Source organism: Astyanax mexicanus, chromosome 20 (assembly GCF_023375975.1).
Source record: "Astyanax mexicanus isolate ESR-SI-001 chromosome 20, AstMex3_surface, whole genome shotgun sequence".
Taxonomy (NCBI): domain Eukaryota; kingdom Metazoa; phylum Chordata; class Actinopteri; order Characiformes; family Acestrorhamphidae; genus Astyanax; species Astyanax mexicanus.
Genome location: NC_064427.1, coordinates 28,548,760 through 28,692,938, shown reverse-complemented (window position 1 = coordinate 28,692,938; position 144,179 = coordinate 28,548,760). Strand labels below are relative to the sequence as shown.

At 38.3% G+C, this 144,179-nt stretch overlaps 3 protein-coding genes and 1 long non-coding RNA gene across 5 annotated transcripts; 3 read left to right on the top strand and 1 right to left on the bottom strand.

The window, feature by feature from the left end:
- Positions 1–49,921: 49,921 nt before the first annotated feature.
- On the bottom strand, positions 49,922–56,298 carry LOC111195075 (uncharacterized). Its single transcript, XR_007427533.1, has 5 exons — positions 55,417–56,298; positions 53,985–54,079; positions 52,987–53,207; positions 51,611–51,742; positions 49,922–51,483 (listed from the first exon to the last, which is right to left on the bottom strand). It is a non-coding gene; the product is annotated as an uncharacterized LOC111195075 (long non-coding RNA).
- Positions 56,299–60,042: 3,744 nt separating this feature from the next.
- Positions 60,043–103,784, top strand: LOC103023192 (ubiquitin carboxyl-terminal hydrolase 32). Its single transcript, XM_022681292.2, has 34 exons — positions 60,043–60,205; positions 65,102–65,229; positions 68,102–68,207; positions 68,394–68,512; positions 69,343–69,502; positions 70,300–70,431; positions 70,566–70,673; positions 71,605–71,720; positions 72,001–72,063; positions 72,346–72,429; positions 72,553–72,614; positions 72,738–72,840; positions 74,474–74,657; positions 74,757–74,917; positions 76,560–76,700; positions 76,792–76,909; positions 78,508–78,662; positions 80,057–80,138; positions 80,239–80,313; positions 80,419–80,557; positions 81,682–81,787; positions 83,514–83,687; positions 85,933–86,107; positions 86,203–86,354; positions 86,450–86,576; positions 88,786–88,994; positions 89,779–89,963; positions 90,370–90,456; positions 91,886–92,006; positions 93,035–93,226; positions 94,691–94,925; positions 95,092–95,495; positions 101,816–101,908; positions 102,026–103,784. The coding sequence occupies exons 1-34, from the start codon at positions 60,148–60,150 to the stop codon at positions 102,197–102,199; spliced, it is 4,728 nt and encodes a 1,575-aa protein (XP_022537013.2). The 5' UTR covers positions 60,043–60,147; the 3' UTR covers positions 102,200–103,784.
- A 3,989-nt stretch (positions 103,785–107,773) lies between these two features.
- Positions 107,774–125,825, top strand: LOC103022888 (fibroblast growth factor receptor homolog 1-like). Its single transcript, XM_049469094.1, has 10 exons — positions 107,774–107,858; positions 107,952–108,174; positions 110,232–110,370; positions 110,515–110,613; positions 111,854–112,014; positions 112,122–112,259; positions 122,740–122,851; positions 123,819–123,918; positions 124,923–125,022; positions 125,163–125,825. The coding sequence occupies exons 1-10, from the start codon at positions 107,836–107,838 to the stop codon at positions 125,265–125,267; spliced, it is 1,200 nt and encodes a 399-aa protein (XP_049325051.1). The 5' UTR covers positions 107,774–107,835; the 3' UTR covers positions 125,268–125,825.
- Positions 125,826–127,202: 1,377 nt separating this feature from the next.
- On the top strand, positions 127,203–141,379 carry apbb1 (amyloid beta (A4) precursor protein-binding, family B, member 1 (Fe65)). 2 transcript variants are annotated; one of them, XM_022681290.2, is made up of 14 exons: positions 127,203–127,347; positions 129,585–130,417; positions 130,892–131,097; positions 131,750–131,803; positions 131,938–132,014; positions 132,166–132,226; positions 132,371–132,517; positions 132,616–132,743; positions 134,775–134,889; positions 135,176–135,260; positions 135,394–135,474; positions 136,102–136,211; positions 136,369–136,545; positions 138,329–141,379. In XM_022681290.2, exons 2-14 carry the CDS (start codon positions 129,604–129,606, stop codon positions 138,488–138,490), a joined length of 2,217 nt encoding a protein of 738 aa, XP_022537011.2. In that variant the 5' UTR covers positions 127,203–127,347; positions 129,585–129,603; the 3' UTR covers positions 138,491–141,379. The 2 variants fall into 2 exon arrangements, with proteins under 2 accessions (XP_022537011.2, XP_049324732.1); XM_049468775.1 differs by lacking the exon at positions 127,203–127,347 and having other exon boundaries at positions 129,534–130,417.
- The last annotated feature ends 2,800 nt before the right edge of the window (positions 141,380–144,179 follow it).

The window sequence follows — 144,179 nt, the reverse complement described above, 5'->3', positions numbered from 1 at the left end:
GAAAGAGCGAGCGAATGACACACCAAAAGACGGAGTGCCCAGTGAAGCAGCGCCCGGCCAGGGCCCGCAAACTTCCCCCATATTTCTCCACCGCCTGTCAGGCCGTCTAATAAAGCACGGCGAAATATGGCAGCAGGCAGGAAAAATGAACTATCTACTGCTGATGTAATGCGGCCCATCAATCTGCCGTAATTACTCAGCGCCGTGGAAGCCCCGGCTGGATTTATCGCGTCCTAACTTGGCATCTTAACGACTTTGTGCTTTTAATATCATTACGGCGTAATTTATTCGCCTGCCTCCATCCGCCCGCCTGCCTCGGTGCACCCAGTGCCGATCGGCAAAACACTGCCCCTCTCTCTTATTTATTTATTAGTCCACCCGGCAGAACGGTGGCTGTAGCTTTGTGGCCGATTTCTCTCTCGCGCAGTAAGAGAGGGTTCGCCTTTGACCGAAGGTTCCTTTCTCTAAAGATGTCGTTTGGGGGACTAATGGAGGCTGAGGTAAAGAATAAATGGCCAAAGCGAGACACACACCCCCTCTCCCTCCTCCCCTTTCAAAAAAGCTTTTAAGCTTATGAGTGTTTGGGGAGAGGTCTTCAACACCATGCAATGATGGAGACATGATGGAGCACCGGACCACCTGCATGGTGAACTACAGTATACTCATTATTCAATATTCATACAGTGAGTTCATTAAGAACATGAGGAGGAATGATTGAAATCAGTCTGACAGTCTAATGAAGGCCTACAGTTCAACTGGGACTATAAACCAAAGACAAAGAACCCAACAAACCTAAATATACCGAGCTCTGCAGGGCAGGACGCCCCGTACAGCGAAGACGCTCTGGCCACCCATTCAGAGGTTAAGCCAGATTGCGCAAATTTTGAGGAACGAGTTCTCGCCCTTCTCGCACTTTTCCGCCATTTCCCTCCCTTTCTCATTCCTGACGCCTTCATTTCCACTCCTCCACTCACTCCTTCACCTTTATCTTCATCTCCCTTCTCCCCCGAGTCTTCCTCCTCCTGCTGCCCTCGCTCACGGCACGTCGGCCCCAAAAAGCCAGACAAAGGTGGGGGACAGAAGAAGAAAGGATGATGAGTGCAGGGAGAAAGGGAGGGGAGGTAGAGCAGGTACATCCCCCACCATGGCATGTGGAGCTAATGTGCAGCGGGTGGCTCCAAATGGTGTTAAAGAAATAAAGTTTGGTGAAAAATTAATAAAACATTTAATATGTTTTTTTCTTGTACACCATACAAAGGTAAGGCATAACCGGTGATCAATTTGTATTCATAGTTCTTCATGAAGGCTATGAGGCTTAGAAAGCTAACGAAGCTAACAAAAGAAAGCCAATGATAGCTAATGAAAGCTAATACTGTGTATGAGCATTCAACTATAGGCATCCAAAAAAGTAGTTGACTCGTTGAATTGTTGTCAATGGTGTAATACAAAAAGCCCTTATGACATCAGTAAAAAGTGTTTTCTTAGTAGCTTCAAATAGTAATGAGGGTAACATAGTAACAGATGCTATGAACCACTAATTAAACGTAATATGGAAAACTATATATATATATATACACTATTTTTTACATCAGCTACCAGCCTCCTCCCACATTACTACCAACCTCATCCAATATCGCTAATGTGATTCTGGCACACTGACTGCTGGACTTGCTCACATTGCCACCATGCTAATAGCACACTGGTGATGGCCTCGTTCATTATCATTACTGTTATCGCTGGTAATAGTCAGATCCCTTAGTCTTTAAACCTTCCCTTTGAAAGGTTCTGTGGCCATAAGTATAATTTAATAGCCAATGTGGTTTGTAAGTGTTCTGTGCTAAAATGTGTTGTGATGATTGTAATGATTTGAGGCCATTTTAAACTTTTGTATGAAACCTGTGCCTACCAGCTCCAGTGCAGTACTAAAGAACTTTGAGAGGCTATCATTTAGTAAGCGTGGTTCTTTAATTTTGCCTCAAACAGTACAAAGCCTAGCTAAAAACAGCACTACAACAACGTAGAAAAATCAATTTTGTCTGTAGCTTTGTTCATTGATTATATTTTATCAAAACATGTCATAACCCTGGTTTTACGTCGTTTAAGGCTATTATTTAATGATTTAGGTGAGCGTATACAAATTGGATGCTAATATAAGCTACCATGACTTGTTATTTACAGTAGCCTACTAGCTCCAGTGCAGTACTAAAGAACTAACTTTGAGAGTAAGCATTGTTCTTTAATTTTGCCTCCAACAGTACATACTAGGGGTGGGTGATATGGCTCTAATATAATGTAATGATATTTAATTGTATCTTCGCAATAATGATACTCTTGGTGATATGACAAAACACAAAATAAAAAATAATTATTTAAAAAATACACTACTACAACAAAAAAAAAATATATATATATATAATTTTATTATTGCATACGATATGATATGGCACATATTAAAATATACAAGAATTGTATCAGATCTGTAACAGAAGTCAATGATCCATAATGTCATGATACTAATAATCCACACCAAATATCTCCATATATCCAGAGTTAAAGTAAAATAAATGTTACTGGACAGATATAATCTATCCATAGTAGTATCCATGTCTATAGTAGATAAATAATGTGGAATGAAAATGAGAGGTTTTTTTTTTTTTTTTTGCTAAAAACAGCAAAAAAGTAGTACCCTGATGTGATAATTTGGGGTAGGTGATATGGCACGATATTTAAGGGTATAATATCGTTCACGATATTCAAAAATGTGGGCGATATTATTGTGTATAATGCGATATGACACACCCCTACGTACATACAGTAGCATAGTTAAACCAGGACCACAACAACGTAGAAGCATCAATTTTGTCTGTAACTTTGTCTATTGAATATAGTGCATCAAAAAAAAAGTCATAATCCTGGTTTTACCTTGGTTACGGCTATTATTTAATGATTTAAGCACATGTGTACTAATCTGATGCTAATATAAGCTTCTATGACTTCTATAACTAGGCTATCTATTCATTAGCCTCTTAGCTCCAGTGCAGCACTATGAGAAGCTAAATTCAGGGGGGCAGTTGTGTCTTGCCTGAGTACGTTTTCTTGGGGTAAAAGGAAAAATCTGTGTGAATTTGAGCATTCTCTGAACTACCCCTTTAATGCGGTCCCTCTAAATGGCCGCCCCCCTCTCCTCCCCAGTCCGCCTCCCCCCCCTTTCTTCCTGACAGTGACATATTAGTTTTGTGGGCTCCTGGAATCTGATAGCGGCGAGTTTGCCACCACACTCAGCCTGTGATTAATGCCCCTCCATTTGGGCGCGGTAATTGGCTACGACTGCACCGGGGAATAATCAGACCCTTTCTATCCCACTCTCTCTTTCTCCCTCTCTCTCTCTCTACCTCTCTCTCTCTCTACCTCTCCTTCTCTCTCTCATTCAGGCACTAGGTGCCACCACGCTAATGAGAACGCGGGTTAATTGAGCCCGCGGCATTGGGACCCGACAGTTACTGATGACTGTTATGACAAAGCTGCTCTCTCTCTCTTTCTTTCCTTCTTTCTCTCTCTCTCTTTTTCTGTAACACACACACATACATTGCCACACGTGCACACACTGAGTACTCACATGAGCAGGCACACACACACACACACACTCCCTCTCTCTCCGGCCTGCGGGACACAGAGTGCTGAGATGAGCAAGACTTCTGGGCGAGCCTCATAAGGAGGAGGAGGGAGAGAAATAAATAACCAAAATATATTAAGCAGGCCTGGCCTCTGCCTCATTTTTCTTCCCTTTTTCCACACACACACATATACACACATACACACACACACACACACACACTCGTCGTCCTTGACTTGTTCACAGTCACACTTTCCTCCTTAACGCTTCTTCTCTCCCTCTTTTCTCTAGTGTGCTTTCTCTCTCTCTCCTCCTTCCCCTCTATGTCTCACACTTTCTAGCCTTTCTACTCTCTTTTTCTCTCCCTCTCCTCCTTGCCCTCTATGTCTCACACTTTCTACCCTTTCTACTCTCTCTTTCTCTCTCTTTTTCTCGGGTTGCTCTACTACGAATAGATCGTGCTGTAATCTCCCAGAAAGAGAAGGAAGGAATAAGAGCGAGATTGGACGAGGAGAGAAAGAGAGAGAGAGAGAGAGAGAGAGAGAGAGAGAGAGAGATGGTGAAGAAAATGGAACACTGAGATGATAACAGTAACACTGATGATGTCAGCTGGAGAAGAGGATGATGATAGAGAAAGAGTAAATCCAGGTCAAGTCATATTTTAAAGCTCCTTGGTGGATGATGTAGTTACTGCTTTAGGACGGAGGGAGGGTTACTAGGCCATGAAAAAGGAGATTACTTTATTTTGAAAGTGACTGGATGTAAATATCCCCATTCATATTTCTTAGGCTGCTTGTAAATTAGATTGTGTGTCATCTAGATGTGTATGTACATCTAGATTCGATTGTCCTTAATGTGTTTTAGCTGTTTTAGCAAGACTTGTAGGGGTAAACAAGTTGAGGTGAGGTTATTTTCACAAATATTTTTTGGCAGTTCTGAAACGTTTAATAGTCAATCCGAATGCAGCAAATCAGAATGTATTGGAAATAGTTCCAGTGAAACAGTCCTGTTAGATAGTTAACCCTTGTGTGGTGTTCATATTTTTGTTACTCGTTTACTTTGTAATTTGTATTTAATTCAGCAAAATTAAGCAATTTTACATTAAAATGCTTTACACATGCTTGCTTCACATAAAATGGCAAGCAATATAAACAGCTTACATGGTTAATATTTGCCCTTTACCTTTCTAATGTTACATTTCTTTTAAAAAGTGCTTCTCTTGGTTTTTTAATAAAATGTAAAAGAAAATGAATTTAACTCAAGATATGAGTAGAAAATTTGTTTAGTTTCAAATTTACAAATGAAGCAATGTTTATTAGCCCTTGGCCAAACATCCGCAAAGTTAGTTGCATCGTTTAAAGAAATGCAGCACATCTAGAATCCTGAAATACTTGGAATGCAGCTTTTGTTTGGAAAATCAACAACATGGCAGACAGTTGTGGCTTTATTTCCATATATAACAGAAGATAACACCCATGTTTTTCTACAGTCATTGGTTTATATATATAAAGTAAGTTGCAAAAGCAGCCAATGAGAATATAAGTTGTTTATATACATATATCAGCCTTAAACTGAAGTATTAAAAAGCCTGTTGAGATCTATGTGTTAAAGAGTAAAAAAAAACAGTCCTGTGAAAAATATATCAGTGGTTTTAGGAAATAAATACATACAAATATCATAAAAGGACCTCAAAAAAATCAAAGGCAAAAGCCTCACAGGCAAGAATAATGTACATTTACAAAATATGTATACAAAGGACTGTTTAAGTAATGCCACAGAAAAGACACATTTGATTCCCAGAAGCATCGTTTTTGTAAAGTGATGTGTGATTACAGTACTTTTAAATCAAACTGATCTGAGCCTTTAAAAGATTATTTATTCTCTATACAGATATTTGCTTTTTATGATCATGGTTCTTTAAAGAAAAACTTAAATTTCCAAAAGAATAACAGACTTAAGCAGTAGTTTTTTTTTTTGAAGATTGTGTGATGTGTGAAATGGGCCCTTTACATTTTTTTTTTTGAAAAGTTAAGTGTCCCTAAACTTTTGACATGCAGTGTAACTACTGTGTTCCAGTTCACACAATGATTCATTAGCGATGATGGCATGCTAATGCTCTCTCTCTCTCTCTCTCACTGACACACACACACCCAGAGCATAAGTGGCAGGGTAAAGATTGATGAGGGCCAGTGTTGAGTTTTTGCATCTGTTTCCTTGGCTGTTCTGGGAGAGTGCAAAGACAGAGGAGCAGAGGAGGAGTGGGGGGGTCGAGGGGCGGAGGGGGGGCACGGCATAAAGAGCACAGGGAGTGGGAGGGGGGTGCATAATGAGAACTGACCTCTTCAACTTGGAACGACCCCAGTGTGACCCTGATAGTTTTTCTTAAGCAGCAGTGACTGGATGGAGAACGTCAGGCCGGGAAGTAAATCTCCAGACCCTTTGAGGAGACATCTGGAGGTAAGCTGACACGAGTTTCTGTCTCCTGTTATCAGACGGCCTTCAGTAATGAATCGCTCCTGCTGAACCGTCCAGCTAATGAGCAGAAATATAATATTTACTAACAGAATGAGGATTAAGTCATACAGGAAACTGAATGTCTGCTGCAGTGTTTATGTATGAACATAATCTGTAACTGATACTTTTGTGCTAAAATGTCAGTTACCAAATACAAAAAATACATAATACAAAATATACCTCTGGAAAAAATTAAGAGAGCACTTCAGATTCTGAATCAGTTTCTCTGATTTTTTAATATATACTATAGACACCATTTCTCCCAAATTCCAAATAAAAATATTGTCATTTAGAGCATTTATTTGCAGAAAATGAGAAATGCCTAAAATAACCAAAAAGATGCTGAGCTTTCAGACCTTAAATAATGCACAGAAAACAAACAAGTTCATATTCATAAAGTTTTAAGAGTTCAGAAATCAATATTTGGTGGAATAACTCTGGATTTTTAATTTAACTTTTCATGCATCTTGGCATGTTCTTCTCCACCAGTCTTACACACTGCTTTTGGATAACTTTACGCCATTCCTGGTGCTAATATTCAAGAAGTTCAGCTTGGGTTGATGGCTTGTGATCATCCATCTTCCTCTTGATTATATTCCAGAGGTTTTTAATTTGGTAAAATCAAAGAAACTCATCATTTTTAAGTGGGCTCTTATGTTTTTCCAGAGCTGTATGTATTCCTGTAAACTAGGAGTCACCTGATATAATCAGAGTTTTAGGGCCCTATGGTACACCCTGCACAAGGCGCGTCACGATGCTCTTTGCTATCTTTCACCCTGTTAACAGGCTATATTTGTGCTTTATGCCTGTGTCATCAAGGGTTTAGGAATAAATCTACACTGATAAATGTGATTGTCTGGAGGTGAGGTGTGTTCTGGTAAATTTCTTGGGTGTTACTATTTTGGTGGTGGATAAAACACAGGTGTGCTACTGACTGAAATGAACCTAGACAACAGTCAATTGTCAGAGTCCATTTCTAGAGGTGCACTATCTATTGAGTGCATGCACACACACACACACACACACACAAGGACGAGCTGCAAAAGCGCAAACCCGACTTTTAACTCAACAATAAAGAGAGAATAAAGAATAAAATTACATTACTGTTCCTTTAAATGAGCTGCTGGTAGGAATGTGTACAATTTTCTGTGGAGTACCACGCGGTCCTCTTTTAGGGCCTGTAAAAGTAATGTTAATTTTTGCAATTAAAAAGTGAACAACTAAAGAACTAAATGGTGGGAATATGTAAAAGTAAAAGAAGATATACATATACAACATCCCTTGTCCAAATGTTTCAATGACCTTGTCTGTGATTATTATTGTCTCAAATAAAGATTAGGCTACAAAAATGCTGGAGTTTTCGTTTAAGGGAAAGTAAGCGTATGATCAAAGCATACCAACATAATCACAGAAGAGGACATGTTACTAAATAACTTTGCATACAGATGCACACACGCAATTTATGTGTATATATGTGTGTGTGTGTATATTTGTGTGTGTGTCTGTGTGTGAGTATTAGTCATGGACATGTCCTGAGGGCTGATTAATTCCATGGCTGTGAGCCCTATCTGCAGTGTTTAGGCCCTCAGTAATTACACTTTACGAGGCTCCTTCTGTAAACGGGGTGTAAATCTGCTCTCTGCGCCTCTAACTGCTCCTCCATCAAACATCGTAATCCCCATAAAGCGCCTTTACTGCCAGCCGCTCACCGGGCCATCTGTACCTAGCACCTCCATAAACGGGCTGGACCACGCCGAGCAGACTCAGGAGCCGGGCCGACCCGGTGGGGGCTTGTTTAAAGCAGTGTTCTGCACACGTTCCCCACTGTGAAGACAATTCAGAGAAATTCAGGCCCCCTGGAGACGGACTGCGGCGAATTACGATTCATGAGATTAGTGAAAAGGAGGAAAAATGGTCAGTGTCACAAGAACACTTAATTGGTGCATCTTGGCTTTTTGGAAACCTATTTGCTGTCTTTGCACTGTGTTAACATTTTGGGAATAATGGATTGTTATCCATCAGCTGCGTAAAGTTATAATATAATAAAGTCTCACATATCTATTGCCTATGTAAAAAAAAAAAAAAAAAAACAAGATTTAATCCAATGTTAAATGCTGCGTTCACATTTCACATTACCAAACTGAAGTGGTTCAAATCTGAATTTTTGTAGCAATTACCCCACAGGCTATCTTAGGTAATCTTGTAGACAATACATTACAATTAACTACCTGGCCTCTATGTTTTAGGCAGTAAGAGCAAGCCATCATCTAAATATCTATTTAAGGATATATAAAATCTATGTTAAGTATAAGATTATTTAATGTTTTATTTCCTCTTTATTTGAAATAATAACAGCATAAATACACTCAAGGTTTATGCAGTAATGTGATATTGGCACTAATGTGATATTGGCACTAGTTTTCTATCTAAAATAAAAACATTTAATTTTATCTGATACCTAAGGCTGCATTTACATTACCAAACTGAAGTGACTCAAATCTGATTTTTTTTTTTTTTTGCCTCAGTGTGACACACATCTGTTTTATTCCAGGTTGTGTGGACACATCAGATCTAATCTTTTTAAATCAGGTTTAAGTCGCTATAGTGAGGTGGTCCTAGATTGAATAGTTGCTTCATAAACACTTTATGAACACTTCATGACGTGTGTAAATGTGTTTTGGCATCCATGCACATCCTGTGTATTAAATGGGGAACATGAGTTCAGTCTCTGAAAGAATCAATTATGCAGATTTACAACTTAATTAACAAATACATTTGGGTGAGGATGTAATTAAAGTGTGATAAAACAGTCATAAATGTTTATTGATGGTACTCAGCATCGGTCCACCGGTTTCTATATATAATATAAGGCCCTTTAATTTATTTTTTTATTTTTTTATTTTTTTGTTAAACCTTTTAAACAGTTGATTATCATTAGTTATTAGTTATTGTGTTGTAATCCATCATGTATAAACTACTATTAATATTCTATTAATATTCTGTGGAGTCCCACAAGGTTCTATTTTAGGGTCTATAAAATCTGTTTAGATTATGAGAGTATTGCAATATTTTCTTTTTGTTCTCATGGCAAGGAGGTGGGAATTATTAGAAGTGTGTGAACAAACTAGCAATTTTACTATGTCAGTAAATGATATTTCATATATTAACTTTTATTACTCTAAGAGTAGATCTTTTTGTTCCAAATAAAAGTAATGGCATTTGCTTTAAACATTGATTTATTTGACATACAAGTTGCTGCTTAGTAAAATAAATGAAGGAAAGAAAGACTATACATTTAAAACAGTGAAGCTGACTCAATAGGAATATTTGATACTGAAAAAGTAGATGTGTGTGTGTGTGTGTGTGTTGGGGGAGGTGTTGTGAACAGGGTCAGACTGGTAATTGAAATGCTCAATATGTGGTAAAACACAGGCATGGCACCTTATTGTGAGCATGCATATCATATTTTACACAATTAAAATGCCATCTGTTTGGGTCTTGTTAGCATTCATTAGCAATAATGCATCCATTCAGCAGCACTCCCCAGAGCACAGTTCTCTCTCTCTCTCTCTCTCTCTGATACACACACACACACACACACAAACACACACACAGAGGAACATAATTACAAACACACTCTGTCTCATTTACTCACACTGCACAAATGATCATGAAATTATAAAGAAAAAGTGAAAATGTGGAAATGGCAGAAAGTCAAGAATAGGTCAAGTACAATCAAATTACAATAGTCTCACTCACACACACACACACACACGCACACACTGAACCCAAACGCTGAGGCTATTTCTCAGTGCTAAGTCTGATTGCTTTGACAGTCACTGATATACAGCATGACAGTTATGGACATAATCCCTCTGCAGTATTATAATAAACACACATAAACACAGAAAATACACACAAACGGATGAGGCTCACATTTCAGCTTTTCTCACTGAATGAAAAAGAAGACTGGATTTTGGAGCTGCCCTACATAGGCAAAATGTGTGTGTGTGTGTGTGTGTGTGTGTGTGTGTGTGTGTGTGTGTGTGTAATAAGATGATTAAAAGGATCATAAGATGGAAAGCATTTTTGCTCTAATACTTTTTTGTTTAGTATGTAAATATTAATACCAATAAAAATATATATTTACTGTTGCTGTGATGGATTTTTTTTGTTCGTGGTTCATGGATTCAGCATGCTTGTGGTGTCACTTTCATTATACAGTGCCAGTCATGAGTTTGGACACATCTTAAATGTAGGGTTTTTTCTTTTTTTTTTTTTAATGTTCTGCATTGTAGATTAATACAAAGACTGTTAAACTGCAAAGTGTCAAAGAAAAAGTGTCAAACAAACCACCAGGCACCACTTTAGCACATCTTGTCAGCTTTATGAGGTAGATAAGAGCCACCTAAATTATTAGTATTTAGTTTTGTTTAACATTTAACAACAGTTTAACATTGTTTTACATTTACTATGTTTATTTATATGTGTTCCTTCATAGTCTGGATGACTTCAGTATTCATTTACAATGTAGGAAAAAGAAAAAAAAAGAACATTGAATCAGAAGGTGTGTTCAATCTTTAACAATCCTAAACAATTTTTGGTACTTTTTTACTTTTTTTATGACAAAGTGCAAATTTTATTTTAGACAAAGGCACATAGCTTATAGTCACACGCTGGAGTTTTGGAAAGTAAAACATTGTAAAGTGTGTTAAGGTTGTAGTTAGATTTGATTAGATTGAACTTAACCGAACAGAACAGCTTCAGGTTTATAGCAGTCATACAAATTCATGTACAGGAATCTGAAATGTCAACAGACACCACATTACTAAAAAGGGGGAAGAAAGTCACCAGGCAGGGGGTTGATATAGACTGAAAGTTCTGAAGAGATGGTATAGAAATGGTGAAATATTCCCACCTGTGTGTCAGTGTCAGCTCTCAGTGCAGCTTTTAGAGAAAACAGCTGGGCCCAGTAGACTGCGCTCACAAACTAGATGCAACGGAAGATTAGAAGTGACATTTTACTTGTCAGGCAACAAATGCAGAGTTTGCTATTCGTAGGATGCTCTGCGCTGTTGGCTTGGGAGGGAGGGAGCTATAGGAATACTAAATGACAAGTCGATATCTGCAAGAGAATTAAGGCTCGTTAACTGATTTGATTTGAAGAAAAAGCTTTATTTTATTGTTATGTTTTTTTGTTTTACTGTCTTCAAAACTAGTTATTTTTGCATTGACCTTTCCACAATCTTCTGCATTGAAACTGTAGCTCAGTTCACGCCTGCCTACTATATTTGAAAGTTTCCGATGCAGCTCTGTCTTATCGTGCATGCACACAGCAATTTTAAGGAATTTTAATTTTCAATGAGTCAGCGACACCCATAGCACTTTTCCTCCAAAGGAGCTCTGGTTCTTGAACTGTGGTGCTTTTCAGTGAAGCAGCCTGTATTTCCACCAGTTTTAGGTGAACCGTCAAAACGTCGCATCATACTTCATCAACAGAGGGCGCTGTACAGCAGCATTGCTCCTGTACAAACAGATACGCCTACATATGCCGTCACGGTGCACTCTGAAGAGCCTAGTATTTTTCGGTTTCCGCTGCGATTAACGTTCCTGGTTCCAGATCCTAATTTTTGGGTGGAAACGCGGTGAACCGGGTCAAAATTAGGTTTGCAAACCACAATTGTACCGGTTCCACATCGGAGATTAAGCGCTACCAGTGGCGCGCAGCTCTTCAGTTGTTAAAAGGGGGGGCGCGCCGTTCTCCTTCATTTGTTCACCGACGTGTGTTTCAGAACTTTCGAATCGGACAGTTCTTCGCACCTGACACTCTGGCTGAAACTCCACCCTCTTTGCCTAACAACAGAGCGATCTATATTCTGATTGGCTCAACAAAAGTACATTATAATATACAGCCGATGGATTGGCAAGCGTGACAAATACCATGTGTGGCGTGTGAGCGTGTGAACTCGCTGAGGTGCGTGTCTGACACGCTCAAAGCGTGAGACTTGAGAACACTGAATATTATTATACTACTAATATTAATAATTTGTTTAGTTTGTAATCCAAACTTACTAACCATGCTGAAATGGAAAAGTGTAACTAAATAAGTAACTAAATAAGTAACTATAAATGTTTCATCTTTTTTTTTTAGCTTTTTAATTGAGGCAAAATACAAGGAAGGCAATGAGAAGTGAAATCATTGCATATTTTAATTTTAAAGACACGGTAAACAGAAAAACATGCTGTGTGATTTTTGGTGATGGCTGTAAACCCTGTAAGTGATCGTAGACATCACTTCTGAACTCTATGTACTATGACTATGTTATCGCCATAATTAACATGAGTATCATAGGTCCTATAATATAACCCTGTGGGACACCACAAGATATATAAGGGAAGTTTGGGGCAACCAAGAGGGATTCTTCAACAGCATTACATGAAGCATTTTTAGGGTCTTTATTTTAAAATGTGGTGGCACTGTGTACATTTCTTCCCAAGCTTTTTCAAGCTTTGTTCAACCTAAAAATGATTATCTAAATAACATGTATCAGGAAGATGCCTTCAAGGAGCATGAAGTTGTACTCTGCCCATCCTCACCCACAGTGACACGACGGGCTGACTCATTCAGGACGGCTCAGGCTGCTGTAGCTGTGGCCTCTCTGATTTACTCAGGGATTCGTTTCAATCTGACTTCAACAAAATTGGATTCCGTCAGAGTCGCACGGTCGGGTTTGCATCTTCGTCAGCGGAATTTCACAAGAGGAGAAGCGCTGGAGGAAAAAAAGAGCCCTGCAAGCAGGAAAAAAGAGAAGACAAATGAAAAGACATGGGAAAAAGAAGATGGTGGTGTGTGTGTGAGTGTGTGTGTGATGAGGGGTGTTGGAGAGGAGAAAAATGAAGGTTTTTGTCTGAGCTCCACTGTGAATCACCACTGACGCACATTAGAAAATCATTTGTAAAGAGAGGGATGTGCGAGGAAGAGGAGAGGGAGCAGAGGGAGTGTGGAAAAGCTGGGCCCACCAAAAATAGTAAGAGACAGATGTCTCCATTTGTCAAATTATAGTAGGACACACACACACACATATACACATTCTTCACACACAGACAAATTATTATACTATCAGTGTCCTAACGGAATATGATCCTTAAAGTAGCTTGTGTAGCTCATTTTAAATATGACAGAGAACGCATGTATTTTTAGTTGTTCTGTGATGTACAGTAAGTGTGTGACTTAGATACTCCTTTTTATGTAGGGCTTGTAGAAGAACAATAAATAGTTTGCTGTGCTTTTATTGTCTGGTGTACAGCACTATACAATGGGTCACTGAACCTGTTTAACATGTTTTAACACTGTAATTGTTTCTAGTTTTTGGTAATTATTAATAATCCACAGACATATTGCATAGTTTTGCTGTCCTATCAGAGTCCCCTCAGTGGAGTGTGTTATTAGCACGCAGTAGGGATTGTAACCATGTTAGCTTTTAGCCTAACACCTGCTTACTTCCCTTGGTTTACTGTAGATTTCTCAAGTCCTCCCAGTACAAAAAGAATAATAATTTTGACATTTGTTTAGCTCCAGTTTGGTAGTTAGCTGAGGTAATTAAGGATATTTTCAAAGATGCAGAAGACTGAAAGAAGCTAGTATTAGCTTTTAGCCTAACTAGCAAAAGTTACTTCATGTTTTGCTGCTTTGTTAGCTAGCAGGGCTATTGCTAGTCAGCTGAATGGGGTGAAAAATGGGGTAAAAATGTCTGTATAAGTCAATGCCTGTAACATTATTTACATTATTTATTTATAATTTCTCTCATTTTCTCCCAATTTAGCTAGAGTAGCAGCTGAATTGTCCCACCCATCCAGCTCCTACTCAGCTGTATATCCTGCATCACTAGTGATGCTACAACACAAGGAGGGTGGAGACTAACTAGCACATGCCTCCTCCGATACATGTGAAGTCAGCCACTGCTTATTCTTTTGAACTGCTGATACATCAGCTCAGCACACAGACGCCTTGTGCTTCCATTACTCTAGAAGTGATGTGGAGAAAGAGCACCATCTACCTACCTGGAGAGAGCAAGGTCAATTGTGCTCTCTCAGGGCTCCGGCAGCTGATGGCGAGCTGCATGACCGGGATTCAAACCAGCAAATAATAAACTCCTTCAAACACTATTTATAAACCTTTTAAAGGATATAATAAAGGAGCCTTACTTTAAAATGGTACTGCTTAATAACTCAACGCTGATGTAATGATTCAAGCTCAAACGTAGTTTGTACAACATATACTAGTAATAGTTGTACATAACCATCTGTTCCTTGTAGCCTGGAAGCTCCAGTGCAGCTAAAGAAGCTAACTGTGGACATCGAGTGCATTTTTGCTGATGGACTGCGCTGGGGCTAAGGAGAAAACTGCGTAAATTGATTTTGCACCCAAACTATGGCTTTAATAGCATTAGCCTTGTGAAGAAACATTAGCTTGCAGCCGCTCGCGGCAGAATACAGCTGACTTCTTTCCACCTGTCGAGAAGAACATTATCTCCCCTCTCCTCCTCTCCTGTTCTCTCTCCTGTCCTCTCCTTTGTGCACGAGGAAACAGTTTCTTTATCACTTCTTCCCATCACACACTGAAACAGGATGACTTTTCTTCTCTCTCCCCCCTCTATCGTCCTCTCTCTCTTTCTATCTGTATCTCTCTCTCTCTCTCTCTCTCTTTCCTCCCCCTCTTTCTCTCCCCGCTGGTTGCTAATGGAAGATATACAGTGACATGGTAATGATCTCCGCGTAGCCAGGGTGCACAGGCCCTATCGATTGGCCCCTGATTTATAGCAGGTTACGCTTGATTATCGGGCCATTAATCAGTCTTGGATTACCCTATCAATAAAGCTGCCAGGCTGGGTTTGTTTGTAAAGTGCTTGTCAGTGTATGTGAAGGGGGGAGCAGAAGGGGGGGCGGTGCACTTTTTTTCTCTTCCCCATCCAGACAATTAGATAGAGCTATCTACTCAGCTTCTTTTCCCTGCCTCTCTCTCCAGTGGAACTGCTTTGAGTTTCTTTGAGATTTTATACTGAAACAGAGTCAGCACACAACAATAATTACTTTTTTTTAGTGTGCAACTTCGATTATTGGGTTGTGCTGAGGCTGCTTACAAAAATGTAAATGTAAAACTATGTGATGACAAGAATAAAACAACGATATTCTTGTGAAATCAAATTATTTTATGAAAAGAACAATGCACACAACACTCTGCAGGATATTTGTGTGTAATGCCTCTTGAATTAAATGTAGTTGTGATTTCTGCAGCTAGTTGCTTGTCTGTTCATATGGATAATTCTTGCCAGACACCACCGGTCACGATCTGATCATTACCAACCACTGCACTGTCCACTGTGGGTGGTAATGCCTTGTTGCCAGATGTTTTGCCAATCAAGCACTTATGGGACAAGCTTGGGTGCAACATTTGGCAACCTAAAATTATACAGGGTCTACAGGTCCAGCTGCAACATCTTTTGGCAAATGTGAAACAGGATATCATATAAAACCTGTACACCTCCATCTCCCAATAAACGTATACTATCTTAAAGTGGCATTCTGTATTATTTGGTTTCTAAACTGAAAGCAGAAGCATGTCTGAGTGAAAAAGGGGTAAAATATTATGTTTAATGGTACCAGTGTGCTGGAACGACCATCCCTGCCAAGCATAATATATTCATTCTAAAAACTGGGCTGTCGGGTCGCTGTCGGGTCTCTCTCTCGCCCCCTCTCTCTCTCTCTCTCTCTCTCTCTCTCTCTCTCTCTATCTCTGACTGAACATAACCTGGAATTGGATTCATCCTCTCAGAAAGGAGACCGCATCACACCCGCCCAGTATAAAATTATTCCTTCGCATGCTGGATGCAATTACCCATTTTCACCAGAGAGGGCCCTAAACATTTATGGACATCAGCTTTAGTTATTTGACCTTGTCTAGCCTTTCTAAAATCTTCCAAAATGTCAGATTCCTTTTACGTATTGAAGAAGTTGGTTGTTTAAATTTTCGAGTGGAACATGCCCTCACAATTATATCTCCATGTCTGCAGTAGGTATGAATAAGCCCTCATGTTGTTTACGCTGTCCTTCATTTGCTGAAAGCACCTATGGGACAAAATCTTATTCCCCAATTTAGTATCTGGCTGAAGAAATGATTGTTCCTGCTGCTGCCCCTCGTTTTACAGCGAGAAACGAAGCACGGCATGGTGCAAGACCGGACCCCCACGAGCAGTACCTGGAACCAGCTTTTTTACGAGAGCTAGCAAATTGCCGGTAGTGATTTTCCTATAAAAGCTGGAATAATGGTCCTTGATTTAATGAGTGGCCTGCTGCAGTGAGAGGACCTGTGGCAGGGAGAAGAATTACTGGAAGCTGAGTGGACGTGTCTGAAGTGCAGCCTGATAACTTAGCTGTAGGTGCAAAGGTAGATGTAAAGGACGTGTTTAATGGCTGTTGCATGCGCTGTATCTCTTGCTTAGTGCTATTGAGCAGGTCTTCTGATTGATTCACAGGCCTGTCAGTTAGATTTGCTGCTAAAATAAACACACTTCTGTTAAATTGCAGTCTTGTAAAGTCAGGTAAAATAACCATATCTATAAATAAGGTGGAAAGTTTAGAATAAGAGTAGCCATAGTGTAAAAAGTTAACGGCAAAATATTTACTAATAAAGGCTTGTAAAATTACAGTAATTCACTGTAAGACCCGCCTTCTCGCTGCCATATTGGTCTGTATGTTTATGAATCTACATCAACTATTGGTCAAATCGCTTCTCAGCAAAATGCACAAAATGTAAATGTAAATAAAAACAAATCAGTTCAAGAAAAAAATGCTGTGATCTTGTCTGAGTGGGGCCAAGTTTCGAATCAATAATCAAATCAATTACTGTCTGACTCACAAGAGCAACTAGCCAGACAGTGCCCAGTGAGACATTAAACTGTATGTAGTAGTTACCTTTATGTATTAGTGTTGTTCTCATTGAATATATTAAAATGTGGTACTTTTTTCATATATTAGGACTTCAAATTAAAACAGATTCTATTTTTTTTTAACCACAGTGGACACCTTTGTGCTACCACTGTTCTTTTTGGAAAACCATACTATGCTCACCCTAGTCTTAGCTTTATAGCTGTTGTATAATGTCTTTAAATAAGATCATTTGTCAGGTTTTTGACCACCAAAGCAATATTTGACTTGTAATAGTCATGGCTAGCATATGCTATGCTATACAAGCTAAGTGTCAGATAAAGTTTTGTATTAATTCTTTAATTACTCAGCTTTTTTTAAATGTTAAGTATAGTTTTATTAAGTGTTAATGTGTCTATATCATGGATTATATTAAATAGTACTTATTAGCAAGTATGAACTAAGTAATTACTAAAATTCTGTATCTGTATCTACTGGATTACTTTACTTTCAGTCCTTGGGTAGGATATTTTAGAATAAACTACATTTAATACTTAAGTACAAAAATGTTGAACACTTTAGTAATTCCACTTACTGTAAGTGTGGTGCTTAAAAAACACTTCAACTTCTACTCAAGACACTTTTTTGACAGAGTATTTAGTAAAGTACTAAAGTGTGAGTCTCTCGTTTTTTCTCATATATTCAACTTAAATGATCCTGTAAGTCAGATTTCCTTCTTGGAAAGTTAGGAGAGACTTGCCAACCCTCACCACAGAATTCAAGATGGCTGCACTGCACATCAGCAGTAGTAAAAGCTGTAGCAGTACACAGTTTACAGTCATGTCTATCTATATTTGTGTGTCATTCTATGCTGTTGAAATGCATAAATAGTAGAGCTTAAATCGGCCTCTTAAATCCAGCCCACAGCCCGATTTAATCCCGACTTTTTCTATTTAGGAAATAGAGCGTTAAAACTAGGTTTTTAAAAACATTTCCGGGCTGTTTAAATGAGTTCAGATGTTCAGAATGATGTTAAATAACATTGCAGCACTGAAGAAGCATAGACCTTTAATTGCGTAATGTGGACAAATGGAGGAGCTCACGTGTGAGTGAGCCTCAGAGCTGCGTGATTATAACATTCAAACTTGTGCAGCTTTAAAAAAAACAACACTGTTTGATTTGTTACTTTGCTATATTGTGATGACTAGGCCATAGCTTTATATAAAATAAAAATAGCATTACAAAAAACAGATGCCTACGTCAAAAACATTTTTTGAGCCTGTCCCGACCCGGCCCAAGAAAAGTGGTGGGAAATTTCGTCCCGACCCAAGTTTACAAATAGCAAATAATACATTGTTATCAATTGCTATTGCTAGTAATGCTAACAACAACAACAACAACATGAGACATAAAAAGTGTGACATATTTTGGTTAGATTCTCTATAATCACTGGTAAATGATTGTCAAACCAGTCTACAACTTCAAAGCCTTACTGTTTTTTGGACATGTTTTGAAACAGAGTACAATTATCGTTATCTTTAACAGCGGTGAGTTAGCTTCCTAGTCTGACATTTAGAGTTAGAAGTTTGTGTGTGTGTGTGTGTGTGCTTAGAAAAAGGGGCAGTTGAAGGGTGTAGTCTGGCACTCCATAAATCTCACCTGTATGATGCCAAAGAAGAACAAGCGCTAATAAAGTCACTACAAAATCTAGCACACCGCTAATGAGTTAGCGCTGTCAGGAGCTAATCCTGAGCATTACAGCTCCAAACACCTTTTGATAAATGGCACAGTGTTCTGTTAGTGATGCAAGGTCAGTTTGGATGGTGGTGTGCACATTGCACAGTTGGCTTCAGTAGAGTACAGCAGCAGTGTGTTGGTGAGGAGAGGAGAGAGCAGCCCCCTGATAAGGCTGGCAGCAGGGCGCACCCGCCCCAGCGCTGTCTGCTTTGTGTAGGGCACAGTCGCAGTGTAATTGAGGAGTGTGCTTAAACAGGCATTATTCTAAGTGCTGCAAGCTCCCACTGCACGGCCGGCCTTTCATTTATCATCAGTGGCACCAGCGCAAGAGAGAGAACAGAAAGAGAGAGAGAGAGAGAACAGAGAGAGAGAGAGAGAAAGAAGGAGAGAGCGAGCAGCCAAGTCTACAAGTGTGTGTCAGCATGCAGCTCTGTGGGGGGATGGCAGGGCTAACGACTCCTGCAACGCTCCATCATTCATCTTCTTTTAAAAGCACTTCCTGCTCCTCATTTCATGCAGGCCTGCATCTCCATGACACCCGTAATGACGGAGGGCTATTCTCACGTTGAGAGAATATTATAGTGATTAAGTAATGAAAAATTAATTGCAAAGTCTGATGGGCCTTGTAATTTTTCTTATGAATTTGTCAAACGGAGCAAAGTTGCGGTAATATTTTTAGGGCCCTTGCTTCTTTGTTAGCAGCACAGTGTGAATAGAGTCGCCTTCCGCGCTGCCTCCATTTCGCAAGCTCTCGCAATTAATTCCACTACAAGATATACAGAAAGAGAGAAAGAGATGAAAAGAGATGAGAAGGATAGCGTGAAAGAAGTGGATAAGTGGAGAATATGTGGTGAGAAAGAGTGAGAAAGAAGGATAGCGTAAGGATAAATGAAAAAAAAAAAGGCCTGTCACAATTTTATAGTAGATTGGACACACAAAAATTATTTTTTTAAAATGAATTAGATGCTATGTCCTGCACATAAAAAAACAGAGATACAATATAAGTACTGTCTTGTACTCAAAGGTACATTTTTCAGAATTGTTCCCTCAAAGGTATAATATTTTTCACTCTAAAATACAAAGTCAAAAGGTACATTCGTTGTTCTGCATCACTCTACTAATAAACAATATATATTTTATTTATACATTGATTAATTAGAAAGCCAGACAATTTTGGATCATTATGTTCTTGACACATATTCAGTTGATGATAATGTTTATAATCTTTATCATCTTTACTGGTACAAAAAACATGGGTACAAAAGAAAAAGGACTTTCACTGAAAGGTACTCTGTTGTACCTCAATATAAGGTACAGCCCCAGCGACAAGCTTTGTACAAGTCCTCATTCAATTAGTCCACATATTAATCAGTCTGTTTTTTTAACCCACTACTGTGCCTAAGATTATGTAATTAATGTGACATAATTTATCAGCAACAATGATCTTATGGGAGCATTTTACTTTGTATTTTGTGAATACCCTATTACGTTAAGAATACCCTACTGTTACTTAAAGGAGCATTAAGGATTATATTTTGTGTAGTAACTCAAAACATGATGGATCATCAGATATTAAGGAAACATGCTGAGTTTAAGCACTGGCAGCCCTTGTCAGCAGCTTCTGTCAGTATTTTCTTATTTGAACTCTTTGGTTCAAATTCAGGACAATTCCAAGAGGACAATGCTCGTCCACATACTGCTGCTGAAAGACACAGATGCTTTGCCAGACCTGTCTCAGATTAAAAATGTGTGGGATGTTGTAGCACATGCTTTCAGAACTCCACCCGACTGTAAAATCTGCATGAACTGTGTGAGAATATTCAAGCTGCATAGGGTGGATTCTAACAGGATTGCAGGACACAATTAGGAACCTCTACAACTCCATGCCGAGATGTCTGGCATGTTGCGTTACACATGCATTACACCTGTATGTTTGCCCATATCATTCTAATTATGGTTGCGCTTTGCTTTAGCAACCACCACGGATATCATAGTAATGCCTTAGCAACCACCTAGCAACATCATAGCAACCACCACCACAGATACCATAGCAACACCTTAGCAACACCTTAGCAACCACCACAGACACCAAAGCAACACCTTAGCAACCACTTAGCAACGCCTTAGCAATCGCCACAGACACCTTAGCAAGCACCTAGCAAAATCAGAGTGGCAGCCATTTTAGCTTACCATTCTGCGTTTACTTCAGGAAATACACTTTTCTAATTATATCTAATATAAGTTCCAGGTACTATTTCATTGAAGATAAGTGAATATTAGAGCTTTAAGAACAGAATATATTGACAAGCTAAAATGATGCAAAATGATGTAAACATAGTGGGCAATATCAAGGTCATCAGAAATTATTGAGGGCATGTCTGCGTATTGTGCGATAAATCGATAACATAATTATCGTGACAGGCACAGAAGAGTGAGACACAAGAAAAGAAAGAAAAGAAAGAAAAAAGGGGCTTAGGGATGGATAGAGTGGGAAGGAGAAAGGAGAAAGAGGGAAAGATAGAGAGAGAGAGAGAGAGAGAGAGAGAGAGGACAGTGAGGTTTAGGTTACTGAGAGAGATTACATTTCAAAAATATCACAGACAGGACAGACAGGATAATCAATCACTCCAGGGAGTACACTCACGCACACACACACACACACACACACTCACACACACACACACACACATGCACACACACAAAGCCACGCACACGCTTATACACACAGTGTGAGTGTGTGTTGAGCAGAATTGGAGTCATAAATCAGTGCTAGCTGTCATTGGGGCTAATGTGTGCAGAGTGCTAGAGAGGGACAGTGGCGAGGCCTTCACGCTGTCCCACGCTTCACTGCCATCTCTGAATGTGTGTGTGTGTGTGTGAGCGAGTGTGTGTGTGTGTGTGTGTGTGTCGGACCCACAGAGGCTACAAACCTCATTACAGTGACATGGTGCAATTGGCTTCACCATGTAACCTCATCATTCTCCACTCACAGATAAGGACAGTGATCGCCTTGCATTTCTGTAGCGTGTGTGTGTATGAGTGTGTGTTTTTGTACTTTGTCAGGACAAAAGTGTCTAAACTTTGTTGGACTTTGTTGAAAAAGCAGCTTTTAATAATAGATAAAGCTCAAATTAAAGGTCAATTTATGCTTCTGCGTCAAGTCTAGACTATACAATAACCATACCATATGCATAGCCATGTCCCTACATCCCACTGTAGGCACAGCCTGATGCACACATCCCTAGAAATGTAGCTACCTAAGTGCTATGACTATGGAGTGCGCAACAATTGTGATTGGATACGGAGCATCACAACCCAACCTTGCTTACACTTGTTTTAAAGACACAAAGCAAACAAGACAAGACAAGACAAGACAAAACAACACACATACACACAAGCGAGACAGTGAGCACATGTCTCTGGGGTGGTGGGCAGCCATTGCTGCAATGCCAGGGAGCTGTAAGGGTTAAGGGTTTGCTCAAGGAACCAACAGTGGCAACCCACCAAACTCTGGTATCTAACTCAAACCTTGTCGTCAATGGTTGCTCTGATGCTCTTACTGCTGAGCCACCAGTGATTTAGAACACAACATCCGGCCTCTGCAGACTTTTGTCTTGTCTGTTTTTCCTGCTGCTACACTGCTACAGTTTTTCCAAGCTGCATTACTCACTGAAAGTTGTTGACAGTGTTGATGAACTCATTAATTTAGGGTCTATCCAAAGTAATCCCACACTGTTGATTTTTGTTTCGTTTTTTAGGGGGATAAAGGTTCAAACAAATCAGTTTTGCCTCCCTCTCCCTCTTTCTCTCTGCTGATTGTTTGAATGTGGTGCAGTTGTTGAATCTACAGATAATATAGCTTTGCTGACCCACCAATACACAATTATAAACACTCACAACGGCGTAGGCCACTGTTGCTGGCTACGTCACAGGCTTTGAGTTGACTCAAAGCAAAAGTATAAATTGACCTTTAGGCAGCAGTAGGTCAAATAATAAACAAGAATAAACTAAAAAGGAAATAAAAGGTCATTAAATTAAATACAACTTTAAATGTAAAATTAAGTTACATCTTTCCTCAGACCCTGTGTTGAAAAAAATCTGTGTTAACCAGTAGTGCTGGTCTTAAATGGAGTCATTCTATAGTCCTTGTTTTTTTTTATTTTCCACACAACTTAATAAAGGTAATTTTTAAAAATTCTACCAAATGACAACTACTTACTTGTTGTTTCCTTTTATATAGAACAACTGAAGAACAACGAATTGGAAGCTAACCTGAAAATTGGGATAAAGAGAATGAAACACAGGTTTGGAGATGGTTATATTAACAAATAAAACAAAAATGAGAAGAGAAAACTTTAAATATATTGGGTTTATACTGTGTGGTATAAAATAAAAGTCATTTCGCATTTTGTATTCTTTTTGTGATTTGGGGTTTTATATCAAATATATGCGATAAACTTACTACCTCAGCCAGTAAATTATTTTATCTTATTTTTTTCTAATATAAGTTTTTTACTAAGCATTGTATAAGAGTATGATCTTATATAGACTTCTCACCTTATTTTAAGTAATTTAAACACAAAATAAGCAAAAAAGTCAACATTCGAATGTGGTTTGATCCTTGTGTCTAAATTTGATACACAACATCAGAGAGACACAAAGTCTTACTTTACTCATTTTGAGACTTTTTTTTTTGATTGCTTATTTTAGGAAGTCTTACTAAGAAAAATGTGATTATCTCATTTGCATATTGTTTTGCTTAATATGAACACATACAGCTCAATTCACATATATTTTATCTTTTTTTTTTGCAAATGGATTTGTTGCAGTGCTGTTATGACACACAGATAGTCCTGAAATGTCTTTAAAAGTATTATGTGTGTGTGTTTAAGTGTGTTTCTATCCAGACATGCTTTCTTGTCATGTCTCTTTCTTCACACAGGCGCGCACTTTGGACAGGATTATTCTACTCATCACTTCCCTCTGAGTTCTCTGCCTCTGATGACTGAGGCCATGGCCTTGTTTTTACAACAGATCACCTCGTGATTTATGCGGTTGTCATGAGCGCAACTCCAAAGCATTGGATTATATAATTACACCGACCTTTAATTTCCTCTCTGTTTAGTTTTTCTTGTGTTCTCGCCATTGAGACGCTTATTCTTCCATTAGCTGAGTGTGGTCCGCTGACACGCGGTTGAAATGAGTGACGGTTAGGAGCAGGGAGAGAATAAACCGGTTATTATGAGCTGGAAGGATTTTTCGGTGAGCTCGCCCCTCTTCGCAGATTTGGGTTTGTACAGCTGAAGGCTGCGGCAAGGAAAATACTGCAGCGATGACAGTTGAAATAATATGCTTGAATCAACTGTAATGTAGAGTTAATGTTAAAAGTAACCTAAGCGGGCCTGATGTGCACATGCATACACATTTTCACACACATACACATGAAGAAGACCACCCACAATATATTCTTCTTAGAAATGTCTTACTTTATTTTTGCAGCTAAATCTGATGTACTGGCCAAATTGTGCTTATAAAAAAAAATCGTAATTTAATGAGAATATATTACAGTATATTGTGTTTCTGTTTTGGAACACACTGAAAAAACATAACCATATTGTAGCGTTACCGAAGCAAGGCCATTTTCCCATAGAGAAAACTTTATTTAGAACAGGAAAGAGCAAAAAGAAAGACCACCAATGGAGAGCTGGTTCTTTGCAAGGAAATAGCTGCCCACCGGTGGAGAGCCTTGTTCACCCTCCAATACAACATTAGAATATGAATAAAGGAATAACGCTTTTACAATCGGAGCCCCCAAAACAAAATCAGATAAATATAACAAATAACTACACAACTCCCCAAAAACAACATATATATATATATATATATAAAATTCTATACAAAGAAGAAGGGTGACCGCAGAGCATGCTTAAACCTGCCCAGACAGTAGTTGCCACAATAAAGTATATTTTACATAGTTTTATCTTCTTATAACCTTCTTAAGATCTCTTTTAACTAATAGGACACTAAAATTAATAGAGAATTATTTTAAAAATTACAGTTGTAATTACAGTAAAGTACACTTTGCTTATTCAATAAAACCAGGACACACAGTGTCACTGATGCTAAGCACCAACATCAATTTAAGCACTACTAGCATTTTATTGTGAAGAATCTTCAGCCTGCTTAACATGAATGAGAGACTGAAAATATGAATTACAAGCCATAAGGTCCATGAGGTGTTTTATACACTCTAAACAAAGTGGTTTTATAATAATACTTAAAAATAGTGATTTGATTCAGAATGAGAGTGGATCTCTTTATATAATCTTTTTTTTACCAGTGATTTATTTAAAGAATCATCTACAAAATGTTTTTTTTATAACCATATTTTATGATAGTGCATCTAATAATGTCAATAAAGGAAAGTGAAGTATTTACTAGCTTGATTTGATCACTAATTTACTAGTTTAATCACTACAGCTTCAGAATTTGATTAAATGTCATGAAATCACAATTGCAACCATGCAGAGGGCTTTTATTTTGAAACAACAGATACAGAAAGTGGTGATGTGATGAGGCTTAATCCAGTCCTCCTATCTCTACGCATGAGAGGGAGAGAGACATTAGGAAAACAGGGAGATGAAAGAGGAGAGAAAGGTGAAGTAGATTATATTTACAAACACATAAAATTTACAGTTAACATTTTGAGGGCACTACATTTAAATTAAGCTAATTTAAATGATCAAATAGAAAGATGATATGTGACTTGAAATTGACACAGAGAAAGACAGAAATGCGGTATATTAGTAAACAAAAAATGCTAATGCTAATGTACCTCAAATAATGTTACTACCCTAGCCCTGTACAGCCTGTATCATTCAGCTCCAAAATAGAGAATTTGTGAAGGTAATAAATTGAATAGATTGATTAAAAGTTGATTAAATATCATAGTACAAAATATACAATAATAATATTATTAATTTTCATTCTGCTAGCCCCCATGGGATTTTAGTAACACTTTAGCACATTAGCGCTAACTTAACTGTTTTTTTGTGGATTGGTAAAAGTATTGCTTACGTTTCCTCTGAAGCTTGTAAAAGACATTTATGTATTTAATCTTTGAGTTTACAGTTTAAAGTGCTTTTTCATATGCTTCTGAAATCATTTATAAATACAGTGTGTAAGTGTATATACCACTTACAAAATCTAATGCATTTATATTAGCTTGTAAAGTAACTAATCATTTTCAAGGTTGGAATCCACTGATGTCATTTCACTCCTCACAAAATTAACTACCGACTGTGTAACTGAGCACGGTTGGGTTTTACGACGGAGCCTTCTGAAGCTTCATGGCATGGGTGCTGTGCGCAGTAACAGCTGTGTTTTACGTCGTTGTCTCTGCAGGTTAGTGTACATGTGCTATTTCTAAAGTGGGTCATGTAATGGATTTATAGCTAGGCCATAATGATACAGTGCTGTAGTTCAAATTGTCTGCCTCCTGCTGCCCACTCTTAACCACACGGGTCAATTCCAAGCTGCCGCAAGTGTGTGAACATAAATGGGACTCTTTCAGGGGCTGAGAGGTTCTCTAAGCTTGGACTCGAAGCACTGTGTGCTGGATCCAGCCAGTATGAACATTTTGCCACCAGTGCTGCTGTTTGTTTTAAAGCAACAATAATTAAGATTTTTTTTATTTTAATTTAAAAACAAATATTATAGTAGTATTCCTGAGTTTGGAAAGGGCAAAATATAAAAATAAATAGTTTTACTATCCTGCCATGACCATCCCTGAGAGACGTAATATGTTCATTCTAAAACCCCAGTGGTAGGGACGACGGCTGGTCAAGCGTCTAAAGTGCTGCCACTATGATTAAGAAATTGCTGATTGGAATCCTGGTTATGCAGCTTGCCATCAGCTGTCGAAGCACAACTGGCCTTGCTCTCTCTGGGTGGGTAGATGGCGCTCTTTCCCCTCATCACTCCTAGGGTGATGTCGATCAGTACAAGGCGTCTGTGAGCTGATGTATCAGAACCCAGTCGCAGCACTTTCCTCCGAGTGCGCTGGCTACTCGCTGATGCTGAATAGCAGCAGCATGTGCAAGTCTTTACCCTCCTGTTGTTGTGACATCATCTGTGATGGGGGATATACAGCTGGCTAGCAGCTAAATGATTGAGATAATTAGACTAGCTAAATTGGGAGAGAATGAAGAAAAAAATGAGTGGTCTGGTAGGTTTGTTGGATTTAATTGCTTTTACAGTTGTGACCTCATTTAAAAAATGCACAAAATAAAAAAAACACCATTTATTTGCATTACCCAGCATCAAAAGCCTTACTCAATGCAATTGCACCTTACAATAGAAAGGTCTATAAATCATATAAATCTATAAAAAAACTTTCAGACTGTTGCTTCAAAGAAGAATATAAATCATGTTCAACTGGAAGTTCAAATTATGTTTTCCACTTTTGTGGCTTGTCACATCTTAGATGTGATTATCAATTTTAATGTATTATTAATACTACTACTGCTACCGCTACTACTGGTAATAATAATATTATTATATTTAAATATGTGGTGTTCTGTATTCTGTTTTTGTTGTTATTTACCATAGTTGTTCCCAACATTTGTACGGACAATGCTATTACAGATATTAATCGTTGTACGTACTCCCTCTGGCTCTACATAGTCACATATTCATTGAAATAATGCCTTGATGCATGAATGAAAGTAGTTCTGCCTTGTAAAAGCAGTTCCTGTTAATCTGTCAATCCATGTTTTAACACAACACACCAGATGTTTGTTTGTTTATGCGACAAATAATTAAAGTTAAACTAATGTGAGTGTACACATTTTACCAGCGGCTAGTAAATTATTCCTATTTAATTCCCAATCACAACAGCACAGAATAAACTAGTAAGGAATTTCACCTTCCCACATTGTATCAACTGAACACAAAATTTATACTATACTAACTTATAACTATACTATATACTATTTATACTATTCAGCACCCCCGCCATGAAAAGCACCCTCTCTTGGGGGCGCATACACACCGTCTTCTTGATAAAAGAGGAGATAATCTGCTTTAACTTACTGAGAAATACACACCAAAAGGGTACATACATAATGACATACTTTTCCTGGTGGGGGTGCTAAATTTGCACAACACCACCATGTTTGTTTACAGGAACATCGCTTCATTGACATCATGTTGTTCCTGGCTTGGACATGTATCACGCTCACACTGCATGCGTACAGTGCTCGAGTCCAAGTGAACCTTGCTCTGGCCCAACTCTTCAAGCGGGCCAGTTGCAAGTACACCTTAACTCTTCTTCTACGAAGTCATGCTGTTGTGATGGATGCAATATGTGGTTTAGCATTGTCTTGCTGAAATATACAAGGCCTCTCCTAAAAGAGATGTTATCTGGATTGGAGCATATGTTGTTCTAAAACCTCTATATACTGTCAAGCAATGATAGTGGCTTTCCAGATGTGTAAGCTACTATCAGAGTTGCATGCTTTTGAACTGTGCATTGATGACAATCATGATGGTCCCTCTCTTCTTTAAAAAAGTCTTAATAATGGGTGACCATCCATTCATTTGTCCCAGTGGTGTCCTCTTTTTGGGATGTACAAAATGTGTCTGGGCAGGATTTCTTTTTATATGTTTTGAGTTTATCAGTTTATCAATTCAGTTTGAAACACAGACAGACAGACAGACAGACAAATAGATAGATAGATAGATAGATAGATAGATAGATAGATAGATAGATAGATAGATAGATAGATAGATAGATAGATAGATAGATAGATGTTTTAGTGAACTTTTATACCAGCCTGGCCCTACTGGTGAACTACACACACACGCACACACATATTTAGAGACAGATTACCCTTTTTGACAGACAGTGAGGAATAGAGAGGTCAGCCCTCAACAGCTACTGTCAGTGATCCATCATTCCCCTTCTTTGCGAGCTAACTCACTTGATATGTGTGTGTGTGTGTGTGTAGGGAGAAAGAAAGAGAGCGTGAGAAAGAAAGAGAGAGAGAGAGAGAGAGAGAGAGAGAGCCACGGGTGTTTAATCAATGTCTCAATGTGCTTTGGAATATGAGTGTGAACTCGTCTTCTTCAAGTTAAGGATAGGTCGTCTTCTACTCTCTCTCTCTCTCTCTCTCTCTCTCTCCCAGGTGACTTTGTGATTAATAGTACTCAGCTGTCAGGCACACTCTGCCCTGAATTTCCTCCCACAGTGACACCTTTCTCACTCAATCTCCATCTCCCTCGCTCGCCCCCTCCCCCAGAGGAGCGGAAAAGAGCTCACTCACACATTATCCGTGAGAGACAGGCCAAAGAACAGAGAGATGTACAGATGTTACAGGAGTCTTCCCTTTGAACCGACCACTTAGACAGGCTTTGGACATTCAGCTGTTATCTGGTCCTTTTTCAGTCCAGTACATTCCATGCTAGACAGTACCTTCCTAAATTTCCTTCGGGATAAATAAAGTATCTATCTATCTATCTCTATCTAATAAAGAAATTTTATTATCATGAAAACTGAATTTCCTGTAGTATGTTAGCTTTAAATGCTCCAAGATTAAGATTTGAAGCCATACCATTCATTTCCTAGCTAGTGCAGCAAAACTAAGCTGCAAAAACAACTACAGTTTAGCCCTTGCATTAAAAAATACACTGATATAACAAAATGTAAACACCATTAAGTATTATTTCAAAGGATGGCTTGGGAACGCCCACGTTTTGCCAACACTGGCCATTGTGCTCATGGCAAGGCAGCATTAATTAATGGATTTGGATTGAGCTTTTTTATTTCTAAGATTGTGCAAGAATTTAACATTCCTCAATCCACAGTGTCACATGTATGCTAAAAATACAGCATAAAAAGCATTATCACCCACAGTGGACAGCACAGTGAGTGGTAATTATCATGACTTAAAGGCATAGTAAAAAAAACACATTTTTTTTTTTACTATTTAATGTTAAAGGAAGAGAGATTGAAAAATAGCAATATTGAAATATAATTTAATATTACTGCATTACTGTCATTTAGTCCTGTAGGCTTCATTTACTTTCAGTAAAAGTGTTCTGAGTGATGTAACTTTGTCACAGCTTAGTACCATAGTGTATATTCATAGAAAAAGCTTCCTAGTAGATGGGATATTTAGAAAAGATTCTGTATCTGTGTTGCATGTGTCACACCAATGAGCTCCCAGCTCCAGACTCCATTGCCCAAAATGTATCACACATGTTCACATGACACTTCCCAGACCAGAATCACCTGAGTATTGATTTCACCTGTTCCCCTCACTTTATATACAGTACCCCTGCATTTTACCCATCCCCAGCAGAGTATTAGATTTGGTTTTATCCGTCTATACAAAGCGTTCCTCTTGCTTATGTATTGTTTATTCTCTGTTTGCCCCTTTGTATTGCCCCTTTGACTGCCATGGTATCGACCTGGACTGTCTCACCGTTCTTGATATATTCTCTGCCCTTCGTGTTAGTTTTCTAGTTTTTACCTTGGATGTTTTTGACTACGATTTTGGATTACCCTTATGTAAAAAAAAACAAAAAAAAAAACTGTTATTGTATCCACAATTGTCTCCTCTCTGCCTGGCCCTGACAGCATCGTTAAGCAGTGGCTTAAAGTACAAAGTACACCTCCTTTCTGTAGGGGGAGCCCATGAGCAAAGGAAAAATACATTCTCACATAAAGATTTCTTTAACATAAAGTAGAAAACAGTCAAGTCAGTATGTGTGTGGACCTTTTATATGTGGACCATTCCTATATATTGATAAAAAATTAAAGACAACAAAGGTTGGATGTGGCCTATTTAACATCCTAACTATCATTTTAATAAAAAAATAAATAAATTTATTATAATTATTGTGTTAAAAAATGAGAACAAAATCTTCTCTTCAAAACCACACTCTATACAACACATATAAATAAAATTTAAAAAACTTCCCAAAAAGCCCAAAGCCAACAGAAAGCTGCTGTTTGTAAGTTAAAGGCCTACATGCTGCCTGTCCTGCAGCAGGCTTACGAGTGGTGACTAACTGTGAAATTATTTTAAATGTCGATTGTAATGTCTGCGTTTAAAGTTTATTGGGTCTATTAAAAGCCATTTGTTTAGCCAGTGTGAGAACAGTCAACAAGTCTGCATACAGAGGCCTGAGAAACGCAAATAAAGCCACGTCCTGTTAATTATGTTGTCAGGCTACACGTCCCCTTATTGTATCTTCATCTGACGTTTTACACTATTGTTTCCCCGAGCCTGCACGCACGAACTTTTATCTGCCAAAGCAGTTGAAGGGCGTGTGAGTGTAAATGTGTGTGTGACACACACCTGATCCCCAGTCTTAGGCGAGCTGTCAGTCTGGGCTGATGGTGTGACAGGCGGGTGGCAGGGGCAGGCCGGAGAGCCCGGTGACAGTGAAAGATCTGTCTCTCTCACTCTCCCTCACTCTCCCTCTCTCTTCAGCACCTTTCCTCCCAACCCTGATCCTCCCGCTGTCTCATTTCACACACATACACACAAATACACACACACACCTAAATGGACATGCGCAAATCCAAATGTGCACACATACACACACACACACACACACACACACATATATATATATATATATATATATATATAATAAACAGAAACACCGTACAAGCATTAGAATAGATATATTTTTTTCATCCTGTTTTCGGTTTGTAAAAAAACAGGATGAAAAACTCTACATTTTTGTGTTGTTTTTCCCACAAATACATCGTCATAATACATTTTTGCCTTTTTTTTTACCATTATAACCTCTCTTCATTATTTTTACACATATAAATATATAAACTGTAAACTATAACAGGTTCTGACAGTCTTTCCTTTTACAAATGAAATGTGATGGACTATGTTGGAATTCAAAAAGGAATATAAGTTATAAAGAACAAACTGTTCAGTTCCAACCGGACTATTTTGAAAACTCTGAAAAGAGCATCTCTTCAGTCTTTCTTTTCAGATATTTATATTCTTATGCTTTATTACATCCAGCAAAAGCATGACAGTTGGTCCTTTACCACACAACTTCTGCTCTGAAAACTTAAGATTTAAACTGTCTGCAGCAATAACTGTATAAAACTGATCTAGCGCATCTGCGGGAAACCCTGTATGATGTGTTACCCTGCCCACCCTGTATGTTTCAATAACGAAGTTTCCATCTTTCTTTTTTTAACTGCTTTTAACTCTTCTAAACTGCTCTATCCTATCTCCAGTGTCTAATTCCATGAGTTTATTTAATCCAGAAATCAGTCTTTTAAATCAGTTATTCTGCCACATCGTATATATAATGAGAAGGCAGGTTTAAACTTGGCTAGATAAACTGGAACATGGAGTAGATGTAGTAGGAGTTGTAGTAGAAATTACACAAATTGCCCTTTTACTTTTAAACAGTACACTTACAAGACAAACTGGGCATCAAGTGGAAAAATCTGCTTTGCTTTCAAGCCGAAAACTCAATGAAGGCAGTCTGAGACTGGCAGTCACAGCCGCTTAGTCTGGGAGAAGGGGGAAGGTGTACCAAATGAGTAGATGAGTCTGTGTGCAAATTGCAAATTTGTAAAAACAATGGACATATTTGGTATATATACTAGGGAATCGAACAATGGTGTCCATGTTTTCTACAGTCAATGGTCTGCAGTAACACCACGCCTTATCACTTCATTAAATGTTGTATGTGTGTTATGACATCACAACCACTTTGAATTCAAATTGGGATGCATTTGTTCTTTAGATGACATCCATAAGGGTATATTTTGAAACTTAATAGTATTAAGATTCTTGTTGTTCTGTAATATAGACTTTAAAATGCGTAAGATGTATTATATATTAAATGCTAGTTTATAAGATTTGTACAGAAACTCTGCATTTTAATGGCTTGTTGTCATTCTTGCCATTAAAAACATCTGACTGGAGGTTTATGTCTTGCTAGAGGACATAGGGTCAATGTAATAATTTCAAAAACCAATGATCTCAACTGTAAGGTCCATTAAACTGAAGACAGAGGGATGAGACGAAATCCAGGCACTAATAAAGGGCCATTCAAACGATCAACAGTTAAGGAAACAACAATATATTTTAAACATATAATTTATAAAACATAATTCAGTGGTATATCATGCAATTAGGTAAGAATGCACAGATTTTATAAGCATTTGAAGGGGAAAACATTTTTGGCATGATTCTGCTGCCATATAGAGGAACCTAAAATTGAAACCCTGGCTCTGAGTATGGAAACCTGGAAGCCCACAGAAATCTATGGATGGCTTTGGACGGGAACCTCTCACTGGGGTTTGGCGTGGACTGCTAGACTGTTCTGTTTCTAGAAATTTGCATTATATAGTAGGTGTGTAACCCCACACACTCAACAGTGTGACAGTCCAAGTCAAAATGGACCATATTCCAGAATACACAGTAAGATTTGTCTCAATGTATATAGGATAAATTAACAGAACATAGGATTAGGACTACGTTATGCTGGGAAAACCAGCCCACAGTGATCCAAGTGTTCAATTATCATCGGTCATCCTCTCCTAGAAGAATGCACGAAGGCAGGCAGACAACATAAAACCAGACAGTTCAAAAGTTCTTCCATTTAATCAGCACAAACCACCTCGTGCTCCCTCCTTCATCAATCTTGAAGGTGCTTTTTGACAGCATTGCCCCAGATCCTGAGGCACCGTGCTTTTACAAAAGCTTGCTACATCTGCCCCCTGGTGTCTGCGTGCTGAGTTGGGGCAGTCTTCAGAATGTGACTCTGGTGACAATCAAAACCAGATGCTACTGATAGGTGGTGAAAGTCACATTGTCTTTTTCTGTGCAGTAGCCACATTATCAGCCATCTTAACTAAGGAGCAGCAGTGTTTAGATACAGTATACAGTACCAGTCAATTTATAAGACACCCTTAAAATTTAGTGTTTTTTCAATATTTAAAAATGTCTCCATTGTAGATTAATACTACATAATAATACAGTCATCCATACTATGAAGAAAACCATATGGAATTTATTTAGTAAACAAATAAAGGTCACCAAACCAGAATATGTTTTATATTTTAGATCCTTCTAAACTTGGTGGCAGCTTTGGACATCTTAGCTGGATTTTCACAGTCAGCTTTATGAGCTAGACTCACCTGAAATGGCTTCAGTTAACAGCTGTGCTAATTACTGGAATGTCTTGCCCTCTTAATGTGTTCGAGAGCATCAGTTGTAAAATTTTAAAGAGGTAAAGTTCGTATACAGCGAATAGCTCTATTTCAGTAAAGTTCAAATCCATATTATGGCAAAAACGAAAGAAATTTCAGGTCCGACAAAAGTATCCTCAAGTGCAGTCCCAAAGACCATCAAAAATGTTACGATGAAACTGGCACTCATCAGGACCGCCCCAGGATAAAGTCATCAGAGTTACCAGCTTCAGAAACTGCAAGTTAACAGCGCCTGAGATAAGAGCCACCTAAATGCTTCTTCACAAAGTATTTTGGTTTGTTTTACACTTTTAACTTACTACATGACCCATTATGTGTTCCTACATAGTCTGGATGACTTCAGTATTCAATGTTAATTTACAATGTATGGAAAAAAAAGAATAAAAACACTAAATGAGAAGGTGCGACTAAACTTTTGTCATTTTTTTCAGCCTGAGCTATAAGGTCTACAAGCTAGACAGCCAACATCTTCTCCCCAATTTACACGGCCAATTACCCAACCCACTCATTAGGACTCCCCCATTAGGACTGCCCCAACACCAGGAGGGTGAAGACTAGCACATGCTTCCTCCAACACATGTGAAGTCAGCCACCACCTCTTTTAGAACTGCTGCTGATGCAGCATTGCAGAGTAGCATCACAGCGCGCTGGGAGGAAAGCGCAGCGACTCGGTTGTGATACATCAGCTCACAGATGCCTTGTGCTGATCAACATCACCAACATCACCCTTTGACTTTGGAGTCCATATCGGGAGAGAGCACCATCTACCCACCTAGAGAGAGAGCAAGACCAATTGTGCTCTCTCAGGGCTCCGGTAGCCAATGGCACGCTACATGAACAGGATTTGACCCGGCGATCTTCTGATCATAGTGGCAGCGCTTTAGACCACTGGACCACTCGAAACTCCTAAAAAAACATACATTTTAATCATCAGAGTGTTGTACTAAGAAAAATGAGTTAGCTGGGTTAGTCTTTGACCAACACAGGCTATATTTCCATTTGAGTTTGATGGTCTAGCTGGTTTAAAAGCATTGATAGGTCAGCTTGACGTATAAGGTCTAGAAGCTCGACAACCAACATGAACAAGCTTAAGCGTGATGGTTCACCAGTTTGACAAAGCTTGACGTCCAACATAACCACTCTAATGAATCAGATTCCTTAGCATGGCCAGCATTACCAAGCTGGACAATCAACATAACCAGTAAGACCAAGCTATAACTGGAATGCAGCCTGCACACTGCTTCTGGTCTTAAGCTGGATTTTTCAGCAGGGCACGGTTTTGAAGGCACATTGGGTTTTTGTGTGACAGTGATGATATTCGGTATTCATGCAATGTGCTCTTGTTTTTCTTTGGGCCCAATCATGTACCAAGACATGAATTTCTCATTTGAAATGTCCTTAAATAAAAAAAAAAACGTGTGACTATTTTTTACTTCTGTCCTCCACATGTTGACAGTAATGCCTGTCCGCTGTGGCCGTTCAGTCTGATAGTGTGGCACCTTCTCCCCGTCCTCTTTTCCTCTCTGCCTCCCCGCGGCTCTTCTCTTCCTCGGGGGCAGATGAAGGACAAGCGTCAGAGCGAAGGAGGTCAAGCATTACTGCAGCTATCTAATAACCACGCAGACCCCTGACAAGCCATCTGTCACCGGCTGGGTGCACGCCCGTCTGTACGTGTACGTTAGCCTCTCCATTAGCGTGGCACCTGAGTGATGCTTCTGCCCAGTGCGCCCGCCGCTCATACATCTCCACTCAGACACCTTCCTGTGGAGAAAGGATCAATGCCTCCAGCACCATGCATCATGTGTCACTAGCCAACAGTCGCTTTAATGAGCCTGAGTGTGTGTGTGTGTGTGTGTGTTTGTTTTCAGACATTTTTAGCCCAAAAATATCCTGAATTTGAGGTAAAACTACAGAAAACTGTCCTAACCTATACAACCTACACGCACAACCTCTGGTCAAATGATCTGTTACTGTGAATAGCTAAGCTATTCAACTAGCTTAGCTATTTTTTGAGGATGTTATGATCATTATCTTGCTGTAAGCGTCGTTCACTTTTAATCTTCTTCTTTTTACCTCTATATTTTGTTTATTATAGAGGTATATAATTAAATCCATTCATCTCTCCATCAGTGAAATGCTCTCTGTACCACTGGCTGCAACACAATCCTAAAGCATGGACAACCCACCCCATGTTTAACAGTTGGAGACATCTTTGAGATTCCAAAAGATACACAAAAAACACACAAAATACACTAAACAAACCAATTACCAAATAATCCACAGTCATTTGTGCATTAGTGAATGATAAACATATAACAAAAAAAATCTCCAAATGCAAATGTATAAATTGTTAACAGATCTTTGTTTAAAACACATTATGTTTCACACATTAAAGCGCACAATAAAAACTCAATCTTATGAGCTGCTGTGTACAAACAGGTCATGATAACCAATTACCAACAATTCAAAAAATTTAGAGACCACTTCAGTTTCTGAATCAGTTTCTCTGATTTTGCTATTTATAGGTTTATGTTTGATTAAAATGAACATTGTTGTTTTATTCTATAAACTATGGAAAACATTTCTCTCAAATTACAAATAAAAATATTGTAATTTAGAGCATTTATTTGCAGAAAATAAGAAATGGCTGAAAAAAAATGGCAGACCTTTCAGACCCCAAATAAGGCAAAGAAAACAAAATCATTTTATAAAGTCATAAGAGTTCAGAAAACAATATTTGGTGGAATATACCTGGTTTCTAATCACAGTTCAGTCTCCTCGACAAGTCTTACACACTGCTTTTTGATAACTTTATACCACTCATGTTGCAAAAATTCCAGCAGTTCAGCTTGGTTTGATGGCTTGTGATCATGCATCTTCCTCTTGATTTTATTCCAGAAGTTTTGAATTTGGTAAAATCAAAGAAACGTATATTTTTTAAGTGGTCTCTTATTTTTTCAGAGCTGTATGTGTGTGAGTCAGTGGAGTCAATATTAAAAAGGCTAAATCTAAGGAAACATGAACAAAAAGTGACGTAGGTTTGAGATTGAGATGGGTGTTGAGTTTCAGGGTTTCAGGGTGCTTGGTTAAAGTGGATGATTATGGCCTGTGTTATCTAGGACATTATACGCAGGGCTCGGTTATCAGGCTGAGTGATGAGGAGAAGAGGATGAGGATAGGAAGAGAGTAACTTGAGCACTGAAGATATGCTTGAGTCATGTGCTTAAGTCATCTTAATTGCTCACAATACAAAAAAGCTCTGGCAAACTTGGATGGAATGGTAGGGATTTGAAATAAAAAGAATAAAGAACTTCTAAGGACAATAAATTGCTAACACAGTTAGTGACTGATACCTATCATAATCACGTCACATGTCCAGAAGGCCTGGTGTCTTGGTGTGGGGTTCAATTTTGTACACTGTCAGATCACCTGTGGTCTTCATTACTGGCACTTTGACAGCCCAATGTTCTAGGTTCTGCAACCAGTTGCCAAACCCTATTTTGAATGGACACATTCGTGCACTATTCCAACAGGACAATGCTTGTCTGCATGCTGCTGCTTTTTCAGGAGCTTGGTTTCAAGACATTTATAATATGTCATGTCCTGCTGCATGACAAATATATTATTAACAGTTGGTATCTAATTGTTATCAGCAGTTAGCTCTATATTAATGTCTATAACCTTATGCTTGTTATGTATTTTAATAAAGCCCTGGTTTTTGCACTTGCTTTAATTGTCCTGATGGCCTCCATGCTCTGAGGTGGTTTCCAAGCTTTGTGTATTTACACTTCCATCCTTCACCTCAACACCCACACACACACACACACACACAAGCACGTAGGTCACATATTTTTCTCTGTTTAGCACTTCTCTGACCCATTCATCTTTTTTCATGATTGAATTCTCGTTCTGCTGCAGGGGGCATTCATCACCGGCCCCCTCCTCACTCATCATTCCATCCATCTCTTTCTTTGTTAATAACTCCCCTTCCACTCATTTTCCATTAATAAAGATGAACTGACTCTACTGTCATCCCCCACCCCCTCCCTTCTCCGCTGTACACTTTGTCTCTTTTTTCTCCTCCCGGACTCTACCCTCCTTTCCCTCACTTTTCTCTTCCCCCCCTCCCTCTGCCTGCTTTCCACTTCATCTCACCCTCTCTTTCTTCATCTGTACTTCTCTCTCGCCCTCTCTCATTTTTCCATCCTCTTGACAGAGACGTCCATCATGAGCGGAGGCCTGGACACTGGCTGCCCTTCGATACCTGCATCATTTGCTCTCTCTCTTTTTTTTTCTCTCTCTCTCCCTCTATCTCTTTCTCACACTCTTAGTCTTTCTCTCTCTTTCTCTTTCTCCTTCCCTCTCTTTCACTCTTACATATTGGACCATCAATCATGCTCAGCAGGCAATCAGTTCAGGCCGATTTGAACCTACCATGCCTTCGACTATCTTTCTCAAACTCTCGCTCTCACCTCACCCATTGCTTTCACACGCTGTACCCTTGAGTCTGCTCTGACTAACTGCTGCCATTCAAACTCGCAAATCAACAGGTTTACAGAACTGTGATTGACCTTCCATCCGTGCTCCAACCCCAACCACATTTCTATATACATTGTAGCTACTATTGCAAGATTGGACAAGGTTTATAGAGCATGCAAAAATCCCATTCACTGTAATGTAATCAGAAATGTAGCATTCATTACTGAAAGTCTGTAACTTTCAGTTAAGAGTTTTCCCTGCTAGAAACTAGGAAGGCTGGAAATAGCTACTAATTTACTATGCTAACCACAGTAGCCCCACTGTAGTAGCCTTTTTATTTTTTTACTACTAAAAAAAAGGAGGGGTGAATATCAATTTACAAAACCTTTGTCTGAAGTAAAGCAGTGCTGAAACACATTGTGCCAAAAAAACACAGCGCATTCACACTTACCATATATTTCCCACTATGAGGCGCACCGGATTAAAGGGTGCACTATCAAAAAACGTCTATTTTCTGATCTACTTTCATAAATAAGGCACATTTTATGGTGTTGCAATGTTTTTCTTTTTAATTTAGCAGGCAAAACCTAAGCTAAGTTATTTGAACAAAAATGTAATTCTTAAAAAAAAGCATTTCAGAAGAGTCGGACAAGTCAACGGCCAAAAAGCTAGCACATAGCACGGTTAGCGGCTAATGCCAATACTGCTGGAGAACTAAACTGAAATTCCTTTATAACGCTCCACTTTAGCAAAGTGGCTTTACTGCTCCTTAATACCTGACTGGTAAAATTCATACAGTACATAAGGCGCACTGGATTATAAATCGCACTGGATTATAAGGCGCACTGATGATTTTTGGGAAAATTTAAGGATTTTAAGCGCAACTTATAGTGCAAAAAATACAGGACACACATTCATAATAACTAGAAAGCGACACAGAAACACAGATAACTCTGTAACTATTAAAAGTATAAGTCTATAATTACAAATAAAGCCAGAGAGCGGTGAGCACTGTTTCCTTCACCTTCAAAAGACTCTTGGAACTAGAGAAAACTGGTACAGGAAGAGTCACGTCTGGCTGACTTACATGACAACAGCTTTAGCCTTTAGCTCAGCTTAACATGATTGGACTGAAGTCTCAGTTTCAGCTGTGAAGAGAAGAATAGAGGTCTGGCAGGTAAAATGCAGTAATAAAGTCATTGCTAAGATGAGAAAATAAAAAACAGCTTGTCTAAAACATACTATAAAACAGCACAAAATTGGGGAGATCTAAAACTTTTGGTAGTGTATATAAGCATATAATAACTTATTGTATTGTGTAATGTCTATTTAAAATCCAACTTTTTAATAAACACTTAGAACAAATGAAAGATCTCCAGAAGTTTTATTTTTATTTTTTATTTAATTTTATGATGCCAGTGGAAAAGAACATGGTGTAGCTCATATAAATCACTAAGCAATAACCTTTTCACCTTCTTTTGGTAAAATAGGGGGAAAAAAACTAAATGTAATGACCATTCACAAATTCTAGTCTTTCATAGCTGCTGTTAAAATAACAGCTGCTGAAAATACAGGCTTTCTGTTGGATTTCTGGCATGCTGGAGCTAATCCTCATCAGCGAACTGGAACAAGACTCGAAAGCCAAAAAAGTAACAGAATATGCAAGAAAGAAAAATCCTATGTCCTTATACTCAACCCACTGCAAACTAACAGCATAGTTAAAGGCCTCTCCCATCCACTTAAGTAGAGTTTCCCTGTATGTGACACATGTGCTTAGAGTCAAAAGTTTCTCTGAATTTGGACAGAGTCTCCATTCCCCATTAGCCCCACATATGATTCCCATTGCACACCGCCACATGCCATCGCTCAATATTAGCGCTCATGTGTATCAAATGTGCAGAGACAATAATGTGATATTACAGGCATATCAATTATAGAAAGACCCTTGGGGTCAGCTGTGGGGGGCCTGTCAGGAAATGGATGGAGGAGGGTGAGTGGAATGACTGCATAAGCTTGACATGTGTGACATGCAGTTACTTAAAAATACGCTGCGGTACTAACGACTGTATTAGCATCCAGCTTGAAGCCGGAATTGCGTCTGTATTTTCTGAGAGTCAGTATGTCATGCAGAGTCTAAAACAACATAATAATCATTGGTGAGTGCAAGCTTTTAATAGATGTTAGCTACATTAGCCTTAAAATATCTAGCTCAAAACTAAAGAGGCAAAGCCGGCAGACATTATGTCAATCTATAAAAAACTAATTTTACAGAGGTAGTAGCAAATCACACACCCTTTATACCTGAGAGTGACCTTCAATTAAATCACAGATTTATATAATTTCTCTGCAGCCTTGCCACCACCAACATACAGTTGCAAGAAAAAGTATGTGAACCCTTTGGGATTACTTGGATTTCTGCATAAATTGGTCATTAAATGTGTTCTGATCTTCATCTAAGTCACAACAATAGACAAACACAGTCTACTTAAACTGCCTGTTCCAGTCACCCTGCACTGTGAATGTTAACATGTTGTGCTGAATAAAACCATGCAAACATATAATTTTTGTTCAGTATTAGTTTAAGCAGACTGTGTTTCTCTACTGTTGTGACTTAAATGAAGATCAGAACACGTTTAATGACCAATATGCAGAAATCCAAGTATCCCAAAGGCTTCACATACTGATTCTTGCAACTGTACTGTAATAGAAGCATATGGGGTTTCATTTTTGGTGATTTTGTTTAAAACTGTAAATCTGTAAAACAAGTGGACAAATCTGACATTAAGATCTATATTATACACTGCCTGACCACTCTAATAATAAGTTGGACCACCTTTAGCTTTAATATCAGTACACATTCGCTGTGACATTGTTTCGATAAGCTTTTGCAATGTCACAAGATTTATTTCAATCCAGTGTTGCATTAATTTTTTACCAAGATCTTGCAGCAGCATTGATGATGGTAGAGTCTGACCGCTGCACAAAGCCTTCTCCATCTATCACATCCCAAAGATTCTCAATGAGGTTAAGGTCTGGACTCTGTGGTGAACTCTCTCAATCCATGTGTGAAAATTATGATCTCATGCTCCCTGAACCACCCTTTCACAATTCCAGCCCCATGAATCCTGGCATTATCATCTTGGAATATGGCCGTGCCATCAGGGAAGAAAAAATCCATTGATGGAATAACCTGGTCTATATTCAGGATATTCAGGTAGTCAGCTGACCTCATTCTTTCAGCACATACTGTTGCTGAACCTAGACCTGACCAACTGCAGCATCAACCTCACATCATTTACTTACTTAAATCCAGGTGGCGACCTTGTTTTAGACATAAAAGTGAGCTTATTCAAGCTCCACTGTCCTGCACTCTGATTTTTGACAAGCCTTTATGTTAAGTCCAGTCACAAGGGGATAGAAGAGCCACTACCTAAATGTGTGAAACTCCTGAGAATCATGGGAGATGTGGGATGTCTGAGCATGCCTTAGATGATTCATTAGATTTGGGCTATTGCAACACTGTAATTTTTTCTGTTTTTTCGCTAAGCTCTGGCTTAATTTGGACTGTTTAACTCAAATACTAAAAAAAAAATAAAAGCTGAGGTCAAGTCCTTCTCAAGTCTTCCTGGTGTCAGATTCTCGCTTTAGAACCTGTTATGGTTACATCAGAAATACTGTTAGATTCAAATATGTTTTATAGACTGAAAACATCTCGATAAGTTTTTAGATATTTTTCACACAAGCTCTTAGGTTTTTTTAAGCCTTAACGTTAAGTGCAGTCACAAGAATATAAAAGTGCCTCTACACAAATGTGTGAAACTCCAGAGAATCACAGGAGAGGTGGGATGTCTGAGCATGTCTTAGCTGATTGGCTACATTGAACTGCTTTAAACTTAAATGTAACTTAAAAACTCCTCAACTCCTAATGTAAGATGTTGGCTGCAGAACCTGTTGGGGTTACGTCAGAAATACCGTTAGATCAATATAAGTTTTGCAGACTGTAAACATCCTGCTAGGTTTAAGACGTTTTTTTTTTTTTAGATGAAAGTGAGCTTATACAAGCTTGAATTGTAAACAAACTAAGTTAATTCAACCCACAAGACAGTGTTGTTTAAGGACTGCCATATTCATCTGCTTTATTGGATTTGGAACCACTGTCCTGCTCTCAACTTTCGTCTCTGATTAAACCCAAACGGAGCTGATTGTTTCAGACTCTCTCCCAAGCCATCAGAGGAACTGTTTGACATCTCTGCGGCCTCGACGAGCCTTTATGTTAAGTGCGGTCACGAGAGGATAAAGGAGTCAGCATGAATCACAGAGAAAAGAGATCACGATACAATGCGGGGAAAGAAAGGGAATTACACTAGAGAGGGAAGCGGACATGCGTGGAAAGAAAGGCGCTCAGATGAAGAAGTAAAATAAGGGGGGAGCGAAAAGAGAAAGAGAGAGAAAGAGAGAGAGAATGGATATTGCATGGGGAGGGAAGGAGAGCAGGGAGAGGAGATGGGCTTTAGCTGGGGATTGGGGCGGCCACGGCGGGGCTATCATTACCATACATCAGCACAATGAATGAGGCTTTCAGCGAGCGGTAATAAGAATTTGATAAATCATGAGCAGAGAATTAACTAGACGTCAAAACAATGAGAGGAGCCCTGATGGATGGCAAGACGGGACGACACAGATTAGTCTAGCCAGCCAGCGCAGGGAGAGAGGGACGAGCGAAGGGGAGAGCGAAGAGGGATGAGGGGAGCGAGGGAGGAACAGAAGGGCCAGACAAGGTCAAAAGAGGAACTTGGGAGGGAACAGGCAGAGAGAGGGGGAGATAAAAGTCACCGAAGGAGATAAAAGGAAGGAAGACAGCAGGCAGGGGCAAGAGAGGGGTGAACCATACAGGAAAAAATATATATGAAGGCCTGTGTTTTTCTAATGTGAGATACATTTCCAGTACATATTGTGCTTCATCCTTATATCCTGCATTTCAGGATATTGCCTATAAATCAACCTCACTTTAAAGCAGCAGTACCTAAGATTCTTATTCTTTCCAATTGAAAGCAGTAGTATTCCTGAGCTGGGATTGGAAAACAAATATTCTAGAGAAATGGAATCAGTGTGATGCAAATACAGTTCTAAAAAAAAGAGAGCACTTAAAAATGTGTTGAGTTTCTTTGATTTTAAGAAATTGAAAACCTCTGGAATATAATCAAGAGGAAGCTGGATGATCACAAGCCATCAAACCAAACTGAACTGCTTGAATTTTGCTCCGAAATAAAGGCATAAAGTTATCCAAAAGCAGTGTGTAAGACTGGTGGAGGAGAACATGATACCAAGATGCACGAAAACTGTGATTAAAAACCAGGGTTATTCCACCAAATATTGTTTTCTGAACTCTTAAAACTTTATGAATATGGCTTATGATTATTTGAGGTCTGAAAGCTCTGCATCTTTTTTGTTATTTCAGACATTTCTCATTTTCTGCAAATAAATGCTCTAAAAGACAATATTTTATTTGGAATTTGGGAGAAATGTTGTCTGTAAATTATAAAATAAAACAACAATTGTCATTTTACTCAAAAATCTGAGAAACTGATTCAGAAACTGAAGTAGTCTCTTAATTTTTTCAAAGCTGTTTTTCATTCTAAAAACAGAGTGGTCTGGTAGGTTTTCTTGGCCTTGACATTTACCTGAGCAATCGCTATGCCTTTAATGATGCTGAAACAAGAGCTGATGCGAACATGGAGATATCAGAATATCAGATTCCTCACTATAACCATCAGATTCATCTGCTCTGAAAGGAGACCATACCACAAGGCACGTTTTTAAAGTACTGTTCCACATGTTCAGTGCATACATTCTCACCAGAGAGGTTTCTAAATTCTAAAACTTACAGACTGATACTTTAAAGTAACAAATAAAAATAAAGGTTTATTTGTAATGTTACTTTAAAGTGTTACTTGTTGAATTGTTAGAATGACATAATGTAAACAGTTAAGAGGGGATACAGTGGGATGGGTTCATCCAACATCCTGAGCTCCCTATTGTTCTTGTCGCTGAATGCAATCAAATTATTTACAGCATTGTTACAAAATCTAAAATAAAAGTCTTCATCTGCACAGTAGAGACAGTACTCTTACAAATTCAAAAAAGATCAACTCTTTCCATGTAGTGTAGCACATATAAACACAAAACTACATTAAACACAAAAACATTTTGTGGCATATGTACAATTTGGAAAGTGCACACAGCAAAATATATTTCCCTTGAATGAAAGAATGAAAGTTAAACATGCAGACTGAGTACAGACATTGTTTTGTTGAAAGAGTAAGAGCTAATCAGTCTTGCATATTCACAGACTGAATGAACGTTGACAGCTCACAGAAACAGCTTTCCCCAGTTGTTTACCCGCTGAAACTCAAACCTGGGCTCAACTGCCAAAAGCGCACAAAATCACTTGCACGTTTTCTCCTGTTGACCCAAAATGTAATTGTGTAATAGGCTTCTGGCAAAACACGACACACACTTTTCGACATAGGCCGCAAGCCTAATTGCTAAAATCTCTCGTGTTGAAAGGAAAGGCAGTGTTCATTGAGTCAGCACAAATCCCACAGAAAGGAGAGCACGGCTGTACAACAACATGTGAAAGCTGAGTGAATAACTCTTCAATGTGAAATCAGATAAAACAAGCAAAAGACTGCATGAATTTTGGATCTGAACAATGAAAAAACATGGCTGAGAATGTGGCCAACAGAATTGAAATAATGATACATATTTGTACCAACGTTACTGTCCACTACACAACTGCAAACCTTAGTTACTGTAGTTCAATAATCTATCGGTTAACAGTGTGTTTCTTAACCTTGGTCCTGGAAAAAAAAGTCCTTTTAGAGTGGCAATTGGTGGGATAAAGCAGGGAAACTGGGTAGCTATAAAACATACTTTCGCCCATATACAGCTCTGAAAAATATAAGAGACCACTTAAAAATGATTAGTCTTTGATTTTTGAACTTTATGAATGTGAACTTGCTTTCTTTGCACTATTTGAGGTCTGAAAGCTCTGCACCATTTTTGTTATTTCAGCCCTTTCACACAAATAAATGCTCTAAATGACAATATTTTTTTTTTTGTGGAGAAATGTTGTCTGTAGTTTATAGAATAATACAACAATGTTTATTTTACTCAAACATATACCTATAAATAGCAAAATCAGATAAACTGATCCAGAAACTGAAGTGGTCTCTTAATTTTTTTCCAGAGCTGTATGTACATAGATGTCATAGGGTGTCAGAACCAACTTTCCATGGTTTGAGCTTCATGTGATGGCGTAGCACTGCAGTTAAACCATGCTAATCCGCCCAGTATAGGCTTGAATTACTTGCTAGCAACTTTAACCTGATAGCTTACAAACACATCTTGGCGTGAGTAAGAGTAAATCTTCCTAAATTTGATTTTTAGCCAAACTGTTCCTTTACATGGGCCTTAACTAGAGCAGCCCATGTGTTGTTTGCTCAGTGTTCTTGCCAGTACGGCTGTTGGAGGTGAGAACATGAGCTACTAATGCTCCTGATCTACTGATGCTCCTGCCGACCATTGTATGTATTTTTCATGAGGCCAGCCTGAGGAGGGTAATGAAATCTGCTGTAATGTTTATAATACCAGGTCTTATCAGCGCCAAGGGAGCATGACTCTACACAGCAACACTTGTTTTGAGACAGGACGCCCAGTGACCGTCTTATTATCTTACCCTGCCGGTGACGCACGACTCCAGGTCACACAAAGCCCAACAAAGGAGGTCTGAGATGAATGTCTTTACAGCTCAGTTAAACATGTTAATAAAAAAATCTTATCAATTCTTAATAAAAAAAAAACATTTTTTTTAGATTTCCAATATTTTGTCTAAAGCCCTATCCGGATGGGATTAGTTTCTCAGGGGGTCCTGAGGTAATTTTCTTTTTTTATAGGGGGGGTCCTCTGTGATTTTTTTCCCATCCGGAACGACCATGTATGTGTTTTTCTTAGACGTTCTCTGAGAAAATTACAGGCTAAATTACCGGCTGTGTTTCGCTGAACTCTGTGGTCCTCCGGTAATTTTAATCCCATCTAGACAGACAGTCCGGATGCAAGAGTTTTATCACAAGAGTAGAAGTGTAAAATATATTGTTTTTAGACGTCCCTCTGAGAAACTAATCATGTCCGGAAAGGGCTTAAGGGTTAGTTTTCAGTGAAGTTTCTCCAGCACTAAAGCTGGGTGCAGCAGCATTAGCATTAGCCACTAACCACAGCATTAGCTGGTTGTAAATGCCGCCTGGTAGCGCCAAACTGAGCAACCCTAAGTGCTAAGGGCACTATCAGCTAGCGGTTTGTCCCACATAGCTTGTTTTAACATGGCAAACACACAGACTACAGTCATAATATACTCCTCACTGAACAACAAAAGAGCTAGCGCTGCGGTCAGTAGCTAATGCTAATGCTGCTGCACCCAGCCTTAGTGTTGGAGAAACTAGAAACTATAGTGATATCTTTGTGCTTCTTGGGCCCCCCAGGTGGTATTGTGGTATGGCCCTAAGTGGCTGCGTCATTTGAGTGGGCCACCTCTGTCACTATATATGTTTAATTTAGTCATTCTGAATGTAGAAAGTCACCAGTACAGGTCTAACATGAGAAAATAAACCTACTTTTTGAAAAGGGTGTCCTATTTAACTTATTATTTTAGAATTAAGGTAAATGGAAGAAAGTAACAGCACCATTCCCTTAACACCATGTGCAAAGCTATTGTGAGTCTATTGTGACTCTCTCTCAGGTCTCATACAATACATTATAGCAACACTTTTCCTGCCCTAAAGACACACTGCAGTCAACACTGCCCCCTGGTGTGCAATATAAAGAGTCCCATGTAAGTGTACTCTTGCAGTCCATCCTCAAATTCCCAGAAAGCAAGATGTCACCTACTATAAATACAAAGCCATGACACGACTCTATGACAAAACAACACCGTCCTGCTGCTGAATGGGCTTTAATATCTTTTACAGATTTGAAAGAGTCAGAATATGCAGCATCACACACACATACACACACAGGGCCTGTGTCTATTAATCCCCCTCCCCGTGGCCCCGGTGTCTGCATGTATATGATTACTCCATGCTGATTTAGCTGTCAGACAGAGCATGTGTTCCCAGTGTGATTTATAGACTGTGGTGTCGAGCCAGTGGAGCGGCGATGAATTGGCCAATATTGCGCCAGGCTCATTTGCTTGGCATTACATTAGAGCGGAAATGATGGCCACACAAAGTCATGTAAATGAGCCTGCAGAGGCTCCCCATCACTCAGCCTGTCAGCTCCTCAGCTCCGTCTTTATTTACTGCTCTAATCACCCTGATCTGCTTCTGCCCTGACAAACCTGCAGGCCGTCTGTCTCACGCCACAGCTCCACTGATCTCCATACTGCCTACCATCATCAGCACAGGAGAGAGCATTTTCTATGTGGCAGTGGAGGATCTAAGATTTTTCTGACTAAGAGGCCATCAAGGGGCCACACTTTTCATAAAGGGGCTTACACAGTCAAATCTATGGAGAACTTCGTGCCACAAAAAAATACAAAATGAAAGCAGCAATAAAAAAAAAAAATAAGTTAAAAAGTGTATGAAAAAAGATATATAAAAAGAAAAAATATATATGAAATAGATATTTTAAAATATATTAGCTTACTTTATTATTGTTTGCCGTGCTTGTATTTTCTGCATATTTTTGTTTCTAAAATCCCTTGTTTCCTTCTGCTTATTTGTTTGCTTCTGTATGTATGTAATGAACTCCATAAAAATCCCTCTCCCAATTGTACATGCATCACACAGAGCATTTTATTATTTTATTTTTTTACCTATTTCTTTTCAAATACTGTCATTTCAAAACATTAGAACATCCCTCTTCTAAAAGCTTTAATCACACTGATTAATAACTATTTATATCATTAGCGCCACTAGTGTTTGAATATGGAATTGCATCCACTTATTTCCGAGCATCGCTCGCGCGCAAAGGACAGATGAGTGACAGGACCGGGGCACGTCAGGGGGCCAATCAGATTTCAGCTTGGGCCAATGCCACTGAGGCCTCGCTCCTAAAAACGCCCAATGGTAAGGTGTCATGAAGGGGCAATATTCATTAAGGGGTCAAGTATTATTTCACCGGTCACACCATGTTCAAACACTTGAATTTTATTTTGAAAATCTTACACAGTAAAATCTATGGAGTTAATTTTGAACACAGATTAAAAAAAAGTTAAGTTGTAACTTTGATTTTGTGTGTATTTTTATGGCACATTCTTCCTAATATTACATGCATTATTATATATAAACAAAATACTCTCACAAATACACACAGCATGTAAGAAAATCCAGCATTTTATTTATTCTTGGCCCATGAGCGCCACTAGTGTTTGGCTATCAAACTGCATCCACGTATAGTCTGATAAAGTACTAGACTTGAGGAAAAGTGCTCTGTCAAAAAGTATATATATATATATATTGAACCCAGCCATATATTTATTGAACCCACCCACAGACCACCTTACTCCTGATGGGTGCACTAAGCAAACAGAAAGATGTTTTCTGTGTTCTCACAACATTTCTTATTCTTACTTACTTGCTGTCTCACGTTAAAGTTCCCAAGAAGACCTGGAGCAGCTGAATAAGGGGTGTACTACCGAATCATGTGTAAGCATTCTGTAAGAAGTGCAGGAGTAAAAATGTGTCTGACTCTGTGACTGTATATCCTATAAGAAAAACAAACAAAAAAACTTTTAAATGACTCTTTTCTAAATGATTTGTCAGTATAATTCTGTAAGTAAGTTTTTAACCATCATTGAAAACAGGTTGTGTTTGGGTGCGATATCATGATAATCCACTAGAGGGAACCAATCACCAGCTCAAATACTGGATTAAAAGATGAACGAATGGAACCAAATAAGGGTCTTCTACTGCATTAAAAATCAGACCACTTCAAAAAAAAAAACCTCTTACAGAGTTCTCTCCTAAACGCAAAAGCTTTATTATTCAGTAATTGTGAAAGAAGGTAAACTTGGCTTAATTAACGTTATTAAATTACAGGAGTGAGACCTTGTGTGTGGAACCTGCAGCAGTTCAGTTGAGTTAATTTGGGAATATGAGACACATGGGATAATCAGCTTAACTTCAGAACATCTCTGTTGATTACATTAATAATAAATCAATAATTACTGATTGATTCTTTCAGTGTTTAGTTGAAGTGTTAAAAAAAAGTGGTTGAATGTGGGCATCAAATCCACATTTAATAAAATATTAACATTACATTTTTTCCATAAACACATTTCAAGAAACTTAGCAATAGTGTGATCAAATAAACAAACAGACACAAGTGATGGCAATAAAAAACATTTATTGACAAAGAAATGTACAGTCATTAAAAAAATTAAGAACAGTTAAAAAAAAAAAAGTGTCCAAACCTCTTTTGAGTAAGCACAAAATAGACAGCGGCAAAGAAAATTCTCTCAGAAAGAGAGATAGAAACCTTGAGAGGAACCCATCCTCCTTGGGTCAATACACAAACTGAAAAATGTAAAAATCTGAAAAAGACAAAGAGCATAAACGTTAAATGAAACAAAAATATATACAATGCAAATATAAATTCCCGTATAAAGACATACAATTAATAAAGAATGTAATACAAAGCTGCAAGAAAAAAAAAGTATAAATATCAGAATTAAGTACAGAAAGATTAATAGTACAATAGTAAAAGGTAAGTACAATATTAATTGATTAAAGCACTAAAAGACAAACGTTAAAATGTTTTTAATGAATATGAGCCCAAAATAAGACTAAAACACCAATACAATAACCATTAATAAACCAAGTAACTAAGCAATAAAAGAAATGTATACAAAAAGTGTATGGATTAAAACACTAACAGTATACTACATAAAGATAAATACAGTTAAGTAATTAATAAACATCAAAAGATAAACAATATCACGATAAAAGGATTAAAGCCTTAAGTACATGAACACAAATACAAAACAGGAAGCAATTAAAAGCATACAATCACAAAACAATTAAAACATTTATATAGTTAAAGAAAATCATTACCTTTTAAAAACTATGGAATCAATAGCTTTATTAATACCTGCTATTTTCCTTAGGTGTGTTTTATAAAAAAACTCTAAACTAGAGAATAGAGCTGGGCGATATGGCCCAAAAAATAAATCTTTGAATATTTTTTTAAAAATCCAATTTTCGATTTAAATCGATTTTTCCCCCTACTAAAAATCAAACTAAAGATGATAAAGAAATGGTTAAAAACTAGTTCTTATTTAATTTGTTTTCACTTAAAATGTTCCCTTTGTGGTTAAAGTACAACCAGAAACAAGCAAAAAAAAGAGAACATCTAGTAACTTTTAGAAAGCTTTCTCCAACATAGTTTAGGTACTGACACAATGCACCCTCAAACTTAAAAAATAAATAAATAAACACACCCTTAAAAACAAATAGGGAGGGAGGGAGGGAGGGAGCTAGCTAAGCTCACTCTGTGCCCACAGAGGAGTGTCTGTGGTGAAAATGAAAACTCAGAGAAAAATCGATTTTCATAAAAACACATTGTCCTTAACTGTAAATTCGAATTAATCGATAAAATCGATTAATCGCCCAGCTCTACTAGAGAACACTCTAAACTAGAGATTGAAAATATAGATTTATTATTATTATTATTATGGTTTTACAGGGTACCTGACTGAGGTGTGCCTGATGTGGTGGCTGTGTCGTGGTGTATACTTAGCCAGGGGTCGTAGAGCAGATGGTGGAGAGATGATCTGAGACTTCTTTGAGGTGATCTCCGTGCTGGGGTTGAAGGGTCACCTCTCACACACAGCAGGATGATTCCTATCTGCAACACTGGAGGATTTGGCCTCATGGGTAAACCACTCTTGAGGAAGGTCCTGAAAAGTAAATTAGAGACAGTGACTGAGCATTAAGGAATGTTTTTGACCTGAATCTCTATTCAGTAATGGTAGCTTCTACAAAGAAGACAGTTCTCTGCCTGTAGTGTTCACTGAAAACCCATACCAGAAGAACAGAAGATGAAGGCGTGGTTCCTAACTACATCTGAACCAGGATGTTCTATGGCTTGAGGTCACAGTGCAGAGCCCCTCTGGCTTGGACCTCAATCATGTCTTCGATTAGCTACTTTAGAAGTACCTGCAGAGTACACAGAGCGCATTATAGTAAAGTTAAATTGGCTGAAATTTATCCCAACATTTGCAATACTTGTGATTGTCATCACGCTGCCACATTCAATAAAAAATATATAAGTACCTACAGAGTGTAAGAAACAGACAGAAGGAAATTACAGTCGCTATAGAACAGGCAAACAGTTATCCAGTGGGTAGCTGCTACATTAAGGGTTCAGGTACCTAACGATTTTCCAATGATTTCACAGTTGCATACAAATTTCCAGAGTCAGGATAAAAGCACGAGAGTCTGGCTAGAGTCGAGCTGCAGTTGAGTCAGGTCATCTCAATCGTTAAGTGTAAGGTGGTTACGATTGAAAGTTTTAGTCAGTCGGGTTTGGGTACTGGCGCTCCGATAAAATCAACTGTGTTTATTTTTTATTATCGCAAGTTTTGAGACTCAACTCACGCAAATAGTGACGTAAACAACGTCAACAACCAATTGGAGAGCTAAGGGAAGAAGCAACAATATATTTCACGTGACTGTTTAGAACTGATTTAAAAAAGAACACTTTTTGCAGTTAAAAGGTCTTATATGGTTCTTTCTTTAATATGTACAGTATTTAATCACAGGTAGCACTTTAAAGTCATTATATTTATTTATTTTTTTGCACTACTTTGTTTTATTGTGCAGTGTTATTTGTAATACAAATAAGTTTAATAAATACAAATTTTGCATATTGCATTAATTCTATCTAAAACAAAGGCAAATGTACAGCAGTGAAACTGTGATTCTTTGCTATTCAAGGTTGTAGCAAAAAAGGGGGTAGAAGAAGTATATAGGCAGAGTTAAACACAAAATGTATTCCATTAAAAATATCAAGAATTCACAGTGTGGTAGAAAAAATAAACTGTTGATGGGGACAAAAGTTGTGAGTCTCTGATAAATCACAGTATTGATATACATGTTATTTGTTTATAAGTTAATATGTAAAGTGTATATATATGTAAACTCCACCAGAAGCATGATGTGAAATAATCTCAGAAAGAATCTAGTTGCAGTCTTGCAGTTAGTGACCCCCAGTCTTTGCTAAATCTTAGCCTGTGACTAGTCTGTGAGTAAAAGTCTGTGACGAGTCTTTAGCTGTTCTCACAGCTAAAGTCTCGGGTGTCAGATTTTAGTCTGTTAAAAGTCTTTTTAAAGTCGTGTAGTGTATGGACAGCTCAAAACGAACACTAGCTTCAGTAGATGCTTAGTTTATTGTCTCTCACCTTGGCTTATTCCTCCTGCAGGCATCCGCTGGCCTGGATGTAATCGAAGAGCTCCAAGCAGAGCATTGGAGCATAGGCTCCATCACCGACACGACCTCGTCCTGAAGCTTAGACCAGTCCAGCAGCTCTATGGAGAAGCTTGAGGTCCCTCCAGCAATGAATGAGTCAACACCAGCCATGTGCATGAGTGCCACTTCCAGGGGGAGGTTCTTCAGTTGTCCCTTTAGAATATAAAAGAGAACACACTATTACACAAAGTTCTCCTCTGGAGAGCACCACAGACAGACCCTCACCTTGTGGACGGAGTGTTAAAGAACTGCAGCTCACATCGAATCTGTTAACTCACAGACTGTATTATCATTGCGTGTGTGTGAAAGCTCACATCAGTGCTGTGTTTTACATGTTTGGGTGGTAAATGTTTAATGTGTAAAATTTGTTTAAATCGTGTTTTTAAACTGACCACTGCTCTCCAGTATCTCTGTGTGGATGTGACCTTTCTACTGTTGTTCAGCTGGTTTAGCAAACATTTTGCTTTTTCAATGAATCAATCAATCAACCTTTATTTTTACTCGGTAGATACATTGAGGGTAACCCTCATTTTCAATGCAGCCGAGCTTACATAAAATTAAAGGGACTGAAACTCAAGTTTAAATTATAAAAACAAGCGAACAATGTAATATTTAATTAAGAAAAAATTAAATAAATCAAAATAAAAGGATATGCAAACAGGAAGAAAATAAATGAAATAAAAACATAAAAGGCCAAAAATAAAAAGCAGTAACAAAACAAATAAAAGGATGAAATGAATAAAATAAAAGGGCTAAATAGTGAAACATAAAATTAGATAAATAAAAAAAACAAAATAACTAAAATAAATAACAAGGTAAAAGAAAAACTCAACTAAAACAGTTACAGGCTGTCTGAAGGTGGTATTAAAAATTTTAAATGAGTTAGTGACACCAGTTTTGTGTGTGTGTGTGTGTGTGTGTGTTACTTACATGCAGTAGGTCCTCAGGTCAATAGCCTGCAAACACTGCCCCAAATCCTCCTTCACCCAGAGAGTACAGCTCCTCGTTCTTCTGCCCCAGCTTCCCTAAAGAGAGTGGAAAAACAGGATTAACTGACAAGTCATTAAACACACTTCAAATAACGTGATCAGAAATCAGGGCCGATCACATAATTCTCAGAGTCAGAATCAAATGGAAATGATCCAGGTGACTGACATATCAAAAAGTGCAATGTTAGGTTGTCCATACCTTCATGCAGAGAGAGGGTGCGCAGAAATATACAGTAGACTAGTGCTAGTCTAATCATTAAGTCTCTAAAGCGATGATGATTCTAGTACTAGCAAAGGCATGATTTTACATGGTGGGAAGGAAAAAAAAAATGCACCTTCAACAACAAACATGATTTACCACCTGAGAAACAATTAGCACCCAGCACAATCCTCCCAGTACACTGCAGACACTCAGTACAATTAGCAACAGCACTGGAAAAACAGGATTAACTGACAAGTCATTAAATTAAACTAACCGACATAAAATAGAATGAATAAAATACATATTTTTTAAAACACACAGGCCCGCATGAAAAAGTTCAGGACATCCAGAATGGCAAGTATTTAAAAACACGGTCCAGTGTTAATTTTTAGTAACATGTTTAAAGTCCATACTATCTAAGACAGTGAGACAAATACAGCAAATTTTCTAAAATTACACTCTTCTACTGCAGCACAGATTTACACTCCCTCCTTAAAACATGCTCAAAACCAGAAAAAAAAAAAAACAAACACACCCTGGGAGGTTAGTTCTTTAAATAGATTTAGATTAGCATAGGTAATGTTTATTTCTGGATGATCAGCTGTACTCAGCAGGGCCAACATTAGTAGCCTAGTCTTTTAAAATTAATTAACTACATTTTTAAACCCATCAAGTCCAGTAACAGCTGTGTTTATTTGGTTTTTAAAGTCACTGGTTAGCTGCGGGTGTAACTTTACAGACCGCGATCTCAGTTCACAATTATGCAGCTACACAGCTTATAAAATCTCCTGCTCTAACCAAATATCCAGCACAACAAACCCAGCTTTAAACCCAAACCATCGCTGTATAAACAGAGACAGGGGAGAAGTTTTCTTTCAGTGTTTGACAGAAACTGTGAGGATTACAAAAAAAGACAAGAGTGTGTTTACTAATCCGTTACTCGTTCGTGATGAAGTTAACGCTAACTTGCACGTACAGTGGATTCACGCGGTTAGTTAATAGTATGCAAAATGCAGTGACTGCTGCGTCTCGCGCCTCGTGTTTGGGGTCAAAATAAACTAAACACCTTAGCTAATAATCAGCAGACGCTAGCTCTGTAACTTAGTTGTCTAACGGAGTTACATTAAGTGCATAAACTACCTGCACAGATCAGAACATAACATCAGCTTACCTGTTCATGTCAAATACATCCACAACGAAAGCATTCTTTTCTTATATCTTTATAAAATCCAGTTGCAGCGTCTGTGGAATTGCACGCGCCCAAGTGCACAGCCGCATCCCATGCCTGAAGCTGGACGCATGCGCTGACCGCGCCGAAATCTGCCGCTAAATAATATACTTTTTGGCGCATGCGTAGACGGCCGCTAAAACTGGCGCATGCGCAGACGGCCGCTAATTTTGGCGCATGCGCAGACGGCCGCTAAAACTGGCGCATGCGCAGACGGCCGCTAATTTTGGCGCATGCGCAGACGGCCGCTAATTTTGGCGCATGCGCAGACGGCCGCTAAAACTGGCGCATGCGCAGACGGCCGCTAATTTTGGCGCATGCGCAGACGGCCGCTAAAACTGGCGCATGCGCAGACGGCCGCTAAAACTGGCGCATGCGCAGACGGCCGCTAAAACTGGCGCATGCGCAGACGGCCGCTAATTTTGGCGCATGCGCAGACGGCCGCTAAAACTGGCGCATGCGCAGACGGCCGCTAATTTTGGCGCATGCGCAGACGGCCGCTAAAACTGGCGCATGCGCAGACGGCCGCTAATTTTGGCGCATGCGCAGACGGCCGCTAATTTTGGCGCATGCGCAGACGGCCGCTAAAACTGGCGCATGCGCAGACGGCCGCTAAAACTGGCGCATGCGCAGACGGCCGCTAATTTTGGCGCATGCGCAGACGGCCGCTAATTTTGGCGCATGCGCAGACGGCCGCTAAAACTGGCGCATGCGCAGACGGCCGCTAATTTTGGCGCATGCGCAGACGGCCGCTAATTTTGGCGCATGCGCAGACGGCCGCTAAAACTGGCGCATGCGCAGACGGCCGCTAAAACTGGCGCATGCGCAGACGGCCGCTAATTTTGGCGCATGCGCAGATTTTTTTTTTTTTTTTTTATTCGTCTTGTGGGAACAAACCGCTAAGATTATTTTAGGTAAATTAACTAAAAGTGTTTTGGTAAAAAGCCAGTTGACTTTTTAACATTAGCCAGATTACCATACTTTAATTCAGTATTAATAAAATTCAGAAGTTAAATATCTACAAACACCCCGCCGGATTAGACCGGAGAACCGAGAGGCGCTCTTTCAGTCCTGTTAGGTATTTTAACTAGCGTTAGCTAACCGACTGTTTCAGCTCTCGGTGAAGCGCGATCTTATTACTGAACTAAAGCGTGGTTTAAAAGCAGCTGCTGATTGAGAAAAACAAACCCTGTGCTGTGAGAGAAGCTCGTGAAGCAGCTCTTAAACAGCGCTGGGTGTTTTGTTTCTGAACGAGCAGCTGCTGCAGGTAATCGAGCTAACTGTAGCTAATTAGCTTAGCCAGCCATCCTCCACTCGCTAGCTCGCTAGCGTTAGCTATCTTACAGCGTTATTCGCCATTTACACGCTTTAAATAGTCTTACCACGCTGTAGCTTAGTATGCTGTAAGAGAAGCTCGTGAAGCAGCTCTTAACAGCGCTGGGTGTTTTGATTCTGAACAAGCAGCTGCTGCAGGTAATCGAGCTAACTGTAGCTAATTAGCCTAGCCAGCCATCCTCCACTCGCTAGCGTTAGCTATCTCACAGCGTTATTCGCCATTAACACGCTTTAAATAGTCTTACCACGCTGTAGCTTAGTATTATAAGACCGCGCTTCACCGAGAGCTGAAACAGTCAGCTAACTAAGTTACTCACCGGGACTAAAAGAGCTCCTCCGCGCTACTCTCCTCTAACCCGGCAGGGTAATCACTACTGGTGCTGGAGGCCCACCGCTCCGCCTGTTTTAGTGCCGCTGTTTTAAGACTGAGAGGCTTTTAATGAAAACAGAGTAAAGCGGAAACACAGTAAAGAGCAGCGCAGCGGACCTTCAGCACCAGAGTGAAGAAATACTGGATTATTTAACCAAACATTAATGATTGTTCCCAATAAATTACACCGGAGGTTTTAGCTCCTACAAACTCCCTGAAGATCCCGAAGAAAAGGGCGACTGTCTTGTTGCTACTGATTGAGTCAGTGGAGCCACGACCATTCAAAACTAGGTTCGGGGTTTTTTGTTGCCCGAAAGGTTTTTAATTTGTGTGTTTTAATATATTCATTATATATTATATTGTATTAAAACGTGTGTTATAAAAGTGAATAATCATAATTTAATAGAACCGGTGAAATATATTATTTTAATTATATTAAAACATAAATCATGCCTCAAAATCTCAAATCTCCCCCTCTTTTCCAGTGACTTTGGTTTCTTCCAAAAGTCTGTTGATGAGAGGACGGGCGGGGCTGGAGTGGAGAAACAGGGCCGGTGTTCTGTCGAATTCTCCTACCTTGTCGAACCGTGCTGCCCCAAGGTTGGCGCATGCGCAGTACCTTTGGGAAGCATGTATCGATGGGTAGAAAAAATCGACAGAACACCGGACTAAAGAAACAGTTTTTAACACACCTTGGGCTGAACAGATGTATTCACTTAGTCGCAGTTAAATAAACTCACTGACCATTTAGGAATCACTTAGACCAGAATTATAATAGAACAAACAATAAAAAATAAAATGTTATATAAAATCTAAAAAACAAAATCACCAGTGTCAGTGGCTGTCTTTACACTACAAGCCTCAAGTGTTTTTTTATTTTATATAAATTAACCTTTTTGTCAAACAGCACACATGCTCTCAATATTTTTTTGGCTGCTCTGCCAATGCTGGCTGATAATGACAGCACTAAGGGCATGAATACTGGCAAACAGATGCATGAAATCCACAAATAAGGAAAAATGAAATTTGCAATGGCCTTTTTTATGCCCAATCAGTTGTTTGAAGACTGAGAACATATGTCTGCACTCCCCTCCAAAGGAAATTGGGGGGGGAAAAGCATTTTTAAAAGATGAATAATGAAGACTGCAAATTGGAAATCAGTTAATTACAACTTTGTCAGTGTGTCCAGGCCCGGAGTGGCTAATCGGGGGATTCGGGAGGATTCCCGATGGGCCGGCTGTGTCTGCTTTAGTGTCTTATTGTGTACCTTGGGGAAGATGTGGGCAGTTATTAAGGAGTATATCTGTGCTGGTGTTTTTCTATAGTTGGTATGTAGAGTACCAATCAAAAGTTTGGACAAAGTTTTCTTTTATTTTTTTCCCTCTACATTATCCAGACTATGAAGGAACACATAAGAAATCAAGTAGTAACTTTAAAGTGTTAAACAAACCAAAATACTCTGTAAAGCATTTAGGTGATCTTATCTAGGGTGCTCGTAACTTATGATTTTTGAGGCTGGTATCTTACTTTTCTGGGGCAATCCTGGTGAGAGCCAATTTCATTGAGCGTTTTTGATAGTCTTTGCGACTGCACTTGAGGATACTTTCAAAGTTCTTGATTTTTTCTGAACTGACTGATCTTCATTGTTTAAAGATATGTTTTTACTTAGTTGGGTAGTTCTTACCATAATATAGATTATAAAACAAAAGCTTAAAATAATGAAAAAACACACAGTATTTAAGGCAAACGTTTGACTGGTATATGCAGTATATATAATGTATATAGTGAATTCTGATTCAAAATAATTTTTTGTAATGATATGTTTATTGAATTTTACAAACATTACAGTGGTATCAGAACAGATTTAACATCTCTCGCCACATTAGTATCAGAGGAGGTCAATAGAGTACATGAACTGAAATAGATAAACAAATAACTAAATAAAAAATAAGAGTAAGACAGGGCAAAATGAAATGAAATACGGATATGATACAAAAGAAAGAATCACAGATCGTCCAGTATTTTCCAGACTGATTACCAAATTTTACAGAATTCTTTGTGTCTATTGTGGATTTCAAAAGTGAGTTTCTCCAATGGGAAAAGGTTTGATACCTCATCCACATATTGAGTGACGAAACATTTGGAGATATCCACAGCAGTACAATGCATTTTGCTAGATAGGATAAAACTCCCAACATATAAGCTTCATTTTCTTTTAAAACCACATCAGGGCTGTGGTTCAGAAGATACAAATATGGTGACACATCAACATTTTTATTCAACATTTTTATAACAACTTGATGTACATCTCTCCAAAATGTTAGATATTTTCTACAATTCCAAAACATATGCATAAGCGTCAATATATGTTTAATAAACCGTTTTGTATAGTGTTGCAATGTTTTTTATGTAATTTGTGGTTAATAAAACACCCAGAAAACTGTTTCAAACTCGATTTATTTTGAGTGTCTATGCTCATAATTTTGGCTTGAGTTCTGACTAATTATCAAATATTAACCTTTGTTTTTTATGTAGTAAAAAATATGTACTTTATTCAATTTCCACTGTATGCCTAACACCGACTGTGCATTAACAAGTGGGCTAAGGGCAGAGTACTGAAGAAAAGAAACTGAATTCATAACGTTAAAGCAACGTTGTATCAATGTTGTGTGTTTGCTGGGATGCTGTTTTTCTTTTTTTGTCAGAAATAACATTCTCCACACCTCCTATCGCTTGTACATTAAGTAATTAATGAATTCTGGGAAGGCTTGAGTGAATGCGGCACAGTGATTTGTTTGGGTCTGCTCTCTTTCTTCGAGCCTCGTTAGCTCCCACGTCACGACTCGGGTTTCTCCGGCGAGTCCGAAGAGCAGCGGGGAGCCGCGGAGAGCCAGTCACTCGTCTGCGGCGGCGGAGCAGCTAGGCTAAGTCTCGCTATGCTTTCCTTTACGGTGTGAAATGAAGAAAATATGGGGGCCAAAGAATCAAGGATTGGTTTCCTCTCTTATGACGAGGCGATTAAGAGAGGTGAGTCAGGCTGCGGCGTCTTTAAACGCATTTATCCGCTGGTTAATAAAGCCTGCAGTTCATGTTGTTTATGCTGCGAAGCTAGCTGTCTGCGTTAGCTCGTTAGCTAGCTAAGCTAAGCTAGCTAGGCTAACAAGCTAACTACCTAGTTCACATTGGATGAAACTAACGGTTAGCTAGCTTAGCATAGCTAGCCAATTTAGCTACATTTGCGACTATCAGGGGTGTTCTGTCGAATTGTGTTACCCTGTCAAATCGCACTACCCTAGTGTATATTTAACTGTAAAACACTACGTTACTATGTTATCAGCAAAAGTACCAGTAGATGTAGCTAGCATATTTGGATAGCATAAATCACTGTATCATGGTTATGGCAATGAGAGGTCATTACAAACTGTTTTTGTATACGTTATGTTTTCTAATAATAATTGTATTTATTATTACTAATGTACATTTAACGTTACACTTTTGTGCAATGACAGTGAGTCCAGGTTGTTTAATGCACACAAAAAAAATCAAAAACAGATTCATTATGAAATAAAAAAACAGGATAAATAATAATTAAAAAATGTAGGTCCGCGCATGCGCAGTGCCTTTAGGAAGCACGTATCGATGGGTAGGATAACTCGACAGAACACCAGCTCAGCAGCAGCGGCAGAGGCTTAGCTAGCGCGCTAGTCAGCTGTCAACCTGGGCATATTTAGCTTTAGTTATTTAGCTGGTTATCTAGGTTAGCTAGCTAGGTTAACTCATATCTGATGAAAGGGTTGCTATTGTTGTCATTATTCTTAAATAGTCAGGCCAGCTAGTTTAGTAGTTAGCTGGCGGTTCATGTCTCTGTGGCTCACACCGTTGCTTTGTGGCTGTCAGTGTCGCTGTCAGTTTAGCTAGCGTTAGCTTCCCTGCCTCTGTTTACCATCTCGACCAGACAGTCAGGGGTACGTTTCCCAAAAGCGTAGTTGCTAACTACGTTAGCAACTTACATAGTCTGGACGATGCAGCTGCGACGCAGGTGTTTCCCAAAAGCGTGGTTGGAACTATGGAGGTAACCACGTTAGTAACTTGCATAGTGCGAACCTTAGTTAAGCTACTCAGGTGTTTCCCAGAACCGTGGTTCCAGCGAATGTTCGCAACTACCGTGGTTCAGCTGCGTCGTTCCAACTACAGCTCTAGACCTGTCGTTAAGAGCTTAGTTGCTGGTGATTAGTGCAGACGGTGGACGGTAGGATACAGAAAGCTGATAAATCACATTAATATTGCTGCACGAGGATTTAAGATATCAAGTGTACCTATTTGTTTAATGTTTGTGTTAATTACATTAATTGAGCCACTTCACTTTTACCCATGTGCGCCCAGGTAAAATAATAAAATTCAGTCCTTTTTTTAATGTATGTCTTTAACATTTAGCTTTATTTGGCAAACATGAATTCAGTGTAGTGAAAAGAGAAGTGCTCTTTAGCTAAAATGTATTTTACAGTCTTGGAAAGATGTATGTTAATTATTCAAGCAGGCATCTCTTGAGTAAAGATAACTTGTGCTGTGAACATTTATGAAATAGTTAATAATTATTTTTTTAAACCCATTGTGCTATATGCACTCTGTGAATAAGATATGCAATAAGCAGGTGTTTTGAATTACCTAATTATCCTCTGGAGGTAACAGGGCCAGACAGAGTGTGAATAAAGAAAATTTATTATTTAGCCAATACAACGTGTTTCTAGGCCTATACAAATGTTATCAATTAGTATTTGTTAAATAATATATTACAGGAAATACGTAGAAATATGTAGGCTACATTAATATATATGTAAAATAATAACATTAATTGCCATTATGAAATAAAACATTAAGAGAATAAAACCACGACTGGGATTCGAACTAGGCTTCCATCCAGTGTCTGTCGAGTTTTGCTACCCTGTCAAACCGTATTATCCTAGTGCATATTTAATTTTTAAATATAAAAATGCTAGAAAAAGCCCCATATTTAAACATGCTTTCGGTAGAATATTTGGAAAGCCTGAATCAAAATATCAGGAGACAGTTTAGGGTTATTAGGGTGATTATAAACCTTATTTTTTTTATTATTGCTAACTTATAATTACTTTCATTATCATCAGCTGTCATTTACGCATTTGTAATACTCTGAAATAATGGCAAGGGGTTTCTGGTTGTTTAATGCAACCAAAATAACAGAATTACCATAAAAAAACAATAAATAAATAAAAAATGTTTCCACATGGGCGCTGGTGTTGAGAAGCACATCTCGATGGGTTGCACAATTCGACAGAACACCGCGCGCTGCACGTCGTAGGCGCTCTGCTGAACCACTGAGTAACACACATTTCTCATGTCTCATTTTAATAAGACTTCTTCAGAATGGTGATTATTTTATTTAAAAAATATATTGCAATAGCAAATATGTGTATGTTTTTTTTAAGTAACACTGTCTGTTACAAATAATAATGAATATATAGCAATTATTGTCTACATTTTACTTGCAGTTCATTGTTATTTTATTAATAGTATTGTTGTCCGTTATGTTCTGGTGATAATTACAATATAAATAGCCTAAATGATACATTAGTAACATATTTTTGGCATAATATTTTAAAGATTGTGTGTTTTGCACGTTTTCTGCTGGGAAAGTCTGGCCGAACACATCTGGAAACACCTTAGTTAAGACCACGGTGGTTCGAACCAACATAGTTCAGACTTCTGTGGTACCAAGAAAGTACGATGGTTTCGGGAAACGGTCGTACTTCAGATGTTAGTTAGTTTAACGATGCATCGTACCACGTTAGTTCAATGCTAGGCTCCGTCGTTGTACGGGAAACGCACCCCAGTTCAGCTGTCATTTAGCTAACCTAGTTAGCTTGCTAGCCATGACTTTACATTAACATTAAGACAGCTATCTGCAACAAGCTGTGTAGATTTTAAGCACAAAACTCTCGTCAGCTTACTCCCTAAATTAACGTATAGCTTTATTCTTGTCTCATAATCAGCAAAATGGGTTAGCTTGCATGCACCGACATTGGCTGCCTTTGATTTACACCTACAGTTCTGGAAAAAAAATAAGATACCACTTCAGTTTCTGAATTTCTGATTTTGCTTTTTTTAGGTATATGTTTGTGTGAAATGAGCATGGTTGTTATATTCTATAAATCACTGACAACATGTCTCCCAAACATTTGTTTGCAGAAAATGAGAAATGGTCAAACTAACGAAAAAAGGTGCAGAGCTTTCAGACCTCAAACAATGCAAAGAAAACAAGTTTGGTTTAATTGCTTGTGATCACCCATCTTCCTCTGGATTATATTTTAGAGGTTTTCAATTTGGTAAAATCAAGAAACTCATCATTTTAAGTGGTCTTTTATTTTTTCTCAGAGCTGTATCTCTTCAGCACTCCTTGACCTCTTCTTTAATATTAGTTAGGTTAGCTAAGCTAGCTAATCTAGGTTATCTGTGGTGTTTATGATGTGTGTGTGTGTGTAATGTTTATAGCCAGGTCTGCAGCTTTAGTTTATGATGTTTTTACGAATATTATTATGATTATGGTAGTGTGTACACACAGCGGACTTAATAAACACACACTTAAACACTGTCCACTTACAGAAAATAGTTTTTTTTCAGTGTAACATAAAGTGAAATATTTTTCCAAAACCTTGTGCCACTAAGAGGCAACGCGCAATTATTTATAAATACAGTCTTTTTATTTGTTTATATTGTATATATTGTACTGATTGTACTGATTATTTTGTATTTTCTCTGGGACTAATAAAGGATTATCTTATCATCTTATCTTATTGTGTGATGCTACACAACTACTCTAAATCATTAACAGGGTAATAACAAGAATAACATAAGTATAAATAATTCAAATGCCTTAGGGAAATTCATATTAATGATATTTATCTTTGCCATATCATCCATCTCTTGTGTTATATACTCTGAGAGCAAAGAAAACTTTTTTTTTATTGGATTAATCTACATAACTTAATGCTGTGTTCATGAAAATATATTGTCTGCTATGCATTGACGAGTGTTGACAATCTGTGTCATTTATGCTGATATTATTATTACAATTTATTTTTTAAAAACTGAGCTTGGGTCAGTTAATCATCTTTATTGTGAGCATCTTTCACACTGTTGTTTTACTGGAAAATAAGCAGTCAAATTTAGACAAAAAAAAATATTTCTGACATTGTAGTTGTTTTCCATTATTGCATGATATAGTTCTTGCGCATGTGATGGTGCTTGGCAGGTGGCACAGATTTCAATTTAAAAATAAAATGTGCATTTGTTTGGTTGTGGATTAAAGCTATGAAACTTTATCTACATTGAGAGATTGTGCTCTTTTAGATTGGATGATCATGTTTGATGTATTGCCTCCTTCAGCAGCCACTATAGGTGGAGCTGTTTGAGTATGGTGGTGCTAGAGTCTAAAGGGTGGAAAGTAGATGTGGATCTGTTTGCTTGTGTCCCCCTTTTATAGGTAATAAGCAAATGTATATAGATTGATAACCATCCATTTACATACCATGGTATACTGTGAAACCGGTTAATGCTGCAACCCAACAACATTATTTAGATACCATATTGCACAATTTCTCTCAGTGTGATTCCACTCTCCTGAACCTTCAGTATCTGCATTGATAATCTTTAACACTGGTTACTGTTTCACACCACTGTTGACACTTGCTGTAATGTCTGCATATTGCAGCATGTACCTAGCTTGAGCCCTGGTTTAAAATAAGCAGCCTAATGTTTTATTGATAAAATTTTGTTTGGAACACTAAATCTTGTGTGTGAATCATTTGTGTATATAGACTGTTTCCAGTGCATGCTGCAGCTTTTCTTTAAAATATTCTCAACTGTCTGTGTTTATCTCTTTTTCAGTGACTGATGTCGAGCTCAAACGGCTGAGGGATGCATTCAGGAGGACCTGTGGACTGTCCTGCTACATGAGTCAGCAATGCTTCTACAAGGAAGTGCTGGGGGACATGGTTCCTCTGAATATCTCAGAGGTATGACTGGCCTGTATCTTCGCAAGCCTTGGCTGTAGAGGTGTTGTGAATTCCTCGAGTTCACAGTGTTAAAATATGGCCTGTCTGTGTGTTGGCTTGTGGAATGTGCCTTTGCGAGTTTCAGCATGTGATAATTGGCTTTGACAGGTTGCAGCAGATTTGCCTGAAAGCACCATCCACAAGCTTCTGCACAGTAGCTATAGACTCATAACGGTCTGGTTTTCTTCTTGTTTGTTAAATTTGTTTTGAAGTCTCAGTTCTCATAATGCAACATATGAGACAGATTGAATTGCTTGCTTGTTTGATATTTCATTTATCGAGGCTTCAGTTTCTATTCTTACTGCAGTTGCTGTGTTTAGAAACAGTGCGTTAGTGAGGAACATTTGCAGCTTTTAACATTTCTTAGGGAGAACTGCAATTAAAATTTAAGTTAAGAAGTACTTAGTGATGTATGATGGGTCAGAATACTCTAACACTACATTTCTGAATTATTTTAAGCAGGACTATAGTTACAGAGGGTTTTGGAAAATGCTCGTATTTCTAAAAACATTCTTAAATGACCTTGGAACTATTGTCAGAATCTCCCCAGTGAAGGTTCTGTATTAATCAAGGGATTATTAAACATGGTACAGTATGTTAAAGTCGTCAGATACAGAGAGGCAGCTGTTTGTTGCCTAAAATGATCAAACATTTATTTTGGTTACCTGTGCATTATTCCCACAAGACACATTTAACACCTGACAGCGAAAATCATATGTGAATTTAGGATAGTCCGTTTTTTGCTTTGTTAATGTAAGTTTAAGCCTTCAGAGTCTGATTAATCCTTTCAGACCTGAATTATCTCCAGCAATGGAAAAAAAAAATTAAAAATGCTGTTTTCTGTCTAAATGCAAAGAAAAGAGGACTCTAATATTATACTACAAAATCTATATAGTAAATGAGTTTAGTTAACTAAAATATTTAATAGTTTTTTTTTTTCATTGCTTTGGAAGCTTGATTATAATGGCTCTAGTTTTACTGTTTCTTCAGTGTTTTTGCAGTGGGTAGGGCCAAACCACCTTTTCATTGGTTTATAAAATTGTTTATGGTCTGTTCTGATGGACAACAGCTCTCAAATGCGATATAAATATAAATTATATTTACTCCTGATTGGCTACAGTACATGTACCACCCAAAAGGAGGTTGGCCTATCTTGTCATACTGTATCTCTGCAGTGTGCTCCTATTTAAAATTTCAGAAAAACATTGACCCAAACTCCTCCCATCCCCCATATTCCTCTGCAGTGTTGTTTTCTTTCCAGAAAACATAGTTGCCAGGTTTCAGGATCAGTAACACAACTCTTAAACTTGCTTCCAGAGTTAAACAGAGCTGTGGGTGCCCAGTCATACTGAGCTGACATACATCTGTTTTAAATATAGCCTACTGTTTTACATTGCGTGACTTCATACCCCCTCCTGCAGCCGCTTTACTGTGTATAGAGGTTCAGTATTGCCAGTCACTCTGTCTGTATTTGTGCAAATATATGTTAGTGTATGTCTCAGTTCCTATGAATTTTGAGGCACATGACCACTTCCTGTTCCTGTACAGGACATATATTTCTCTTACTAGATTGTACTTGAGGTTCTTATACTTTGTTTCAGTGTTAGATGTGCAGTGCTTTAAACAAAACAGTTGTGTTTCATCTTTTGTCCGGCCTGTAATATTAAACATTTTAGTCAACACATTTTTTTGGCAAAGCAATTTTAGTTTGTATGGATGGGAGAAAACAAGAGACCTCGATTCATTTTTTTTTTTTTATTAATTTTTTGCTCATGTCTAATCTCATCCCATGTTTTTACAGATGATAAAGGCACACACTTTATGTAAGATGTTCTGCTGAATACTGATACTGAACTTTTAAAAAATCTTTTTGTGACCTTTATTGTATTTGATGGGTGAATCTTTTTAACATTTCTATTTTATAGTGCGTTTTATTTATAATAATACAGTATAACTGACCTTCCCGATCATGTACCTCCTGAATTACTTTTATAATAATACAGTAAAATCACTTCAGGTTTGATGTGTATATGTCAAGGGGTATTTTCTAAACTGATTTCCTTTTTTTTGCCAATTACTTATGTAAAATAACTCTTTTATAGTTTGAATGCGCTTTGGTTTTTATCAGCCTACCTCTAATGGTTTTGAATGTGCTTTAATTCTAGACTGTGGTTTGATGGCATGTGCAAAAACATCATAAAATAGACAAAAAAATTCTGGAGAAAATGTGTCTCAAATTTAGTCAAAGCTCTAGAACCACTTATGTTACTTCATGTTTAATTTAAAATGTAATACAGTTTTGCACTGTGAACTCTAAACTGTTTTGTGTGGGTTATGAATAATGAAAACTAATCATAATAATGGCACCTTGACACCCAATCAAGTTTAAAGTAGTTGGTATTTAATTATTTAAAATATGCCTTAACCAGTCTCGGTCCCATTGCACTGGTTCCGTTTTTGGATGGCTGGATGGATCGATGGATGAATGAATGGATGGATGGATGGATGATCCACACAAAATTAGTTAAATTGTGTATGAAACATTTAATGCAATATATTTTAGTGTGGTTTGTCTAGGGTCACTTTTTTATTAAGCTATTAATTACAATATCTGAAACTTCAGGTTCTAGGTTCTCCAAACATACCAGAACACAAATCTGAAGCTTTTTAAATCAGTATGGCTGTTTGTTACAAGAGACACTGTTTCTGAACAAAACAAAAAGTAACATGCAGAAAAATTTCAGATGGCTACTGTAGATCTTAACCAGTCAGAACAAGCACATCGCTCTAAATTTGGACATGAATGAGTTTCTGTTCTTTCTGTTCTTTGAAGGTAATCTACAGTTCATTTGGTGGCACATTAAAAGGCCTGCACTTCAACAACCTTATCGTTGGCTTAGTGCTGCTGACCAGAGGACGTGATGAAGAAAAGGCAAGATGTGAGTGACCCCCTTTTATACAGGCAGTTGATGCATGCACAAACTGATTCTAGAGATATTTACGTACTGGTAATAAGAGAGAACAGGAATAGGAAACAGGAATAGGCTATTTTTATTATATTATTTATTTATTTTGTATTCATTCATTTATGTATTTATTTATTTATTTATTTAAATCTCTTGCAGATATTTTCAGCCTTTTTGCCAGTGAATCAGGCAGCTATGCTACACGTGAAGACATTGAATCCATGCTGCAGGCTGTGGATGGAGAGGTGCATCCCTCCCTCAGGAAGTGCTTTACAGAGGTTAGCTGCTTTCCTTTTCATTCAGTATGGTATTATTAAGTGTAAAATAGTGTTGTGTTCTAATTTCTCTAACAGATATAATAATGTAATGTAATGATGTTTACGTTTATATCTAATGAATATTCAAATACACAAAAAAAGGGTTAATATTGTGGTGGCTTTTCTGTTTAGTTGCATCACACTCAGTATGCAGCAATTGAACCATATATATGAGGTCAGCTGACTACCTGAATATACTGAATATAGACCAGGCTATTCCATCAATGAATTTTTTCTTCCCTGATGGCACGGCCATGTTCCAAGATAACAATGCCAGAATTCATGGTGCTGAAATTGTGAAAGAGTGATTCAGGGAGCAAGAGATCCTCATTTTCACACATGGATTGTTCACCACAGAGTCCAGACCTTAACTCCATTGAGAATCTTTGGGATGTGCTGGAGAAGACTTTGTGCAGCGCTCAGACGCTACCATCATCAATGCTGCTGCAAGATCTTGGTGTAAAATTAATGCAACACTGGATTGATTCTAAAATAAAAAAGAATATTAGTTGAAAGGGCTTGATTATTGTCTTCTGAGAGGTTCCAAACCTATGCAAACAGGTTCAATATGATATTTCAAAGGTTTCTTTTTTTTTTTATTTCACAAAACCCTTCACCAGGCAAATAATCGCAAAGCCTGCTTGAGTTCTTATGATACTAAGTATTAAATTTTGCATTTATTTTTGAACCCCCCCTTTTTAAGAGTATTTACCAACCTCTAAATATAAATGTATTCTACAGCAGAAAAACTCTGCCTCATAGTTTTTTTTTGTGTTTTCCTTCTCTGACAGGCTGAGAAGGTCAATTATGAGAAGTTTAAGAGCTGGTTGCTCCAGAACAAGGATGCTTTCACCTTCTCCCGCTGGCTCCTGTCGAGCGGGGTGTGTGTGACTCTAACCGATGACAGCGACACACCCACCTTCTACCAGACCTTAGCTGGGGTCACTCACTGTAAGTGCACTGTTGAAGTTCTGCATGTGGGAGATTATTGTATTCAGAGTAAATTCACAACTCTTAACTATAGCCTGTACTGAACTGATGTAGTAGAACTGAAACCTGGCCCAATATTTAATCTTATTTTTACAGTATATTGTCCCAAAAATCATTGTGATGAATGACAATATTGAATTTTTAGGACTGTTTTATACTGTTAATGTAATGATAATATAGTTAATGTGTTAATGTGTTACATTAATGCATTTATTCCCTTAACTGTTTTATGTATTTAAATGATGTAGATATTAATTATATATATATATATATATATATATATATATATATATATATATATATATATATATATATATTTGTTAATGTCTAAATAAAATGTCTAAATAATTTATATATATATATATATATATATATATATATATATATATATATATATATATATATATATAATTTAATTTATTTATAATTTAAAACCTCTGTGTTAAACAGTCAACATGCCATTATACATGTATGTGGGTTTTCCTACCTGAGAAAAAAACATAATGGCCAATATTGAGGTCAGCAAAAAAAGATTGAAGTAATGTTCATATAATATATGATAAGGCATAACCCACATTTAAGATATCAGCTTATAAAGTATTTTTTCCTTAACTGGTGACATTTAGTTTATTGTGGCTTTAAAGCACTAAGGAAGTAAATGAGTCTAAAGGTGCCTTGTATGCTTTGCCACTGCACTACAGTATATTTATATATGTAGATATAAATCTCTATATTTTTTTTATTTGTTGTGTGAGCAGTAGAAGAATCGGACATCATTGACCTGGAGAAGCGGTACTGGTTATTAAAAGCTCAGTCAAGAACTGGACGCTTTGACTTGGAAACGTTTATCCCATTGGTATCTCCTCCTATTCACCCATCTATAAGCGAGGGTATGATATTATAACATTATGACATATTTGACATATTTGATTTAATAGTAAAATATTAAAAGTATTTTTTTTCCGGTAAGTTAACATACCTATTTAACATCAACTGTGACATTTGTGCTCTTGCAATACTCCAGGTTTATTCCATGCTTTTGATGAGAACAGAGACAATCACATAGACTTCAAAGAGATCTCCTGCGGGTTGTCAGCATGCTGTAGAGGACCTCTGGCTGAGAGACAGAAGTGTAAGTGCTTGAATTGAACCTGGAGTATTTCATTGATGCATTTAATAACTGGAAATAGACTTTAATGTCTATTTTTAATGACAGAGTACAACACTGCTACCTAGTGTTTGGGGTTAAATACGACATAAAGTGAACCACTGACATCAATTTGTACATGCAAATTAATTTTATATTCTTACTTGTGCAAGCTCTAACTATTTGTGTTTTTTTTTTTTTTTAAAGCTAGACTTCATGTCCTGAGAGAAATTGAGTTACTTATTTTTTTTAGCATATTAGAGTACATATTAAAGTGAGCACTTGCACCAAAATGTCATAATATACAGGCCTGGAAAAAATAAGAGACCACTTATTTTCTGAATCAGTTTCTCTGATTTTGCTGTTTATAGGTATATGTTTGAGTAAAATGAACATTGTGGTTTTAGTCTATAAACCAATGACAACAATTCTCCCAAATACCAAATTAAAATATATTGTAATTTAGAGCATTTATTTGCAGAAAATGTGAAATGGTTTAAATAACAAAAAAGATGCAGAGCTTTCAGACTTCAAATAATGCACAGAAAACAAGTTCATATTCATAAAGTTTTGAGAGTTCAGAAATCAATATTTGGTGGAATAACCCTGTTTTTTAATTACAGTTTTCGTGCATCTTGGCATGTTCTCCTCCACCAGTCTTGCACACTGCTTTTGGATAACTTTATGGTGCAAAAATGTATGCATTTCACCTTGGTTTGATGGCTTGTGATCATCCATTTTCCTCTTGATTATATTCCAGAGTGTTTTTTTATTTGGTAAAATCAAAGAAACTCATCATTTGTAACTGGTCTCTTTTTTTTTTCCAGAGCAGTTTATACTGTTCTTTTTTGCTGCTGTAATTTACTATACCTAAGTAATAAACTATTGCTCATTCTGTCTTTTTGCTTTGGAACAGTTTGTTTTAAAGTGTTTGATGTTGACCGTGATGGAGTTTTGTGCCAAGAAGAAATCCAGGAAATGGTCAGTGCACTACTGGAAGTATGGAGGGACAATCGTACGGACTCTATCCCTGTAAGTGATCTTGTAATGGGCATAAATCCATGACCCAGTTTAACATTGCATTGACATGTAGCGTGGCCTTCAGATTTGCAGATTTTTTTCCATGTTGTCAAATCTGGATGTTCAATTCAGTTTCCAATGTTGGATGTTGAAAATTAAGAAAATAAGTGCTGTTATTGATTGGAAACTTGATTCAAGGTCCAGATTTGAGGACCTCTGTTTTAACTTGTTTATTTAAGACTAGGGTCAATATTGGCTGCAACTGCATGTTTTTTTTCTCTTCTTTTTGCAGGAGTTGGAGTCAAGTGTGTCTGATATTGTTGAAGACATTCTTAGAATACATGACACTACCAAGGTATTTGCGTTATTGTTGTATTTTTGTATTATTATTGTATTTTATATGCTATATATGTGAAAAACAAATATGCAGAAATTCAGTAAATGTAATATCTAACTTTTATATAATATTATAACATTATTAGTTACACATTTAAATGCATTCACTTTCAGTTTACTAAATTACGCGATGAGAATTTAAAGAGCAGAGTAATTTTCTAGGGTTTTAATTTACATTAAATCTAACCTCAGGGCATGACTAGGGAAGAAAAAATCACTTTTCTTTGCTCCCAAAACACAGAAAGGACATCTGACGCTTGAAGACTATCAGATATGGAGTGTGCAAAGTGTGCTCGCTGCAGAATTCCTTAACCTCCTTTTTCAGGTATAAATAAACAGCTGCGCATAACCATATTAATGTTCTACTTTGTTGTCTCAGCTGTGTTTTAACACTGTTTTTTCACTTTATGACTATGAAATCGAGTTTTTACTTTATGACTTTCTACAGGTATGTCACATTGTTCTTGGACTGCGACCTGCCACTCCAGAGGAGGAAGGACAGATCATCAGGTTAATTTCACTTCCCTCCTGTTTTGTGTTTCTGTTATAGTATCTCTTCCATTCTGTCACAGATTGTTCAGCTGAAAAGCTTTATGTTGTTGCACTGGTCATTGATTTGCTCTCTGTGTGCAGAGGCTGGTTAGAGAGGGAGAGCCGGCATGGCCTCCAGCCTGGAGACTACTGGTTCCTCATCTCCACACAGTGGTGGCAGCAGTGGAAGGATTATGTGAAATATGTAAGCTTAAAGCAACTACATGGTTTGTAAATTAAATAAGCTTGTAGGCATAAGCTCATGCTGTCAGATTTGGGTTGCTTGTTACAGCTATACTATATGTCCAGTACTATTCATACAATATTTCTGCCTAAAGAAGTGGAACACCCATTATTGAGAGTTGTTCTGGCGTATTGCTATCTTAATAGCGGAAAACCTAGTGCACCACTGACTGATTTGAACCTTGACAACAGTCAGTCGTCAGACATTCATTGCTTTCTTGGAAACCCAGGTTCGCGTTCAACAAGCAAAGACACACAGCAGTTCAAAAAAACAACATTTAACAGTAAACTGAATACCAAGTAAAAAAAAACATTGCTCTTCCCGTAAATCACCTGTGACACAGCGTGAATGTGCAGATCAGTTTTGTCTGTTAAGAAGCACAGAAGTTGAATGCGCTGTTAAAGTAGAAATCCGCCAAGGTCAGAGGGCACCTGGCTCTTAAAGAGAATGGCAAGTGACAGGCTGATCAGTTTATTGCATATTACACCCAAAACACACCCATGCAGGTAGGGGTGGGCGATATGGCCTTAAAACAATACCATATTTCTTGGTATTTTTGCGATAACGATACTAATGGCGACATGACAAAACATTTAATAATAAAAAAAAATCAATAATACACTACTGCAACAAAATGAAAATGACATATGATATGGCACGCCCCGAACAGAGATATATTATTATTATAGATTGTAACAGAAGTCAATGAACCACAATATCATGATTTTAATAATGCACTCTAAATATTTCAATATATCCAGGATATAAGTGAAATAAATGATACTGGACAGATATAATCTGTCTCTAGTAGATATATAATGGGAAATGAGAACAGTGTGATTTTCTTTTTTCTTTTGCTAAAAACAGCAAAAAAAAACAAAACAAGAAGTACCCTGATGTGATAAGTAGTGGTGGGTGATATGGCATGATATTTTAGGGCATAATATTGTTCACGATATTCAAAAATATTGGCTATATTATTGTGTATGATATGATTTGCAGGTTTTGAGCAAAGACACACTGACACACCCTAAATGAAGTTGCATGCGGTGCTGGTGACCATTATATACCAATATATCACTGATATAGGTCCCTTACAGTCCTGTGCAGAGGTTGTAGGCTTCTAAAGACATTATTAAATGGCATTAATCTTAGAAATAAGAGAATTTTAAGTGTAAAAACTATAGATCACATTAAACCAAATGCTATCGTTATGAAGAAAGAAGTTAACATCTTGTCAGCTAGTTTGAGTTAAAGCTAGTTTCTCATTGATAACCCTAGCCAAGCATGTGGTTTTGTTAAAAGAGAGTGAATGTTAGATAATTAACTATGAGATTTAATCAAATTTCTAACACAAACGAAATGTAACCTACCTTCTGAACTAAGCAGTAGTGCCGCTGTGTTTACATGCTGAGAGAATAACCTGAAGAAGTTTAGGTAAAATAATATATTTGCATTTAAAAAAATGAAAACAAAAATGTGCAGATAAATCGCAAGCATTAACACAATGTTGACCACACTAATAATACTAATAATATATGTGCAGTTTGTACAGTGTACACAGCAGCTGATCTTGATGACATGTCATTCTTAGGACAGCAAGGCTATAGTGGTGGAACAGCCATCAGTATTTGCTGCTGGCAGAAGTCCTACCTCATCAGCTGGGGTGGAACAGAATGGCCAGGGGGAGAGCTTGACCAGTTCACACTCTTCCTCTGAAGAGAAGTTCTCTGACAACATCTCCAGTGCGTCTGAGGCATCTGAGTCCACAAGTAGCAGTGAGTTTCCGTGAAGGATGTCTTATTCTGCTTCTGCATATTTATTGAAGTTTTTGCATTGCAATTTCTCATACACTTGGCTTCTTCCATGTGTTACAGGTGTTCTCCCATCCGGCACGACTGCTACCGATATCTGCTTCTCTCGACATGCAGACTCAGAGGCAGACAGTCAGAGCTTCCTGGGGGCAGATGGGAATGTGACGGCCCTCAGGCCTGGTGCTATAGACAACCAGCCGCTGGTTACCTCAGAGCCTCTCAAGGTGAACACTTTTATGTAGCCGTATGCTTCGGTCTATAAGGCATTTAAAATCCTTTTGGGGCCGCGGGCAGTGTGGCGCCACGGCGGCATTGATAGAGTGGCACCACGACGGGATTGATGCCACCTCTCGGCCATGGGGCCGCTCGCTTCACTGACAGTCTGACGTTAAGCAAAGTTTAAGGGTTAACTTCACCTAGCACTCAGTGCTATATCTTTATAACCAAGGCTGTATCTCTGAAAACATTTTGTCCTCTGAGTTTAAGAGCTGTAAATTTGACTATGAGGAGGAAGGCAGGTAGCCTTCTCTGCTGCAGTGCTGTTAGCCAATCAGAGGCGATATGTTTGCATGTATAAATTCATGAGCAAGAGACGAAATCCTGTCTTTCTTCAGACACCTCTAATTCAGTGATATGAAACAGGGCTAAATAGAAACACCTGTGCACTTTTTCACAAAAAACAGCTCACATGACATTCATTCATACTAGAAACCACAACTAGATATTTTAAAGTCAATGAAAAAACGATGGAAATAAGACCTTTAATTTTCCAAAAATTGGCACATTATAATCTGGTGCGCCTTATGTACGAATTTTACCAGTCAGGTATTAGAAAGCAGTAAAGCCACTCCGCCGCTGAAGTACAGCGTTATAAGAGTGAGTCTTCAGTAAAGTTTCTCCAGCGCTAAGGCTGGGTGCAGCAGCATTAGCATTAGCCACTAATCCCATCACTAGCTCTTTCGCCGTTCAGAAGCGAGTATATTGGACTGTAGTCTCTGTGTGTTTGCTATGTTAAAACAAGCTACGTGGGACAAACCGCTAACTGTTAGCACCTTGGGTAACCAGAACATTCAGGGTTCATTTGTCTAGTGATATCAGGTGGCATTTATATCCCGCTTAGACAAAATATTGGAAATCTAAGCTTACTGGAAATAAATTACAACGCTTTACTCACCCAAATAAACAGTTTTCAGGAGAGAAATCTGTACAGAGTAACATCCAGGGCTTGTTTGACTTTAAAATATTTTTTTTGAAGGAAAACATGGCGAAATCCTTGTTCACTTCCATGTAGGCATCCTTACCATTGTCTCTTAATCCACCTTATAATCCTGTGTGCCTTATAGCCTGAAAAAATACGGTAATTAAATTATTAATTTGTGTTGGTTTTCCACATCCTTTAAATCAGGGTTTCCCACAGCGCTCTATAGTTATGGCGGCTGCCTTGACAACAAATACCTGATTTTCTGTGGGAAACCCTGTATTTAATAATACATAATGGTTAAAAGTTAAAGTTAACTGGTATAAAGTTCTGTTGTGCTTTAACACTGTGAAAATCTGAAGTGTTACCACAGGCAGGTGACTGCTTTGTACCACCCACACTTGTGTATGTTGTGTGGTGTTATCTTGTGATTGAGGTTTATTACTGGCCAACATGCTCATGGCAAGGCAATGTCAATTATCACAGTGTGACAATGGCCTCTGGCTAGAGTTGTGCGTGTAAACATACATGCAACTTTGGCATAAACCACATCCACATTTATTGCAGTGTAGGGGTCTTCTAGCTAGTTTTCTAATGTTTGTGTGTTATTATGTAATAGTGTTTTCAGTGTTATGTAATTATCTCTGAAATGCCTTAATGTCTTTCAGGCTCCTACGTTGACAATGGAAGGGGGTCTGCTGAGACGCTCTCCAAACCTACATCTGGGCCAAGACTTTGAGGTTGTTCCTGAGCCAGTCTGGAGGGCTCTCTACCACTGGTATGGAGCAAACCTCAGCCTTCCAAGGCCGGTACGTATAGTGATGGTATAAAAAGCCTGTCGAAGAATGTCCTCACAATCTCTGTAGTCCTAGAACTTGATGATTTACTCTTATTGTACAGGTGATCAGGACCAGAGATCTGGAGAATGCAGAATTAGAACTATTTCCCAGACATCTGCTCTTCTTGAGACAACAGCCTCCAGCCCGCACACCTCAGTCTAATGGCTGGATCAACATGGGTAAGACTTGACTCTGTACATATGCAGATGTAGAGATTTATCCTAATGCTTTGGGTAAAATACCTGACTTTTATATTTTATTTTATTAAACTAAGGCAGGTTTAAAATTTTATGAAAGATTGTAATTAACAAAAGCCAAAAAATATTCAAGCATTTTTTAATGGAATGTAATGTCTTTGTGTGCAATCCTTTAGAATTGATTGCATAGTATAAGCCCTATTCATATAGAATTCGTTTTACTTGGAGGTGAAGAGGGGTTTATTGTCAGTTGAATTTTACTCCTGTCTGAATGTGCCATGACAGTAATTGTTCCCTGATGATACTTTTTCAAAAACGATACAGACACCTTTAAACTAAAAAAAAAAAAAACTCAGACTAAATTAATCTTGTTCAGATTGAAATATTCTTTCATGTCCGGAGGAAGAAGAGTTTCACAGCTTTTCTAAAGTGTGGTGGCGCGTTGATGATAATGTGCAACACTCAAAACCACCAGCTTATAGCCTACATATACTGTATATTATGAACATGTACCTACTAATTTTCAATATAAACCAAAAAATATTATTCTTAATAAATTGGGTTAAATTGGTTAAATATCACCATGTGTTTGTGTAGTTGGCTGCAGTGTGTAAATGGAGTAGCCACTCCCATTTCAGTCATTTATACACAGATTTCTAACCGGTCATACATTTTCCTGATGTCCTGTGGTAGGGCTGATATTGTCCAAAAAATAAAAAGTAATCTTAGTATTCTTCAAATATATAAGTGATTCTTGATTACGATTACGATTGTTAGTTCTTATATAACAACTTCACAACAACAGTTTTTTTTTCTTGAATACTAAGCAACCCCCTTCAATTTTACTGCAGCTTTTATATTAAATACAGTGCAAACATCCTTATGCTTCAGTTTAGGGAAAGTGTAAATTATGAAAATTACTGACTGGTTTCTAAGAGAAGCACATGTTAATATACTGAGATTCCTTTTGGAAGCTTCTTAATGCAAAGATGTACAATATCCTTTATCCCATTTTTAAAATTGCAACAAACCATTAATTTGATTAATCAAATTAATTTGATTAACCTTCCAGCCATATTCCATACTCTACCCCCCACGTAAATCTAATCCCATTTGAATAAGATTATTGATCACCCTTCAACACATAAGGATTATTTGTATGGGTGTATTTTGATCCAGAAAGAAAAGCCAAAGAATCATTCAGGGGTTATGAACCAACAAAAAAGCCCCTCAGTCTATGAAAGGTGAAACTTGCACAGTGCACGCTCTGTTTTCTAATTCACTCAATGAAAATGCGTGGCCTATGGTCTATGAAAGTCACAAGACCTGCAGGCTCTGAGCAAGGTCATGTGATGCTCCTTGTATGTGGTTGGGTTGTGGTACAGAAAGGCTTTGCTTTGAACAGTTTCTGTGTCACATGGAAGTAAATACCAAGGTTTAGAGATTAGTTATTCAATATCTTTATTATATTATAAGATTGTTTTAACATAAGCTTGTTACATTTTGCTTTACGTTTTAAATAATTTTGTGCTCAGCATGATTTCTTTAACAGTTGTAAAATTTCCCACTGCTTACTGTAGGTAACATGCCGTCTCCCAGTGCCCCTCTAAAGCGGGTGCTGGTCTACACTGGGTGCTTCAGCAGAGTGGGCACTATTAAAGACATTCACGATTACCTGTCACAGAGACTCCGTATTAAAGAAGAGGATATGAGACTCTGGCTCTACATCAACGAGGTGAAGAGCCTGCCTGTGATACACAAGCATATGTACACGCACGCACATACATGTATGTGTGAGATACTGTGCAAAGTTCTGTAAAATAATAAATTAGATGAATAAAAAAAGCTCCTCATTTAGACAGTAAGTGTTTATTTGCTTAATAAAACACATTTATATAAAAAATAAAATAAATCCAACCATGAAAGTAAATAAAAATAAATTGAAACATTGTTACTAGTAGTAAAAGTAGTGGTTTTATGTCACTGTGTTAAACATCTCCAAAGCTCTCCTCTTAAGAGTCCAATATTGTTTATAGTTATTATCCAACACCTGCTTTTTGGTACATCTGTGCTTAATGATGTTAAATCAGGAAAGCTGTTGATGGAACCAAGCTTCGTTCTTTGTTCTAGCTCACAATTTCTCAACTTCTTCTGTTCGAAAAGTTCTTATTGTGTCTTATCTGTCCCAATGTGACCTGTGTCCCAATAGACAGTTATTGCTGAGATAAATAGTGTTAAATAATGTTCTTAAAACTTTTGCATAGTACTGTATATGTATATTTACATTTTGTCTGTTAATAATAATTTAAAAATAGGCTGAAACTACCAAAATGAACATTTCAAAAATTTTATTCATTTTGCCGCTTTTTTTTTATCAGTCTGTGTATTTTTTTCTTGCTTTTCAAAGAAAAAAACAAAAATATCATTTTAAAATATTAACTTTTTATTTATTATTTTTTTTTTCTTCTTTTTTTTACCTTTTTTTTAACAAGACAAAATCATAACACAAAACAAAAACTCATGATATGAAATGACTGAATAGTAAAAAGAATAAGAAAGTCTCATTAGATACATGCACAAGAAATATTACATTAACTAACGCGACATAAAATAGCAAGGTCGATTTAGAAACCACAAATATTTAACTTTTTAATAGCTCAGCAGACAAACCAACAAAGCACAATACATTTATCTTGGCAGTGGTCCTTTAATTCTAAATTTACATTAGCAGTGTTATTTTATTAAATATGTAACTCAGTAGTGTTTAATCATAAATGCAGCTCAGAATTGAGTGTGGGCCTTAAAAATCCTCTGTTCCTCAGTTGGATGAAACAATATAACAGAACTTAAAATGATCAATGAGAAATTGTTCGGTAAAAATCATTCAGTTTGTTTTGGCAGAACTACGAATTGGGTTATTTTTGTTCGTTTTCAGCAGAATATTTTAGGTTGCCAAATAATTGATGCGTCCCTAATACGTACCGTATTCATGTTAAGTTTTGAACATAAAATATTCTAGATAAATTTATAAATATGTGTGTGTGTGTGTGTGTGTGTGTTTGTTTGTAATGGTCAGGGTTTTGGTTAAAAATTTACAGATACAAATGACTGTAATCTGTTCCTCAACAGAATTATTTGACTCTTCTTGACGATGAGGATCATTCACTGGAGGCCCTTAAAATCCCAGATGAACAGTATATGGTTATTGAAGGTGCTATTTTCGGATACATTTGTTCATTTTTGTTTATAAAAATTCAATTATAAATATAATTTATCCATTTTCCTAACTTCATCTGTTTTCTTTTCTACAGTGCGCAACAAAGACATGAGCTGGCCAGAGGAGATGTCATTCCTGGCCAACAGCAGCCGAATAAATCGATATAAAGGTGCCTGATGATTAAAGATGTAACAGTGTAAACAGTGTTCTGCATGCCTGTGTGTCTGTGTTTTTGAAGTTTGCTTATTTTTTTTTTTTTTTTCTCTTTAAATAGTTCCCACTGAGAAAGGAGCCACGGGACTCAGTAACCTTGGCAACACGTGCTTCATGAACTCTAGTATCCAGTGTGTGAGCAACACTAAACCACTCACTGACTACTTCCTGTCTGGATCCCACCTCTATGAACTGAACAGGTGAGGGTTTGTCTGCATCCAACACTTCATATCTTCTATTTACATGATTAACATGCTTACATAGCTTTTTGTAATGGTGAATATTTATACACTGATATGCCAAAAGTCATGGGATAGCAGTACACTTACAGAAGTGTTAAGTAATGAAGTACAAATACTTTGTTACCTTACTTAAGTATAAATGTTGTTTATCTGTACTGTACTGGAGTAATATTTTTTTAAGACGACTTTTTACTTTACTCCTTATATCTGATCTTTCTACTCCTTACATTTTAAACATAGCCTTGTTAGTCCTAATTCATTTCAGCTTGTCTTTATTCCTTTATTCTCATTGTAAAAAAAAAAAAAAAACACACACAATCCATCCGGATAGAGTGAATCTGATTGTGGTTGGATGCAGAGAAGTACGAACATGCACCACTCTGACTCAAGAATATAGCAGACGTATGTAGCCCAGTATGAAGATGATCCTTGCAGAGACCCAAAAGAACGCGAGAGAAATGTCCAAACTAAGCTTCTTTGATATATTTACACTGAACTAAAATACATTAATTTTTTTAATGCTAATTACTGCAAGGCAACATGAATTATTCTAGTCAGAGTGAGGCCTGATATAATGAGTGCCAGATGGATGAAACAATTAATTTTTCAAGTTCAAGGTGCAGACATTTTACATTCCTTGACCCACAGTATCAAATGTGTGTACTGGAAATTCGTTATAAAAGCATTCGCATTACCACCCACAGTGGACAGTAAAAGCCCATTGGGGGGGTGATGATTGTGACTTCCAGAGTCTTGAAATTTTGTGGCAGCTGTTCAGAGATTTCCCAAAAATCCCATTCAGTCTAATGTATCTGGGCAGGTGTTCAGGTGTTTTTACATAATTGAGTTCACGATTCCCACTTCAGTTAAGCTAATCGAAAAATAATACCACAAATTATCCACCATGCTGTTTGAAATGAAAAACAAACTCTATATTTAGGTATTCTATAATACTGTTGTTGTGTAATATCATTGTTGTAATTATTGTCTTGTTTGGGTGGTATTCCCAGCTGAATTAGCTTAATCCTGAACATTTTGTCTAAAGTTCTGTTCTGTGTTCTGTTTTAACTTCTCTTCCACAGAACTAATCCTATCGGGATGCGTGGTCACATGGCAAAATGCTACGGTGATCTGATCCAAGAACTGTGGAGTGGTACTCAGAAAAGTATCGCTCCACTGAAACTCAGGGTATGTCTCTAAACATTCTTTTATACACTTATACACAAAGTACACAGTGTGTAGAGTGTTGAGAGGACTTTTTAATTTTATTTTTTAAATTAGATTTCAATAGGCCTTGACGATATGTCATAAATCTATATCATAGTATATATATATTTTTGTTTTTTTCGGCTAATATGATATAATTCTGATATCGATATGAACAGTATAAAAGCCACCACCCTGTGTATGGTGCAAGTAATTGCGCACTGATAAAGCAGGGTGATATGGTAAAAATATTCTATTACAATATTCAAGTATGTTTTTAGTATACCGTATTTTTGGCACTATAAGGAGCACTTAAAATTTTCCCAAATATTGTCAGCATCCCTTTTAATCCTGTGCGCCTTATCTATGAATTTTACCAATCAGGTCATAAGGAGCAGTAAAGCCACTCTGCTGAAGTGCACAGTTATACAGGAGTTTCAGTTTATTCAGAGGTGAGAATCATTGGCCTGTAGCCTGCTGCTAACCCTGGCTAGCACTGCTGGAGCAGCATTAGCATTTACCGCTAACTGCGCTAGCTCTTTTGTTGTTCAGAGGGAAGTATATCGGACTGGATGCTGCACGTAGTGCTGCCGGGCTGCATTAGTCGCTAACTGCTAATGCTAATGCTCCAGATATAGTGCTGGAGAAATTTGGAAATCTAAGCTTACTGTAAATAAACGGAAGGTCTTTACTCACCCAAATAAACAGTTTTCAGGAGGGAAATCTGTGTAGCTTAACATCCAGCACTCGTTTGACTTTAAAAGAAAGTCTTTGTTTATTACAGTTTTGTTTACTTAGCTTAGCTTTACTTAACTCAGTTAGCTACCCCTCACCACCACCACCACCCAGCGGCGAGACCTGCTGAATTAGAAGTTCCTTGAAGTATCTCTTAAAATATGCCTTATAATCCAGTGCGCCTTATGTATGAAAATAGACCAGAAAATAGACGTTTACTGCGAAAAATACAGTACACAGTGTTATTATATTTTAAAATGCAGACAAAATACAGCAGAAGTGGCAGATTCTGTTATTCAAATGCTCTTTCATGTGCATTACAGTGATTCTTATTTTTATTTATTTTTTGGTGCACATTATCCAAGTAAACAGGATTTTTTTTTACCTTCTCTGGCCTGGTGTACTGATGATATCCATGCTACGATATGAAAAATGATCACAATACGATAAAATGTTTTTATGGTGTCCAGCTTTACATTTAATTAACAAAAACTAGTGCTGTTACATTATAATTTGGTTAATTTAATACAGATTAGGGGTGGGCAATATTATATCGTATACAATATATCGTGACACAGAAATATCATGATAAAAATCCATATCGTGATAATAGGGCTGTTCTGTCTTAAAAGTATTCTATTATTTACTGTGAAGCTTTAGGTTTATTTATTGTATAATTGTTTTAGTTTGCAGTTTATATGCATGCACTAAATATTCTGCAATATTATTTGCCGCATTATATTATTTTATGCTATATTATTTATTTTGCCACATTATGATTATACTGTTATACTATTATACTATATTCCTGAAATGAATGAATTATTTTAGTTTTCCTATATCGCCAAGTATATCGCAAAAATACCCTGAAATATCGTGATATTATTTTAGAGCCATATTGCCCACCCCTAATACAGACCTTCATATTCTGCCTCATTATCTATTTTCACATGCTGTTTCTCTTCTGTTTTAGTGGACTATAGCGAAGTATGCTCCACGGTTCGATGGCTTCCAGCAGCAAGACTCTCAAGAACTGCTGGCCTTTCTGTTAGACGGCCTTCATGAGGATCTGAACCGTGTCCATGACAAGCCGTATGTGGAGCTGAAGGACAGCGATGGCAGACCTGACTGGGAAGTTGCTTACGAGGTTAGGCTTTCATAGTTCTTCATTCAGTTCCTCTGTGAATATAAAAAACTTTGGAATAAATATTCCCTGGCTGTTTCCTTGTGTTTCCATCTGTGTCCAAATAGTTCCTCAGTGCATTGTGTAACCACTGAAGTACCTTCATTGCAAATACAATGAACTCCTAATCTAACATCTGTGACTTAATAGCGTCAGATTGTGGTGCAAGCGCTTTTACCCATTAGGCATGTCTGAACAGTGTGAATTTCACAGCTTTATACTATAAACATGCTGTTGTTAATTATTTAGAAGTGAACTTGAGGGGAAGCCTGTGAATCATGGTTAAGTGCCTGTGGCTTAATTGTTTTAAAAAGATCATTTGGACCAGTTTGGAATTAGAATGAAATGCTTAAAAGCATTTTTACGTTGATTATTAGAATGTTAGAATGCTTCATCAGATGTTCAGATTTTCAGCAGTAAAAAAGCTTTTCAAAGGAAAAGTATTGTATAATTTTAAAAGTGCTTAGTGAACATTAAGACTAGCCAACAAAGCACTGTTTTGCTACTTCAGAATTCTTTAAATGGTCACATAATCGCAATTACAAAACCCTGTTGAGGCCTTTAATTTGAAACAGTGGTTGCAGACACAGCAGCCAGCTTTGTCTAGGCTGAAGGGGTTTAGCTGCAGTGCGAACAGACAGGATCCGATGGGTTAAAAGTTTTGATGCTAACAGTCCTAGCTAAGTTTAAGCAGTTTATTTGCAATACTAACTAGTAATTGCAAAAGTGGTGCTTTTGGCAGATCAAATCTAATGAACCATTTGGTTCAGAAAATGATTCAATCTTGTGAGACGTTCAAATCATTCTCCACCACAGTTACATCTGGTGTGCAATCAGGCACTTTATTCTTTTGTACCCAAACTAGATCTGGATCTTTTTTTGAGGTCCTTCCATTTCACAAATGCTAATGATTTAACAAATTATGGACAATAAAAAAGCAATGCAACGTGTTCATGAACAGTTACGATGCTTTACCTCTCTTTTAAAATGTGTCAGTGTTGCCTTGTTTCATGTTGACAACAAATACAGTTCTAGCAGGAAAACTCTAGAAACAAAGTGCAGCAAGAAAGATTTAATCCCAATAAACTCGTATGACAATTAGTAATAGTGAATATAGTGTATATAGAGTCTTTGGCGAAAGCCCCGTCGAAGCCCAGGTCCGCAGCGTCTGGAACCTCGCAGATCCTGCCGTACTTGTACGGCGGGGGCGGAGCCTATCCCCTGGGCAACCGGCGGGACCGAACTGGAGGCGGTGGGGAAGGAGGAGGGTGAAAACGTATGTCAGCGTCTGCAAGCAGGGGAGAACAGGTATGAGGGAGGTCTTTTAAGGACAGGTGGGAGTTGGTGATTGGCTGAGAAAAGTGGCGTGATTTCGAGTTTCCCGCTAGAACCTACGCGAAGCTTTCAGTTCTGAGATCAGAGATGCAGATGCAGATTTTTTTGTTTTGATACAAACTTCAGCGCATCCAAACACTGATTCAAATGAATCAATTCATTTTCACCCTGAGTTTAATCTGAGAGTCGTCATATTTGAGAGACGACTTATAGCTTCACAAATGTGATAGGGGTGCATTAGCAGCTCATATGTGGAGCATCTTCTGCTGGAGTGGAGAGTAAACAGCTGGTCTGAAGTACTTGCTCACGTCACGGAGGTGAAAAAAGGCCAGGCAGCTTGCTTTTGCTGTTTTTGCAGCTGTATCTGAGATGTGTGGATACAAAAGAGAAGCCAGCAGTTTCAATTCGTAGGCAGCACCTAGCATGTTCACACAGCCATGAAAACGATCTGATCTGAGCCACATTGAACAAAAAATCATATTTGAGTCACTTTAGCCTGGTAATGTAAATGTAGCCTGTTTTTTTTTTTTTTTAACTGGATTACTCACTGATAGTTGATGACAGGTAGAAGTCCATGTGTGTTGCTTCTAACAGCGGCCCTTTCGCTCGGGAGTCCTTTTGTCTGTCGGTAGCTTAAAGATAACTCTGACTTTTTGGCTCAGTTGGAGAAAAAAGTTTGCTAAGGGAAAAAAATCTCAAGGAAATACTCCAAAAAAAACATTCAATCAGTTCGGTATTAATCATTCAGGCTTATTATTTATTTTGTCTTTTTTTTGGGGGGGGGCTGAATAATTTCTGTTGCCACATATCCAGTGCAACCTAAATCCTAATAGTGTCTGTATCACAACTTTTTGTACTGTGTTGTCTGTCTCAGGCTTGGGAGAACCATTTGAGAAGAAATCGCTCCATTGTGGTGGATCTTTTCCACGGTCAGCTCAGGTCCCAGGTCAAGTGTAAAACCTGTGGGCATGTAAGTGCACGCTTCGACCCATTCAACTTCCTCTCTCTTCCCCTGCCCATGGACAACTCCATGCACCTCGAGATCATAGGTGGGTGATCACATGAAGGTAGTAAAGATTAAAATAATAATAAAATATGTTTATGGATTTGCCTTGTTATACCGTTATTCTTTATCTCTATTCAGTTATAAGGCTAGATGGCTCTACACCGGTGCGATATGGACTCAGACTCAATGTGGATGAGAAATACTCCGGACTCAAGAGTCTACTTAGTGAGCTGTGCCATCTGAAAGCAGAGCAGCTCTTACTGGTGGAGATCCATCTGTCCTGCATTAAGGTACTTGTGCAGAATTCTCCCTAATTTCTTGAGACTGCACTGTTTACCACTGTCCCAGACTAACTGAGAGCTTTTTTTTTTGTTTGTTGTTTTAGAATTTTCCATTAGATCATCAGAAAGTACGCCGTGCAGTGAGTGGCTTCCTGTGTGCATTTGAAATCCCACTGCCTGCATCCCCCTCATCCAATCTTGAAATCACATCTCCGAAAGAAGCGGGCGTAGGTAAGAATAGAAGATCTTTTTATCCTGTGTTTTCAGCATTTTATAGATGTTGTAAGAAAGGATGCGATTAGATATTGTAATTTTATAGTTATGGTTTCTTCTAATGGTGGTGGTAACCTATAGCTTGAGTGCAGTAATCAACCGTATTTTTCATATTATAAGGCACACTTAAAATCCTTTAATTTTCCCAAAAATCATCAGTGCGCCTTTTGATTTAGTGCGTCTTATGTATGAATTTTACCAGTCAGGTTGTAAGGAGCAGTAAAACCACTCTGCTAACGTGCACTGTTATACATAAGTTTCAGTTTAGTTCTCCAGCAGTATTAGCATTACCCGCTAAACGCTAGCTTTTTGGCTGTGAGTATTATCGTTCAAAGGTGAGTATATCAGACTGTAGTCTGCGCGTTTACCGCGTTTAATCAAGCTTTGTGGGACGAACCGCTAGGTTATATCGCCCTGGTTTACCGGAACACTCAGGGTTCCTCAGTGTAGCTCTGTCAGGTGGCAGTTAGGCGACATGAGCGGTTAGGTGGAAATCTGGAACTCTAAAGCGATTCTGTTTATTTACAGTAAGCTTACTCACCCAAATGAACAGTTTTCAGGAGAGAAATCTGTGTAGATTAATATCCAGCGCTGGTTTGACTTGTCTGACTCCTCTGAAAATGTTTTTTAAGAATTACAATTTTGATTACTTAACTTAGCTTTACAAGACCTGCTGAATTAGAAGGGAAACATGGCGACACAAATGTTCCTAACGTGCCGCTTAAAATGTGCCTTATAATCCGGTGTGCCAGTAGACCAGGAAATAGACCTTTCGGTTATTATAGTTATATTATAATTATTATTATAGTAGGGGTGTGACGAGACACTAATACCACGAGACGAGACGAGACACGATATTGGGTTCACGATGACAAGACGAGATTCAAAAATAAAATTTTAAAGAAAACTTTTTTTTGGACAAAATCATATACCTCAAACTTAACAGACTGGTTTCTCTCACACATTGATTCTATAAGGAATAGAAATAAGAATAAAAAATAAAAATAAAACTTTTCTAGGTCTTATATAGTGCAAACAATAAGTGCAAACCACAACCAGTCATATTAAGACTATGGTTTGTGTTTTTTTTTCTCCTAAATCTCTTGTAATTTAACTATGCATAACCATAACCAGTCATATTAAGACTATGCTTGAAGTGAAACAGAGACAGAACATGTTTTTAAATACAGTACAGAGCTAATGGATTATTACAACTGCCTATGAAACAGTCACGTGTTGGATTTACTTACAGTATTTATATGTGGTTTGTGTCTTGGTCACTCTGTTACCGTTTATTGTTTTCACTGGAGCCAAAATGCAGCCAGACATACTAAAACTTAAAAGTAGCAGAAGCATCTTCTATATCAGGGGTATTTAATTATTTTAAATAATTAAGTGCTATATCCTGTAAGGCTGTTTGAACTGAATGATGTAAAAATATAGAAGAAGAAGAAGAAATGCCTCTCTGGACAGATTTTGTTTACATTTATCCCCTGTCTATCCGCCCGTTCTCGTTTTTCCACCCGTTCTCGGGCTCCCTCCTTATAAAGGCGTTTTTTCACGGACGTGGTACCGCGACCCTGACAACACGGGTTCGATCCCGCGTGAGGAGCGGTGTGTTTATTTATTTATTTATTTATTTCCTTACTGCGTCTGCACAGATCTGATTGACTGAAGAGAGCGTTTGGTGATCTTACCCCACACGTGATTGGTCTGTGAGTTTACTGCGCCGCACAATTAAATCCTTCTCAGTAGTTTATCGGTTTGGGTCCGCATTGGACAACGTTTGGGTCCGGACCGCGGTCCGCCCATTTTCCTCTTCTGCTGAGAGCTGCTCTCACACTCGCTGCTACTGTGTTGCCAGATCCGTCTTAAAAAGTCCACATTAAACTGTTTTTTTTTTCTCTCGCGAGACAGGTTTAAGCTTTATGAGAAATATCGTCACATTTAATCTCGCGAGATCTCGTGGCACGATATCTCGTCACACCCCTATATTATAGTATATTATAGTTTGGTTATATAAGGTATTATATATACCTTATAGTGCGAAAGATACGATAGAATGTAGCAACATCTACGCTTAAGGTTTGATAGTAGGATATGATGTTGATTGCTCTTTTCATTGCCTGCTGTTAGATTTCCCATTTGCTGCTTGTTATATTTATAGGAGCCTTTCCAGTGGTAGCAAATGGAACCAGTCCTCCAGTCTCCAGCGGTACATCCCTGAGGCTCGATATAATTCCCAAAGGCATGCCAAATACCGTGGTACCCTGTAGTACAGATGGTAGCCCTGCCAACGGCCTCCCTAATGGCCACATTATGACACCCCCCACCGGCCCCTTCACTGGATACATCATTGCCATCCACAGGAAAATGGTAAGAACTGCTGACGTGTGTTAAAATACAACATTCAATGCGATACAGTGGCTTAAAGAAGTATTCATACCACCATGAACTTTTTGTAACAAAAACTTGTTTCAAAAATGTATCATATTAAGTCATTTAGTGATAGCTCAACACAAAATAGCACATAATTGTGAAGTGGAACGAATATGATAAATGGTTTTTGAAGTTTTAATTAAATAAAAATCTGAAAATGTGATGTGCAGAAGTATTCCACCCAATAATAAGAATATCAATAATTAGCAGTGCAACTTTTCACTGCAATTAAAGCTGCAAGTCATTTGAAATATATCTCTTCCATCTTCTTCTTTGCAAAATAGCTCCACCTCACCCAGGTTGATTGAAGAGTTTTTGTATCTTGCCACAGATACTCAATGGGATTTAGGTCAGAACTTAACCTGGGCCCTTCTAACACCATTCCACTATAGCTCTTTATGTATGTTTAGGGTCATTGTCTTGCTGGAAGGTAAATCTCCTGTCACTTAAAATCTCAATAAAATACATTCATGTTTGTAGTTGTAAGGTGACCAAATGTAAAAAAAAAAGTAGGTACCAAGCCACTGTATGTTAAATAATGTGAACATTACTTAGTAACAATGTATTTGTTACAGACATGTTAAATCATTATTAATTGCATTCATTACAAATCGACATTTTAAATGCTGTTTTTATTTATTTGATAGTTTTGCATGTCTTTTAAAAAATATACTGATGTTTTTTTTCTCCCTTTTTTTATTTATTTATTTATTTTTTACAGATGCGCGCCGAGTTATACTTCCTCTCATCTCAGAAAAACAGGCCCAGTCTGTTCGGCATGCCACTGATTGTTCCCTGCACAGCAGAAACTCGTTGCAGAGACTTGTACAACACTGTGTGGACACAAGTGTCCCGGCTGGCCAGTCCTCTACCTCCTCAGGAGTCAAGCAACCATGCTCAAGACTGGTCAGTGCCAGTATGCAACACTTATGATGCACACAAAGAAATTAACCTCTGCCTTTAACCTCTAACCTCGTGCAGGAAACACACATACAGACACACACACATACAGTGAGATAGTGTCATCAATAACCCAGTGCTATAACCGCTGAGCCACCAGTCCCCCCTCCACCATACTAATATGATAAACCCATTCATGCACCTCATGTCTCAGAGGAAACTGTGGTGGTTTATAAATAAACTGGTATACCACTTAGCTTCCCTCAGCTGTTCTGTTATAGTGCTAACTTGTTAGCTTCACTTGTTAGTTTTCCCAGATCTGTTCAGCAAAGATATTTGACACACTGTATAGAGTAAATGATACATTTGATACATTTGCTATTTGTGTACTTTTTTTTTTTCATTTTTCCAGTGATGACAGTATGGGCTACCAGTATCCATTCACGCTGCGTGTAGTACAAGGAGACGGGAACTCTTGTGCATGGTGTCCATGGTACAGGTACGAGTAATGATATGGTTCCTGCGGGGTCTTAAAACTTCAAAAAAAAATTCAAAAGCTTAAATCCAAGTTTCTAAAAAGACTTTTTTCCATTCTATGGTCTTACATTTTTTAAATACATTTTTTGGTTGTTATTAAATGTACAGGAAAATAACACAATAATCAGTCTCAACAAACATTTGTTGACAGCACACCAAGGGAAATAAATATAAGTGTCATTTAAAAGGTTCTATAAAATAAATAAAGTTATTGCATGTGGGCAAGACCGTAACATATAGAGAAGTGACCCTTCTTCTTTCTACATCTCCAACACATATTTGACACATTGACTATAAACATGTAAACTGTATTTAATCTAGTCTTAAATGTTAACTTTTGCTTTTTTGCTTAGTAAATTCCAGAGAAGTGTAGTCTAATCGGAAGTTCTCTGTTTCTGGGGGGCTGCCCATGTTGGTAATACTTGTAGTGGAAAAGAAAACACTGGAAATTGTTTTTATTTGTATTTTTTTTATTTTGTATTTTTTTTAATAAGACTTAATTTAATAAGAGCCATCCCCAGTAATCGATATGAAGCTCACTGTAAAGTATGCAAGAGGACCATCCAATTAAGTCACACCTTGGGTGTGAAGGATATCGAGTCTCACGGCAAAGCAGAGAAACACCAGCTTGCCACGAAAGCCTCAGCGCACTTAAACCAATGCGCAGTTTTAACACAAACTGCATCTAAAGTCTTAATATATAGATTCAAGATTTTTATTGAGTACAGGTGTACATGTGAATGAAAAACTTGAGTGCAGATTCCCACCAATGTGCAGAAAACAATATTTACAAGAAGAATAATAAAAATAAAATATAATATAAAATAAGACATACAGATAGCTTTACAGTGTAACACTATACACAATACACATAATAACACTATAGACATATCTTGCACGGAAATATGTTAAGTAAGACTGAATAAGTAATATATGATTCTATGTAGATATGCGGATATCTAGAGTGTGTGTGTGGAAGTGAGGAAATAATCCAGTAGGTCACAAAATAACTATGAGTAAGTGCAGGTAAGGAATGAGTTGAGTTGAGGAATGAGTTGAGTGGGAAGTGGGGAGTACAGGAGGCTGAATGCTGTATAATATGGGAAAGTCTGATATATGCAGTGTAAAGTAAAGTGCAGGGTGCAGAGTTTGTATGGGTATCAGTGGGGTGGGTTGGGCTGAACACTGTTCTATTGGCTGTTCCACAGCCTGGTCGCCTGGGGGAAGAAGCTGTCTCGGAACCGGCTGGTTCTGGTCTTCAAGCTTCTGAGCCTCCTGCCACTCAGCAGCTGTGAGAACAGGGAGTGGCTTGGATGGGACGGGTCCTTCATGATCCTTTTGGATTTAATTTACGGTACATGATTTACTAACTCTACATCTCTTGTTCTCAGATTCTGCAGAGGCTGTGCCATAGAATGTAATGATGACAGGGCTGCATTGGGCAGTGTTTGTATAGCAGTTGACTGGGACCCCACTGCTTTGCACCTACGCTATCAGACATCACAAGAGAGGGTAAGAGTTATAAATCAATCTAATTTATGGGTCATCTATTTAACATCTTATCAGGCCAGCATTTTTGTCAGTTTTCTGCCTGATATTACACATCTATATCTTGACGATTTCTATTCAAGCATTACATAGAAAGGTTTCATGATTGATAAGAAAAGTAAAAATGCTAATTGTAATTGTAATAGAAATTATTTTTAAAAATGTAATTAAATCTGCAACAAAAACATAATGAATAACAATCACAAAATTGGCACTTCTAAACTTCGATTTAAAATCGATATTTTCCTGATTTTTTCTTCAAACCTAGGTTTGTTATGTTTGTCTAGTTTTTATGTCTATTTTCAAACCTGCAGTATTTGGGTTAATTCCTGTTACTGATCTGGAATTATTAAGTGAGTGAACAGGCAGCTTCTCCAAGTGTCCTGTAGGAGATTTCAAAGCCCTCAAATTTTCAGAATGTGAATAAGTTATTTTACTGCAGAAAAAAAAGTTTTATATCGCCTACACCTGTAGCCTGTACATGGGACAAGGCATTTTAAGGGGTTAAAGAAAGCTCTGAGGGTCCAGACCATGGTTCATGTGTGTGATACATTATATTAATTTGGTCTGATTTGTTTTAAATTTGGGGTTGACTAAAGAATTAGGTTGTGCCAGATTCTGCTTCTCTGCCATAATTTGACTCTCATTCACACAGATCATTACACAGGCATTACGCAGCAGATAGAGAATAACAGATTACACTTAGATTTCTTATCATTCTGTCCATAAATAGGGGTTAAGAACCAGTTACAGTAGATACAGAATTTACCAGCTTAAGCTTTTGTGGCCACAGCCCTGTGTGAAGGGGAATCGGATGTACTTAGTCCAAGTCTGTACCATCTAGAATGGTGCTTTCACACTGCAAACAATTCGGATCATAGATCAGTTGACCAGATTTTGGTCCTTTGATCTGAACCTTTTATTGTACCACTGCCTGAAGAGCAGTACTAGTACCAGGGCAAGTTCTTTATTGTACGCTTTATTTATTGCAGCTGGTGGAGGAGCATGTGAGTGTGGAACTGAGTCGTCGTGCGCAAGCAGAGCCCATCAGTCTGGACAGCTGCCTGAGAGCCTTCACCACTGAGGAAGAACTGGGGGAAAATGAACTGTACTACTGCTCCAAGTGCAAGACCCACCGTCTGGCCACCAAGAAACTGGACATCTGGAGACTTCCACCAATACTGGTACCAGATCAGCATTTTATTAAACATTTTACAGCATTTAGCATGATCAACAATTACTGTTCTCATTTCAGATAATTATCACAATGATAATACAAAAGAAACATTTGAAAATGTAGATTTTAATCCTTTCAGACCCTGCATCAACTACAATGGACATCATGGTGTTTTTTTTCTCCAAATGTATTGTTGCACAGAACACTAATTGAGACCTGTTGTCCATCAGAATTTATTATAAACCAGCCGAGGAAACAGTACCTTAGCCCCGCCCACTGCACTGGAAAAAAAAAATCTGCAACTCAAGACATTAGGGCATATCAGCACTACAGAACAAATGAGACATTGTGATTTAGAACACTTAAAAAAAATTGTTAATTGTAATTATTGTATACATTTTATATTAGAATAGTAGTGTCGTATTTTGTGTGCATAAAACAGCATTCTCATATTTGTCCATCACTGGAACATAATTCAGGTCTGAAAGGGTTAAAAGATTAAAAAAAAGCTCTAGAAATTAATGCTGCAGCCTTGACAGTTGTGCTTGCATGATTTTGTATATATTAATTTGGATGATTATCTCTGCCTTATTAGTAGCTTCCTGCCTACCATAGTGGCTGTCTGAATCTAAGCAAATTTATAGTTGGGATACAGAGGGCTCAAATTTCTCAGCACATATAGGCTAGGAAGGTGAGAGTTCTGTACATCAACTTAAAATTTCAGTATCTCTTGTGTAGCCATAACCAATAGTAGGGGTTTGCCATATCATATCGTATACAATAATATTGCCAACATTTTTGAATATCGTGAACAATATTATACCCTGAAATATCATGCCATATCACCACTCCTAATTATCACATCAGGGTACTACTTTTTTTCTGTTTTAGCAAAAGAAAAATTCACACTGTTCTCATTTCCCATTATATATCTAATAGAGACATATTATATCTGTCTGTTATTTTACTTTATTCCTGGATATATGGAGATATTTGGAGTGCATTATTGGTGTCATGACATTCTGGATCATTTACTGTTACAAATATGATAAAATTCTTGTATTTTTATTATCTCAATTAGGGGTTTGCCCTATCATATTGTATGCAATAATAACATTTAATTTTCATTTTGTTGCAGTACTGTATTTTTGAAATATTTTTTTATTGAATGTTTTGTCATACCACCAAGAGAATCATTTTCGCAAAAGTACCATGAAATATCATGATATTATTTTAGGGCCATAACGCCCACCCCTTGACAATAGTCCTGAATTACAGGGCCTTTCCAGAGAGGATAAAAAACCTTGAGGTTTCCTTCTTTAAAAGCATCTCCAGAAATGTGTTTTAATCTTTTTTAAGCAGTCAAAAGTTATTTTACCTCAGTATTAGTCATAATATAATATCTCATGTATTCTTTTTTAAATCCAGTATAGTTCCATTAACCATATCTTTTTTGTGTTCTCTGTTACAGATTGTACACTTGAAGCGGTTCCAGTTTGTCAACGGACGGTGGATTAAATCTCAGAAAATCGTGCGTTTCCCCCGGGATAACTTTGATCCCAGTGCGTTTTTGACTCCTCGGGAAGCAGACCACAGCCAGCAGGGGTGGAGAAGCTGTTTGGGAGAAGATCTGTCGGAACAGGAGCACGGGCCAAACTCTGGAGCAGGAGAGCCTCCTTCAAACTCAACATTAAGTAGCTTAAAAGGTCAGCACTGAAACTGCTGAAGTCTGTATGCCGTCAAATCAGCCTTGGAATGGAAACATGGGAATAAAATAGGACAGTGTTAATTATCAGCAACTGAGTGCAGGGATTTTATGATTCCTCACAATGTTGATGTGTGTGTTTATGTGTGTGTTTGTGTCCTTTACAGACTCTCCAGGCTCTGGGCGATTGTTGTCTTCCTCCCTCAGCAGAGGCGGCAGCCCCACCAGCAGCCCCAAAGTAGATGGCCGAAAGCAGGGGCCGAAGCAGGCGTCTCACCTGGACTCCAGGCTGCAGCTGTCCCTCAGTAAAGAAAGCCTGGACAGTGGCAGGGAAAGCCCTCTGGAGCTGGAGCCCTGCAGCAGCACTAAGCCCGAGGCCCAGACTGAGGCTGAAGCCACAGGCCTGGACTCAGCACTGGGCGAGGACACGAGCAGAGACTTTGATAACGGCACGTCTGTTTCTGAGCTGGAGAGCAACGGCTGCACTGAGGACAGCATGGACCTGGAGGCCTCACAGGACCAAAGAGAAAGGATCTGCCTGGAGCCAGTCTATGACCTGTATGCAATATCAGTGAGTGTCTGCATCCTGGCTTTTAGTACCTTTTTTTATTGCTTTTGCTTATGAAGGTTTTAAATTTATTTCGCATTTTTTATTCATTTGAAACCAGTTGTAAGCTCATATGTGATGGTATGGTCTGATATTGTTTTAAATGGTCAAATATTTAATATTAAACAATACAATTACTGATACTAAGTGTATTTAATAAAGTGTATTTAGTACCTTCCACATTAGGCATTGTCACTTTGTAGATTTTCAGAGATCCAGGTCGATGGCAAGGAAAGCCTCCCTCAGACCAAATTGAAAGGAACAAGCCGTTTTTCATTTTCCAACCTCAATCATAAATAATATAAATACAGCATAGCTGCTGTCTTAATGCAACATGTGACTTCCCCATGTTATTGTTTTGTGGGTGATGTCCTGTATTTAGAAAACGGTTTAATAGCGCCCCCTATTGCCCAACAGTATGGTTGTTTTTTGTGGTTTAAAATAATGACATTCCTTAGTGTGGGTCATCTTGTATAACATTTTAAAAAGAGATATCCTTGGTGTCAAAAAACATTAGCTTTACATTCCTGTGCATATTAGAGCTGGGCAATATGACAGCATTTTTCTTATTGTGATAAAATAAATATGCATTGATTTCATCAGTGCTTAAAAACCCAGCAAGCAAGCAAGCAATTACACATTTCATTACAAACAAGTTCATATTCATAAAGTTTTAAGAGTTCAGAAATCAATATTTGGTGGAATAACCCTGGTTTTTAATCCCAGTTTTTTAATGCATCTTGGCATGTTCTTCTCCACCAGTCTTACACACTGCTTTTGGATAACATTACGCCACTCCTGGTGCAAAAATTCGAACAGTCCAGTTTGGTTTGATGGCTTGTGATCATCCATCTTTATCTTGATTATATTCCAGAGGTTTTCAATTTGGGAAAATCAAAGTCTCTTTTTCCCCAGAGCTATATAAAACTACTGTGTATCGTAAGAATTCTTTTAAATGTTGTGTTACAATATTTATACCATGTCACCCAGCCCTGGTGGTGATTCAGTTTGGCCTTAATCTGTACAAATAAGTGGGATGAGTGGGTTAAATTGTTCATATTGACTGATTGTTACTCAGAATAAAGACGAACTTTATTAAGTCAAACAACAGCTACTTTTATCCGTTCCGACATTCACAGCTTCCCCCGTGTGAGAACTGCACGAGCACCCTCAAAAAAAAAAAACACTCCCCAAACTTCGCTCCGCCACTTCAAAGTAAAAGTCCCCCCCTTTTAATAACAATGGAGGTGTTATCTTTTACATCTAAATATATCACAATTAATATTAGGAGATATAGAGACAACAATACATATTTATAGAACACAGTTAACAAACTCACTCTCTTCTAAAAAAAAAAAACAGACACAAACTGTATCTCAAAATGACAGTATGGAGAAACAGCAAAGAAATAAAAAAATAAGCCCCCTTTTTTTTTTCTTAATAAAGTGTCCATTGTCCTTCACTTAGTGCCTGAAGTAACTTGTAAGCTGATGCTCCCTTTTTGGTAAGACAGTCTGCAAGCTGTTCTTTTGTGCTGTGCCACAACACACGTTCAACTTTGTGTGTTTGTAAGAGTTCTTTGATGCTGCTTATCTCCAGGCGGAGTCTTTTCTCTGTTACTGACTTAGTGGACTTTAATGCATCAGCAAGTGAATGATTATCTGTGACACAGATTATGGGTGGAGCATGTTCAGCATCCCCAGTTGTCAGTTCAGAGAACAACGTAGCTAAGAAAATGGCATTATCAATTCCATCAGACATGGCCAGTGTTTCACCAGCAAGTGTGCTCCGCACAATCCTCTTGAGTCTTTTGGATTGCCAAGATAAGGGTGAGAACTTTCCATCTTCTCCCATTAGAACAATCAAATGTCCTCCTTGAGTGCCACCATCTGAAAGATTTCCAAATGAAGCATCACTGAACACAGTCATTTTAAGATGACTGTCTTTGCCCAAGTTTTGGAAGTTGAGAAGCACCTTCCTGGATTTAAGTTTGCACACTATTCTGTTTGCTTCATGGACTGTCTGCACAGTTGCACTTTTGAAGCTTGATGCCAGGTTGCTAGCATCAAACAGGACATCTGGCCTACTCTGTCTTGCAACCCAAAGAATTTGGCCTATTTTTGACCTGAGTTGTTCCTTCACTTCCTCACAAAGGGAGCAGTCTTGTTTCAGTGCTTGAGAGGGATCTATATGTATGGGCTGCATGTGTTGAATGTAATTGTCTTGATGTATTTGTACCCTTTTGTCATTTGTCTCAAAGTCTATTCCCACATAACAGAAATTATCATGCTCTTCACGTCCAACTTCGAAAACAGATCTGAGATGGGGTATTACAGTGGAGGAGAAATTTTGTGAACCACCCCACATAAAGTCATCTACATGACAGGCCAGTACCCCTGTTACATTGCAGTCCTGATCTTGCCAATAGAAAACAGCTGGATCGACTCTGGACATTTTTCCTCCTGCTCTCAGCACAATTTCCTTCACTTTGTTGTACCAGTACAATGACGCATCTGCTAGACCATACACACACTTCTTGAGCTTCCACAAAATTCCTTTACAGTCAGCCTCAGCAGGAGGCCTGATATAGATGTCACGTGCCAGCTCTGTTCCTTGTAGAAAGGCAGACTTTATATCCATGGATTGAAGTGTCCACTGTCTTTGACAAATAACTGCCAAAAGCAGCCGAAGTGATTCTGAGGCACATGTAGGTGAATCCTTTTGAAGCTCAGACACGTCCAACTCCTCAAATCCTCTAGCCACTAGCCGTGCTTTGGGAACTAGTCCATTGTGTGTCTCTTTGATAGTGCACACCCATCTGGTAGAGATGCACTTTTGTCCCTCATCTCTGACCTCTTCAAATACATCATTATCTATCCAGTTGTTTATCTCTTCTTGTTTGGCAAGGTCAAATGACAGATCTTTTGTCACCCATATATCCTCATTGTTGGTGTTAACATCAGGTACAGTAGGTTCCACCTGAAGATTCTCTAAATTTGATACGTCAACTGAATCTGTACTGCCTGCCATATTAATAGGCTCAATGAACTGTAGATTGTACCAGTTTTTATATTTTCCTGTGGCTTTGCCTGCACGTCCTAGAACTTTTGCTGTAAGTAAAATTCCACTTTCTCTGTCTCTGTATTTCAGAACTTGCCCTGTCTTTAGCCGGACTAAAGTTCTCAGCTCTGTACCCCTCTGTGTCTCTTCGTTGTCATCAGAGTGCTGTGTCTCTTCTTGTACTCCTGTGCCTGTGTGCTCGGTTTGCACCACAGACTGCTGCACTTCTGTTGCAGTTTCTGTGACTTCAATGCTGTTGTCAACAGATGTTGTGCTATTTTGTCTTTGTACAACATTTGTGTCATTATCTGCGTTGTCCTTTATGACACATGAATCTTCACTCGCTGTATTCACTTTTCTCAATCTGAGGTGGTGTACCCTGACACAGGTTCCTCCATGTCTCACAAACACCACAGCACCATCCTGACCAATGACAACTCCTGGTCCTTTCCACTCAGGACAGTCCACTCTTTTGTAATAAACTTTATCCCCCATTTCATATTTTTCTTCTGTGTGACGAACTTGTTTCCGCAGTGCTCTCCGTATTCTCTCTGAGCATTCTGCTTCAGTAAAAGCTTTTCTGCATGCATGTAAAGCAGAAATGTGCTTTGCCACCCATTCACTTTTTGTGGTGCCCTCTAAAGCTGGAGGCTTATCAGTAAGCACAGAGGGCAGGTTAGGATTCTGGCCAAAAACCAACTGGTGTGGACTGTAGCCATGGACATTTTGCATGGTGTTCTTTGCCATAAGAGCCCAGTCCAATGCAGTATTCCAGTCACAGCCGTTACTTGTCTTTACTTTCATCATGACCTCAGTAAGTGTCTGATTGTGACGTTCCAAAACTCCATTGCTCCATGGACTATATGCGGCTGTTGTTTTTACCTCTATGTTGAAATTTTCTGCCATATCTCTCACTTCATCATTGTTGAATTCTCCGCCATTGTCACTGAATAATTTCTGAGGTGGACCATGCACACTGATCCAATCATGAACAAAGTGTTTCACAATTTCAGACGATTTCTTTGTAGTCAGAATGCTACCAGCACTAAATCGTGAGAACTGGTCAATAATGTGAAGATACCACACACCTGGTTCCAGTTCATGCAGATCTACCGCCACAGTTTCATTGTACTGAGATGCCAGGGGTAATCCTACTGCTGGCTTAGGTTTGGTCTTACTGTATCTCTGACATGTTTCACATTCACTGACAATTCTTTGAAGAATGATGCCACATTCTGTATCTTTATTTCCTGAGCTGGCTAGAAGCCTCTGTAGTCTGTCAGCAGAAGCATGACCAAACTGTCTATGAAGCTTCATCAAGATTCTGTGTTTTTCTGCGGAGTTCAGTTTTTCTGAGACAGTCAGGATTTCGCTGTCACAGTGAGATTCCAGACCTTCCTTCTTTTGTTCTTCTAAAGTGACATTTTCGGCAGTTGTCAAGACACCATCAACTTGAACGCTATTTTCACCTTTGTCCATAATGTTCACACAGTAATGACCAGAGCTTGTAAAGTCAAGTTTTACAGGATGATTGAACATCATTGCACTGTCATTTTCCATATCCAGCACTGTCCCTGCTCTTTTCATTGATGCTTTACTCAGAAGTAGTGGAATATTTGCTGGGACAACTTCAGTTTCAATGTGACACTCTGTCTGTCCAATTTTAGCAGGAATTTTCACCTTTTTGGTGGAGTAGACTACTCTTCCATCCCCAAATCTAAAGGGTCTATGACTGCTTGTCTCTGTCTTCATCAGATGTCTTATCTTATTTTGACTTAATTCAGTGACATAGCTATTTAGCCATTCCTGACCACACACAGTACGAGTGCATGCAGTATCAATTATAGCTGAACCAAAACACTCTGTCATGAAGATTTCTGCCTCTGTGAGTGATTCTTTTGAATACAGAGCAATGTTGCACTCATCTACATCATTTGTTTTACAATCTTCAGTTACTTTGATTTGCTCACTTCTGTGTGGACAGTCCTTGGCCCAGTGGTATGTGCTTTGGCAAACTGCACATTTAGATCTCCGACCGTACCTGTCCAGAGGATTTGTGCCTGGCAGTGGTGTCTTTTGATCATTTTGCGACCAGGATTTTCCCTTCTGCCGTCTTTGCTCTGTTACATATGCAGTTTCCTGGTTAATTCCCACTGTCACTGCAGATGGCTTTCCACCAAATATTCTCTTCAGTGCTGATTTCATTGATGCAAACGTCAATTCTGTGCATGCAGTCAAAGCCAACTGTCTATCTTTTATGTCTAAGCACGCTGTGTCTAGCAACTTGAATGCTAACACTGCGTCGGGAAGATCCATCTTGTATTTTCGCATTCGTGAGTAGCGCTGCTCAAAGTCAATAATATAGTCCGTCATAGACGAACTACTGTCTCTGACAATCCGGTCAAAACTTGAGTATGCCTCGTATATTCTGTCCTTTTCTTCCTTGAGAAACAAATCATCGAGTTTCGCGAGCAAAGTATTCATGCCAGTGTCTTTATTCAAGTCATCTACCGGTATTTCCATCGCGGTCTCCCTCGCTCTTCCAGACAGCGCCAAAGCCACTGCAAGCGCCTGCTTACTCTTCTCCAGCTCCGTGACTCTAGTCCAGATAGCGACTTCATTCTTCCAACTTTCATACGGTTTCCCTTCATCAAATGTTGGCGGGATTCTGTAGTTACTAACCATCCTCTGCTACCAATGTTACTCAGAATAAAGACGAACTTTATTAAGTCAAACAACAGCTACTTTTATCCGTTCCGACATTCACAGCTTCCCCCGTGTGAGAACTGCACGAGCACCCTCAAAAAAAAAAAAACACTCCCCAAACTTCGCTCCGCCACTTCAAAGTAAAAGTCCCCCCCTTTTAATAACAATGGAGGTGTTATCTTTTACATCTAAATATATCACAATTAATATTAGGAGATATAGAGACAACAATACATATTTATAGAACACAGTTAACACTGATGATCAGTTTTCTTTCTTATGGTATATATATTTTTTTTCCATCTTTAGCCATTTATAACATGCAATCTTCAGCATCCTTTCTTATTTAACTGGAATTAGAACTGTAATAGCTCTAATTACCTGTTTTTCACCTTAAAATGATTTGAAGACAGCTTTCCTTTTTTTATATTTTTTAACATGAAGGTGTTAGCAAAACGCTCAGTGGACGCAATGTTCCTTTTCAGTGCTGTAGTAATTATTGCTGTCTGTGTTCGCAGTGTCACTCAGGGATACTTGGAGGAGGCCATTATGTCACGTATGCCAAAAACCCCAATGACAAATGGTACTGTTACAATGACAGCAGCTGCAAGGTAAAGTGCAAGGTGTCTCACACTCAGTCATTTAAAAGCAAACTCCCCTCTGTATATTTATTGATGCTCACGCTGATTGTACAAATCATTGTCGATCTGTGAATTTATCGATTACAGGAGGTGAATCCAGAGGAGATTGACACGGACTCGGCGTACATCCTCTTCTATGAGCAGCAGGGAGTGGACTACTCTCTGTTCATGCCAAAGACTGATGGGAAAAAGATGGCTGACACCAGCAGCATGGATGAGGATTTTGAAACGGACTACAAGAAGTACTGCGTTCTTCAGTGATGCTCTTCAGCGCTCTTGTCACTGTCTGAGATATCAACACTCAAAAAGATGAAGTCTCTCAGATTGAGAGGAGCTTTTTTTGTTTGTTTTTGTTCTCCCTTTGTTTTTATTTCCTGTTTTAGCCAAACTGTGGTACTGTCCAGTTATTTCAGGCTTGCAACATCGGACAATTCACGAAAGCGTCTGTTCTCCTGACCCTGTCTTGTTTGTTTGTTTGTTTGTTTGTTTGTTTTGTTTAATTTTTTTGTGTTAATCTGTTGCGATTTTATGTACAGAGTAAATTAGTAAGTGCCGGTCACATACTGTACGAACCATATGTGACAAATGATAGTCATTAACATCAACAGTGTGCGTATGGGTAAGATGCGATTGGTACTAAATCTATTTATTATTGTTTAGAATCTTTTAAATAATTTGTGGCATCGATTGTGCTAACATCTTTTTTTTTTTTTTTTTTTTTTTTTTTTTTTTTTTTTTTTTGAGTTTCTTTTTTAAGCTATCCTGATCTTGGGTATTTTGTTATGTAGATTACATACATCTGATCATTATAAATATTTCTTTGTAAAGAAAAGTGGAGGGTTGCAAGCATTTTATCTTGTGTTTATAAGATGTTAAAAAGTACTGGATGCACTTTTATGCTTTAAGTTGCTGTCATTTTTCCGGTCTCATTCTGCAATGTTGCACATTTTGGCTACTTGTTGTATTATTATTGTTATTATTTTGTATTATTATTTTTTTAATCCACACGTTGAATGTCATTCCACGCTTGTTTACAGAGTGTGTCATTGAAGCATATGACACAACCATTCTGCTTATTTTTTTTGTCTGTGATTCAAGCAGGTTTCTCTGTGCCAACAAGTCCTGTAGTACAGTTTGTGCCATTGTACCGTCATCGATGTCTTCGCTCAGGATACCCGAATTGTAAATTGCGTCAGCATGTCACAGAGGAAGTGTCTGAGCACTTTATTTATTCATATAGAACGCAAAAGAAAAGAAAAATGAATTCCTGTGTGAAGGGATGACCTCTCTTCCGCTTTTCAGCGATCTGTGGCTAAACATGAAGCATTTTACAGCGTGGACCTGTATAATTGTGCTGTAATATTAATGTTAATATGTTAATCTTCTCTGCTCCAAGAGAAGTCAGTCAGAGAGCAGTGAGTGAAGCAAGGACAATGAGTTTTTTTTTATCTTGCTACATTGTGCCACTATATGACATATTTAACATGAAGAAGTTGGATTAGTCAATCTTGTCTAAATAGTATTAAATATTACCCAAATGTGGAACCCCAGCCCTGTTCTAGTGAGTTCTTCTCTGTGTCTCTAATCGTCTTCTGTTGTGTTATGTTGAGTGGTAATCTGGACTTGGCTAGTTATGCTAATTGGTAATCAGTGACTTTACCTGTAACGCTCTGTAACAGTTCACGATTATTCTCTTTTGGATCTCTGCTGAGCGCCACAGTAGTCCTCTTATCAGGTCTCTCTTTTTGTTATGTTAATTTACTACTGAAATGGTCTTTTTTATATTTAGTGTAATCTTTTTTTTGTTCATTTGTTTGCATTAAACTGTTTAATGTAATTCATCGTATAGTTGTATTCGAATCAAATGATTTGCACTGACTTCTTAAAAGACAAAGATTGTGTACATAGCTTTTTCAACATATGTGTACTGGACTATAAAATATTAAAACATGAAGTAAAGAAGTGTTAATAGTTAATTAGTGTGTAATACAAGCATGAATTGAATGGATTGGGTTGAATTGGTGGCTAGGAAAAAGACGTTTTTTACACACACACACACACACACACACACACACACACACACACACACACACACACACACACACAAAATAAAACATTCTAAAAAGAGATGCCATAAAAGAAGAAGCTTCTCTTTCGGCTAGATGGCCTAGGCCTCTTTGTGGAGAGCAACAATTTTATGTTTAGTCCATCTTCAGAGAGTTCTTTGTCATGAAGCGCTGTGTTGAATATCCAGTGGCCGGTATGAGACAATTGTCCACAAAAAAACTAATTTAACAGCCCTGCTCCCTATTCTTATTCACATCCCGAACTTTGTAACTCTTAACGAGTCACAATACCTGGAAATGAATGCGACTCAATAGGTCATATATTGGATGTTCACTGTGGGGTGTACTCAGTTGTGTTTTCAGCTATTTAGACGTTAATGGTTGTGTTGAAATAAAAATATGTCCCTATCCTATTTCTAATTTGTACCCCTACTTTTGATTTCGAGTGTAACTCTTCCTCTTGGAACAGAGTTACAAAGGAAAGGGGTGAAATCCTCCCCCTAAGAATTGGAACAAACCTTCAAGCACCCCATACAGATATAGCATTATAGCAGTGAAGCGCTGAAGTTAACAAGTTAACTTTAGGGCATAATATGTCTTCAGAAAGGGGAGAAGTGGTGCAGCATTGAATTATTATTGTCAATTCCTTAATTCCTCTGTGATGGGGAGCTGAAATTAGCTTTTATTTCCTTCTAATTCTCCGTTCCACCTTAAATGCTGCAGCCTCTGCCATCCGTTGCATCCTGTAAGGTGGAACTGGAAAGTTAGCTAGCCAGCTAGCTACTGAGACGGGGCTACTAACGACTTTTTAGTGTTTTTTTAAGCAGAAAATGGCCATAAACCCTTGAAACAACGCATTAAACTATGGTCACATAATGGTTATTGTTAATTTTTAACCCTCTATAGAAGTGTGTTGCCCACAGGAAACAAACCACATTTTTGATAACTTATTTTTTGCTATGTTAATAAGTGTATTTGAAAGCCTTTTTTAAAGCATACAGCTCTGGAAATAATTAAGAGACCACTTTAATTTCTGAATCAGTTTATCTGATTTTGCTATTTATAGGTATATATTTATAGGTATATTGAATAAAACATTGTTGTTTTATTTTAAAAACTACGGACAACATTTCTCCCAAATTCCAAATAAAACATATTGTCATTTAGAGCCTTTATTTGCAGAAAATGAGAAATGGCTAAAATAACAAAAAAGATGCAGAGCTTTAAGACCTCAAATAATGCAAAGAAAACAAGTTCATATTGATAAAGTTTTAAGAGTTCAGAAATCAATATTGGATGGAATAACTCTGGTTTTCATGCATCTTGGCATGTTCTCCTCCACCAGTCTTACACACTGCTTTTGGATAATTTTATGCTTTTACTCCTGGTGCAAAAATTCAAGCAGTTTAGTTTGGTTTGATGGCTTGTGATCATCCATCTTTATCTTGTTTATATTCCAAAGGTTTTCAGTTTGGTAATATCAAAGAAACTCATCATTTTTTAGTGGTCTTATTTTTTTATTTTTAGTCTGTTTTTTATTTTTATTTTCTCCAAAATATTCTCAACAAATACAAATATGATGCTATAGAGGGTTAAGAAGGAAAAAATACTCAAATTTGTGGGTGTGAGTGATTCTCATAGCCCTCTGTTTAGTGTAGCCCTAAGACCCCCCCCCCCCCCCTCCACACACAAGGGGTGGGGCTAAGTTTCATTTCTATAGTGCTGTCCTATTAAAATATATAATAAATAAAATATTTGCAGAAATGTAAGGAGTGTAATGATTTAGTTGGATACTACACAGTATAAAATTAATCCACGATGCAAACAAACTAGTTCATTTTATTAGACATGATTATGGATGACTTGTCCATGTTTTAGGCCCCAGTACTGAAGTCTAAACTGGTACATTCTCACAGCAATTCAATGGTGTATTGTCTTTTTTGACAGGAAACCACAATAAGAGTGGGCTTTAAGCAGGTTAACTGCAGAGCGAGGGATGCAGCATGTTCAGCGCTCTAAACAGAAGTGAGGAAATGACAGCCCATCTCTCTCTCTCTCTCTCTCTCTCTCTCCCTTCAGTGGAACTTGTTGCTTTGTATCTGAGACAGTTCACCACATAGTGAGATCACAGTGGCCACAATAGAAGATCTGAGCGAACTGGCATTTTCACGTGTAAGTGTCATTTTATTTCTTTTCTTTTTTAATCATTTGTAATCAGTGTTTTATACTCAATAATCTGATCATAATCAATGTACTGCTTTAGTGTTATTAAGCAATTTGATTGAAAAAAGGGGAAGATTTTTGTCTTTCGTTGGGTAAAAAACGATACCTCCAGGTGAACTTCCATTTTCTGTTGGACATCGTCTTTTATAAAGTTACATATTGTAAAACTGAAAGGGAATGTGTATATTAAGTCTGAATTATTATCGACTGACATTAGTTAAGACATTATTATTAGCACTTATTATGAACACTGTATTTATACAGCATTATAAATGTGGTTGTAACTAGTTGTAACTTGGTAATAATGCTTTGTAAGTGTGATTTTAAACTCCCGCAAGCAAGCAGTATGATTATTTCTAATATGTTTTAAACAGATACAGTGTATAAAATACTTTTCTACTATTTGAAAGGTTTCCACATCGGGACCTTATAAATCCTTCATAAGCATTGCTGAATGCATTTATCATTGATGTCCAATGAAAAACAAGTATTTGTTTTGACCTGAAATAAACCCTTTGTACATCGACTTCCATTGAAAGTTAAGATGTTGTTATAGATCCCACTGTTCTCTTTTCTGCTATTCAGATTTTATAAATATGATTTTATACTAAAGCCCTATATGGATGGGATTAGTTTCTCAGGAGGTCCTGGGGTAATTTTCTTTTTTTACAGGGGTCCTCTGTGATTTTATTCTGTCTGGAACGGCCTCGTACGTGTTTTTCTCAGACGTCCTCTGTGAAAATTACAGGCTGAATTATCTACTGTTTTTGCTGAACTCTGTGGTCTTCTGGTAATTTTAGTCTTGTCCGGACACACATCTCTTTGTTTCGTCACCACACGTTTAATAAAATAGTTCACTGCCGCGCACCATAATTACACTTCGGGCGCAGGTTTCCCTGTGTTTCCCACAAAAACACAACAGCGAGTGGAAATGGAGGAGCTTCTGAATGTGATGTCACGTGACCAAGAAAGCCTAAAAACTCACTGGTCCTCCTGTTTTTTTAATTGCAGTCCGGATGCAAGAGTTTTATCACTGAGTAGAAGTGTGAATATTTTTCTCTATAGAAACTAATCCTGTCCAGATAGGGCTTATGAGAGTTTTCCTAAAATTTGATTCAAACAGTCACAGTATGTCATCTTGCTTACACTATCACAATATATCATGAATTGAATATATTGAATTGTAAGCCCTGTGATGCATTTGTTCACTACAACCCTAATAATATATGATGGTTAGATGTGTCATCTAATGATTTTTCAGTGGTCAGATATCCTTTCTGTTCTTCTCTTGTTTTTATTGGTCTAGGTCCATATCCAAGAGCAGACTACTGGTATGGCATCAAACAGCACCACAGAAAGTCCTCGTATTTGCACAACAGCAGGTGAGTAATGGTGTGAAACGGTTAAATGGTGTGAAACGGTTACCACTGTGTGTGGTAGCTACGTTGCTTGCGTGCCTGTGGGTGGGGAAGAAGATAAACAAACACATGCACTGTAGCATCATTATCAGAGTTTAAAATTGCTATTGCTTTATATATTTCAGATATAGATCACTTATCACTCTACATAACCATAATTGCATCTGTCTTCATCCTTCTCATCATCACAATGGCTTTAATGTGGCTGAAAACGTGAGTTTGCTAATTCAGTAAGTCGTCAGTCTGTAATATTTCTTTTTGCAAGATTAGTGATATCTAAGGTATGAAAATCCTATACTCCTCTAGGTACAAGTCTTTAATACGCAATATAAGGAATCTACAGGATGCAGAACAGTGGGTGACTGAAGAGCTGACCCCCACAGCCCCTAAAGCTGATCCTGTTCTGCTGAACTCTTTACCTCTGAAAAATCACACAGTTAAACTGGAACAAGGAGCAGTTTCCACCTCTGCTGCAAAAAGCCAAACCACCAGAAAGATTTCAAGATCCCAAAGAAGATCAACACAAACGGTATATTCTGGGTGAAGGATCAAAATATTGCATTAATTCTTTCTTTCAAACAGATCCCTTTATATGTGCATGAAAAAGGCATATCCTTGCTGTCTATTGAAAAAGAGCAACTTAAAACCTTCTTAATTTTCAATGGAAGTCAATTAAAAAAAAAAGTCAGACCCTTTTAGAATTCTGCATCAAACAAGACTAAACCAGAGTACAAACGTAGGGCCCTAAGCAGACTACGCCTTAGAAAACCTATAAACCAGCCTTTAAGCTATTGGCTGGGTTTCACTTGTACAGCAGACAGTGTTTTAATGAATTCATTTGAATATTGAAAATGATACCAATTAAAATATGCATGTTTTTCTCAAAGGATCTGTTTAACTCCCAGGTAGGGCTGCATGCTGTGAGCAGTTTTTGCAATAAAACTTGGATCCTCTATGACAGACTAAGCAGTCAGAATGTACTGTTCAGTTAAGGACAGAAAAGGCCTTCAAACTTCGAGAATATGTTGTTTTGTTGCAAGAAAATGCAATTTGATGTAAATTGTGTATGAAACAGACAAAGAGTTTATAACTTTGTAAAGCATAGCAAAAGCTTTAAAGTGTAGGAAAGCTATTTGCTAAACAACATACAAACAATAGAAGACAGCTGATGTAAAAGACATTTAAAATAAAATGAGAAAATAAATTTCAAATCATAGCAATAACACTGAAATGTGAAATATAATCATTTTTAACGTGACATGTAAATTGCATGGATATTTTTTGCGTTTTCACACCAGCACTGTTTGGTCCGGTTAAAACGAACTCTGGTCCGTTTGTAACTTTAGTGCGGTTTGATTGGGCAGGTGTGAAAACAGTAATCGCACTCGGGTGCGGATCAAAAGAACCGGACCGAGACCAGCTAGAGAAGGTGGTCTCGGTCCGGTCCCAAATGAACTCTGGAGCGGTTCACTTGTGGTGAAAACATGATCCGGTCCCGATCCGACCAAGCTAAATATAGTCCATTTATTTGAGCTAAACTGCTGATAAGACGCAGTTTAATCTGATATATTAGACAGATAACGCTAATTACCACAGCTATGAACAAACACTGAGTCCATGCACGCGCGGTCTGAGCTACGTTCACTTCTCACAGCCGCGTGACTCGGTTTACTATGTTTATACCTGCGCTGCATGTCTGAACACTGTGTTTAAAAGCGCAGCGTTTCAGCCTTCAGTGTTAAAGCACAGATATTCGCGCTGGAACAGAATCTTCTCGCTATTTTTTGTATGAGTTACTTATATTTACTCCCACGCTAGACAGCTCTGACCAATCAGAGGACACAGCCTGCTCGCGTGGTTTATTGGTGCGCATTTTGGTGCGTTTACATTTATGTCTGTGTAAAACCAGACCAAACAGAGGCAGAAAACGCTCCAAGTAAACAAACTCATCAACTGATTCGGACCAGAAAAACCAACTACAGGTGTGAAAACGGCTAAGCCTTTTTATCATTACCACTGGCGCTAGACTGCCCCACCAGTTGACCAATGGTGTAGAACTGCCACTGAGTCCACCATTAAAGCACCCGAGCGCGCACACGAGTCCCCTTTTTTGGCTCGATAGTTTCATATTTGTGCTGACGAGAAGTTCATTTATACACGCAAAATGTTAAAACACGCTGGTAATTTTTTTTATTTTTTTTATTATTTTTTTGCGCCCTCGAATTTTTTACATTGATGTGACGCCATATTAGTGTCTAATAGAGTGAACAGTGGGTGGATACAGTGTTTAAAATGGAATGGAATAGTTACAGTAGTTGTGTTTGGATAAAGGTGAATAAATAAAAGCAGGGTGTAAATATTGCCTCCGGGTTTGCATGATATGAATGCAGATATACTGTATAGCTTAACAACAGTCTATTTATTGCTTAGTTGAATTTATTTACCTAAGCCTAAAGCGACTTTTGCAATGTTGTTTACAACTTCAGAGAATATTCTGAATTAATTTAGTATTTACTGCCACTGATTACTAACAGTTTATTGATTAAATACATTAATTCTGCACACATTTCTAAACTCTATTCACAGAATTCCCGGTTTAACAAAGCTGACCTTAAATTGGATCAGCTCATTAAAGCTGGAAGAGAGGGAGTGTTCTATAAGGCAAAAGTAATGCATGGCACCATCAGAGGTCACAGCAGGTTCACCTGTAAAGTCTCCAAAAAAGGTATAAAGGATTACAAACTCTTTACTTTTTTAAGAGAGAAAAGAGCATATTTGAAACTGCATTCATTTTGCTGCTGTTGGTTTATAGCATGCTGTGATGTTCACTGATGTATTTTTCTTTTTGTTTCATTGCTGCATGTTTTAGGCTGTAACCACAGGCAGGTGGAACATGAGGTTTCAGTGATGCAGAAGCTTGGCACACATAAGAACCTGCTGCAGCTGCTGGAATGGGATATCACTGATGGTAAGAGATTGTCTTTTGTTCAATTGCATCTCCACTGAAAGCTGTATAACTACACAAAGTTGCTGTGAACATTTCAGGATGTATGACAGGATGTATGACAGAAGACCATACGCTACCAATAAGTGGTAGGGGTGTGAATGTCCGATCTTGCTATGATTCAGATTTATTTTAATCATGTACGCAATAATCATATATAGCTCTGTGGGAGCTATTTACAAAGCAGTGTGACATCCTGCACTCTAAACAAAAAGAGCTCTGTGTATAATCAGTTTAGTGGCCTAAGCTTTTGTCCTTAATGGCTTTTTCACCTTAAATTACTTTACTTTTGTACTTTAAGTCGTTTTAAATCCAGTACTTTTTCACTTTTACTTAAATAAAAGCTTGAGTTGATACTTCAACTTTTACAGAAATATTTTAAACCCTAGTGTCTTCTACCTGAGCAATGAACGTGAATATTTTTGACACCTTTGGTGACAGAAAGTTTTAGAAATACCACCAACCTAAGCAGATTGCATCAGAAATTAGTTATTATTTTTTATGTTTTGTGAAACTTTGAAGGGAGTACATATAAAGGAGGATGTACTTCATATGAATGTAATTATATTTTAACCATAGGACTTGATATAACACAGTGGACCAACAGCAGCAGATAACATGTCTCTCCAACCATCACTGACCATCAGTAAATTTTGCATTTCATTTGTAAATCAAGAGAACAGAGTCTGGAGGAAGAGTGAAGAGACACACAGTCCAAACTGCTTGAAGTCTAGTGTATAGTTTCCACCAATCAGTGACGGTATGGAGAGCCATATCATCTGCTGGTGTTGGTCCACTGTCAGTGCAGTGTTTTCCCAGAAACTCTTACAGCACTTCATGTTTCCTCTGCTGAGAACTTTTATGAAGATGCAGATTTCATTTTCCAGCAGGACTTGGCACACTACCCACACTGCCAAAAGTACTAATTGGACTTAAATATAATATTCACTTTTTCGGAGACACTGATTTTTGTGTTTTCATCGTCTGTAAACCATAATTATCAACAATAAAATAAATAAATGCTTAAAATAGATCCCTCTGTGTGTAATACATCTATATAATATATTAGTTTCACATTTTGAACTGATTCACCGAAATAAAGTAACTTTTTAATGATATAATTTTTTGAGATGCACTAGCATTATATTATCTTATTTCAATGTTCTAATAATCTACTAATCTACATTACTTGTGTGTGTTTCAGCCCCGTATATGCTGGTTATGGAGTATGTAGCCCACGGGACCCTCCGCAGCTTCCTGCAGGTCAATCAAAACAAACTGTCCTCGGACGAAGATCTTCAGCATCTCTTCACCATTGCTGCCTATCACATAGCACACGCCATGAAGCACCTGCGCTCCAAAATGGTACCCAACTCAATCTGTACTTTTCCTCTGTTTTGTAAAAATGGTGGGTTTTATTTTTGGTGTGGTTCATTTCATTGTCTTATTCTAGCTCATTATGTGATCATCAGATACTGCATTGTGATTTGGCACTGAGGAATATCATGGTGCACAGTTTTCCACGTGAAGTAAAAGTAGCCGAGTTTGGACTGGCTAGGGAGGTCACACGCACATGGAGCAGACGCGGCAGCTGCAAGAAAGACTACAAGGTAAGAGCTTAAGTGAAGTCAGAGGTATTTTTATTCATGGGTCAACATCAATCTTGCTTAAGTGTTCAGCCCCCTTGAATGTAATTAACATAAATCGATTTCCAATGATATACAAACAATGAAAAAGTGATTTTACAGATTTTACCGAAAATATGCTGGTATGTCACAAAGCAGACATATTTTGCATCTAAGCATTATTAAATAACATTCCTTTGACTATTTATTACTACATTATTTCTTGTAGACACAATGTAATTCTGTCAAGTACCAAATATGTTACAATCTGGCCATACCCACAACTTTTCATTGACAACTGACAAGTTGTTGCTTGAGAGTGCATCTTCAGAGCTTGGTAATAAACTTACACGCCTTGCTTGAGCAGAGAAACCTTGATTCAACTTGATTCACCCTCAGTGTGTAGTCACTCCCCCCAGACCTTCCCCTGTGTTTTCTTGTTCTCTACTTTGTATTAAGCTTGTGTTACCGGTATCAGGATATGGCTACCTGTACCTAGATAACTGTAAGCAAGAAAGGGAACCAGGCACGTTTTCGTGTTTTATGACTTTTCTTTAATTTTCTTCAAGAGAGGATTTCTTTTACTTAAACTTTTAATTCACAGATAAGGTTATCAATTTTAACTTATACTACACATTTTTCCCTTTTTTGGCCAGGTGTGAACAGTAGTCATGTGCTTGTGCACACACACACAGAAATACATATAAAATAATTTACATTGTTTTCTCACTTGTAATACTTGGGTATAACTAAAAACAGGTGAACAATATTATTGACAGTCTTTTTAGCTTATATACACAAATTTACTCAGGCTTATTTGGTCAAGGATTTAGTAACTGCAGTGTTTAATTTATATTTACTGCTCATACAACTTGAACAAGGCTTATAACAATATATTTTAAATTGTTTAAAACTATATTCTCCCTATTAACTACCAGTTAAAACTACACTGCGTTTAGTTTACATTAAGGCCCCATCCACACGAAAATGGCGTTTTCAGTCACTGAAAACGGAGCATTTCGAAAACGCCTTCCAAGGTGGAGATTTTTGAAAACTCCGTGTGGACACAAGTATGTATTGCTGCAGACTGGAGCACCTCCAAAGAGGAGGGGCTTACCTCCAAATGGGAGGTCCACAGCTCCAACGGGGAAGGGCTTACCTCCAAGTGGGAAGTCCACCAACAGTATACGGCTCGAGAGTGGGAGTGCGTTTGTGCGCGAGACCTCTCTCGCCACGGCTCCGGCGAATGTCATAATAAAAGTCTTCCGTGATTATATTATATATATTAGATTATATATATTATTAAGTCTACATCGTAAGGCAGGGAGACTTCACTCAACACAACTCCATTTCTCTGCCGAATGCCACAAAAAAAGTCCTCCGTCATTAAAAGGCTCATGGATGTCAATAAATATATTAGTCAACAATTAATGATTATTTATATTTCTTAAATATCAATAAAATAAAATACATGTAGTGTGTATGTATTTATAATATTATTGGCTACAACTGTCTTTATTATTTAGATCTTTACTATTTTCTAATTTGAAAAATTCACAGCATGGCAAATGTTTAAACGTTTTAAATAAATAAAATGTGGTTGCAATGTGCACAACATGCTTTTAGACTCTTAGAAAATGCATTTTAAAAGAAATAAACATTTAATAAACGTAATAGATTACTTAATTAAACTTTGGGGTTATTTACAAGCAGAAAACATCGTGAAAAACACCATACGGCGTAACACCAAGCCCCATCAAGCACCATCCTACTTGGAGGTAGGCTCCGCCTGTTTGGAGGTATGTTCCTCCCCTTTGGAGGTGCTCCAGGCTGCAGCTATACCCTTCTATGTGGACGGGGAAAACTGAGCTTTCTGAAAACGCTGATGTCACACAGCGAGTCTGCGCATGTCCGCTTTTTGTTAACATTAGCTTAGAGATCGGGAGGGGAATCTTTTCGGCGCAACAGCAGCGAACTCCGGCTTCATATTACCCACAGCTGATCCAACTAATGAACTAACTGCCCTCTCTGAGGAGAGCTGAGAGTAATACAGCAGGAAATAACTAACCCAAGAGCACGGAATTACCCAGAACCAGCTATAAACACTGTAGCACGTTTTACCAGTGTAGCTGAGATCAGTGATAGTGGCAGGGCCGCTGCTAAGGTTTTGGAGGCCCTAAGCATAACTGGTCAGGGAGGCCCCCCCCCCCCCCCCCCCCCCCCCCCAAAAGGTTTACGCTAAATTTTTCTATTTATTAAAATTACACATGTAACTGTGAATATTTACAACGTTATAAGTAAGGCCAATAACAGTGAAGAACAGCACAAGAGTACTATTTATAATGTATAAATAATAAATGAAACGATGCATGTCTATTTTAAGCAGTGGACACGTCATTTACACAAGCCAGCCTTAAAGGTTATGAAATTATCGTTTATATTCGTGGTGTATTTATATCAGCCTGTCAAAATCTATAGAGCTGTCTGATCCTGCTGTCATACAGACCATTTGGATAGTGCACTGACGGCATTAGTCAATAGGTAGGCTACTCTGTTTATTATTTTTTTATTAAAGTCACTAAAAATCTTCAAACTACACTACTACTATTTGCAAACGTGCCACGTGCCTTGCAATACCCAGATTAGTTTCTAGTTAAGCGTTTAAAGCTACCAAATCAGCAAAGCCAACGTACCTAGCTCAGGCAACACCACTGAACATGAAGTAATCAAAACTATTTAAACCTTTAACATCGAAGTTACTCACCAGAAAGGGATGCATGGGCCTCATCTTTCTGCTTCTTTTTCTTCTTCTCAGCTCCAGACTCAAACCGTCGCTTCATAGTTGAATTACCATTTAGTAGCAACTTCGCGTGGTGAACTTGTCTCCTGCCAAACTCAAGTAGCGTTGCTACTTTAGTTAGGACTAAGGTTGCCAGATAAGTTACGATTTTTCATCCTATTTGTTTATTTTATTTTAAGTTTTTAACTTACACAAATATTGCACTGGACAAGTTTTTGTATAGAATGGCCACATACACTTTAAAAATGGTTAAACATGCGCAAGATTTAGCGCCTCCATGCATTTTTTGATTATTTATTTGACTGGAAAATGTCACATCTGGCAACAACCAACAGAGCAAACCGAGCCGTGCCATTTCAGGCAATAGGGGTGGGGGCATTATATTATGCACAAAAATAATAACGTGCCGCTTTTAAGTAGTAGAGTAGGTGCCCCATGCAATGTTTAAAGACAAAAAAGATGAGCGTATCATAAATAATTCACATTGGGTTTTAAATTTAATAATGTCATAATTTCAACACATTTCATTCTCAGTCAATTTGGCTCCCTGCAACTGCAAAATGGTTGAGGCCTAACGCTGGCTGCGTTGTCTGCGTATGCAGAGCGGCGGCCCTGGATAGTGGTGTGTTCTACTCTCTCGGTATGAGCTCTAATTATACTGGTCCAACACCAGCCTGGTTATACAGACTGACCAGCTACACCAGCAAACTCAAAATCCATCATTTACTGTTTTGAGCTCCTCATCCAGCCTGTTTACTCATCACCAGCCTTTCTGGATTTTACAGCAGGTCAGTAATGTGGGTTATAGTGACTTGTTTATCTTATGAAGATTCTGATTAAGTTTATTATGCAGTAAAATAAATAAGATATTTTTATTGTTTCTGGCTCATTGTTTTAGTACATTAAACCACGTAAAGATTTGTCCTTATAACAGGTGTCAATGTAAAGAAAACTCACATTAAGCCTTTTTTTTACGTTAAGTGTTTTAGACTGTTCTTTAGACTGTTAGATGGATTAGCCATGTGGTTCTGGAGTAACACATTGTTCTGCTAGTTTTTTCTGCTGCATCACTCAGCTCGCCTCAACGAGGGCAGATAGTTAGTTAGCAGAGGTGGAAAGTAATGAATTACATTTATTCAAGTTTCTGTAATTCTGTAATAGATTTTATGAGTAATTTGTCATTTTTAAAGTAGTTTTTAAAATAGATAATTTTACTTTTATTCAAGTACATTTTGACACAAGTAATTTACTTTAGTAATTGGAAAACTCCCAATTACTGAGTAAAAAATTAAATGCTGGGGGAAAAAAACAATTGTCTGAATAAAAAAAAATTGGCACGGATGCTTGTTGTAACGCGGGGAACAGACGGGAGGCGGATTTAAATGCGGGTAAGACCAATACTTTAATAAATAACAAATAAATAAATAAACAGACAGGGGAATAACGAATAAATATGTATACATAAACAAACAGGGAAAACCAACAAAGAGCTAAGCTAAACAGATAAGTATCTAAACTAAACAGACTATAACTAAACAGGGCTAGGGAATATAAACAGGGATAAATACGCAAATATATACAAAATAAACAAAGAAACAAACAGGAAATAAACGTGACTAGAAATAAACAAGAGCGTGAAAATACAAACAACCAAGGAATGAGAAAAGAGCTAAAACGTGAACGTGGCGAGACAGACAACAGGGGAAGGTGCAAAGACCGAAGGCTAAACATGGACTAAACTGTGCTATAAATAGTAACAAGAAACACTGAACACCTGGGGAAGGGGCGGAGCTACAAATTACACACACGTGATGGAAAAGTACTAGAGAAACACACTAGGAAACGGGGAAAACACAGGAAAACATAGCGAGGGCGTAACAGAAGCCCCTCCCTAAACGCGCAGCTCCCGAGGCGCGTAAAAACGAACCCCGGGGGGCGGCGGCGGGGAGAGGCCGGGAAACACAAGAGACGAGACCGGGGACTTGACTTGAGACAAAACAGGAGATGGGACAGAAGACTTGACAAAGAAAGGAGACGGAACAGGGGACGTGACTGGAGACTGGACATTGGGCAAGACAGGAGACTGGACGGGAAACTGGACAGGGGACGATGACTGGACGTGAGACATGACAGGTGACTGGACAGGACTAGACATGGGAAAAGGAACCAAAACATTGACAGGAACGGACACGAAAACGGTGACAGGAACAGGCACAGACAAACCAGACAGGACAGGAACCGGAACATAGACAGACACGGGGACCAGAACAGGAAGCGACATAGGGACCAGAACCACTTGGGGATGCCCAGGACTGGCTAAAGTCTGTGGGGTAGTCCATGGAGCCAGCAAAGTGCCAGCAAAGCAAACTTCTTGGGCTGGAGTCCGGGGGCCTTGGGGCAGACCTGGGCACACGGGGCTTGGGGCGAAACTTAGTCCTGGGTGCCGGGATAGGCGTGGGTGTGGTGACGGGCCTCGCTGGCGACGCGACGGCTTGGGCAGCAGAAGCTGAAGGCGCGGTGACTCGGGCAGCAGGAGCTGGTGGCGGTGCGGCGTCTCGGGCAGCAGGAGCTGGCGGTGCAGCGTCTCGGGCAGCAGGAGCTGACGGTGCGGCGACTCGGGCAGCAGGAACTGGCGGTGCGGCGACTCGGGCAGCTGTAGCTGACGGCGCGGCGACTCGGGCAGCAGGAGCTGGCGGCGTGACGACGAGCATCGCTGGCGTCGGGGCTGGAGCGGTAGGCACCGCTGGCATAGGAGCATGGACGGTGGGCACTGCTGCCATCGGCACATGGGCAGTGGACACCGCTGGCACAGGAACATGGACGGTGGGCACCGCTGGCATCGGCACATGGGCGGTGGGCACCGCTGGCACAGGAACATGGACGGTGTCTGGCACCGCTGACATCATAGCAGGAGCGGTGGGCACCGCTGGCATCGTAGCATGGGCGGTGGGCACCGCTGGCATTGGCACATGGGCGGTGGGCACCGCTGGCACAGGAACATGGACGGTGTCGGGCACCGCTGGCATCGTAGCAGGAGCGGTGGGCACAGCTGGCACAGGAACATTGGCGGTGGGCACCGCTGGCACAGGAACATAGGCGGTGGGCACCGCTGGCACAGGAACATAGGCGGTGGGCACCGCTGGCACAGGAACATTGGCGGTGGGCACCGCTGGCACAGGAACATTGGCGGTGGGCACCGCTGGCACAGGAACATAGGCGGTGGGCACCGCTGGCACAGGAACATTGGCGGTGGGCACCGCTGGCACAGGAACATTGGCGGTGGGCACCGCTGGCACAGGAACATTGGCGTGAACAGACTTGGACCCTTTCTGCTGCCGCCCTCGGAGCCTCGAAAACCCGGACTGGAGCTGCTGATTCCCCGGAAGAGTCCAGCGCATCGGAGCGTGGCTGGGCGGCCGCCGAGGAGGCTGGATCTGCCGCCGTAGGAGAAGCAGGTGCCGCTGCAGCCGGAGAGGAAAGCGCCGTAGCAGCCAAAGAAACATGAGCCGTGGAGAAGCTTGGAGCTGCAGCCGCCGGAGATGCTAACTGAGTTAGCCGTGTAGCCTTGGAGAAGCTTGGAGCTGCAGCCGCCGGAGATGCTAGCTGGTTAGCCGCTGAAGCTAGCTGCGGAGCCGCCGAGGTGGAGCGCGCCCTGGGAGGCGGGTGGAGTACAGCCTCCACAGCCAGCGGCAAGCGGGCTCTCGTCGGGAAGGAGAACTCGTCCTCCGAACTGGACGCGGCTGCGAGGAGGTCCACGTAATCCCAGAAATAGTCCTCACAGCTTGCGTTATTGCCCGTCTTGCCTACCCCGTGGTTCGGAGCGAGGCCGATGGCCCCAACCGTTAGCCCCCCCCAAGAAAATCCTCCGGATCTTGGGACCTCTTAGAGCGCCGTGACCGAGGCCTTCTTCAGCCTCGAGGCCTCGGATTATCCTGCGCCGAGGTCCCAAAGGGAGCGTGACGGATGGCCAGCTTGCATCCAGCCCAAGGGTGACCCGCAAAATCCATTTGGTCGGTCTTCATGTAACGCGGGGAACAGACGGGAGGCGGATTTAAATGCGGGTAAGACCAATACTTTAATAAATAACAAATAAATAAATAAACAGACAGGGGAATAACGAATAAATATGTATACATAAACAAACAGGGAAAACCAACAAAGAGCTAAGCTAAACAGATAAGTATCTAAACTAAACAGACTATAACTAAACAGGGCTAGGGAATATAAACAGGGATAAATACGCAAATATATACAAAATAAACAAAGAAACAAACAGGAAATAAACGTGACTAGAAATAAACAAGAGCGTGAAAATACAAACAACCAAGGAACGAGAAAAGAGCTAAAACGTGAACGTGGCGAGACAGACAACAGGGGAAGGTGCAAAGACCGACGGCTAAACATGGACTAAACTGTGCTATAAATAGTAACAAGAAACACTGAACACCTGGGGAAGGGGCGGAGCTACAAATTACACACACGTGATGGAAAAGTACTAGAGAAACACACTAGGAAACGGGGAAAACACAGGAAAACATAGCGAGGGCGTAACACTTGTGCGTGGAATAACGAGGCAATAACATCCTCATGCAATACAAAATGTGCCCCACCGGACAGAGCTGTCAGCTTTCAAAACTTCCACATCAAACCTGAGAAAGTATGTGGTGGAGAGTATTTTTATCATTAAACAATCTGCTTAAATGTTAAATAAAACATGTAAATAGCAGTTAAAGCATAGCAATGGCAAGTTAAAACATAATAATGAACTATAAATAGTAAAACTATAAAAATACAGTTTATAGTCACCTATATGACCATAACGTTTAACAGTAAAGAAAAAAATGGTTCATAGAAACCTATACCACTTGTTCTTAAAAATGTTTTATGGGGTGGTCTAAACAAATACTGCCGGAAAGGTCCAAATTATTATGTGGAATAATATTTCATTAAAAAACTATTTGATTCATGATTTGTTTTTACTTTTTTACATCAAATAATTAAAAGTAACTATGTAACTTTTACTTAAAGTACATTTTAAATTGAGTACCTTTTTACTTTTACTCAAGTAGATTTTTAGATGGGTACTTTTACTTTTACTTGAGTAGAATTTTAGCAAATAAAGGTACTTTTACTTAATTACAATTTTTAAGTACTTTTTCCACCTCTGTTAGTCGATTAGTTAGTTGGTTAATTGAATCAGGTGTGTTGTAATCAGTATAAACCAGAGCCTGAATTGGTTCTGTTCTCTCTGCAATTTGTGGATTAATAACATGTCCACAGCTTAATTTAATGTATCTAACATTACCTAACACAGCGGAGGTACGTAACTGCGCTGCGTGCATTTTTTTCTGATCCTCCTGTCCAGAGGTACAAACCTTACCGCGAACAAATTCTGGACCAACAAGCACCCAATTTAAAAATGAAGTAGTTGTTGCTAAGAAGTGGCGAGAAAACCCCCGAATGTCTAGAGAATTCTTTTCATTGCAGCGTTTATGAATGGCATGGCAGGCTCTATCAACACAATATTGTGGCGTGGAACAGGAAGGAAGACCCGTGAGACTCATGCTGTACGCTCAACAGCTCCTTTATTGAACAGGCTTGCCACTCACTTACAGCCTTTAACAAGACTAGGAGATCTAAAACCATCCCCACAGAGCTCAAATAGCCCAAAGGCCACCAACCCAGCTGTGTGTCTCCCAGATGGCAGATCCAGAGTGGTGCCCACCCTCTCTGCATAACCCCTCCCAAGGGAGATGCCCCACCCCTGTCATCCTCGTACACAGGAGAACAGAAACATGCCTACAGGCAGCCACACACACAACCCAGAGCCGCCACAATATATAAAAAAAAACATCTTTAGGTTCAGCTTTTCTGTTATTAAACAGTTTAGGATTGCATTACAACATTTCATCTACTGTTTTATACCAGTTTTGTTACAAGTACAATTTTTATGCCTTTTGCTCACCTGTAAACAAGAAAGTGAAGCAGACACACTTTGAGAGAGTGTTGCAGGATATTGGTTCACGATCACATTTGTGCTCAGCGCCCCCTAGAGGTTTCAGAATGAAACGGGTACAATAAAAAGCCAAGGCATGAATATTTGGATCTCCTTTTGCTGTACTTATTCTGCAGCTGATTGTTGCTTTACAATGCTACACTGACCACTTACACACTAATGGAGAATTATTGGTTTCAGCAGTTGGTTTAAACTAAGCTGACAACAGTTGAGAGAAAGGTTGGATATAGACCCACACAACTATAAATTATGAAAACGTTCAAGTGTTTCAGTCTCCCAGACATCTTGGTTGCATTAATAATTCGAAAGGGTCACTGAAAGGCTGAACGTCTTCTGAGAGAAACCACAGCCAGGCCTAAAGTACAAAGTCTGGTTTACATTCTGGCCTCTGTGAAAGTTAGTAGGAGGTTATAAGTGGGGGAACGCTCAGAAGCTATCGATTCTGCATAACAAAACATCTAAAGAAAACATAGGAGTGGGCTTAGATGTATTAACATGTTCCATGATGAGATGAAACCAAGATTTGGCCACAATTTTAAAAAAGTGCTACATTCAGACATAAACCATCCCCGATGTAAAGCATGGTGGTGGTAGTACTATGACATGAAATATGATTATTTTAAAATGATTCTGGAACTAGTATTTTTTAGAATACACTGAAAGCACTAACTTTTGTAGAGTTAAAGAGACTTTTAATAGACATTCATTGTTATGTGCATTGCTGTGAGGATTTGATTGTATTCAGCAACAAAAAATTAGCACCTGGAAATGGAGTAAAGGTGCTACTAAAGGTCTACATTACTACATCTATGACAGCTATAGGTGGTTGTTAATCTGGGAATGGGAAGAAGGTATTGATTCTGCAAAACAAAATATCTGAAGAAGACACAGGAGTCTGCTTGAATGTTACATGATGAGTTACATGATTTTTTTTGCTAAATTCAAAATGATCAGAAAATGTTATACATTTAGAATGATTGTGGAACTATTTTAAGAAAACACTTTGTTAGAGTAACTGACTCTATTGTCCAGTTAAAAGAGGTTCATGTTTATCTACTTCAGAAAGTCTTATTCTATTGGCGTACTAGACAAGCTGTATGTGTGCATTAGCACAGACTGTGACAGCAATGGGTGGTAGGGTATCTATGAAATAGTGACACTTATTACTGTTTAAAAGTTTGGAATCAGTTTTCATACTCTACAGCGAGTCAAAGCCGCTATCGCCAGCTCTTCTTCTAATTGTGGTGGCTTAGGTTATTTTAGTTCGTTTTGTTTAAAAGGTCACTACACTGAGCTAGACAACAAATGTGGCTATATGTTGTGTTTAATACTTCAACAAGTTGTTAATGAATAAACAAGACACTGTAATTATTTGTGCACAAATACAAATAATTTTACATAATGTTAAAAAATGGCTACAAACAACTTTTGAAACATCTGTAGGTAAATATCTTAATATCTTCTGTTGTTTTTGACAGTGGCATAAATGTGGCAATAAATATATACTGATTAGAAAGTATCATAAAATGTTCCATGGGCTGAATGCTTGTGCAAGGAAATGCATGAAGGGCATAGTGTGGTCAAACATACTTCCTGCAGCTTGTTTTGACTGTGTAGCATCCGGTTGTGGCTTCTGTGTCCCCCTGCAGGAACGTGTTCCCTCCCGGTGGTACCCTCCAGAGTACTTCAAGAATGATTTCTATGGATTCAAAGGGGATGTCTGGTCATTTGGGATTGTATTATGGGAGATGCAAACATTTGGTAAGTGTCCTTAAATTAAATTAAGTTAAATTACACTGAATGTGAGAAGAATAAATGCACCCAGAAGGATTTTACCAACAACAATGAAACTGGGTGTGTAGATGTACCAGACTATCATGGAGTGCCATGGACTTAGAATGGCAGCAAATCATCTTCAGTCCTTCACTAGTCCTGCTTAAGTCTTGTTTGAGACCCTACCAACAAATTCATGTGTTTTCAGCATGACAGTGTTCATCCACATACTGGTGCCACCTAAAAATACCATTGGGCTTTCTATGAATACTTATTTTTAATTTTTTATCATTTATTGTTTCAGGTAACCTTTAACTTCTTTCTGAATAGAACTGAAATCAACACTTTCATCTGAGTGCTATTTTTTAACTTAAATGTACATCTCTGGAAAAAATGAAGAGACCACTTCAGTTTCTGAATCAGTTTCTCTGATTTTGCTTTTTATAGGTATATGATTGAGTTTGAACATTGTTGTTTTATTCTATAAACTACGGACCAACTGACTCCTAAATTCCAAAAAAAATAAATGTAATTTAGAGCATCTATTTGCAGAAATTGCTGAAATAGATGCAGAGCTTTCAGACCTCAAATAAAGCAAAGAAAACAAGTTCATATTCATAAAGTTCAGACATCAGTATTTGGTGTAACAACCCTGTTTTTTAATCACAGTTTTCATGCATCTTGGCATGTTCTCCTCCACCAGTCTTACACACTACTTTTGGATAACTTTATACCACTCCTGGTGCAAAAATTCAAGTAGTTTAGCTTGGTTTGAAGGCTTGTGATCATCCATCTTCTTCTTGATTATATTCCAGAGGTTTTCAATTTGGTAAAATCAAATAAACTCACAATTTTTAAATGGTCTCTTATTTTTTCCAGAGCTGTATGTTATTTGTATCGTCTTTGCTATGTCTCTACTAAACTGCTATAAATAACCCTAATTTACATTCCTCAGGCACTTTGCCGTACCCAGACTTGAACACATCGGAGGAAGTAGCACGCTTTGTGTGTGCTGGCCACAGAAACAGTGAGCCTGAACAGTGCAGACCTGAAATGTGAGTGGAAGTGAAGAGGTCTTTTCACACCTCTCAGTTAAAAACATATTATGGTTTCTACTGACATTTAAGATGGGGTTGCTTTTGCACCACAGCAGTGGCATGTGCTAAACTCCTGTTGAGTCTGGATACATGCAGAACGACATACATTATATGTCCTAATGTTTGTGGACACCCTTTCTAATGAACCGATTCAGCTATTTTACTTTTGCACTCATTGCTGACAGATGCATGTACATGTGTAGATGCATAATACCTCATTTCAGGTGTGAATATTTAGCTGTGGAACATAATGTGGAGATCTGTGCTTCATCCAATACTTTCGGAATGAGTTGAGTGTGGTGGTGAACATCCAACTTTCTGACTTCACTAATGCACTTATCAGTGAATGCTATCAAATCCTCACAGCAATATTCCAAAATCTAGTCAAAATCCTACTTCTCTGGATGTTAGATACAATTACTCCAGCAAAGATTTAAGCTATTTGTAAAACTCATGAGTATTCTGGGATTATTTGTTTGTGCATAAGTGAAAACAGACCCTGCTACTAAAATCAGCAAGCTGCGTTTAAGACATACATGCAAATATGCACTTAGGTGTTGGCAATATTGCCCTAAAATAATATCACAATATTTGTGTCGATATGACAAAACATTGAATTAAAATAAAATAATTTCAAGAATACACTGAAGGAACAAAATTAATATTATTGCATATGTCACGATACTAATAATGCACTGCATATATCCAGGACTGAATAAAATAAAAGATATTGTACAGATATAATCTTTCTCTAGTAGATATTTATTGGGAAATGAAAACAGTGTACATTTTCCTTTTGCTACAAACTGTAAAAAAATGTTTTACCCTCATGGCCAATATGGCTCTAAAATAATATCACAATATTTTAGGGTTTTTGTGATGATAATATTGCATATGATTTGATACTTTTGTTCAGTGTGGTTTATGTAATTCTGTAACTTTCTCTGTAATTTGCATCGCAGCCAACAAATGATGATGGACTGCTGGCAAGAGCCTTACTCCTTAAGGCCTTCCTTCATGGACATTGTGGGAGTTCTGGAAAACATTCTTGAAAATGATCGTGTGAGTGTCCATCAGACTTATTCTTTGTGGCTTTTGTCATAATATAGCATAATATTTATTCTTAATGTTATTCCTATGAGTGAATGAACTGCAGTACGTATATTAAAATAAAACATCACATATTTTCTTTGTCTTAACAGGACTATGTGGACATAAATGAGAGTAGCTCGGTGGAGCCTGTAGCTTCAGATACTGTAACAACATCTGAAGTGCATACAGTGTATTGTAATGAAAGTAAATGCTAGCTCAGCACTGTTAATCAGGTTAAAGATGTGGATTTAACGAGTATAGGGGAAAGGCTATGGTGAAGCCACTGGAAGCCACTTTTTTTAAAAAGGGCTTGTGTGTTTGTTTAAATATTGGTATTGTTATTTAAAGACTGGCTGACTCCAGAGGGGGGCAGGGGGGAAACAGTGTCCTAAAGCAGGGCTTTTATGGCTTTTAATGGTATTTATGACTTTTCCATTCTCCTAACACACCTGACTCAACCAATCAGCTCATTAACAAGCCACTTTAGAGTTGCAGTGGGTGTGTTGAAGCAGGCAATTCACTAAAATATGCTGTGCAGGAGGGTGTCAGGACCAGGATTGAAAAACTCTGTCTTAAATGATGCCCTTTCCAGTAGAGACAAAGGTACACCGTGCTGTATAGGGTTCTACTATACTATACAAGTGTAAAAACATGAGTTATAGAGAATTTTTTCATCAGTGAATTAAACATGATCTAAGGATGTAAATACATAAAAAGTACACTGTCAAAGTTAAATATAGTCTGTAATAAAATAAATATATTATTTTACCCTGTGTGATGTCTCATTTTTGTTTTTTACAGTTTAATACTACAATGTGAGTTTGAAACTGCTGTTTGAAGATAAAATATTTACATAATGTTGTGATATAGGAGATTAGGTTGATGTTGGAAGACAGAACAGTTGTTAAGACAATTCTGTGATAGTCACAGATTTGAAATAGATGGCATGCTGGTGTTACAAATGAATACTGATACTTAACCATTACATTTTGTTTAGATTTTCATCATATTATATCATATATAATATATAGTATCATATATCACAATTTATCTTAAGCATAATGAGATATGAGATTTTACCAGCTTAAATGTCCACAAACATTTGGTCATATAAAGCATGTGGAAGAGCAGTGAATAAGATTAGTTAAAGAGAGTAAATAATTTGTGTCAGTATCTTAAACAACTACAACCCTTTCATTTAATCATTCAAATAAAATAATTGCATCACTCCACTTCATGCATTAGCAATCAGTTTAGTTGTAGTACACATGGCTTTGTATAGACTACAGTTCAAAATATAATGCTGCAATAAAAACTGCATTTTCATGAGAAAAGAAACTGATTTTAAACTAAAAGTAGCATATTGCATTACTAAAAAAGAACATTAAAAACAAATTAAAAACGTTTTTTAAATAAAAGAAAATAAAAAGAGCAGCATATTGTGCTTTACTTCTTATGCAAAAAACGACAAATCTGAGGTATAAATACTGCATTACTGAAAAAAGAGACTCTAAAGACGTTTTTAAAAACTTAGAAAATAAAAGGAGATAGTGATGCATATTGTGCTTTAATTCTTATGTAAAACAAACCGATTTAAATCTACAAACCGATTAAAAAACTACAATCATGAGGTACAAATAGTGCATTACTGAAAGAAGAGGCTCTATACGTATTTCAACCTTAGAAAATAAAAGGAGATAGAAGTAAAGCACAATATGCTGCACTAACACAAAACAAACTAATTTAAAAATACAAACGTATTTAAGCGCATAACCACGAGGTAAAAATAGTGCATTACTAAAAAAAACCTTTAAAGACTTATTGAACACATTAGAAAATAAAAGAGATTACTTCTAATGCAAAACAAACTGATTTAAAACTAAAGTTACAAACCGATTTAAAACTACAATCTTAAGATAAAAATAGTGCATCACTAAAAAAAGAGGACCTAAAAGCAAATTAAAGCCGTTAAATGAGATACTTCTAATACAAAATAACTGATTTAAAACTACAAACCGATTCAAAACTACAATCCTGAGGTAGAAATACCGCATTATTAAAAAAAAAACAGGCCCCTGGTAGTTGACGCCGCTTTGACGTGGGCTGTGTGACGCAGGCGGAGGCTAGCGGAGCAGCTAGCGCGGTTAGCCCCGCTGGTGCAGCAGCGCTGTGAGTAAGAGCGGAGAGCTGTGAGCTGTGAGCGGTGGGCGGCGGAGGAGGTGGAGGACATTTTTCCGCTTCGCTTTGCTGGATTACACGAGCCGCTGGATATTAATGAGTCGCTCTGGATAGAAGGTGAGTTATGGTGGTCGCAGTGTTTGGTTTATGAGTGTAAAAGGCGGTAGTAGAGGCTGGGTTAGTGCGGTTGTTCGGTAGTTAGCGGGTCGGGGTGTGTTTATGTTGTGGGAGTGAGAGGAGGGGGGGATCATGGAGGGCGATGCTAGTAGCGAAGGCTATGAAGAGATTTGAGCCGATATTACTGACTGTAGTTACTGAGTGACGGTGTAAAAGTCGTGTTTTAATTATTCTGATATCATGTGATATTTCTGGGCTTGTATTCTGGTGGTCTGAAGGCTGTCGTTAAGCTAACGTTTAGCTAGCATCCAGCGCGAGCAGCTAAGCTAACTTAGCTAGGTTAAGCTAGCTCTAACCAGCTGTAGCTAGGTTAGTTAAGCTAAATGCGCAGCTAACGTTACGGCCCAGCTTAGCCGAGTCGCTACACACAGCTGGGACTGCGGAGCTTTATAGCTGCTGGCTGTGTAAAGGCTGCTGTGCGGGCGTTGTAACTAAAATTGTTATATTTCTAGTGATATTTTGATTATATTAATAGATAATGCCGTTTCTGCTTGTGTAGATATAGGTTAGCATATCTAGATAAAAATAAGGTAGGTCCAGTCACACTGGCTACATGGGCATGTAACGTTACTCATCCACACATTTGGATGGATACGCACCTAACCTAGCTTACGGGTACATAACTAAGTGAAGTTACATGTGTCCATATACATATAGGTAGATTTTTACAGTTTATTTAAAACAAACACAGAATATGAATAAAATACTGACACATAAAACATACAACAATATTATTTTACCTCAGTCAATCAGTGACATTACATAGTAATACTAGAGACCCTGGCCTGTGGGAAAACTTAAATTCCATTGCTACCCGGAGCGGCGTCTGAGTTTCAAAAAAATAAATTGTAATAACTGGCCTGGTTTTGGCTAAAACAGCTCGCAACAGGTGAAACCTATTAGCTAACCAGATAGAGGTGTGAATTACCGAAGGGATGAAGGTTATGACCAGTTAGAGAAACCTGAACAATTTATCTGTCTATCATTAAGTACGATACAATAGGTTAATTATCAGTGTTCAGTGTTAAGTGTTCTATCAGAATAAGATGAACCTTTTTTTCCGCTCATTCATCTGATATTGAATTGTATAAAAAAAAAACAGTCTGTTTTTGTAGATGAGTTAGCCTACCATCTCAAATATTTACTATACTAGCTCAACACTGTCTGCTAAGGGTGCAATTAATTATTATTTTGGTAGTTGACTAGGATACAATGATTTAAAATAAAAACATTTATTTTACCCATACCCTGTCCCTCTGCTTCCTGTAAGTATGGCTCATGTTCCTAGTTTTCTCTATCGCTTAAAAACAATAGAAACAGCAGGATGTGGGATTTAAATGCCCGTTAGATGCTCAGAAGCCATTTTTGGGCACTTTTGGGGACCCAAACCAAGTTGAGTGTAAACTGTGTAAGTGGACCCATTACCCTTGCCCATTGTATTTATGTCCACAGCATTTTGTGTAGTGCATTGCAGTTAGTCAGCACATTTTTATAATCAACATTTTAGATTTAGCTGATTAATCATTGCAGTCCTAGTGTCTACCCTTCTCACAGTGTGTAGTGTGACAGTGTAATTTAATTTATGAGTGCAGTATACCTGTTGTAACCTGTTGTAAGGGGGATTCCCTTGTGTACTGTACCTAAATGAGAACAGTACTCACCACCCCAGTTGGGTAGTAAGTTAGTTATTAATATTACATTTACTAACTTAATAAAAACCTTAACAAAGTATTACGTTAAATTATCAGTTTTTATTTGTAAACTCTATTAAACTGTGTTTGGTGTCATCCCTCCAGAAACCATTTCCACACAAATTAACCATGACCCAGTAGAATACATAAAAACTTAATGGTACACACTAATACTTCTCTGGGTACCAGGTCAAGACAAGAGGCTCTATTTGTAATGTTAACTGTGTACAAGTACACAGTGGAGCAAACCAACAGTCCCCCAGGACCATGGCGGAACAAATAGCAACACAACAGCTATACAGAACAATGCACAAACAAAGAGCAAAGAAACAATACAATAAATGCAGTAAATAGAACAGACCATGCAATTAGCTGCCATAATTTTGCTTGACTATTGGCTTAGGATGTTGTTCTAAATAAATTCTAATGAAAGTTGTTTTCTAATTTTTTTCTGTGGTTATTCACTCTTCTGGCAATCTTTTCCAGAGGCATCCAGCTCTGTGCCATGTCTTTAGAGAGCTCTTCAGACCTGGCCAACGAGAACACCTGTTTGCCCCCGTCACTGACCCTTGACCTGCGCTGCCCCCACAGCACTCTTTTAGACACAGAGTTAGGCAAAGCTAAAAGCTCCTGTACCTCCTCTCCCAAGAGCCGCCGTATCTACGCCAGCACCACCCAGTCCCAGCTTCTCAACGGCATCATGGGCGGACTGGATGATGAAGCTTCCCTCCAGCACCGTGAGGAGGAGTGGGCCAGGAATCAGGAAAACGAGCAGGGTCACCCTGTTCCAGGGAGCAATGCCAAGTGGATGAAGGAAGGCCAGAACCAGCTGCGCAAAGTAGCAGAGAAGCAGCAGGACCTAAACAGAAACCCGGACCAGAACCTTAACCTGGTCGAGAACGAAAATGAAAACGAAAGCCCCGACATGAACCCCAACCGAAACTCCACGCTTGGGGTGCAGGGGAGTGATGTGGAGAATAACAAGACCCTGGAGGTCCTATGCTCTGACGTAGATGTTAGGAACACCGCCAACGAACCCATTCTGATTGATACCTCTGAGGCCCCCATAGGCAAGGAACGAGAGAATGAGAATGAGGAGGAAGAGAAAGAAGAAGAGGAGAACTTCCCTCCTGGCAGTGGAGAGAAGGACACAGACTCCTCTGAGACACAGAGCTGCAGTGAGTCGAGGAAAGACAGTGAAGGCGGAGGGAGGAACACATGCTTACTGTTCAGCAAGAATGGAGCTAGTGATGAGGACTCCAGCTGTATGTCTCTGTCTCAGGGGAGCACTGCCAACAGCACCCCTGATGGAGATCCAGGTAGCTTGTCTCAACCTGCTTCATGCTTGTCTTTACAGTTGATCTATGGAAAGACTTATGCTTATAGTAAAGTGTGCATATTTATTGAAGATTGGTCATTACCTTGTGAACATTTTCACGATTTCTGTGAAGCAATAGAAGTAGTTCAGAATGGTGTTAGCCTAAATAAACCTTGTAATGCGAATGAAAGTTTAGCACACTTTCTTCACAAATGGAAAGCTGTTCCTATACTGTACTATAATAACATTTTATAATACTGTATTTTGTGTAATAAAAGCTTGTTTTGGCCATTTAACTTTTAGTCAAAATACTTTAAAGCATGACCTGTTTTTTGTTTTGAAAGTGGCAGTTTGCTGAAATGTGGATTGGCAAAGTTGTATATGAACATCAGTGCCTACTACAGCAGTTCTAATTACTCTGTGTTTTTGTTTTTTTCCAATGCCACCCCCACTACCATCTGGTGTGGCTACTTAGAGTCTTATTGGGACCGCAGCGCGTTCGAGACCGACACAGACCTGCCAGCCGGTTGGATGCGTGTGCGGGACACCTCTGGGACCTACTACTGGCACATTCCTACAGGCACCACACAGTGGGAGCCACCTTCTCCCCTAGAGGAAGGTGCAGCCCCAGAGAGACCATCCAGCACCTCACCTGCCATTACCCCCTCTGAGGAGCCACAGGTACAAAGAAAATGTTGATCGTACTTTTACCATGTTAAGACATAATAGATGGTTTTCTTACTTCTTGATTTAAGGGAATGCATTTGTTTAAAAAAAAAAAAATTAAACGTCGTAAAGTCTCACTTTCCTAGCTGAATTTAATGTACAGAGTGAGGCAAAACAGGTGCAGGACATCCTTTCATTGTAAGGGAAATTAATAAAACAAAAAGGAATATGACATCTAAATACCCCAGCAAGTAATGGGTGAGGGGGGCCTATCTTTTTGGCTGCGTTTGGAACATGGCCTTCATATTGAAAACTGCATATTTGGTTTCTGACAAAAGTGTGTCCTGCAACTTTTTTACACACATTGCACTTTGTCTAGTATAATGTTGATGCTTTTATGTTTTAGTTTAATTGTTTTAACTGGCTGTGTTTTAATTAGTTACACACACTTTTTTTTTGGCAGAATTGCTTTTAGTTTCACACCATTTGATGTTTTTGACTGTATGATTTCGTTGGCAAAAATTGGCATAGTTTTCATTGTCAGTGGAGAGATTATTATATCATCAGGTAGCATTGTCAACAGTTAGACACACAGGAATCATCACCTCAGTCTATCTCTGGTATTTTGATTCTAAATCAATAACAATGCATGTGGTTTTGTTCTTAGATTACATGGAATGGCGTGTCCCGTCAAAATAGATTCAATGATGATCTGTGGAAGGTCGGTGAATATTCTTTTTTTTTTTTTTTTCTAGCATTTTATTGATTATATGTGTGCTAATAGAACATAGCATTTAATAACATATATTTTATACATTTAAAGGCTTACCTTTATCTTTCTTTTTTTTTTTCTAGGAGGAGGATGTAACTTCTGATCAGAGTCTGAAGGATTTTGAAGGGGCTACTCTGCGCTATGCCTCTATTAATCTCAGGTATGCTTTGTTTGATTTAAATGTTTTATTTCAATGACCAGGTTTAAACCTAGTCTTAAACTACACAGCATTTTGAGATTTGCCATTGAAAAGAACTAGGCTTAATTTAGGCTCTTGTTTTAAGATGCTTTTTTTCCTTGTTTATTTTTAGCTGTTCCCAGTCAGAAGGAGAAGAGAAACCAAATTCATACAGCACCGATGTCGAGGCCAAGGTATATTTAAAAAAAAAAATAATAATACATAAATAAAAAAATTGCATTATTAATGTATGTTAAGTAATGCACATCTAAAATAATAAATCTAAAGTCTTTACAGTACTGCAGGTCACATACTATTTATTTGTCTTGTTTTTGTAGTGCTTTGCTGTGCGATCTCTGGGATGGGTGGAGATATCAGAAGAGGAGATGGCACCTGGAAAGAGCAGCATTGCTGTGAATAACTGTATAAGACAGTTGTCTTACCACAAACACAACTTGCATGACACTGTTGGGATCTGGGGAGAGGTATGTGTGTGACGATTCCATAAGAACTCACCGTTCTGTGCCTTGAAAGTAGTAGTTTGAAATGTTGTAAGTTGAGAATGTTTGTTTGTATTCTACAGGGAAAGGACATGCTCCTGGTGCTTGAGAATGAAATGCTGAATCTGATTGATCCTCTGGGACAGACACTCCTCCACTCTCAGCCTATCGTCAGCATTCGCGTGTGGGGTGTTGGCAGGGACAACGGCAGGTCAGTCTGACAACCAATCCTAGCTGTTTTTAAAAGACCAAACTGATAAAATAAAGAAAGCTTATGTTTTAGCTTAACTTAATGCTGAACTGGTTTTACCTAGATGCAGACGTCAGGATATTTCATTTGTAGGTGTCTACCAGCAGAATAGCATGTAATAAAAACATATATGCTATGGTGCTTTCTCACTTTTTACAAAGTTGTGACCACTTTACAAAATGTTACGACCACTTTTTTGTTTCTACATTTATGGGAATTTTGTAGTTCTTTTTTTTTTGTTAGTTACAGACTGTAGTACATTTGTTTCTCTGCATATTTTATCCTCCTCCTTTTACTTTGTGCTTTTTAATGGTTAGGACCCCAGAAGGCAAGTATTATTCGGGAGGTGAATAGAGTGGATCAGAAACAGCAGTGCTGCTGGAGCTTTAAAACAATGTACACTTACTGTCCTCTCTATTGCAAACTTCTACCTTGCTGCTCCACCTTGTAGATGTAATAATAAAGTAGGTCTGCAATTGATGATTATTTTAGTAGTCGACTAATCTGACGATTATTTTTCCGATTAGTCATTGATTATGTCTTCCATGCCCGTCCTCTCTGCTTTCTGTGGGTACGGCTCCTGTTTCTAGCTTTGACTGATGATTCGAAACGATAGAAACAGCTGAACATCGGATTTAAATGCCCTTCAAATGTCCAAAACATTGTCCTTTGAATGTGGAAGGTGCTGATATTTAGTAAGTAATGTGAAATATGTTGTGATTGGGCACTTTTGAAAACGCAGGCCGAGTTGAGCGTAACCTGTCTAACATTGTCCCCAGTAATTTGTGTAGTGCTGCTTATTGACAATTAGTCAATAACAAACATTTGAAGTCTCTCCATACATATTTTGTTTTAAAAGGCATTTAAATGTCTGGATGTTGTTTAAAATGTATTTTAAAACAGAATATTTTAATTGACATTGTCGATTATATTATGTCAACATATTCGACAGTGTCGATTATAAAAATATTCAGTTTTAAAAGGCATTTAAATGTCTGGATGTTTAAACAACATCCAGACATTTAAATGCCTTTTAAAACAGAATATGTATGGAGAGAAACAGAAGGACTGCAGAAAAAAGAGTGTAGAAACAAGGTTGTGTTCATAATATTTTGACTGAAGCATGTATAATGCATATAAAGTAATACATATATAGAGCATATATACAGATTTTTTTTACTTCTTCAGTTTGGTTTTCCACTAGTTTTGGCTGGTGTACTGTTTAAATAATGTTTATTGAAAGTGTTTCTGTCTTTAATACTGAAATATGTAACTATACACAGTCCAAGCATACACTCCTGGGTCTTTGCATTCTCAGCAACTGTGCTTTATTTTTATTTTTTTGCAAATCTAAGCACTTCGTCTCTGGTGTAGTCATTATACAGTAGCTGCATAAGCAATATTTGTTGCTGCATATAATAATATTTTGTTACAAGCATGCTTTGTTTGATTTACGTTGACTTGCTAGACTAAGTTGTGCTTTTATTGTGCTCCCTCTTTTGTTTGCTGTTCAAACCTTGTTTGATTTCTCTCTATGCTGCTGCATTTTGGGACTCAGGGAGAGGTAGTGTATTGCTATTATTCTGCACGATTTTTCATTCTATGTGATTGTCATTACAGTATGCTGCTTCTACAGCTCATTTTCACCCCTCCAACCTCATATGTATGACATATGTATGTCTTAGTGCTGTATTAGAGGATTTGATTAGTTTCATGTTTTTCTTCTAATTTAATTATTACTATATATAGTCATAGGGTAAACATATTTTGTGTTGGTAAACTTTTATAAATACATTTAGAATTGGTTCCACTACTTAATTTTTAACATAATAGTAAAGTAGTAGTGTTCTCTGTAGTAGTGTTTCATTTTCATTTCCATTTTCTGCTTGTATGTTTTTCCATAGCCTCCTGTCTACGTTCATACCTTGAGCTCTTGAGCTATACGTTCATGTACACAAGCAGTGTTTCATGTTTTTTTTCCCTCACCCACAGGGACTTTGCGTATGTGGCTCGAGACAAGCTGACCCACGTCCTGAAGTGTCACGTGTTCCGATGTGACACTCCTGCCAAGAACATTGCCACCAGCATGCATGACATCTGTTCCAAGGTAACTGTATCTCTGCTGTGGAGAAAAAAAATCATTACACACTGTGTTTACTTGAAATCCTAACTTGTACATTTGTTTTGTTAATAAAAAGCTACAATTACTACAACCAAATGATTTTTTTTTTAGGTTTTCATACAGTTGCAAACAGTTTTATGGCATGGGGAAAGAAAGAAATACCCATCTCTAGAACACTTGAGTGTTGTAGAGCAATGGGCACTTTTTAATTTCTTTTTACACTTTTTTTTTGTTTTAAAGTCTAAACTTGCGTTGGTTCTTTTGTTTGCAGATTATGGCTCAGAGGAAGACCTCAAAGTCAAGTCTGAACAGACTCAACATCGATCCGTCCAAACTAGTGGATCTCCCATTCCAGGGTAGGAAGTCAAAATCATGCAACTATTCCAAATTGTTTGAAATGCAAAGAGCAATAGACCACAATTCAACTTATAATAGATCCTCCATTTAAATTCTTCTTTTCATCTATTTTTTTTCTTTTTACATTTTTAGAGTTCCCAGCACCAAAGAATGAGCTGGTACAGCGCTTCCAGGTGCGCTACCTTGGTAATGTTGCAGTGGCAAAACCAGTAGGTAAGGAACACTACAAAGCCTCAACATAAGGGGTAACCTTTACATGTTTGAGTAGCAGAACTGGAAAAGCAATGGCATAACTGAGGCCAATGTTTGGGAGCATTGTTTAATAGGGAATATAATAGTGGGAATTCTGGGCTGATGCTGATATCTGAGATGATGTGTATGTATATGTATGTATAGCCAATATACACATTTATTACATTTATTTATTTATTTACATATATTAACTTACAGACAGACCAGGCACTCTGATATAACTTTGAAACACCTGTATGCGATCAATAAAATAAGAACTTTGTTTTCAAATTTATTTAGCTAACTGGTCCTTACATAGTTTGATCAGTAGATCTATTAAAACTAATAAATGTAAAAAAAATGTTAAATCATTACATTTTATGGTAGTGTGGTCAGTGTTATGTCAGTAACTATCAGTTTAAAATATCTACACATAGATTATGATGATAAAAATGTATTATATGGATGTAATTGCAGTATCATCTTTTTAAGTAATTTTCTGGTGTAAGGCCAGTTATTAGTTAAAATTATTAATTTTTTTCCTTTTTTGAGAGTTACTCAAATAATTACTACTGAACATCACTCTTACTGTGTATGTGTTTCACTCAGGCATGGACATGGTGAATGCTGCTTTGGAGACTGCCCTTGCTGCCAAAGATCAGTGGACTTCAGTGACTGTGAATGTGGCATCTGCTACTCTTACTATCCTTGTTTCAGATGTGAGTAGTGCTCATGGCACATTATGCTTTTTATTATATCTTTCTCATTGTTAAAACAGCATTATGCAGAACTCATGTTATTTAAGTAATTCTGTGTTATATAGATGATAAGTTATGTAAAATCCCCTCTTTCTCCCTGACGTTTGTGTTTGTGCAGACTGAGGAGGTTCTGTCCGAGTGTCGTGTTCGGTTCCTCTCGTTTATGGGCGTGGGGAAAGATGTCCGCACTTTTGCGTTCATCATGGCTGAAGGCCCTGGAGACTTTATCTGCCACATGTTCTGGTGCGAGCCCAACGCTGCCAGTTTGAGTGAGGCTGTGCAAGCTGCATGTATGGTAAGACATAACGGAGATCTAGATCTTACTGAGAACTGAAATCTGTTAGAAATTTTGAATGCTTTAAAATTTACAGCTGATGTGTAGAATCAAGAATGAGCTTATATTAGAGAAGTGTTAATCAAATCCTAAAGGAAAAAAACTTCTCAATAGCTAATATCAAATAGTAAATAGAATATTATTAGAGATAGACCGATCCGTGTTTTTGGGGGTGATTTTGATCACCGATCGTCTTTTAGCTTGATACAGCTCTGCCTAATTTCACCCACCTCTGAGCAAACACTGGGAATCTTAGCCAACTATAAATAAACGGAAGTGCTTTACTCACCATAATAAACTGACTTCAGAAGAGTTATATGTGTAATTAGTTTCATCTTTATAATTATATTTCTATTTACTTAGAAACCAATACTGCAGGAACAGGAATCCTAACATCTGCTGCCTCACTGCCTCTTTTTCAGAGTCATCTTTCTGCTTAAAATAGCCTAAATTTACTGTTAATTATACAGCCCTGGAAAAAAAATGAGACCACTTCACTTTCTGCTATTTATAGGTATATGTTTGAGTAAAATGAACATTGTTGTTTTATTCTCTAAACTAAAGACACAATTTCTCCCAAATTCCAAATAAAATATTGTCATTTAGAGCATTTATTTGCAGAAAATGTGAAATGGCTGAAATGACAAAATATACAGAGCTTTCAGACCTCAAATAATGCAAAGAAAACAAGTTCATATTCATAATGTTTTAAGAGTTCATAAATCAATATTTGGTGGAATAACCCTGGTTTTTAATCACAGTTTTCAGCATCTTGGCATGTTCTCCTCCACCAGTCTTACACACTGCTTTTGGATAACTTTATGCTTTGCAAAAATTCAAGCAGTTCAGCATGGTTTGATGGCTTGTGATCATCCATATTGTCTCTTGGGTACATTTCAGAGGTTTTTAATTAGGTAAAACCAAAGAAACCCGTCATTTTAAAGTGGTCTCTTATTTTATTTTCTTATTTTTTTATAATAAGAATAGTATAATACTCTAGCTCAGCTGCAGCAGAGAGAGACTTTGATTACCTGTACAGAACTGCACTGTCTGAAACTGGTTTCTTTCTGACACGGTTGCTGCTGTACTTCTGCAGCGTATGGTATGTGTGGCATTAGTCCCTCACATATGAACTGCAGAAACCTGAAATCTCCAGACTGACTAACTGAGCTGAGCTGATTTAGCCTGATCATGTAGCAGGAGCCTGTAACAAGAGTCTTGCTGCAGCCTGTAGGAATGTGGGGTTCTGTGAGTGAGTAAATTCTCACTCCAACTCCAGAGTTCCATCTAGTGGCTGGACAAGGAACTGCAGGAACCTGACTGGCTAAATCATTGGCTAAAATCAGCCGATCGCGTATTTTGGCTGAAAATGGTCTAATACCGATATATAGATGATTGATCGTTCCATCTCTAAATATTATTATCAATTAGAGATTTACTTTGATTAGATATGTTGACATTAAGTTTGTGTTTTATATTCACATCATTCCCATATGGCAACAGATAGGCCTGCCACGATAATTACTTTTTTGTTATTTTGCTCAGTCCACTCTGTGTTTTTGATGCAGTAGTCATTGTGTGACTAGCTGAAATATTGGTAAATGTCATGAAACTGAAATTATACATACAAAAATGATCGAGGTCACATCCATTTGCCCATTTGTATGACAAGTAATTTTCGTGAGAGCCTAGCAACAGATATATTTGTGGTTCTAAGTCTGAGTGAATTTATCTGTTGTTTCAGCTGAGGTATCAGAAGTGTCTGGACGCGAGACCCCCCAGCACCATCTCATGCCTGCCAGGCCCTCCTGCAGACTCGGTGGCTCGCAGGGTGGGCTCCAGTGTCAAGAAGGGTGTGCAGAGCCTGCTGGGCAGCTTCAAAAGATCTGGATCCCAGACGCCCTAAGAGAGAATTCACCCCACCCACCTGTCTCCCCTCCTCCACCTGCCTGCTGCCTCTCTGCCATTTCAAACGGAGGGCACTGCAGGCTTTCATCAAACCTGGAACACACATTTCACGTCTCCTGACCTCTTTTGAGGAGCTCAGGTTTTTCCCTTTATCTCTGCATTTCTGTGTTGGATGAGTGAGTGAGCGAGAGAGAGAGAGAGAGAGGGAGAGAGAGTAAGGGGGATGTGTGGAGGAAAATACTAAATTATAGTGCAGGATGTGACTGCACTGTGAGTTACACAATACAACACTAAAGCAACACTAATTCACTCACACACACAGACACACACATTGGTGTAGATGGGTAGTACTGCGTATTCAGTAACGATGATTATTACTATTAAGCAGTTGTACATCTTAAAATGGTTGAGTGTTTTGAATGTCTAATGTATGCGAAGTCTTTCACCATGAAAACTGGACCAAAATCGATTACTGTAATTGATAGATAGATAGACAGATTAGACAGATGAGAGTAACACTACGTATGCCGTTTAAGAACACTGAAACTAGCAACACGCAACACTAACGTTAATGTAAAGTTGGGTACTATTTATTGTGTACTGTAACACACTGCTATTGCCATCGATTTCCATAGATTTTCCCCCGTTTATGATGTCTGTATAGACTGTATAGATGAGATTTGAAGGGAATTGATCATGATGATTCTCGACGTTCTCTGATGTCGAGTGCATGTTTCCGTTAACACCTGCGCTGTTCGTAGATCACACTTTTTTTTTTTTTTTTTTCTTTCTATACTGTAACAGACGGGTGTCGCATCCTGTGATTTTAATTTAGCTCAGTCACTAAGCAGGGCCTGCTCTTGCTGTGTTTGTTTTACCTCTGCTGCAGACTGTCACTCTGAATATGATCGAGTTTGATCTGTACCTGACACACTACCTGAGTGGAATTATTTAATCAGATTTATTTATATTCTTTCATAAAATATGAAATAGCATTAATGGATCGTAGTCTTCCAAAAGGAATTGTCTCGTTGTAGAGCTCCTGTATGTTTTACAAGTCTAGACAGGCGTTAGTGACTTACATTTATGTTCTTTTGAAATAGAATCAGTAATATTTAATTGATTTAGGTTTGTGTGTTTTAATTAGAGTTTTTAGTGAAATATTTTTTTGTTTGTTTTTTTTTTTTGTTTTTTTTAAGTTTCCCCGTTGGCGGGAATTCTGTTTTAGACACAATTGAGGTCTCACCACTATGTGGTTTCTGGCAAAGGAGGAACTCGACTCTAAATGTGGATGAATGTTGTTAATTAATTAAAGAAAGAAAGAAAAAGGATCTCAAGCTTTTGCTTAGAAATTTGAGTTAGCCTAGATTTAAAAAGGATATTAAAATGACTCATATTATAAAACTACACTTTCACATATTTGAGCATGCTTCTGCTCTCTGCTACTGCGGCGATGCACAGCTAGAGGGCGCTGTCTGCGTACTTTATTTCCCCCTTTTTCATGCGTCTGACTGTGGGATTGTACAGCACGACGGGTCCATGGTTAAATGGCTTCTTTGTGACTCGTCATGTGTGATTTAATTTTTTTTATTTTTTTGTTTTTTAGAACAAAAAAAACGAAGGATTTTTTGACACTTCAGAGAGCCGTGTGTCACTGATTGTCTTGTACATGCACATTGTAATATACTGCACCATGTGTTGCCTCATAGTTAATAGGCTATAATAAAAACGTTAACAGCCATTTACAAATATCATCATGCTCTACGATTATTCACTAAATGTTACTGTATATATTGAAACTAATAATATAGTAATAGTAGCAGAATGTACCCCTATCCAGTAGCAGAATTGCTTTTTTAAATGCATTTAAAAGAACACTTTTTAAAATGCATATATAGATATATTTTTTTTTCTTTTCAGTTTGTGTTTACTGTACTCCTCCCTGAAATAGATTTAAACACGCCCACCCTCACTGTTTCAGTTTACACTCCAGCTGCCATGTGGAAGAGCCTTAGCTTGTAGCTCTAAAGCTGCTAAAGTGAGAAATCTAGAACTGACTGAACTCGACTGAAGCCTAAAATGAATGGAAATGAATGGATTAAAAGTTGTTCGGAACTGGATTTATGTCTTGTTTTTTTTTTTTTTTTTTTTTTTTTTTTTATAATCACCTTGTTATCCCAGAGTAACTCACGCTGCATTTGCTCTACTAAACAGAATCTGTGTATGTGGTTGTGTCTCACAGCATTTCATGTATATAATGTAAGGATCTTCGTTGAAAATGCACTCTAAAGACTGTAGATCTAGATCACTCTGTGTGATGAACAAAAAAATAAATAAAAGAGAAACGGAGGTTGTTAACAACATGGAATAATATCTGTGTATTGTATCTTGTAAAAGGAATGTCAATGTTTTTTAGGTGCTTGTAATCCATCCAGTTTAGGAAAATATCATCTTATCTCGCCTAAAGGAACACACTGAGGAATGAACGAGCGCACACAGATGACATCATAACCAGCCTGCCTATCGACGACTTCTTCATATTCCTCTATGCATAATCAAACCATGTAGTTTTATGATTAGGAGGTACTTGCTAGGGCATTTTCATATCTGTAATAATATGCAGATATTATTCAAATGCTCCTGTTGGTCCTCCCTGGTGTGTTTCCCTAGACTGTAAGAATGCTTCTTCTTCTTTTTTTTTATTTTATTTTTTTTTAACTGCCGGGTGTGGTGCAAGAGATTGCTTTTATTTCTTTTTTTTTTTATGATAATTGTTATTGCTTGTTTTGGATTACTTTCTAAAATGTACATTAGGTGTTATGTATTTGTATATACATGTATATTAATATGATGTGTCACTGGGCAAAATAAAACGTTAATGTCCGTTTCCATGTGTTTATATGTGTTTATTCTCTGGTATTCAGTTTACCTTTAGGATCAGTAATCAACACCATCAACACCGCTCTAAATGTATTAGTATATCCCTTTTGGCTGTGCATTTACTATCGTAAAATATCAGTTGTGTATTAATCTTACTGTAATACTGTAATCTTACAAAAATACGGAAAGATTAGACACTAGAAGCATAATAAACAGTGCACTAGTTGCTGTTTTCCATTCAAAACACTGCTTTGTTCAAGACAAACAGTTTTTAAATACTGTATTCACTCACTGTTTACTTTCTTAGACACTCCTACCTAGCTGCTCTACCTTACCTAGATGTAAAGGCAGGCAGGCAGACAGTCGTCTATTGCTGCACAGTTTTGGGTTATGTTTACATTACCAGGCTGAAGTGACTCAAATCTGATTTTTTGCTCAATGTGGCTCAGATTGGATTTTTTCATGGCTGTGTGAACGTGCACATTTTTTGAATCAGAAGAATTTTATGTTACTTAACAATCACATTTGAACATGATGATGAATCCAGCTAATGAAACACTCACCTGCCGTTTTTTTAGGTACACCTTGCTTGTACCAGGTTGGAGATGTGTCGGCTGCACATTCATGATGCGAATCTCACGTTCCACCACATAAAGGGATGTGGTGGTCATAAAGGGATGGAGGACATGGTCAGCAACAATACTCAGGTAGGCTGTGGCGATGCTCAGTTGGTACTAATGGACCCAAAGTGTGCCAGAAAAATATCCCCCACACCATTACTGCACCACCACCACCAGCCTGAACCGTTGATTCAAGGCAGGATGGATCCATGCTTTCATGTTGTGGAGGCCAAATTCTGACCCTACCATCCGAATGTAGCAGCAGAGACTAATCAGACAAACGTTTTTCCAATATTCTGTTCTCCATTTTTGGTGAGCTGTGCGAATTGTAGCCTCAGTTTCCTGTTCTTAACTGCAGGAGCGGCACCCGGTGTGATCTGCTGCTGCTGTAGTCCAGCCGCCTCAAGGTTGGACGTGTTGTGCCGTTGTTCAGAGATGCTCTTCTGTAGACCTCGGTTGTAACGAGTGCTTATTTGAGTTGCTGTTGTCATTCTATCAGCTCGAACCAATCTGGCCGTTCTCCTCTGGCATCAACAAGGCATTTACTCCCACAGAAGTGTATCAGCTCACTGGATATTTTCTCTTTTTCTGATAATTCTCTGTATAAACGGTAGGGATGTTTGTGCGTGAAAATCCCAGTAAATCAGCATTTTCTGAAATACTCAGATCAGACCACCTGGCACCAACAACAACCATACCACGTTCAAAGTCACTTAAATCACCATTCATCCCAATTCTGATACCTAGTTTGAACTCCAGCAGATCTCTTGGCCATGTCTACGTGCCTAAATGCATTGAGTTGCTGCCATGTGATTGGCTGATTCAACATTTGTGTTCATGAGCAGTTGGACAGGTGTACCTAATAAAGTGGCCTGTGAGTGTATGTGAAAGGAAATTTTGTTTTTGTGATAATTGTGGTGTGTGTATTGAAATTTAGGGGCGAGGAATGATGTTGGTGTCCTGGGTTGCCTCAATTTACATATTAGAGTAAATATCAAGCTTGATGAATATGGATGAGCTCAAATCAATAAAACAGAACCAACAGGACCATCATCCCTCCCCCATGTTCCGAGTGGTTAATATTCAGATAGTGTGTGGCATGCTGACGGGGAGGTAAATATATTCTCATGTAAATATGCTGTGTTTCCAGTTGACACAGTTGGCAGATTACAAATTTCCATTTCCACACACTCTCTTTGTGTGTTTTCCGCTTACTGAGGATTTGACGTTGTGCGGTAGACTCGCTGTTATATATCCCAGTCTCTTACCCGCAGAAACTCACTTTCTGTCAGACAAACTTGCATTTGCATTTGTTTGGGAATGACAGTGAGTCGTTAGTCTCTGTTTGTAACGCTTTATGTATAATACGTTCATTGGCTTATTCAGTAGATGCCACTCATGATCCTGTCTAGCTTAGCATACAGAACGCCTGAGGCCTCACTAAATTAATTATGTTTATAATTATGTGGGTTTGTTTTGGTCCTAGTTTCCATCCAAGGCCTTGTGAGAGTGATGTGCACTTTTCACGGCCGTGTTTAAACCCTACTCACAGTCTATTAACATTCAGTTACACTGAATGTTAATAGACCTACTTAGGGGCTTCATAATACATTCATAAGCACTAAGTAATGTATTTATAAAGCAATATTCCGATAGTGAGGACTAGTTTATGCTATTACTCACAACATGATTTAAGTTTGATTAACGATATTGAACCTCTCAAATTAAAGTGGTGACACATAATTTTCATTCATAACACCTTTATTAAGCAGAATTCAATAGGCATGTTATGTATTGTAAATGTTCCTTCATGCCTCAAGTAACTGTTTTCCCCCTCAACAACCACAAAAAAGCGCAGTGACTCGGTTCCGATACATCAGCTCACAGATGCAGCCTTATGCTGATCGACATCACCCTTTGGATTGATGTGGGGAGAGAGCACCATCTACCCACCCAGAGAGAGCAAGGCCAATTATGCTATTTCAGGGCTCTGGTAGCCGATGGCAAGCTACATGAACAGGATTCGAACCAGTGATCTCCTGATCATAGAAATTTGTTTGGTTTGCATTCTATAAAAGTGGGTTGTGACTTAATGACCATGAGAAAATGTGGGTCCCGTGCTGAGACCAGTTGAGAAACCCCTTGTCTACAGTACTTTGAATATTTCATTTATTAAGGATGAACACA

Bases quoted from the DNA above. Each gene is read 5' to 3' on its own strand.
- LOC103022888 (XM_049469094.1), top strand. From the start codon at position 107,836: ATGGCTTTAATGTGGCTGAAAAC. The intron at 107,859-107,951 runs GTGAGTTTGCTA...ATACTCCTCTAG, and splicing joins GCTTTAATGTGGCTGAAAAC to GTACAAGTCTTTAATACGCA. The intron at 122,852-123,818 runs GTAAGTGTCCTT...TACATTCCTCAG, and splicing joins ATGGGAGATGCAAACATTTG to GCACTTTGCCGTACCCAGAC.
- apbb1 (XM_022681290.2), top strand. From the start codon at position 129,604: ATGTCTTTAGAGAGCTCTTCAGACCTGGCCAACGAGAACACCTGTTTG. The intron at 131,804-131,937 runs GTCGGTGAATAT...TTTTTTTTCTAG, and splicing joins TCAATGATGATCTGTGGAAG to GAGGAGGATGTAACTTCTGA. The intron at 132,015-132,165 runs GTATGCTTTGTT...GTTTATTTTTAG, and splicing joins TATGCCTCTATTAATCTCAG to CTGTTCCCAGTCAGAAGGAG.
- LOC103023192 (XM_022681292.2), top strand. From the start codon at position 60,148: ATGGGGGCCAAAGAATCAAGGATTGGTTTCCTCTCTTATGACGAGGCG. The intron at 70,432-70,565 runs GTATGATATTAT...GCAATACTCCAG, and splicing joins TCACCCATCTATAAGCGAGG to GTTTATTCCATGCTTTTGAT. The intron at 101,909-102,025 runs GTAAAGTGCAAG...TATCGATTACAG, and splicing joins ACAATGACAGCAGCTGCAAG to GAGGTGAATCCAGAGGAGAT.